The sequence below is a fragment of the Mustela putorius genome, unplaced genomic scaffold, assembly GCF_011764305.1.
Source record: "Mustela putorius furo isolate JIRA1106 unplaced genomic scaffold, ASM1176430v1.1 tig00003853_pilon_pilon_pilon, whole genome shotgun sequence".
Taxonomy (NCBI): domain Eukaryota; kingdom Metazoa; phylum Chordata; class Mammalia; order Carnivora; family Mustelidae; genus Mustela; species Mustela putorius.
Window position 1 is genome coordinate 75,375,389 of NW_025422005.1, and position 144,179 is coordinate 75,519,567.

The window sequence follows — 144,179 nt, forward strand, 5'->3', positions numbered from 1 at the left end:
TCTCCCTCTTCCTCAGCCTCTCCCCCTGCTTGTGCTCTCTCTCCCTCTCTCTTTCAAATGAACAAATAACATCTTTTAAAAAATAATAATAATAAAATAAATAAATCTTTTAAAAGTGAGATAGTAAATTTTATGTTATGTATGTTTTAGCACAATTAAAAATGTAAAAATTTGAAATATTATCTCTGGTTTAAATTATATAGAAAATTCAAATCACAACAAAATGACATTTAAATAGTGAGAGACTATAAATGGAGTTCAAATGTTCTGTTCTTCTGATACATTTAAAAATATAAGAATAAAGAGTTGAAATTAAAATGATGGAAAAATGATATGTCATAGAAACTCTATCTAAAATAAAGCCAGTATAGCTATATTAATATCAGAAATTAGGCTTCAAGAGAAACAAAATTTCTATAGATAAAGAGAGCCATTTAATGGTAGAGAAATTACAATAATTCTAAATCTATATGCATCTAATAATAACACAGCTTCAAACGATATAAAACAAAAAATCAAATTTCAAAGAGAAATACATAATTCTGTAAGTGTAGTGGGAAATTTTACCATGCCTCTCTCATTATTAGAACAATCAGACAAAAATATTAGTAAGTCTAGAGAAGCTTTGAATAGCACAATAATAATGACCTAGCTGATAAGTCATTATTATTGTGAAACCCTGCACCAAACAGCTACAGATATCCTTTTTTTGAACACTCGCTGGGCCATAAAACACATCACAAATTTAAAAAGTTGCAATCATACAGAGCATATTATCCCATCACAGTGGAATTAAGCTGGAAATCAATATTGCAAAGATAAAGTGAAAATTTGGAAATTTAAAAATATACTCTATAAATAACCTGTAAGCCAATAAGTAAAATGAAATGAAAATTACAAAATATTTTGAACAGAATAATAACAAAAACAGTCAATATGAAAACTTTTAGGATATAACTAAAGCCAAACACCTTTGCCTTAAGATGCAAATTCTTGGGACAACTAGGGGCTCAGTCTTTTGAGCATCTGTCTTCAGCTCAGGCCATGATCCCAGGGTCCTGGGACCAAATCCTGCATCGGGCTCCCTGCTCAGTGGGGAGTCTGCTTCTCCCTTTGCCTTCTGCTCCCCCTGCTTATGAGGTCCCTCTTTCCCTCTCTCTTTCTCTGACAAATAAATAAATAAACAAATAAAATTTTTTTTAAATTCATATGTTATAAAGAGAAAAAGGTAAAAAAAAAAAAAACCAGTGAGTTAAGCTTAATTACAAAACTCAGAAAAAGAATAGCAAATTAAATTTAAAAAAAATTACAGGGGAAAAAAATATAAGAGCAACTGACAAAAACAGAAAAATAAGCAATTAGCAAAGAAGATAAACAATGCCTGAAACTTATTATTTGAAATGTATGAAAGTACTGATTAATCCCTGGTAAGCCTGACCAGGAAAAAGGGAGAAAGTATAAAATAAATAATATTGGTTATTTACAAGATGAAATCAGTATGGGTCAGAAAGGCATGTCCCTCTCTCTGTCAAGTAAATAAATAAATCTTTTTTAAAAAAGAAAGACATTAGAAATATCATAAGAGAATATTATGAAAAATAATAGTATTCAAATAAATTTGAAAATTTAGATGTAAATAACTTCATTTCTTCAGAAGAATAAAACTTTCTAGAACTTACAAGAGAAGAAATAGTAAAACCTAAATGGTACCATAACAATTAAAGGAACTGAATAATTAAAATACTTACCATAAGAAAATCTCTAGGCCCAAAGGATTGCAAAAAAAAAAAAATAAAAAAATAAATTCTACCAAATCCACTACAGGAAAATAAAAGTGTGAATCTTTCTTATTGATGATGATCATTGATGCAAATGTCCCAAACAAAACAAGGGCAAAATGAATACAACGATATATAAAAGGAATAAAGATTCACAACTAATTTGAAATTATTCAAAGAAAGAAAAAATCTTTTTTCAATTAATTTTTAAATCAATTGATATAATCTTTCACATTAACAAAATCAGAAAGTCATATGATTATCTCAAAAATGCAGAAATTTCAATACTCCCTCATAACTAATTTAGCAAACTGTAAGGAGAAGGTCTTTTAATTTCTGAAGAGTACATATAAAACAACTACAGAAAACACCATACCTAGTGATTCAATGCCATTAGTGGATCTTTCAAGAACAGAAATAATACAATGCCCGTAGGGGACCCTCCAATATAACCATTTCTATTCCACATATTTGGAGATTCTAGGCAGTAAAATAAATGAAGAAAAAGAAGCAAAATAATTGGAAATCTGTCATTATTTGCAAATGGCATAAAAATATACATACAATTTAAAAATTATAGGTCACATACATGAAGTCAATATTACAAAAATTAATTATATTTCTATTTATACTATGTGATAGATATATAGCTGTGAAAGCTAAAAGTTAAGAAGATGTTACTTATATTGATACTAACATCATATATCTAGGAATAAACTTAATTTTTTTTTAAAGATTTTATTTATTTTATTTGACAGATAGAGATCACAAGTAGGCAGAGAGGCATGCAGAGAGAGAGGGAAGAGGAAGCAGGCTCCCTGCTAAGCAGAGAGCCTGATTCGGGGCTCGATCCCAGGACCCTGGGATCATGACCTGAGCGGAAGGCAGAGGCTTTAACCCACTGAGCCACCCAGGCGCCCCAAACTTAATTTTTTTTTTTTGATGTTCAAGATATCTACATAGAAAATTATAAAACAGAGAGAAACCAAATAATATCATATATAGTATATTCAGAAATTGAAAGCTTCAAAATTGTAAAAGTCAGGGGCGCCTGGGTGGCTCAGTGGTTTAAGCCGCTGCCTTCGGCTCAGGTCATGATCTCAGGGTCCTGGGATCGGGTCCTGCATCAGGCTCTCTGCTCGGCGGGGAGCCTGCTTCCCTCTCTCTCTCTCTGCCTGCCTCTCCATCTACTTGTGATTTCTGTCAAATAAATAAATAAAATCTTTAAAAAAAATTGTAAAAATCATAGCCTCACAGTGCTCTATGTAGTAATTACAATCTCAACAAAAATCACAGCAGATTTGTATATGTATGTTAATTTTCACAGATTCTAAGATTTAGATCAGAACATAAAGGGCCAGGGTGCCTGGCTGTTTCACTCAGATAGGCATACAACTCTTGATCTCAGGATCATGAGTTTGAGTCTCACATTGGATGTAGAGATTACTAAAAATAAATAAATAGGGTCACCTTGGTGGCTCAGTTGGTTAAGCGTCTGCCTTCCACTCAGGTCATGATCTCAGGGTCCCGGAATTGAGACCCACATTGGGCTTCCTGCTCAAGGGGAGTCTGCTTCTCCCTCTCCCTCTGTCTGCTGCTCCTCCTGCTTATGCTTGCTCTGTCTCTCTCTTTCTCTCTGTCAAAGAAATAATAAATAGACTTTTTTATATATAAACAAGTAAACAAGTAAACTTTAAAAACAAAGAATACAAAAGGCTAAGAGTAGCTGAGACACTTTGGAAGAAGAGCCAGGAGGACCTGCTTTATCAGATATAGAGCTACAGATATAACTAAGACATCTTAGTAAGGTGCTATTGAAACAAGAAGAGACAAATAGAACAATGGACCAAATCAGAGTGCACAGAAAGCAGACTCACATATACATGGACCCTTGTTTTGTTAAAAAAAAAAAGTAATACCACCCATTTGGACAAAATAACTGAAGGGGATTCAAAGGCAAAACTTTCACTTACAAAATGAATTAAGACTTGAGGATGTTGTGTACAACATAGGGAATAGAGTTAATAATATTGTAACAACTTTCTATGGTGACAAATGGTAACTATACTCCTTGTGGCCACCATTTTGTAATGTATATAAACATCAATAAACTAAGCTGTACACCTGAAACTAATACAATATTATATGTCAGTTACTCTTTAATAAAACTTTTTTTTAAGATTTTATTTATTTATTTGACAGAGAAAGATCACAGTAGACGGAGAGGCAGGCAGAGAGAGAGAGAGAGAGAGAGAGAGGGAAGCAGGCTCCATGTTGAGCAGGGAGCCCAATGCAGGACTCAATCCCAAGACCCTGAGATCATGGCCTGAGCTGAAGGCAGCAGCTTAACCCACTGAGCCATCCAGGCACGCTTGTTTTTTTGTTTGTTTGTTTGTTTGTTCGTTTTTAGAGAGATTTAATTTATACTGGACACAGAGAGATCACAAGCAGGCAGAGAGGCAGGCAGGGGGGTGGGGGAAACAGACTCCCTGCTGAGCAGAGAGCCCAATGCAGGGCTCAATCCCAGGACCCTGAGATCATGACCTGAGCTGCAGGCAGAGGCTTAACCCACTGAGCCACCCAGGCACCCCAATAAAACATTTTTTTAAAGGTGGCATGAGGGAAAGGCTAGTGCAGGATTAATTAGATAGTGATGTGGAAAAAAAAAATGGAACATTACCTCTGCCTCACACTATAAACAAAAACCAATCCTAGGTGGGTTGTAAACTTATATGTGAAAGGAAAAATAAAAGGCTTTTAGAAGAAATCATGGGAGAATATCAGGATTTCGGGATAGGGAAAAATATCTTAAGGAGGCCCCAAAAAGCAAAAACTATATATAAAGGAAAAGATTAATGAATTGGACCAGATTCAAATTATGAATTTAAGTTGATAAAAAGACTCTATTAAGGTAATAAAAAAGTGAGAGGAGATATTTTCAACCCAGAAGCAGTAAGAGTACACATCGAGAATATATGAAGAAGCCTACTAACTGATAAGAAAATACAAACAAATCAATGAAAAATGGTTCTCTTAAATAGACTGTTCACAAAAGAAAATATCCATTGGTCAATGTACATATGAAAAGGTTCTCAATCTCACTGATCACCTAGGAAATGTAAAACACCCATCAGAATATCTAAAATTAAATTCTGATAATCAAGTGCCCACAAGCTAATACAATGGGAACTTTGTCCCCTTCTAATGTGGTGTAAATTAATACAACCACCTTGAAATACCATTACTAAAACAGTCATGTATAGTCTATGACCTTATGTAGCAAGGCCAGCTATGTAATTTGTATAAGCAGTTGTTCAAATTTCAGGGAAAAAAGTGCTGTTAAAGTTAATAAGGGGGTGCCTGGGTAACTCAGTGGGTTAAAGCCTCTCTGCTTTCGGTTCAGGTCATGATCCCAGGGTCCTGGGATCGAGCCCCGAGTCTGGGCTCTATGCTCAGCAGGGAATCTGCTTCCCTTCCCTTTCTCTGTGCCTGCCTCTCTGCCTACTTGTGATCTCTCTCTCTTTCTCTGTGTCAAATAAATAAATAAAATCTTTTTTTAAAAAGTTAGTGAAACATAAAAATGTTTCCTTTCTTCCTCATCCTCTTTGGTAACTTTGTCATAATGTTGTTTATTTTCTCTTTGATGCTCTTCTAAATGAGGAAAAATTAAACTTTAAAATTATTAACATGAATGATACCATTGATCTCTGTATTGTGCAATGAGAATTTTTTCAGTTTTGTTTATTAGAGGCAGGAGGGGGGGGGAGGGAGAGAGAGAATCCCAAGCTGGCTCCATGCTCAGCTTGGAGCCCGAAGCTGGGCTTGATCCCATGACCCTGATACCATGACCTGAGCCGAAATCAAGAGTCAGATGCTTCACCAACTGAGCCACCCAAGCAGCCCCTGCAGTGCCAGTTTTAGGCACAAATACAAGGGCATTTGACTCACATGTAATCACCAAACTTTCACAACTTGCATTTTATAACCCATTCCAGCACATGTATTTTATTCTCTAAAACAGTGGAAACTGCACAAAACTAACTGCTGTTTCTATTCATTTCTCCATATGCTTGTTCTCTACCTTTGGCCCACTGATGACTAAGGAAAGACTAACAGGAAAAGCAACTAGACTTTGTCCCATCTTTCCTTCCCCGCCCTGTCAGCATTTGCAGAGTAAAGCAGCTGGCTAATAAAGGGAAGTTGTGTTTCTCAGAAGACCCTCCTTTAAGCATTCTGATGCAAGTTTGCATTGGAAGAGCCTCGCAAGGCTGGCAGTGCCCCATTCACTCTGTAGCTGCAACAGACTTACCTTAGACTTGTTTTGAGTCATGTTGAGCCCCATGAAGAGTCACTCCCCTGAATCCTGGGTTTGTGGGATTTGGGCCATATGCAAATGAAGCCACAACAAGCTGGGAATACGCACATTGTGCCTTTCTCCTTGGCTTATTGCAATAGACTGCAATTACAAAACCCAAGTTTCGAGATCAAATGATTAAGAATTTCAGGACAGTAACAGCGGAGCCTTAAACCTAGTGCAGCATCCTTGTGAGCATGGGGCCCACTGAGACTGGACAAATTGCATGCCCATAAAGTGAGCCCTGCCCAGCGTTATGCCCCCAGCTTCATAGCCAATGGAAATGCATACATATGGGCTCCAGAATGCTCAAGAGCATTCATCACACCCTTGTTTCTATGAACCTAAACTGGAAATAACTAAAATGTCTACTAATATGAAATTAATAACTGTATAGTATATATATTTTTTTTCATAAAATGAGCTACTTTATAAAATTAAAATGGAAGAGCTAGGGGTGCCTGGGTGGCTCAGTCAGTTAGTCATCTGCCACTTGCTCAGGTCATGATCCCAGGGTCTTGGGTTTGAGTCCAGAGTTGGCTCCCTGAGTTGGCTCAGCAAGGAGTCTGCTTATCTCTCTCCCTCTGCCTCTCCCCCACCCCCATCCCCCAGCTTGTGTTCTCTCTCTCTTGCTCACTCATTCACTCTCAAATAAACAAATAAAATCTTTTAAAAAATAAATTTAAAATAAATAAATAAAATAGAAGCACAGTAGCTTATCCCAATATAGATGACTCCCACAAATACAATGTTGAGCACAAGAAGCCAAACACTAAAGAATACATGCTGTGATGAATGTCTGGGTGGCTAAGTTGCTTAAGTGGCTGCCTTCGGCTCAGGTCATGATCCCAGGGTCCTAGGATCCAGTCCCACATCAGGCTACCTGCTCAGTGAGGAGCCTGGTTCTCTGTCTGCCTGCTGCTCCCCCTGCTTGTGCACTCTCTCTCTCATTCTCTCTCTCTCTCTCTCTCTGACAAACAAATAAAATAAAATTTTAAAAGAGCACATGCTTTGTGATTCCTTTCATACAAAGTTGTCAAACCACCAAAATCGTGCTAGAAGTATATTCCTGGAAAAGAAGGAAGGAGGCATTGGTTGAGAGACAAATGAAGATAATACCTTGTCTTTTGGCCTGGGTGGTAATTACACAGCTGAGTTGACTTTGTGATGGTTTATTCAGCTGAACATTTATACTTTGTTCATTTTTCTGAGTTAAGTCATACTTAATTCTAGTTTTTTTAATTAAAAAACTGGAAATATGGAAAAATATGGGGAAATATTAAAAAAAGTATTCCTGTATTTTTATTTATTATAGTTCTTCAGTGGAACTTGTGAGGTGATAAAGATTTTTATTTGACAAAATATCAATGATGATATGCAACATCTGCTATGATAATCACAGAAACATTGGTAAATGAGGGCATTACACACTTTTAAGTTTGATGCTTAAGAGATTCCTCTTTCATTACTATTACAAATCATCATCAGAGAGCTTTACTTTTCTAATGACATTATTTACTCCTGATAGCTGTAGGTTGTCCCGTATACTCCCAAATATAATGATAGTGGAATGATTCATGAAAATTATTGAGATTTTTGTTAATGTTATTATTTTCTATAAGATTATTATTTTTGTCAACATACATATATAGTGATTTCTTAAATTCCTGCCTATAATTATCATGCATTGAGGAGAAAAAAGAAAGGGGAATAAACCTTGAATTCTTTTATGGGCTCCTTGTACAAAAAAAACAAAAATAACAATCCAACCAGTCAGTACATAACAACAGTGTCTTGATTCCTGTAAGTACTGAAACAAATAAAGTATGCAAATTCATAATAATTAAGTTCCCACTTCTAATGAGTTGGTTCTTGGAGTCAGTAATCAGTGGGAAATAATCTTTTACTTCTGACGTAATTGGAAGAAAGATCCGTGAGGAGCTGGGGAGAAATTCTGTAAGAGAAGTTCAAAACTCTGGCCACAAGAGTGCGCTGTGAAGAGCGGACTCGCTGATTCCAAGGCATTGAGATCTATGGCCATCAAGCACCCTAAATAAGAGAAATATTAACTTCATCTTCATCATTAGCTGCAACCATTTCAAATCCTGTACACTTTTTGCACTGAGGTAAAAATTAATAAAAATGGGTTATCAGTGACTACTTTTCCTGTCTGTCAACACTACTTAATAAATGGACCTCTTCCTTTTTTTACGACCTGATGTTAACTACTCAATTTAAGCAGCCCACATAGATATATTAGAGAAGACTCCCTCAATTCTCCTAGTGAGCTCCAGCTCCTACTAGAGCAGTGGATGACAGAAGAACTGTTCTAGAACTATTCCAACCTTTTATGACCATTAAACATTACCTACTTACTGAATTAACACTACCTTGCCTGGCACCTATGTAGAAAAATAAAAAATATGAATGAAAATTACATCTGGCAAAGTTCTGTAACAATTCTGTACCTCTATAAGGAGCGAACAAATATGCCATGTTTACACCATGTCTGTAATATTTAACTGCAGCTTTCAAATGACTTTTTTATATCTTCAAATTCATGGACTTTCTCTATATAAGTCTTATTCAAGTTTAATATATTGTTCAAAGCTAACTGGAAGTCAACAAAGAGGAAGTATTTATAACGACAAGGTAAGTGATGAAAGCCCTTTGACCACATATTGTTTAACCACAAATCTGAAAGAAAGAAGCCGCAAGATAAAGCCAGAAGTAGGAATTGACCATTTTCACTTCTGATGCAAGAATATGCTCAATCCATTGATGTCAGTGCTTTATAAATTAGCCATGCATGCAAGATTTCTTTTTCCTTTACTCTTTGTCTAATCTAGATTGTGAAATTTAATGACCTATTCCTTTAATGCCTTCATATAACTAATATTAGTTTAGTCTTTTTTAAGGGTGGGGTTAAGATATTTTATATCTTAAACTCAAAAAACTGGGAAACAGAGGTTAAATCTATCTTCCTCAGTCAGCATGTGCCTGCATGGTTTTGAATGTATACCCACAAGTTCGTTGAATCTCCTCCCTTCAAGAGGTAAAGCTTAATTCCCTTCCCCTTGAGTGTAGTTTAGTTTTAATGACTAATTGCCAATGATTGGGAAAGAACAGATGTGATGGTATCCAGTTATGCGATGGTATCCAGTTCTGAGATGAGAGGGTTAAAAAGTCTACAGCTTCTTCATTGAAAATGTGCTGCTTCTGTCCTGGATCACTGACTCAGGAAGAAACCATGTCAAAACAGCCCTGGGGAAAGAAGCCCATGTGGGGAGCAACAGCCAGGTGCATGAGCTTCGAAATGGAACCCCAACCAAGCCTCGGTAGCCTATAGCCCAGCTGACAGTCCACTACGACCATATGAGACATCAGAACAGAACTACCAGCTAAGCTCTAGGCTTTCCTCAGAAACTGAGAGATAATCAATATTTGCTGTTTAACGCTATTGTGTTTGGGGGTAATTTCCTACGAAGTAGACAACTACTGTCAATCTTGGTATCTGGAAGGGGGGGTTCTGCCACAACAAAAATCTTAAAATGTGGGCATGGCTTAGGAACTGGGCAGTGGGCACCAAGAACACAGATGAAAGCCCAAAGTACCTTGAAGTAGCTATTAATGGATGCCACAGATTCTTTAACAAGGCAGTGGGTGAGGGCTGGCAGGAAGGTGAAGTAATTGTTACTTAAACGTCTGTTTCAATCAATATTTACCCCAAAATGAGATATCAGACCCTATATACATTTACAAATAAAATTATAAGAACCGGTACTTTTAAAACACTTCACCTAGGGGCTCCTGGGTAGCTGAGCCAGTTAAGCATCCAATTCTTGATTTCAGCTCAGTTCATGATCTCAGGGTCCTAGGATCAAGCCTTGTGTCCAGCTCCCCACTCAGAGGAGAGTCTGTCTAAGGATTCTCCGTTTCCCTCTGCCCCTTCCCCGGCTTGTGCGCGCTCTCTCTCTCTCTAAAATAAATAAATACATATTTTAAATAAATAAATAAATACCCCTCACCTAATTGGATGATATAAAACATTTGAGAGTAGCCCGGGAATGGGGTGTCATAAAGAAATTTCACCTACTGAAAAGAATTTTGTCCTTCTTCAAATGAGGTGAGGAAATCTTTGTGAAGTCCCTGAGAGACCTAACCCATGTCCTCTGGGCTAGGGTGTGACCCAAGTCTGAGCACTATGGTGGGATGCCAGTGACTGTTGAGTCATTAACAGAGAATGAGAGCTCATCTTTGAATCGTTTTTAAGGGGATCTTACCTGCTCATTGACAGCTTAGGCCAGAGAGCAAGAGGTCCACACAGAGTCTGGGCTAGGGCTGAACTGCTGGAAATCTGGAAGCTAAGGAGGAGTGCCTGTCACCAGCAGAATGAGGAGACTTGCTCCCTGTACAAGTTGAGGTCAGAGGGGCCCTTCGGGTGAGCTGTCCGAGAAATTCAGCCTGGTCTCAGAGACAAAAAGTCAGCTTTAAACATCAGCCACCCAGAAAGGGAAAAGGTAGAATGAAATGCCTTTCCCTTGTCCCTCCCTGAGCTCTGCTTTATAGTGTAATGTTCAGGAGAGATCTGAGGCTGCTTCTGTGGAAGAAGTCGCCTGCCTACTCCCTCCCTGTTGAGGCTTCTAGGAAGCTGCTCAGGGTAGGAGGGGGAAGAAGAGGAGAAGAAAAACTTTCTTTCTTTCTTTCTTTCCTTTCTTTTTTTTTTTTTTAACTGTGTTCTGTTAGTCACCATACAGGACATCATTAGTTTTTGAGGTGGTGTTCCATGACTCATTGTTTGTGTATAACACCCAGTGCTCCATGCCCTCCTTAATACCCATCACTGGGCTAACCCTCCCGCAAGCCCCATCCCCTCTAAGCCCCTCAGTTTGTTTCCCAGGAGTCCACAGTCTCTCATGGTTCCTCTCCCCCTCTACTCTCTCCCCCTTCATTTTTTGCTTCCCTCTCCTAATGTTCTCTGTGCTATTGCTTATGTTCCACAAATAATGAAACCATATGATACCTGACTTTCCCTGCTTGGAAGTCTTACCTTTAAGTGAAAACTAAAATTTGGACTAGACATGCTAATTTCTGAATCAAGCTCTGTTTTGAAAGTTAAAGCAACCATGGGACTTTCTGTCATTAAGCCCCCTCGAGCTTTTACCCAGCATCAGGAAAAGCATTTCTCTTACTGAATACACTTCATAGTAACAGTAGGAGGCAAAAATAAAATGGCTTTTCTTATTCCATTCCTCAAACCATGCTTATTCAATATACTGGCTGTACTTACTTTAATGGAAATATTATTCAGGCTAAATCATGAAAAAAAATGTTAATGGAAAACTGCATTGCTATCATGAAAATGTATGATTATAAATAATGGCTACAATACCTTACATTTTAAAAGCTTTTAAAAAATGTAAAAATCACCTTCAGGTCTATATTTCATTTTCTCTACAACCCTCCATGGTGTAGGAGAATAAGGTATTAATTAAGTGCCACGTCCACAAACCTACCCAGAGCTATCTAAACTCTCAGAGTTTATAAATCTAATGAAGACTAATAAAATAAATGTATGAAGGATCCGGCTCATCTTGGTTCCTCAGCTCTATATTTCTCCCCACCCAGAATGACCAGATCTGAATCCAGGTTCTCCCTGGCTGCCTGGATCCCTCAGCCTGCCCCACGACCACTCAGGCCCCACATCCCAGAGCTGCACATTGCTCCCTTTGTTCTGAATCTAACTCTGGCCCTGGGCCCCGCTTCCGATATCTGGGCCTTCACCGAATTCCCAGTTTGGGCATCTACCGCCTTCACTTGCAGCTAGCTTCCGCCCGTCTTCATTCCTTGCCTAGATTCCTTTTCCTTTCCAGGACTTCTTCTGAAGGTCTTGTCTGAAGGTCTGAAGGCCTGTCCTAGCAATCAACAAAGGCAGTTGAGCTCTCATAGCCCTTGACAAATCTTCCTCAAGTCTTCATTGCTGTCCCTGGCTCCATTGCCAGAACTCCCTGCTACTTCACTGTCAACTCTGTTGCCAAATATTAGCCTAGTTGAACCTAAATGTAGTCTTTGGAAAGCGTAGTAACCTGATAACCTAAACCTCCAGCTGAGCATAAGCGTCAAAGCCCAGCTCTCCTGTGGGTGGGTCCATTCCACATCCTATCCCCTCATATGAACCTATTCCAATGGAAGTAATTGACATGGTCTACTAAATCTCAATACTGATGAGTTCACATCTGTTAATATCTTAAGTTCTAGTCACCGTACAAAGTATTGTATTTTTTATTTGGTCTTACAACAATCCTGTGAGCTAGGCACTATTGCCTTTTAAAAATGAGGAAATTGAGGGCCTTACTTAGTTAGGTAACTTGCCCAATATTAATTGCTCTTAAGCGAAAAGGCCAGACTTGATTCAACCATGTGGAAATTTCTAGGAAAATTGATAATTAAATGCATGCACATTGAACAGGGAAAAAAGGCATTCCATGGATCTAGGCAATGACACAGAAAAACTTAAACCTCATATTAAAAAAGGTTAAGTGCATTTTAGGGAAAGGAAAGACAAGTGAGAGCAAATTTTCTCACATAGGTGAAAAAAACTACAAAGAGAAAAAAAAAGTTGAATCTGCTTCTAGACAACTGGATAGCATTTGTCAAGAGACACAAGAGAAAAAGAACCTTCTGTCACTAAAACCCTGGAGAGGGAAAGAAGCCCAACCTTAGCCCTGCTTGGACAACAGCTGGAAGTGCTCCAAAGCGCTGTGGGAAGCCGTTGGTCTGGCATGTCGGGCACTTTAATTCTCTCTTCAGGAGGGTTTTCCACCACCTAAGGAGAAATAACGTGTAACATAGCTGAATTGGCGCCCAACAGAACTGGGGTCCACAGCATCCGAGCTCCATCTTGGACTTTGAAAGATCAACTAGTTTTTTTTCTAAGTCTCAGTTTCTTCAGTTATAAAATGGGAATATTAGCATTTGCCATTCAAGAGTAAGATGTTGATGAGAGATACGTATGTCAATAACCACCACAGTGCTGAGCACAACACAAATGCTTGGCAAACATTTAATGTTACCATGGTGACGGGTGGAGAGAGAAGGGGAAAGACCACCATGATGCCAAGAAAAAGAATCTAAGCTGTATGCCTAGCTCCAGGCATACAGCGGGCAAGTGATAAATATTTGTTGAATGAATAAAGGAGTCACACAAGGAATAGATACATCCTAGTGACTGCACCTCACCACCCAGAATACAGTTGCTTACATGAGAGAGGGCCGCATATGTGCTAGGATCTGAGGTGTCTCCCAAAGTTCTGTCATCCTCTGTGTCTCCCAGGGCTTCCAGATTCCGCAGGCTCTGAGGCGGGGCTCTGTCCTGCTGCCACACCAGGATGGCCCTGGATGCTCTGCTGCTTTTCTTTAACGTGTAGGATTCATTCACAGTAAGTCATGTCATGCCTGTTCCATTTCAGAACTTTCATACGTCTCATGAGAATTTTTCCAGGCTTTTCCCTGGAAGTCAAGCAGGTGGGGAAAGGATCAACTGGTCATTTCAGAGGCTAGTTTCCTTAGTTGCCTGACTAAACCCGTGGTCCATATACACATTGTGGTAAAAGGGGAGCAAGGAGCATTACTTGAATATGGACGTATGAAAACTCTGAAGTGGCACTGATGTGACATCTATTACTTTGAAAAAGAATCACGGGGCACCAGGGTGGCTCAGTGGGTTAAGCCTCTGCTTTTGGCTCAGGTCATGATCTCAGGGTCCTGAAATTGAGCCCTGCATGGGCTCTCTGCTCAGCAGGGAGCCTGCTTCCCCACCCCCTGCCTGCCTTTCTGCCTACTTGTGATCTCTGTCTGTCAAATAAATAAAATCTTAAAAAAAAAAAAAAAAAAAAAAAAGAATTGCAAATTAGAGAGAAGCAATAGAGGGAGTTCCAGGAATGCAGGGTGGATTAAAGGAAAGACACCATAGAATAAAATCATACAAGAGAAATACTTCATCACACAGTAGTTTTTATCACATTCTGAGAGATTGGCAGGGCTTACTCCATACCGAGAATGAGACAAACTACAACATCATAATGACCTAAAGATTTTTAATCCTGGGATCTCTTGATAAAGAAGGAACAAAGAGTTATGGACACTGATAGCATTGAAGAGTAGTTAAAACTTGTAAATTATGCCAGCTTGCACTGCAATTACTAAAATACCCAAAGCTGGCGACATGGAAAGGAGAAACCAGATGCTGTCAGGGACCCACCCTTTGTGTGAGGGCTGAATCCCCAGAGCAAAAATAAATGCTAATGGAGAGAACGGACTGTCATAAGAGATGACTGGAGTCATCATATGCTGGTTGGTTCAGTTCCAACTCAAACAGCAGACCAGTCTGTGGTACTCTGAGATCTTTCTACAGACTGGCACCAGGCAGCAAATAGCCCATCTGTATTGCTGGGGATGGCACCAATGAGAGCAGATATCTATTTACATAAAGACAGATTTCAACAGCTAAAATGATCCTATATTTGGCATGGCTTACTCATAAAAACTGAGCGTTTAATATGCCAGTAGGCTATAATTGGTCCAATGTATTGTTTTCTTCATGCATGGTAAATTTTCAGTATTTTTCAAGAGGCTAAACCCACAATTTGCAAGGGCTTACAGCTAGCTAACTGGGAAAGTTATTTTACGTGTAGTTGGAGAGTAACAGTCTGGGTCTTTGTACTCAAAAAATACTTACTACATCCTTTCAAAATCAAGCGGGTTTTTTGGTTTTGTTTTGTTTTGTTTTTTAATGGTTTATAAAATGGTTTAAAAAAAAAAAAAAAGGAAGCTTGCACTTTGGAGTCCAGTGGAACTGGATTGTAAACTTCTTTCCAGTTATTGTTAGCTGCATAATCACAGTAATATGTGGGACTCTGTTCCTAATCCACAAAATAAGGATAGGAGCACTCACTTCAAAAACTGTTCTGATATTGAATGGGATAGAGAACATTTAGCAAAAAAAAACTGAAAAAATTGAATAGTAAATAAATATTAGTTACCTCTGCTTTATTCTTCTCTACCCAATGTTCCAAGAAAATCAAATACAGTGCTTCTAAATCTATTTTAAAATCTATGTAGCTGTAACAGTAACAGGTATACCCCTAAGGCTAGTGTACAAACTGAATTTTTTAAAATCTTGTTTAAAATAATGCTTAAATCAGAGTTTACACTTTAAAAGAATCCTGTAAAGTATCCCTGCTTAGAATGAATACCCACCCATAATCAATCTGTTTTCTAATCCTGGGTTTCTGTCCCCTCTGTGAATACTTTGTCTACAATGGGATCTATCCCTTTTCAGTTCTCTGTAAGGCAATAATTGCATATTTATTGATTCATCATTGTCAGTTGACTTTGAAAAAAAGTATTATATAATGTCTATTATGTTTCCTATCCAAAAACATACTGTCATCAGAATGATAATATTTGATTTATTCAAAATCACAGGGTCTTTGTTACATCTCAGTCTTCCATGGAAAGGGACTACCTGGGGTGTGTGTTTGTGTGTGTCTGTGTGTGGAGATAACATAAAACATAAGCATATACTCCATCCAGGACATAGTAGATGTTTAATGACTTTGTTGATTTTAACAAATATTAAGCTATTATCAACCACTTACACTTTTAGAATTGACTTAAAAGGACAAAATCTCAAGGGTTAGTTAGCAAGAGGAGAGATAAGATTGAAATCATGGAGATAGTCTTATCCCCTCCATTTGCAAGTTGACTTTGAAGTTAGGCATTGAGGGGAACAGAGGACCATCAAAGATAAAAATCCAGTGCAAATGGAATACATCTGAGAGAAAACAGAGAAATACTAAAAACTGATGTGTAGATTATTGTTTTAATACATTGTCATTGTCTTAAAGTGCTGTTCTATTGTTGCATCATAAAATTAAAATGATAACAAAAATAATAGTGAATTACAGATCAGTCTGATTTTGTAAGGAATTAAACATCAGTATTGGTCATCTAGCAACAGATACCAGTCATTATTTCTATTGCTTCACGTGTTCTGCTTAATCCAGCTGTGAGTTCTGAATTTATTTCCAATGAGAAGAGATAAAGAATCATTTCCTAAGAACAATTTTATTTTAAATTCTCCTAGAAACTGCTGTAAGAAACGTTAAAAAAAAATTGAAATACCATCTGCTAAGCAAATATTCTGGCATGACAAATTTAAACAATGTGAAACCCAAGAGATTAAAAATCTGATTCAATTACACTACCAATCTTGGCTGGCATTGAAAAAGAAGACGTTAGAGGAAACTTTAGAAAGAAGTCCTTTTAAATATAACTAAATTTCTCCCAAATGTCTTTGTTATAACTTCCCCCAAAATACGTATGTCACTGAGGTCTTCATCATTTTGTTGTTGAAGTTATTAACTTGTCAGATTGCACTGGTTTCTCTGGGTCTGAAATTATAACTTCTGCTTTAGGAGAATAGGAGAGGTACGGTTTGGGGATAAAATCGCCACTTTTAATTATGTCTGTGGTGTTGGAATGGCACACCATTTGGAGTCATGAGTGCTGTTGAGAGGGTTATTTATCTGTTAATGTATTTTAAATTAATGAGTGATTTTTAAAAAAAAAAAAAAAGTGATTTCTAGCTCCCCATTCCATGTTCCCTGGAATATATGGCGTTTAGTTAGGTACCTAACTTAACATTACAGTGGAATTTCTTACTGGGTGGGAATTTCTCTTTAACCTAACCATAAAGAGAAGGTTTTGAAATAGTCTCTATAATCTACTTCATTAAGCATCTTCAGTGAAACTGAGGGTTGCCGGGGGGAGGGGGTTTGGGAGAAGGGGGTGGGATTATGGACATTGGGGAGGGTATGTGCTTTGGTGAGTGCTGTGAAGTGTGTAAACCTGGCGATTCACAGACCTGTACCCCTGGGGATAAAAATATATGTTTATAAAAAATAAAAAATTAAAAAAAAAAAAAAGCATCTTCAGTGAAAAAAGAAAGCTTTTATCACACCTAACAAAGAGTAGGTTCATTATGTAAATCCTCCTCCACTTTGTTCTTAAGAATATCACACTGTCACTTATCAAAGAGAGACCAGGGGCATGCATACTCTATTTACAAAAATATAGCTCCTTCTGAAGAGGTTACTGCCATGTGCTATTTGAGGTGATGTTCATATAGTACCTAACTATGTAGCACTTGAACCATAAAGGGACTTCGGGGGCAGGTAGTACCACGTGAAGTCTCTCTGTTGCCAATTAACCTCAAGGAAAATATTTGCTGTGAGAGACTCTTGCTTTAGGGAAATAGCTCTGCTCCTTGCTAAACCAAATAATTTAAGCATTTTGAGTAGGATATGGGTCCCTGGACAATGCTCCCCAAATTCTCATCCCTTGGATGACATTAACTAAGAGATGGCAACATTGTTGGACTCTGACAAGGCTGACCTCAGAAGGCTTAAGCCAAAGCCAAGTACCTTTGTATTCCTGAATGACCACTGGGAACATTGCTAGTCCTGCCCTGGCAGTCCCATGCCCTCCCCTGCTTTTTGCTTTTTTTTATTCTTTTCTCTATTTTCTTTCTTTTATTCTCCTTTCATTTGTCTCTTCTTTACTTCTTGAACTCTTGACCTGTTGAACTCCACTTCTGATCTCCTTATGAGGACAGAGTATCCATCCCTAGATGCAATGACTATTGGTTGCTATAGGCCCGTGCCACCTCCCCCAAGAGATGCCTGGGTACTTACATATCCCTGTGTCACAACTTCTCTAAATGCTTGGTTCTAAGAGAACTCCCTCAACAAACCACCTACAGAAATTTCCGTGTTGGTCTTGCTTCTGGAATACTTGCCTAAGAAATTATTATTAATTATTATTATTATTATTATTTTACAAATAGATCTTGGGCCTTCCATTAGCAACCATAGACACCTAAAGCACTCTGCTAAAGACAATGCTGATCTATATTGTATCAAAGTTTCCCTTTCCTGTTTCCACTTCTGGCATGACAGTGTGCAACTCAGAGTCACTCCTCAGCAAAACTAATGAAATTATTTCTAAAGTAACTGTTTAAATATGCTTAACCTCTCTAGAGACTGTGGACTCAAAGAAACAGATTGAGGGTTTTGGAGGGGAGGGAAGTAGGGGGTTAGATGAACCTGGTGGTGGGTATTAAGGCAGACAATATTGCATGGAGCACTGGGTGTGATGCATAAACAATGAATCTTGGAACACTGAAAAAATAAAATTTTAAAATAAACAAGTTAATAAATGAAATGAAATGCTTAACCCTAGGGGCATACCAAATAAATGGAAATGGCTCTATGGGCATACAGCAAATGTGAGGAAACATTTATTCAAGAATATTTACTAAAACTCCATAAAACTGCAAGAGCCTGTGGTATTTGAACCAACATCCATAGCCTCCCTCCTTAGTTCCAGCTCAGTGAGATGGAAACTCTGCTCCAGAATAGTACAGTCTCAAATAAAACGTTCTGAAGTCCCTTGGCTTACCACTTAAGGCCATTTTCCTGGGAGGGACAAGACATTAACATTTCTCACGCCACCCCTAACTTTGCTGAGGCAAACTTCTGGGAAAGTGCAGTCAAGAGGAGGGGACTCCATTCTTCCACTCACTCCCACTCAGGGGACAAAGTCTCTACCTTTGACACAGTAGAACACTGAGGTCCCAACTGCCCTTGCCTCAGCTCATAGGGCAGAGATACCACGCCAAGGGAGACAAGCCAAGGACACCTGGGCTACTGCCCCCACATTCACCGAGTTCAAGTTCTTTAAGCAGGGGTTTCACTTAGGGAGAAGTGAGGTATTGCTCATTCCCTCAGCACCAGAGCTGTGGCTCAGAAATTTTGGCAGGGAGAAAAAACAGGCCATTGAACAGAAAGTTCAAGATCTTTCCCCAAAGGGACCAACTTCATTTGCAACAGAATATGAAGTTCAAGCCTAAGCATGCTTTCAAAAAAACAACAGTAGAAGTTTTGGTGAAAGACAATTGGGAGGAGATTGTGGGTTTGTGGGATATAGGCAAAACAGTGAACCAAAGAGCTGTTGGAGAAAAACAAGCAAAGAGACAGGTGGAAGAGCTTTCCTTGAGTCTGAATAAACCTCAAAAACTCATGTCAGAAACTGTCCCTCCAAAGGATCCTGAATTTGATTGGATTAGTGTGAAGCAACTTACTGCCCATAGCATCATTACAAACAATAGAGCAAGCAACCAGCAGTTAGTGGAGCTACACAGATGGATGTGGGCACATAACCAGACAGAGAACCACACCAAAGCCGCTGTCCTCCCAGAGTGACTGTGAACATATCCAAGGATGAACCCCTGAGGAACAACATCAGAGGCTTCACTGTGCGTGTTTAGCAGGGTTGAGGGAAGAGGTGGAAAGAGACTTCACTAACGTAATCTAACACAGACTTCCCTAAAGAAATCTAACCAGTCCCTAAACAAGGAAACAAGCTAATAACAACAAGCCCCGGAGGAGGGGAGAGATGAAACCAATACCCAAATTTGCTATAATATGTGATCTAAAATATTCTGTTTTTTAAAAAATGAGACATATAAATTAACAGGAAAGTGTGACCATCATACCAGAAGAAATACAACAGAACTTCCTGGAAGAGTGACCACATATCAGACTTGTCAGACAGACTTCAACAAAGCCATTATGAATATGTTTCAAGAACTAAAGGAAACCAGGATTTCAGTAGTAGACTATGATGACAATGTTACATCAATTAATGTAATTGATAAAAAATTGATGAAGAGATAGCAGTTATGAAAAGAACCAAATGGAAATTCTGGAGTTGAAAAATGAATTAACTGAAATGTTAAGATTCACTAGACAGGCTAAATAGGAAATTTGAACTGGCAGAGGAAAGAAGTAGAGAACTCAAAAATCATCAATAGAAATTACATAATCCATAGGACAGACAGAAAAAAGAATGAAGAAAAATGAACAGAGCATCAGAGAAATTTGAGACACTATTAAGTAAACCAAAACACATATAATCAGTACCAGAAGAACAGAGAGAGAATGAAAGAGAAAAAATATTTGAAACACTAATGTCTGAAAACTTCCCACATGATGAAAACCATAAATCCACACATCCAGGGAGTTCAACAAACCATAAGAAGGATAAACTCGAAGATGACAGAGGAGTAGTGAACTGAAATGACATCATTTTCTTCTGCTAGGAGTTCAGCTAGATAGTTACCAAACCATTCCAAATACCTACAAACTCAATAAGAGATTGAAGAGAAGAGCAGAAATTCTAAGAACAGAAAATTGACCACTTTCTGAAAGGTAGGTTGTGCGGAGAAGTGAATCCAAAGCAATAGGGAGATAGACTACGGTGGGGAGGGGCCAGCTCCTGGTAAGCAGTGGAGCAGCACAGCATAAAATCCAAACTTTTAGAAGTCTGCTCCACTAAGAGACATCACTACAGAGGCTAAGCAGGGGTGGATCCCTCACAAGGACATCATGTTCTCAGGTCCCACGGGGTCACAGAAGAATTTGGGGTGTCTGAGTGTAGTGGAGCTCCCAGGTATCAGAGTGGGGAAGAAGACCACAGAGACAGAACCAAGAGGTGAGCTCTCAGCTCGGGGTTACTTAAAACTGTGATCTGCAACACAGTCAAACCACTGCTTTTAGAGCAGGGAGCCCAAAAGTGGCAAATCCAGGGAGATTCACCTTCCCCTTCTGGAGGCAGGAATCCGCTGGTTTTGGAAACTCCAAATGGGGGTGTGCGTCAGAGACAGAAACACTTAGTCACAGGCTGGGTGAGCCCAGAGTGCAGCTGGAGACCACGGAGACAGGAGTGATTGACCCCTTATCTCTGAGTCTCAATGAGGAGCAGGACCCTGAGCCCTCAGCTCCTAAGGAGCCAGAGATTGGGAGGTCACCATTTTCATTCCCATCCTCCAAAGCTCTATGGAAAGTATTCAGGGAACAAAAACTCCTGAGAGCAAACTTGAGCAGATTTCCTGGCCTGTCCCCTGGCAAGGGTGGTGCAATTCTGCCTAGGGCAAAGACATTTGAGAGTCACTACAACTGGCCCCCAGGAGATTAGCAAGAACGTCCAGCCAAGACCAAGCTCACTGATCAAGGAGAACAGAAATCCAGAGGAGGGAAAAGCAAAACATGGAATTCATGGCTTTCTCCCCATGATTCTTTTGTCTTCAAAGTTAAATTAATTTTTTTAATTTTATTTTTTTCTTCTGCTAATTTTTTTAACTTTTCCTCTCTCATCATTTAATGGTTTTTAACTAGTTTATCCTAACAATACATTTCTTTAAAAAAATCTTTTTAAACCTTCATTATCATAGTCATATTTTATCCATCATTGTATTTAACCTTATTTTTTGTATAAATACAGGGTTCTTCTTTTTTTTTTTTTTCTAAAAAATTTTGGGACACAATTTCTTCTAATAGATCAAAATATACCCTAAATCTGCCACATGGCTTTGCTCTACTCTCCAGCCTGAGCACATGCTCTCCCTTTTTTTTGTTTTGTTTTTTTTTTCTGCTTTCTTTTTCCAATCAACTTATCAATTCCTTTTTTAGAACTCTTTTTTAATCTTTACACTCATATTCCATTCCTTCCTCATATTTACCCTTATTTTTGTGTATATATATAGATATAAGTTTTTCTTGCTTTAAAATTTGGGGGGGTAGTTTCTTCTAAGAGACCAAAATACACCCAAAATCAAGTGGGTGGCTCTATTCTATTCATCAGTTATATATATATATCTATATATAGATATATATATATAATTTTTTAATTTCTTTTTACCCCCTTTTTTCTCCCCCCAGTTTGGGGTCTCTTCCAATTTGGTTAGCATACATTTTTTCTGGGGTTTTGCCACCCTTTTAGTATTTTATTCTCTCATTCATATATTCTTATCTGGATAAAATGACGAGGTGGAAAAACTCACCACACACAAAAAAAGAACAAGAGGCAGTACTGGCATCTAGGGAATTAATCAATATGGACATTGGTAATATGTCAGGTCTAGACTTCAGAATGATGATTCTCAAGGTGCTAGCTGGGGTTGAAAAAGGCGTGGAGGATATTAGAGAAACCCTGTCTGGAGAAATAAAAGCCCTTTCTAGAGAAATAAAAGAACTACAATCTAGCCAAGTTGAAATTTAAAAAGCTATTAATGAGGTGCAATCAAAAATGGAGGCTCTTACTGCTCAGATAAATGAGGCAGAAGAGAGAATTAGTGATATAGAAAACCAAATGACAGAGAAAAAGAAGCTGGGCAAAAGAGAGACAAACAACTGCTGGACCATGAGGGGAGAATTTGAGAGATAAGTGATAACATAAGAAAAATCAATATTAGAATAATTGGTATCTCAGAAGAAGAAAATTATAGCAGAGAATTTCCCTAATACAGCAGGGAGAACAAGCATCAAAATCCAGAAGGCGCAAGAACACCCCTCAAAATCAATAAGAACAGGTACACACCCCATCATCTAGTAGTAAAACTTAAGTGACAAAGTGAAAATCCCAAAAGCAGCTCAGGTCAAGAACTCTGTAATATATAATGGTAGAAATATTAGACTGGCAGAAGATTTATCTACAGAGACCTAACAGGCCAGAAAGAACTAGCTATGATATATTCCGAGCATTAAATGAGAAAAATAAGCAGCCAAGAATACTATATCCAGCTAGGCTATCATTGAAATTAGAGGGAGAGAGAAAAATCTTCCAGGAAAAACAAGAATTAAAAGAATTTTCAAACACCAAGCCAGACTGACAGAAAATGTTGAAAGGGGTCCTCGAAACAAAGAGAAAGCCTGAAAGTAGTAGACCAGAAAGGAACCAGAAAGAGACAATATACAGTAATAGCCACCTTATACAGGCAATACAATGGCACTAACTTCATACCTTCATACCCTGAAGTCAATGGTCTAAATGTCCCAATCAAAAGTCACAGGATATCAGAATGGATTTAAAAGAAAAAAAAAAATTGAGGGAGGAGTTAAGATGCCTGGAGAAGTAGCAGAATGAGATGATATCAGGTAGCAGGAGATCAGCTAGTTTATCAAACCATTCTGAACACCTACAAACTCAAAAGGAGATCGAAGAGAAGAAGAGCAGCAATTCTAGAAACAGAAAATTGACCACTTTCTGAAAGGTAGGACCTGCGGAGAAGTAAATCCAAAGTGATGGGAAGATAGACCACGGGGGGAGGGGTTGGCTCCTGGCAAGCAGTGGAGCAATGGAGCACAAAATCAGAACTTTTAAAAGGCTGCTCCGTGGAGAGACATCACTCCAGAGGCTAAGCCAGGGAGAAGCCCATGTGAGGACAGCATGGTCTCAGGTCCTGCGGAGTCACAGAAGGACTGGGGGTGTCTGAGTGTCACTGAACTCACAGGTATTAGAGCTGGGAAGCTGGCTACAGAGACGGAGCCAAGGAGTGAGCTCTCAACTCAGGGTTACCTTAAACCATGACCCGTGGGACAGTCAGACCACTGCTTTATGAGCAAGGACCACACAAGATCAGGGGAGACCCCCCCTGGAAGAGTGCAGGGGTCTACTGGATCTGCAGACTCCAGGCAGGGCTGTGTGCCAGAGACAGAGATGCTTGGTTACAGGCTGGGTGAGCTCAGAGCACAGCCAGAGGCCAGGGAGACGGGAGTGATTGAGCACTTTTCTCCAAGGGCTCACTGAGGAGTGGGACCCTGAGCTCTTGGCTTCTCTGGGCCTGAGATGGGGAGGCCGCCATTTTCATTCCATCCTCCAGAACTCTACAGAAAGCATCAGGGAACAAAAACTCCTGAAAGCGAACCCAAGCAGAAAATGTAGCCCGGCCCCTGGTAAGGGCTGTGCAATTCTGCCTGGGGCAAAAACACTTGAGAATCACTACAACATGCCAGAAGATCAGCAAGAAATCCAGCCAAAACCAAGTTCCCTTACCAAGGAGAACAGCATAATTCCAGAGGAGGAGAAAGCAAAGCATGGAATTCATGGCTTTCTCCCCATGATTCTTTAGTCTTGCAAAGTTAATTAATTTTTTTAATTTTATTTTTTTCTTAAGCTAAATTTTTTTAACTTTTACTCTTTCCGCTTTTAACATTTTTTAACTAGTTTAACTTAACAATACTTTTCATGAAAAAAAATATTTTTTGAAACTTCATTATTATAGTCATATTTTATCCTTCATTGAATCTAACTTGATTTTTTGTATTCACATAGGGTTTTTTTTTTCTAAAATAATTTGGGATACAACTTCTTCTAATAGATCAAAATATACCATAAATCTAGCACAGGTCTTTGTTCTAGTCTCAGCTTGAGAAAATTCTCTCCAATTTCTTTTTCTTTATTCTTCCAACTAACTTATCTTATCAACTCTATTTTTAGAAATTTTTAAAAAATTTCATCCTTATATTCATATTCCATCCCTTCATCATGTTAACCCTTATTGTGTGTGTGTGTGTGTGTATTTTTTTTCCTTCATTCTTGAAAATTTGGGGAAGCTAGTTTCTTGTAAGATACCAAAATACTCCCAAAATTAAATGGGTGACACTGTTCTATTCACCAATCTAATATATATTTTTTCTTTCTTTTTTTTTTTATTTCTTTTCTGAATTTCTTTTTTTTTTTTTTTTTTTTTTTTTTTTTTGACAGAGAGAGATCACAAGCAGGCAGAGAGGCAGGCAGAAAGAGAGGGAGGGGGGAAGCAGGCTCCCCACTGAGCAGAGAGCTTGACATGGGGCTTGATCCCAGGACCCTGAGATCATGACTCAAGCTGAAGGCAGAGGCTCAACCCACTGAACCACCCAGGTGCCCCTTTCTGAATTTCTTTTTAAACCCATTCTTCCCTCCACGATTTGGGGTCCCTTCTGATTTGGTTAAAGCACATTTTCCTGGGGTCTTTGCCACCCTTTTAGTATTTTATTCTCTCATTCATATATTCTTATCTGGATAAAATGATGAGGTGGAAGAACTCACCACACAGAAAAAAGAACAAGAGGCAGTACTGACATCTAGGGAATTAATCAATATGGACATTGGTAATATGTCAGATCTAGACTTCAGAATGACAATTCTCAAGGTGCTAGCTGGGCTTGAAAAAGGCGTGGAGGATATTAGAGAAACCCTGTCTGGAGAAATAAAAGCCCTTTCTAGAGAAATAAAAGAACTAAAATCTAGCCAAGTTGAAATTTTAAAAAACTGTTAATGAGGTATAATTAAAATGGAGGCTCTTACTGCTTGGTTAAATGAGGCAGAAGATAGAATTAGTGATATAGAAGACCAAATGACAGAGAATAAAGAAGTTGAGCAAAAGAGAGACAAAAGGGGCGCCTGGGTGGCTCAGTGGTTTGGGCTGCTGCCTTCGGCTCGGGTCATGATCTCAGGGTCCTGGGATCAAGCCCCGCATCGGGCTCTCTGCTCCGCAGGAAGCCTGATTGCCTCTCTCTCTCTCTCTGCCTGCCTCTCTGCCTACTTGTGATCTCTGTCTGTCAAATAAATAAAATCTTTAAAAAAAAAAAAAAAAGAGAGAGACAAAAAACTACTGGGTAATGAGGGGAGAATTTGAGACATAAGTGATACTATAAGATGAAACAACATTAGAATAATTGGGATTCCAGAAGAAGAAGAAAGAGAAAGGGAGCAGAAGATATATTGTAGAGAATTATTGTAGAGAATTTCCCTAATATGGCAAAGGGAACAAGCAACAAAAACCAAGAGGTGCAGAGAACCCCCCTTAAAATCAATAAGAATAGGTCCATACCCTGTCATCTATTAATAAAATTTACAAGTCTTAATGACAAAGAGAAAATCCTGAAAGCAGCTAGGAACAAGAAGTCTGTAACATACAGTGGTAAAAATATTAGATTGGCAGCAGATTTATCCACTGAGACCTGGCAAGCCAGAAAGAACTGGCATGATATATCCAGAGCACTAAATGAGAAAAACATGCAGCCAAAAATGCTATATACAGCTAGGCTATCATTGAAAATAGAAGGAGAGATAAAAACTTCCAGGACAAACAAAAACTAAAAGAATTTGTAAACACCAAACCAACTCTACAGGAAATACTGAAAGGGGTCCTCTAAGCAAAGAGAGAGCCTAAAAGTAGTAGAACAGAAAGGAACAAAGACAATATACAGTAATAGCCACCTTACAGGCAATACAATGGCACTAAATTCATATGTCTCAATAGTTACCCTGAATGTAAATGGGCTAAATGCCCCAATCAAAAGACACAAGATATCAGAATGGATAAAAGAAACAAAACCCATCAATATGCTGTCTACAAGAAACTCATTTTAGACCCACGGACACCTCCAGATTTAAAGTGAGGGGGTGGAAAACAATTTACCACACTAATGGACATCAAAATAAAGCTGGGGTGGCAATCCTTATATCAGATCAATAGATTTTTAAGCCAAAGACTAATAAGAGATGAGGAAGGACACTATATCATAATCAAAGAGTCTGTCCACAAGAAGATCTAACAACTTTAAATATCTATGCCCCTAACTTGGGAGCAGCCAATTATATAAGTCAATTAATAACAAAATCAAAGAAACACATTGACAATAATACAATAATAGTGGGGGACACTTTAACACCACCCTTACTGAAATGGACAGATCATCCAAGCAAAAGATCAACAAGGAAATAAAGGCCTTAAATGACACACTGGGACAGATGGACATTACAGATATATTCAGAACATTCCATCCCAAAGCTACAGAATACACATTCTTCTCAAGTGCACATGGAACAGTCTCCAGAATAGATCACATCCTGGGGCACAAATCAGGTCTCAACTGGTATCAAAATATTGGGATCATTTCCTGCATATTTTCAGACCACAATGCTCTGAAGTTAGAACTCAATCACAAGAGGAAAGCTAGAAAGAACCTAATATCTGGAGACTAAAGAGCATCCTTCTAAAGAATGAGTGGGTCAACCAGGAAATTAAGGATGAATTGAAAAATTCATGGAAACAAATGATAATGAAAACACAACTGTTCAAAATCTGTGGGACACAGCAAAGGCAGTCCTGAGAGGAAAATATATAGCAATACAAGCCTTTCTAAAGAAACAAGAAAGGTCTCAAATTCACAACCTAACCCTAAACCTAAGGGAACTGGAGAAAGAACAACAAAGAAAGCTTAACCCAGCAGGAGGAGAGAAATCATAAAGATCAGAGCAGAAATTAATTAAATAGAAACCAAAAAAAAAAAAAAAAAACAGAATGAATCAATGAAACTAGGAGCTGGTTCTTTGAAAGAATTAATATGATTGATAATCCCCTGGCCAGGCTTATCAAAAAGAAAAGAGAAAGGACCCAAATAAATTAAATCATGAATGAAAGAGGAGAGATCACAACACCAAAGAAATATAAACAATTTTAAGAACATATTTTGAGCAACTATATGCCAGCAAATTTGGGAAAATCTGGAAGAAATGGATGCATTCCTAGAGACATATAAACTACCACAACTGAACCAGGATACGTAGAAAACCTGAACAGACTCATAACCAGTAAGGAGATTGAAGTAAAATCTCCAAAAAAACAAGAGCTGAGGGCCACATGGCTTCCCAGGGGAATTCTACTAAACATTTAAAGAAGAATTAATACCTAGTCTCCTGAAACTATTCCAAAAAATAGAAATGGAAGAAACACTTCCAAACTCATTTTATGAGGCCAGCATTACTTTAATCTCAAAACCAGACAAGGATCCCATCAAAAAAGAGAATTACAAACCAATATCCATGATGAACACAGATGCAAAATTCTCACAAAGTACTAGTCAATAGGATCCAACAGTACATTAAAAGGTTTATTCATCATGACCAAGTGGGATTTATACCAGGGCTGCAAGGTTGGTTCAACATCCACAAATCAAGCAATATGATACAATACATTAATTAAGGAAAGAACAAGAACCATATGATACTCTCAATAGATGCTGAAAAAGCATTTGACAAAGTACAGCTTCCTTTCCTGATCAAAACTCTTCAAAATGTAGGGATAAAGGGTACACACCTCGATATCATCAAAGCCATCTATGAAAAACCCACCGTGAATATCATTCTCAATGGGGAAAAACTGAGAGCTTTTCTGCTAAGGTCAGGAGTACAGTACAGATGTCCATTATCACCACTGCTATTCAACATAGTACTAGAAGTCCTAGCCTTGGCAATCAGACAACAAAAAGAAAGCAAAGGCATTCAAATTGGCAAAGAAGAAGTCAAACTATCACTCTTTGCAGATGAAATGATACTTTACATGGAAAACCCAAAAGACTCCACTCCAAAACTGCTAGAGCTCATACAGGAATTCAGTAAAGTGTCAGGATATAAAATCAATGCACAGAAATCAGTTGCGTTTCTATATACCAACAACAAGACAGAAGAAAAAGAAATTAAGGAGTCGATCCCATTTACAATTGCACCCAAAACCATAAGATACCTAGGAATTAACCTGACCAAAGAGGGAAAGAATCTGTACTCAGAAAACTCATGAAAGAAATTGAGGAAGACACAAAGAAATGGAAAAATGTTCCATGATCATGGATTGGAAGAACAAATATTGTGAAAATGTTTATGTTATCTAAAGTAATCTACACATTTGATGAAATCCCTATCAAAATACCATCCAGTTTTTTCAAAGAAATGCAACAAATAATCCTAGAAGCTATATAAGAACCAGAAAAGACTTCGAATAGTCAGAGGAATATTGAAAAAGAAAGCTAAAGTTGGTGGCATCACAATTCCAGACACAAGCTCTATTACAAAGCTGTCATCATCAAGACAGTATGGTACTGGCACAAAAACAGACACATAGATTAATGGAACAGAACAGAGAGCCCAGAAATAGACCCTCAACTCTATGGTCAACTAATCTTTGGCAAAGCAGGAAAGACTCTCCAATGGAAAAAAGACAGCCTCTTCAACAAATGGTACTGGGAAAATTGGACAGCCATATGCAGAAGAATGAAACTGAACCATTTCCTTACACCACACACACAAAATAGACTCAAAATGGATGAAAGACCTCAATGTGAAACAGGAATCCATCAAAATCCTAGAGGATAACAAAGGCGCACCAACTTCTTCCTAGACACATCGCTAAAGGCAAGGGAAGCAAGAGCAAAAGTGAACTACTGGGAAGTCATCAAGATCAAAAGCTTTTGCACAGCAAAGGAAACAGTCAACAGAACCAAAAGCAACTGACAGAATGGGAGAAGATAGTTGCAAATGACATATCAATCAGGTAAAGGGCTAGTATCCACAATCTATAAAGAACTTAAGAAACTCAATACCCAGCCAACATCCAATAAATAATCCAATCAAGAAATGGGCACAGGGCGCAGCTGGAAATGGGGCTGCCCCTTGCCCATCACACAATGCACATTCGTGGGGAACCTGGCGCTAAAACCATTCGTAGACAACCTGCTTCTGGGTCAGGGTTTCATACATAGCAGAGCAGCTCCCTCGCTGTAATCTATTGAAAGTCAGCCCTTGACACAAGGGTTTGTACAAGATGAAAAGAGAAAAAAATAATAAGGAAAAAATTAAGATATTTAAAAAAAGAAAGAAAGAAATGGGCAGAAGATACGAGAAGACATTTATGTGAAGAGAACATCCAGACGGCCAACAGACACGTGAAAAAGTGCTCAACATCACTGGCATCAAGGAAATACAAATCAAAACCACTGTGAGATATCACCTCACACCAGTCAGAATGGCTAAATTAAACAAGTCAGGAAATGACAGATGCCGGTGAAGATGTGGAGAAAGGGGAACCCTCCTCCACTGTTGGTGGGAATGCAAGCTGGTGCAGCCACTTTGAAAAACAGCATGGAGGTTCCTCAAAAACTTGAAAATAGAGCTATCTTACTACCCAGCAATTGCACTACTGAGTATTACCCTAAAGATGCAAATGTAGGGATCTGAAGGGCACGTGTACCCGAATGTTTATAGCAGCAGTGTCCACAATAGCCAAACTATGGAAAGAACCTAGATGTCCATCAACAGATGAATGGATAAAGAAAATGGTGTATATATATACAATGTATTACTATGCAACCATCAAAAGAAACAAAATCTTGCCTTTTGCAATGACATGAATGGAACTAGAGGGTATTATGCTGAGCAAAATAAGTCAATCAGAGAAAGACAATTATCATATGATCTCCCTGATATGAAGAATTTGAGAGGCAACATGGGGGGGTTTGGGGAGCCAGGAAGGAAAACATGAAACAAGATGCGGTTGGGAGAAAGACAAACCATAAGAGACTCTTAATCTCACAAAACAAACTGAGGGTTGGTGGGGGAGTAATGGAGAGGGTGGTTGGGTAATGGACATTGGGGAGAGTATGTGCTATGGTGAATGCTATGAAGTATGTAAGCCTGATGATTCACAGACCTGTACCCCTGGGGCAAATAATACATTATATGTTAATAAAAATAATTAGTAAAAAAATAATGATAAACTCAAAGAGATCCATAAATAGAAGCATCATGGTAAAAATGCCAAAGAAACTCTTGAAAGCAGCAAGAGAAAAATGATTCCTCACTTACAAGGAAAATCAATTACTATTAACAGTCAACTTCTCATCAGAAATATTGGATGTCTGAAGACAACGGGATAACATACTCAAAGCCTTCAAACTTAGAAAACTGTCAACCAAGAATCTTATACTAGTAAAACTATCATTCAAAAATGAAGGCAAAATAAATAAATAAAAACTGAAAGAATCTGTTGCTAGCAGATCTGCCTTAGAAGAAATACTTAAGCAAATTCAACAGACTTAAAGCAAGTAACCCCAGAAAGTAATCTAAATACACAAACACACAAACACACACACAATCAAGAGCACTTACTGGTAAAGGTAATTACGTAATTATAAGAATATAAATATGTATCTCTTATCCATTCTTCCCTTATCTGATTTAAAGAGCATAAGGCAATGTGTATGTAATGGTATTTTTGACCCTGTAACATACAGAAATGTGATGTATTTGCTCATAACAGCACAAGGAAGTGTATGGGGACAATGCTATACTGGGCCGAGAATTGATTCTAGATGTTAACTTGAAACCACAGGAAAAAATGCAGAAAACCTAAAATGATAAATAAGATGGTTAATACAATAGAAACTACAAGTTATGTACCTGTTCTTTCCTCTTCCCTCAGCTTCTTTAAAAGACATACAAGTAATAATAATTACAACAATGTATTATTGGGTTTATAACATGTATAGAGGTAATACATAATAATACCACAATAACAGAGAAAAGAGATTAGAGCTATATGAGAATGATGTCTCTCCATCATCATTGGAATTGTTAATATAATTCTGAGCTGTTTTGGACAAGTTAAGATGTATATACTAAGCCCTAAAGCAACTGCTAAGGAAATAACTAAAAATATGTAGCAATAAGATCATTAAAGTTAAAATGCAATACTAGGCAATATTCATGTAATGAAAAAGTAAGTAGTAAAGGATAAATAGACGAACAAAAAAGACTTGAAGCATATGAAAACAGTACAGCAAGTGGAAGTCCAACTGTACTCATAACAAAAGTAAATGGACTAAATAATTCAATCAAAAGGCAGAATTTGTTAAACTAGGTTTAAAAATAAAACAGGATCCGACTATATACTGTCTACAGGAGTAGTTACACATAGATTGAAAGTAAAAGGATAGAAAAAGATACACTATGTAAACAACAAGAAGAGAGCTGGAGGGACATTTTATAATGATGAAACTATCAATCCATCCCGAAGATATAACAATTATAAATATATGCATGTAACAACAAAACACCAAAGATAGGAAACCAAAGTTGAAAAAAAATGAAAAGAGAAATATAGATATAGATATATAACATTCCATATCATTTTAAGTCCTGGCCAATACTCGAATATAACATGCGCAATTTGAGAGTACTTGCTACAGAATTCATTCTTTAATATTTTTATTAAAAACAATTAACATACCTGAGGGTTTGCCTAACAGAAAGTAAAAAGTTTAAATTCAAAAAAACTAAAACAACCAAATTGCCTCACTTACTTCCTAATTAGTTATTTTGGCATCATACAAACACAACTTCAGATGATTTCTCTAGTTGAAAACAAAGCAAAACAGAAATCACTAGACCGGCTTAGCTCTCCAGGAGATCTTTATATGGCAAAGTACAGGTTTTAAAAATCCACCAAAGCCTGACGTTTTGTCCTATAGTTATTGAAACTGGGTGTATTTAGAGGACGTTGATTTTGTTTAATAGCAGTTATGTTGAGATGTAATTGACCAAAAAATTCACCTTTTTAAGGTACACAATTCATTGTCTTTTAGGATTATGCACACAGTTGTATAATCATCATCACTGTCTAATGTTAGAACATTTTGTCACCCCAAATATAAACACTGTACCCATTAGTAGTCACTCTCTGCCCCTTCTCCCCCAACCCTTAACACACTATTTGTGTGTGTGGATTTGTCTTTTCTGGATATTTCATGTAAATGGAATCATATGATATGTAGTCTTTGTGACTGGCTTCTTCCCTTAGCATCTTTCCAAGGTTCATCTACATTGTAGCATTTATCTCCACTTCATTACATTTTATGGCCAAAAAATGTTCCATTATATTGCTATACAGCAATTTATTAATCTATTCATCAGTTGATGGATATTTTAGCTGTTTCTACCTTTTGGTTAGTATGAATAATGCTGCTGTGAACATTCATGTATAGGCTTTTGTGTGGTGATGTTTCATTTCTCTTGAGTATATTCCTAGGAGTAGAATTTCTGGGTCATAGAGTTATTCCATGTTTAACATCTTAAGAAGCTGTCAGGCTGCCTTTCAAGGTGGAGACACCATTTTACAATTTTATGAGCAGTGTTGTAAGGATTCCAGTATCTCCACATCCTCACTGAGACTTGTCCTTTTTATTTCAATCATCCTACTGAGTTCTAAGTAATATCTCCTTGTGGTTTTGATGTGCATCTTTCTAACGACTAATGATGTAGGATATCTTTTCGTATGTTTATTGTCCTTTCATATCTTTTTTCTTGAGAAATGTCAACAAATATTTTGCCCATTTTAAAATTGTGTTTTTGTCTTTTATTATTATGGAGTTCTATTCTTATACATTCAGGATACCAGTCCCTTATTTGATAGATGATTTATAAATATTTTCTACCATTTGTGGGTTGTCTTTTTGCTTTCTCAACATTGATATTTTAATTAATGCTGTCCTCTTTTTATTTACAATGAGTGAGAAAGAATACAAAATTTGTATGACTATATAGATACAAATGCTCTGAAGGAAGGTCAGAAATAGAAGGCAAAGAAATTTTAGTGCAAATCATGTCATCTTCGATACCATAACACTAAATATGTACTTGAAACAGTAAAATATGTCTATCTGCCATATCCTATTTCTAAAATCCAGGACTTCTGAACTCAAATCTGCCATGAAAAACCAATTAACTGAATTCCTGCACTATGAATATCTCCAGTAGAGAGCACTGATGTTTTTTGAATATTTTGTGTAAGTAGTATTAAAACAAGAAAAGGCTTAGGAAGCAGTTAGTACCCTTTCTGATTCCCACACATCTGGGAACCTAAGACACAAGGACATTTATTCCACATTCATTACTGGTTTATTGAGCACCCACCATCTCCTGGTACCACGTTAGGCCTTGGGACACGGAGAAGAACCATATGCTTTTCACTCTCTAGGAATTTAGAGTCTAGTAAAGAAGCTTGACCTAATCTCCCAATAATCCCTTCTTCCATCAGTCAAGGAAAGCATTTACTAACTAATCACCCACTTTCTTGTCTCTAACCACACACATATATGTAGAAAGATGCATAGACTAACTGTCCTTGTTTGAAAACAATAGATTCAGAAGGGCCTTAGAGATAATCTACTCAAAACCTCTCATTTTGTGCATGGAAACTCTTAGTTCAGAGTGGTTTCCTTACCAAAGATCATGATAGGAGCTAAATTAATATGTTTCTGAACTATTCTAACTGTATTATTCATTTAATCCTTACTAAAACCCATTTTTCAAGTAGAAAACTAAGGCTAAGAGAAATTAAATAACAAAACTCCAACAGCTCATAAGGGCAAATCCAACATTTGAACCCAAGTAGCCTTGCTCCAGAATCCGTGCTTTTAGCCACTATGCTATATTTAGGTAGCTATTTCTAAAGGTAGTCATAATTTGCTGACTCATGTTTTTGCACTGTCCTGTATGCTGTCTTATATGCTGATCATCACAGTTTCTGACATCTCCAAAGCCAATCCCCTGGTCAAATATTCCCAAAGAAACCTCAAGATATCATGACACTTCAAAGCTACAAGACACTCAAGTTGGAAAAAAAAAATGGCCCAATGCCAATGTGGATGTAAATGTTACCAAGAAAGAGGAGATGAAGGCATTCACAGCCATGAGAAATACAATAAGTGATCTTTCAATATGTAAAAAAATATTTTTTTAGTTAACTTTGAAAAATGTTGCCACTTGCGTGCCATCCCCTTGTTTTCTCAAATTATCCTTATGTACTCCTTTGCACTTCCAAATCCCAGTCTTATAAATTTGTTGATTCTTCAGTCAAGTGACAACATGTTAAAATGCTGGAGTTGAAGTAGACAGAGCTAGTTAAATCCTGAGATGACCCTGGAATATACAGGATAGAGAATATGTGCATTTCATAAATTCCAGACTTCATTTTCCTTCATTTACTCATTCATCTTCAGCAACTATATTTATTCCATGGCCAGTATGTACCAATCCCTGTACCAGTTTCTGGGGATTCATAGTCTACGTGATGGATGTAGCCTTTATCCTCTAGAGGATGTTAGGGATCTGCAATTAAGCGACTGTCATCTTTCAACCCACTGGACCTCTAAGTGATGGCTGGGCTGCAGGAGGTTTCACAGAGTGACTCAGCAAGGCTGGGGACTGCTAATAGCACTCTTAGTATAGAAGTAAGAGAGTAAGAGAATATTGTTCAGAAATGACTATAAAACATTGAGTAATTTGTGTGAACTTTAGTTTATAAACAGAAATTATTTGTGTTTTGATTGTTATTTACTCAGAAGGCACAGATCCTTTTTTGTTGTGGACCCTGAAGAGCAAAATAGTATATCTTCTTATTGAATTGATAAGTAGATTAAGTAAATCCAGGAATTTTGTTTGACATTCAAGTTCACTCAAAGATAAAAGTGTAAAGTTTCCACCCACCTCTATACCTGTTTTCAGCCTCAGAATGCTTCCCCCTCATCTTTACTTGTAATCAAGCTGTCCATAACTCCCCCACCTACACAAGGCTTTTGTCAGCGACTAAAAGCTAGCTGTTCTACTCACTAAAACAATAGGTTCCTTTGAAACCCTGAGTTCTTTAATTCATTCATCAGGTCTCAATTTCTCTGAGCTTTTCCTACTTTAACCCACCCTCTCCTCTAGTGTAAGCCTGACACTGCCCACCAGTTTTGTAATGAAAAAGAACATCTGCTTTATTATCTTACTGCCCTTTTTCATAAGGTAACTAGATTATATTAAGCTATTATAAAGCATACTTGAGTGACAGGCTCTGAGCCATGTCCGTATCCTGTGGTAGGAGATTTTTATTTGGCTACAAATTTGCCTCAATTTTTTAAGTCTTAAAACCTTTACACTTCTCGAGGGAAAGTGTCCTTTTGCTTTTATATGCTCCAAAAAGAATAGTTTGGTGGAGGCAGTAAATTGGATGCAAACAGGTCTGCAGAGATAAGTCAGTAGAAGAAGAGGTAGGTGATTTGAAAGTGTGCCTGCATTTAGATATGGAGAATTCAGGAGACCAAGCCCAAGAGGATGGAGTTGTGGGAACAGACTGGAGTTTGGTTGGTCCTCATTGATTTATCACATCCAGCCTAACATTCTGTGGAGGATGAGAGACTGTGGACCTGAGGAAGTCACAGGCCACATCCATCATATGGACCGGTGTGTCCCCAGAAACCAGTACAGTATTTTGCACAACATAAATCTTGTTGGATGGTAAATGAGTGAAAAGAAGCCTGACACTTCTAAAACATGAATGAACTATATCCATCTTCTTTTCTTATATAGTTCACGATAGATATATTATATACACCTTGTAAGACAGAAACTCCTCCCTAGACTGTTAATGGCTTGACCTAGGTCTCACGGCCAGAAAAGCCATTAATAGAACCCAAGGCTCCAATTTCAGTGCTCTTTCTTGAAAATATCTCTTTCTTCTCCAGCTCTAAAATGTTCTGAATCCTGTTCTTTTACGGTTATTTTTCTATTCTTAATAAACCACAGAACTATATTAGCTCCTACCCTTAAACGGTCAATTTAGGGGCACCTGGTTGGCTCAGTCAGTTAAGTGTTTGCCTCGATCTTTGGCTCATGTCATACTTTCAGTGTTGTGAGATCAAGCCCCTCTTTGGTCTACATGCTGGGTGTGGATCCTGCTTAAGATTCTCTCCTTCCCCCTGCCCCTCCCCCCAACCTCTCTCTTTCTCTCTCTCAAAAAAAAAAAAAAAAAATCAGTTTAGATGAGAATTGAAGTCCAGTATTCAACGTATATTATAATTAACAGATGACCTAATATCAGGCCAAGAAATGTGCAGGCATGTATGCGTGCACACACACACACACAGCTGTCGAAGGGTAAGAAAGGGGAGAAATTAAGGCCTGTCTGGTGTTAGACTTGTGTTACCCTCAGCCAAATAAATGGAAGCGTTTACTATGTGGAACATCAGAAACCAGTCAGTGTAACACTCTTGCCCAGATTGCAGCATGGTTCATGGAACCCGGAGTGAATCCTTGCAGGAGTCCCAGCAAGCACAGTCCAGTCATGAGCAGAGCTTATCAGGGCTTTTTTCAACCACTTTGCAGACACTGCAACTCTGCTGTAATGTGAGGCTTTCAGCCTGGCTTCACTTGCAAATATTTTCTTAGAAGTCACCTCCTTTTTATAGATAGGAAAGGGACAAAAGTCAGTAACTGGCTGGCTGCTGTATGGTGGCTTCCAATATGTGACCCAGATGACAGTATGTATTCTTTAAATGGGATGCATGGGAAACTTTCAAAGAAATATTTGGACAACTTCCCAGAAGACAGATCAGCTGAGGATGTCGGGCATCCTGCTGCAGGAGTCGGTGGTTTTCCTTCAGAGAAGAGGCTGGGAGGTCACCTCTACAGCAGTTTTCCCATAAGTAAGGGGCAGCATACAATTCAGGCAGAGGGGACAATCAGCAAGGTGGGTGTTGAGAACACGGAGTAACCAGTCATGAATATTTCAGACTGGAACCACAATAAGGGATCAACTCACACTGAAGTGCACAGCAGCCTTGCACAATTGCAGTCTGGATTTCTAGGTCAAGCTACTTTATTCCAAACACACGTGCAATGTCCTACTCATCCCATCCTCAGAATTCCCACCACTGAGCTCATCCTCGGGGGTTATTCTCAGAATTTTCTCCAGGCTCAGGAAAATTCATGTTAAACCTCTGAAAAGAGTAGATTGAAAAATGTCAGGAAAGCATGGTGAAGTGTTGGCCAAAAGTAAATATTCTTTATCAATATCAACATGTTCAGCCATATACAGCTGAACCAGGCAAACTTTCTGAGAATGCAAAACTGTGAATAACTTCTCATTTTTGCTCTTTTGACCTGACATCTCAGTAAAACTAACAAACTTAAACTATGATGCTGAGACAATATTTATTTCTTTATTTATTTATTTTGCTGTGACAATATTTAAAAGTAATATCCCAGTTTGGAATCTTAAAAATAGTCAAACTTTTTCAGACCCATGTATGATTCTCCTTTAACCCTGCAGGGCCCACCAACACTCCTCTTTAAGGTTCTGTATGCTAAGTGGATATACTTTCCGCACCCAGAAATACATACATATCTAAGATACTTACATATCTAAGAAAATGATTTACTATATTTATCTGTATATTTCCCACACCTCTGTCAGATCCTCAGTCTTTCTTTTATACTGTGTAGACATTCAAATGTTTAATTTAAAGAAAGAGGATTTTTCATTATAACAAATAATTTTTGAATACAGAATTGGAAAAGAACTGTTACTATTGGGTAATATTCTGTCTTCCATTAATCATAAAAATTTTGTCAAGATTCAGAAAAAATGAAACTCTTATCAAGACAGCCACATGGAACATAGCTCATGCTGATGCCACTCAGAGATGTGTGGGGTTTTTTGTTTTCACTTTTTTCTTTCAGATAATCAGCTCAGAGACACCCTGCCAACATTTTAGACTTCAATTAATTTGGCTGTGGAAACAATGATTAAGTTTTGTAGTTTGGGAATTTTGTTTTATTTTTGTTTTTTACTAAAATGAGTTAATCAGAAAGTCCCTCAGAGAATTTCAGATATCCCTATAATCTTGTAAGGATTTACATATTCTAAGTCATATTCTAAGACTCCACAGGTCCTGTTTTCAAAGAGATTACAATGTAATGGTAAAACCTGGTACAGACATAAAAACCTAAACAGTATTTTTCTCATTATAAGATCTACCCTGGGATGCCAATAGTTTCCAGTTAGTAAATACTTTCGCTTTGTTACGGTCCCATACCATGTGCAAAGTATTAAAGTTCTCCAGGATTAGGATTAGAGGTTATTCATCTTCCTCACACTATAATGTAAGCAGGAGCTTATGTGAAGCATCACAGGAGGAAGAAGAAACGAGAAGCATCCATTGGATGTTTCAGAGGAGGACTCCCAGAAGCAATATCACAAATTCAAAAGCCCACATTCTCTAGTGACAATAATAAATGTTGTCATCATGGAGGGTGACTTTGTTCATGAGAACTGGAGTAAAATAAACATATGTATAAACAACATATCTGAGATTAACCCAGAGCTAATGGAGTCTTTTTTTATTTTGAATTTTTTTATTTTTTATTAACATATAATGTATTATTAGCCCCAGGGGTACAGGTCTATGAATTGCTAGGTTTACACACTTCACAGCACTCACCATAGCACATACCCTTCCCAATGTCCATAACCCAACCACCTTCACCCTCCCCGCCCCCCAGCAACCCTCAGTTTGTTTTGTGAGATTAAGAGTCTTATGGTCCGTCTCCCTCCTGATCCTATCTTGTTTCATTTTTTCCTTCCCTACCCTCCAACCCCCCTTCCATTGACTCTCAAATTCTTCATATCAGGGAGATCATATGATAACTGTCTTTCTCTGATTAACTTATTTCGCTCAGGATAATACCCTCTAGTTCCATCCACATTATTGCAATGGCAAGATTTCATTTCTTTTGATGGCTGCATAGTATTCCATTGTAGATACATATACAATCTCTTCTTTATCCATTCATCTGTTGATGGACATCTAGGTTCTTTCCATAGTTTGGCTATTGTGGACACTTCTGTCAGAAACATTCGGGTGCACATGCCCCTTTGGGTCCCTACATTCGTATCTGTAGGATGAATACCCAGTAGTGCAATTGCTGGGTCATAAGGTGAGCTAATGGAGTCTTAATGAACTCCATGACTTTAACTTCTTGCGAATGGTACCTTGGGTTACCAAGCATGGAAGTCAGCTTTTAATTCATACCATAATTGGAATTGGAATCTTAACAGTTCATGTGGTTTATACTCTTTTATTTCATAGATGAAGGGACAGATTCCCAAGGAGGTTAAGTAACTACTCACAGGTAGTGATATTGCTGTGATAAAAGATGGATTATCTGACCATGGATTTGGAAGGAAAGAGAGAATTCCTTTCTAAACATTCAAAGATACATATGGGAAATTAGGTATTTTCAATTTTTAATCTCATGACTTTATAATCAATATTGCTTATAGCACTCACTTTTTTCCTTCTTTCATATTTAATTCTCTGTATTTTTTTAATCTTCTCCAGGTGGTAAACCATTTGAGGAGAAAACCTAGACCTAAATTGACTTAATAGATCTGTACATACAGTGTCTTGCATATAAACTCAGTAAATACTCTATGAATGACCAAAAGCAGAAATGATTTCAACCTTTCCTCCAAGGCTCAGGAAGAAGACTGCTGCCAACCCAGAATGGAATGGACAAAGAGAGAATAGAGCAGGGTGAGAAAGACAGCCTTCTTCTTATCCCCTTTCAAAGTAACTCAAATTGTAGTTCTAATCTGAACAGGCTTTGTAGGACACAATTTGGTCTCATATAACCCAGTCATGCCGGTTTCTTTACTCCCATTTATGCAAACCCATCAGATATACCCCCCCCCCCAAGTTGTGTGTTTTACCGTCTTCATTTTATTCCTTTGGGAGTTCCCTCTACAAACAATTTTTTTTAATGGGCATGTGATTGCCATAGCAACTCGGAGACATAAATGTTGCCTAATTGAATCATTGTGTTGAAGACGACAGTCTGTGCCAAAAGCCCGAGATAAATCTGGGGTGGGGATGAGAGTGGGGACTGAATTGAGGATGACAATATTAAGTGCCCGAATTCCTGGGTTTGCATTTTGTGTTTATTCTGTATGGTGCATGTTACTTTTCAAAGGCAGGGTCCCAACTGTAGAGTGGGTTAGTAGATGGGGCTGACCTGCAGTTTACTAGGAGTAAAACGCTGGTGAGGAGTAAAGCGTGGCCCCTCCACCATGTTGCCTCCCCGTCCTGAGGATAAGGACTTCTGAGACAGACGGGGGATACTGGAGGCCCAGAATCCTAACTGAAGCCGCTTGGTTTGGCACAGCTATAAACTCTTCCGCAGAAGGACTCGGCCCTGGGGCCTTCCTAAGCCCGTTGGGCAAAGAAAGGTAAGGGGACTTGTGTGTGTGAGAGGTAGGTGTCCACGTGCTGCACCTGAGCCTTCCCTCAGGGCCCAGCACACAGTCTGTAAATAACGAGTTACTCAGCGGTGCCCACGTGAAAGGGGGAGGGGGACGCAAAAATACAGTACTTCCAGAGTCTCTTGCCCGGTGCGCTGGCGGACGGCCCTAAGCCCCCGGCCCTCCCTTCTCTTGAATCCAGCCCCCGCGCTCTCCAGGCCCCCGCGAGTCGTGGAGCTGCGCACCGCTGCCCGCCGACCCCCGGCTGTGGCGAGCGGGCCGGGGCGGCCACATGGCGCGCTCCGGGTGACGGCAGCTGCGCTTTGTTTCCAACGGCGAGGGGTGAGTCACCGGCCCCCGCGCGCCCGAAGCTGGGCACACAGTCCGGCCCGGGCGGCTGCGAATTTCACAGCACGGGCAGCTACCGAAGCAGCCGCAGCCTCTTCCTCCTCTTCGTCCTCCGCCTCGGCCACGGCCGCCGTCGCCCCGCGGCCGCCGCCTCCGCCTCCGCCTCCCGCCTCCGCCCAGTCCCCTCCTCCTCCACACGCGAACTTAGTCAGCGGTTCGCGCCGCCGCGCCGCGATTGGCCGCCGGAACGCGCCGCGTCACAATGGAGCCGGTCGGAGGCGGCGAGCCCGGCAGCGCTGGGGCTTCCCGCTGAGCCCGCAGCAGCCGTCAGCCGAGAAAGTGCCGGCGCACAGCCGCCGCCGGCGCGCCCCGAGCGGCGCGGGGCGCACGCGGCGGGGAGCGCGGGCGCCCGGGGCCGGGGTCCCGCAGGTAGGTCGGAGCGGGGCGCCCCCGGCTCCCGGAGGAGGAGCCGCGCGGACCTCGCGGGTGGAGACGGAGGACGGGGTGAGGGGACGCAGCAGGTGGGGTTGGCCGAGCAGGTGCGGTTACCTGCCCGCGCCACACCTGCGAGCCGGGCCTGCAGGCAGGTGCCGCGGCCGCGGATGAGTGGCCGCTTCTCTGCCGTCTTGTCTCCGGGAGAGAGGGAGCGAAGCCCCAGAGAGGACCTCTCCTACGTGCTGGGGTCGTTCGGGGCAAGGAGACCGGGCGGCCGCGACAAGGCGGTCCCCGCTCCGCCGCAGGAGGCTCAGCGCTGCACCTGAGTGTGAGCCCTCGGCGGTGCGGGAGCAGGGTTCTGGTTTCCCAGGCTAGAGTGAGCAGACCTCTCCTGAGGGCGTCCGCCTTTGGTCGCTCTCCTTTGGCCCCTGCCCTTGCGCTGTTCTTTGACCAACTCCTTAGGTACTCCTTGTTCACCTGCAGTTTGATGGTGTTGGTGTTCGTTTGCTTGGGCGTGGGGGGTGGGGGGGCAACCATACCCACGTAGAGAAGCCCAAGAGTTTCCTTCTAGGTTACAGAGGAGCAGGTGCTGAGAGGTCAGAAGGCAGGAGGCTCGGTTGTTGGCTCATTACTCTGTGTCCCAACTGACTTCCCAAAGTCCATAGGTTGCCTTTAGTCAGATGACATTTGTGGAAGACTTTTCTTTGTAGTCAAAAAGGCGCTCTGCAACCCCCTTTCCCTTCCTGAGAAAAGGACGAACCTACATTTAAAAACAAAAACCTATGCCTGGACTTTCTTGAATGCATTTGCCTTGCCTAAAAACTGTTTTTAAAACTCCGAAAAAGATAGCGGTATGAAAATTTTAAATTGCAAATATGTAGCCAATTTGAAATAGTCAATTTGTTCCCTGCTTTCTAGAAGAAAATGAAATGGCATGTGTTTTTGTCAGACTGTTCTGTCTCTTAAACCTAAGTGTAGAGTTGACAGGCGCACAGAAGTCAAATGTAGTATAATTATTTAACGATTCCAATGTCGTTAATGTGTTCAGAATGCACCTCCTGAGAACCCAAAGTACTCCTTTGAGTTGTGGGTGCCAAGGTGACTTTCTTTTGCCCCTGACTTTTCTAGTCCGAAGCTCCACTCTTGAAGAGAATATAAAATGACAGCTAATCCCCCAAGTAATTGGGCCTGTGTGCTTTAAGAATATAAGCCTTAACGTGTCTGCTATTACTTTCAGTTCAGGTAAAGAAGGAGTCAAGCTTGTCACTGGTTGTACAGTTGAGTCATAGCACTTTTTCTTACACCTACTACCCCCTAAAACGTTTTTATGGTAGAAAAAAAAAATTCTACATGTATAAATAAATTTATTGTTCTTCAAAGCTTATTCTGTTTTTTCTTCAACATGTCCATCCTGACATGTATATTTTCAGATTTGGAGTAATTTCATTTGACTGCCTGTCCAGATTTGCTTTTCTAAGACCATTCCCCATTGCTGCTTCATTCTTCATAATCCTCAGAATGAAAGCACCAACAATTGATTAAAATGAAAAGTGCCCTAATCAATACAACTTGAAGAAGATACCAGATAGACTTCGTTTTTTTTTTTTTAGAGCAATTTTAGGTTCATAGCAAAATTGAAAGTAAAATGCAGAGGTTTTTCTTAAAGCTCCCTTGCCCTCCCCACCCCTGTATAGCCTGCCCCATTATCGACAACCCCTGCCAGAGTGGTACGTTCATTATAATCAGTGAGCTTCCACTGACGCATTGTTATCACCCAAAGTCCATAGTTTACATTAGGGTTCACTCTTGGTGGTATTCAAATATACAGTAACATGTATCCACCACTGTAATAATAGACTATGATACTATATCACAGTATCACTGCTCTAAAAATCCCTGTGCCCCACCTTTTCATTCCTCCCTCTCCCACTAATGACAACTGATCCTTTTATGGTCTCCATAGTTATGACTTTTCCAGACTATCACAGTTGGAATCATACAATCTGTAGCCTTTTCACGTTGGCTTCGTACACTTAGTATTATGCATTTAAGTTGTCTCCTGGTCATTTTATGGCTTTGTAGCTCACTTCTTCTTAGCACTGAATAACATTCCATTATCACTCCAAGTATTTTAAGACTATGGGTATTTTCTTTCAGTGGCCTGAAATTTGTGATGTTTTTATTGTTTTCTTGAGGCTGAAACAGGCAAATATTTTAATATTTTAAAGATTCTTGCTTTAGCCAATTTATTTGTAAACAACTGAAAAAAAAATCTCAAATCCTTCTTAATGGTATCTGCGTATTTTTATGTGCTTTTCTAGTTTTTTCTTTTACTGCCCATGCAAAAAAATAGCTTATTTAATCCTCAGTTTACTTTTGGTATCTCTCAAGTTGAATTTTCAAGTTTTACTTTTGTTTCTCCTTTCCTTCCCTCTTCTAGCATACACTGATAATATCAAATGAATGTATGCTAAAGCTGTCGTGTTACTCCAGACTTGGTGGAATGATTTGCTTTGCCTTCCACGTAGCATGTCCTTCCCTGTTCCCAGAATACTGGATGTTCCACAAACAGTTCAGACCTGTGGCCACTCAAAAAAAACCTGGAAGGTCCAGTTATAGCACAGAATTTTTTTTTAACCAGTTGTAAAATTCATTCTCATCTCTGTTGTGTATGTTTTCATTTTCCCGTCTTTTGTTTTATTGTTATCACCTGCTTTCATTTTATTTCCCATCTATATTTTCTACACTTCCTACATACCTTTATTGTGAGTTAGTTTTTTCCTGATGTTTAAGTTGTGTCTTTGCCAGACATAAATTATTTTTCCTCTTCTGAATCATGAAGATTGATTTCAAACAAAATGAGGCCTAACTCCAGTCACTGAATCTCTCTGCTAAGTTCTTATCACTGCTGTTCATTTAGAAATTGAGCAAAGGGTAATAATAAACTCCCTGTTCTGTGACTTCCTCTCATTTAGGATTCTACTCAATTGCGACAATTTAAATTCACTTCTTCAATGCTGTTGTGAACCTGTGTAAAGGAAATGAATAAAAATGAGTTGTCAGAGCTTCGTTCTTGACCTTTCCTTTTGCCTTTTGACCTTTATGCTGTCTTTGATACGGGTCACATGATTCTGCTTGTCACTTTGCAGACTGTGAGCTTCATCTCCTGCTTCTTCAATTTCAGAGTTCCTTGTAATTCTTCTTGTCTGTCTCTTCCTGTGGCCATTTCCAGGGCTCCATTCTCCAGTACTTAGCTCCTCAGCCAGCAGCATCTTTCTCAGAAACTACCAGCTATGTTGCTTCTATTTCTCTTCTATTTCCAGTTCTGTGCAGGTGACAGAGCTCTCCTCCTGCCCAGCTCTGATGGAAACTGAATTCTTTATTGTTGAGTAGCATATTCCTTTTGATCTCTTCTCAGGTGTGCAGATTTGAGAGCCTATTTGAACCTTCTTTTCTTCTGTCAAATTCCTTTTCAGCCTTTTTACACTGCCCCTTTTCCCCCAGTCTATCACAAATTATAAACAAGGGTTCTTTAGCTTCTACCTAAGAGTGTGGACTTTGCTGAAGGGCCTGATGAACCAGTTGCTGGATTAATTAAGATTAGCTGCCAGTCACACACCGCAAAAACAGTGGTTTAGACAAAGTGATGTTTGTTTCTCTTTCACACTAAAAAAGAAAGTTTATAAAGAGACCATCCAGGGCTGGTATAATGGTTTTACAGTCTTCTGAGACCTAGACTGGTTCCACCTTAAAGATCTGCCACACATCAGAAGAGACTCAACCTCACGGTCCTCAATGGGGCTCAGCCATCACGCGTGGGTTCCAAGTAGTAGAAAAGCGGAGAGAAGGAAGGTAGGGGGAAAGGGAGAAAGGCAAGAGACCACGGTCTCTTATGGAAATTTCCCAGAGGGCGTCATACTCTCCGTGCTCTATCTCATCGACCAGAACTTAGCCGTGTGACCTCACCTAGCTAGAATAGAGACTGGAGACTATTGTCCTTATTCCCAACAACCTTGTGCCCCACTGAAATGTTGAAGGTTCACATCCTTAGGAAGGAGGGAAGGAACACTGTGGTAGCCAAAATCCACAGTTATTCTACACCCCTGTTTTCTTGACTCTTATTACCCATTTTACGAGATTCTTAGGATTGAAGGAAATAGTAACATTAAAGCATCTAATACAGTATCTGGCATAAAACAAGCTTTCAGTAGATGACAGTTCATGTTTCTCCTTATTCCTTTGTCATAAATTGTCTGGTTTCCCTGCTACCACATCATTGGCCTCCAGATCCTTTTTTTTTTTTCTTTTTAATACTTCAATATTTGCCCCAGTTGGTAGTATCAGACTTACATAGTCTTGTATCTTTCCACAGGAGGATGCAATGCTTTATTTCTAAATGTCAGCATTTACTTCCTAGTTTAATGTGTGGCTTAGATTAAAAACCTAGCTCTTGTAATTGAACAGACCTGCATGTGAATCCTGGTTCTGCTGCTTACTCAGTATGCACCCCTCCCCTCTTGTACCCTCCATTTCCTCATCTGCAAACTGGGGGCAAGAATCAGACAGGAGGATTAAAGTAGAGTGCCTACTAAACTGCCCGATGAAGTAAATGGTAACTTTGTTTAAAATTGGGAGCTAATCTGAGTGAATCTTTCCAAGAATTATTCTTATCCCTTTAAACAAAAGGTTTTAAAAATTGTTCATCTTCATACATATCTAAATAAGCATTGTTAAATTATTACACTTTTTGAGAGTCGTCTCCCAAACCAGTTTAAACCCAACTAGCAGTAGAGTCTTTCACTGTATTTTTTTGATTAAAAGCAGAACAGTTTAGCCTTAACCTCCTTCAACCTTGATTTGAATGATTTTTGGCTGATCTGCTCTCAGAAGGTGAAACATTTCCACCAGTGAGTGTATGTCATAGTATTCTTTAAGCATCTATTTAGTAACAACTACTGACACTGTGCCAGGTTCTGGGGACAGAAGAAAAACAAAAATGTACATGGTCCCTGCCTCATGGAGGTTGCGGGTTACTGGGGGAGACAGGTGAATTAACTGCTGCAATTAAATGAAAAATCGCCACTAAAAAATTTGTTCAGAAGGAGAGGGGTGCCTAGGTGATTCAGTCAGTTAAGGCTCTGCTTTCAGCTCAGGTCATGATCCCAGGATCCTGGGATCACGCCCCGCATTGGGCTCCCTGCTCTGAAGGGTGTCTGCTTCTCCCTCTCCCACCACTTCCTTTCCCCCTCTACTCAAACTCTCTCTCTCAAATAAATAAAATCTTAAAAAAAAAAAAAAGAAGAAGAAGAAGTAGTAGTAGTACAGGTGGTATAGAAGCACAAGTAAATGTCCTATGGTCCCAGGTTGAATGGTGACTTTAGGAAGAAAAAATTGTGCAGTGAGCTGAAGTAGATGGTATGGGAGTGGAGCTTGAAATGAGCTCAGACATGAAATGAGCCTGCCCCTTGGCATGGATTGTAATGTGTCCCAGGTTTCCAACACCATTCCAAAAAGGGTGTTTCATAATGCTTGCAGCCGTCTTTAAAGTAAGTGCATATAATCTATAACTTCTCAGTGTGATACTCTGAAAGGAGCTACATAATTCGGAAATAACTTAATTCTTTTATAATTTATTCATGCCACATTGGCAGACTTTAAGTACAGATACTTTTTTTGATACACCAAGCAGATGCGTCTGAGCAAGTTCAAGCTATAGAGTAGGCTCTTTCCAGAGAGGGTCATAGGGTTGATCGGCATCACCCTTGGCAAGTGGAATTTAAAGCCATTTGGCCAAATGAGGGCCATATGAAAGACTGCTGGCACAAGACCAGGTAGCCCATAAAGCAGCAGTGGAAAAGGACTACAGGATGGAAGGCACGGCCAGTGCAGAGAGCTGGCTGAGCTGCTGCGCCCGGGTGTCCTATGTGAGTGCCAGGAGGCAACCCCAACAACCCCTCCAAGGCTCTCAGGTGTACATAGGCAAGAACCCTGCTCGGCACATTGGCAGTGGAGTACCATTTTTCCTTGCCCGCCAGCTGAGCTACTGGGGGATCCTTTGGAGCAAATGTTGCCTTTCTGATCCCATTGAGAACCTTGGAGGGTGGGCGAGGAGGCTCTGCTTCCATGTAGTGTGCCAGGGTTTGACCAAGCCTTGGGGCAGAGCCCCCTGCCATTATACTGCAGATTGGTTCTTGTTCTGAGTGGATAAATATAACATGAATTCTGTTCATTTTAAGATTTTAAAGCTCATCCCTCTAGGCAAGACTAAATGAGTTTGTTTCTGGCCCTATTTCAGTGCCAAAATAGGCAGTCCTCACTGAGCAATGGCTTGTCTTCCAAAAGCATCTGTGAGTCATGACGCAGTTTCTCAGATGCCAGTGTTGTGCATGGAGGTTTGCAGGCTTCCCCAAGAGAGTTTATGCTATGCCACTGCTGTCCTAAGGGGCCACAAGTCTTTCACCTTCACCTTCCCAGGAATACCCTTGGAACCAGGATTGCCTCTCACTCCCCACTGCCCCACTATTTGGAATTCCTCCCTCAGTGGCACACCAACCTTGTTCCCACCTCAGGGACTTCTCAGTTGCTGTTCTCTGTCTGGAAATGCTCTTCCCTTATTAATTTACATAAATGCTGTTTTCTCCTGAATGAAAGGTCATCTCAAATGGGACTTGAGAGATGCTTTCCCTGACCACCTCAGATGAAGTACCCATATCCCCCACACCTGCCCTATCATAGGTCTTTCAGATCTTAGTTTATTGGTTGTTTGCTGATTTGTCTTCTACTCCCCTTGCACCCAACAGAATATAAGTTCTGTTGAACGGATGGGTCTTGTCTCCCTTGTTTACCGACTCTTGAGCTGGCTATGTAGTAACCTTCCCAAACTGTTGCATATGAGATTGGGCAAAAAAATTTACCCTTTTGAGCAGAGATTGCAGATAATACCTGTGCTGCCTGCCTCATAGAACAAATGAGGGACTGGAGTTAGTGTACTGAAGATATTTTGTTTCCCCAAAACTTGATAATTTGTCTTTAGAGCCCATACTTTTGTAAATAGCAATACTACTTACCCAATTACATAAACCATAAAAACCTAGACGCCCTTCTGGGCTTTTCCTTACCTCATTCCCCCCAACCACTCCTTGTACATTTGTAACCAATTTGTCCAGGGACCACGTCCTTCAGGTTTTTCCATCTGCACCCTTCCTCCAGAGTCTTTTCCAGGATAAATGCTAATGGTCTTCCAGCTCATAGTTCAGTTTGTAGTCTTCTGTACCCTCCACCGCCGCCCCCCCAATTTGTTGTCCACACTGCAGGGAAGTAATCATTCTGAAAGGCAAATCTCTTACCATGACTGCCCAGTTCAATAATCCTTTAATGACTTGCTTTGCCACAGGATCAAATCCAAACGCCTCGGTGAACCATATAATCAAATCCTCTTTTGTCTGCTTCCACAACTTTTCAGCTTCACCTCCTGCCACCCCGTCATTTCTAAATCACCAGTGTATGCGCCATGGAGAGTGTGCATGGTCACACCCCCCTACCAGCCATCCTAGACTCTTAGCAGTAGAGGAAGAAGGCATGAGGTAGTCAGATGGCTGTACTCCTGGGGTTGTTCCTTCCCTCTCTACCTGGGACGTTGGTATCCTCTGTCAATCACCTGCCCATCTTTCGAGGATCAGTTCAAAGACCATTGCAGACACACTTCCTCTGCCTACCACCCACGAGAGTGCCACAGTCCCTACTCTTGCTGGCTCTGAGTTTGGCACACCTATCGTAATACCTATGCCAGGGAGCACCTCTGTCACCTCCTAGATGCTCTTGTAAGGATTATTTTATTTCTCTCCAGGGTTTCCTGGGCCAGGCATTGTACTTGGAATGTACATGAATAAATGCAAAAGAATTAGGAATGAAACTCTACATACTTATTATGGATTTGTTCTGGTAACATACTTTTGACTGGTATTTGACCAAAACTTGAAAGCTCTCCTTGAAGGTTAGAAATACGAAGGGATATTGCATATATGCTATTAATAGATATCATTTAAATGACCAAAATATTTTGTCAGTGAACGGTGTTTATTGAATATTTACTGTGTTCAGAGTTATGGTTTTGCAGAGGGTGCCTCTGACAGATTCCGCACTTTTCTGAAATAGTCCTGGCTCTTGGCTTAGAGGTAGTTTAGAGTAGTATCTCTGATATATTTTTATCTTCTAGTACCCCTTAAAGAATTTGAAAAACTGTGAGGTCTCCCCAATACACTTTAAAAGTTAATATCTAGGAGCACCTGGCTGGTTCAGTTGGTTAAGCATCTGGCTTTGCTCAGGTCATGATCTCAGGGTCCTGAGATTAGGCCCTGAGACTGGCTTCCCAGACTCAGCAGGGAGTGGCTTGTCTCTCTCTTACTGCCCCTCCCCCTGCCTCTGTGCACTCTCTCGCGCACTCTCTCTCTCTCTTTCAAATAAATAAGTAAAATCTTTAAAACTAAATAAAAATGAATATCTAAAGTTTTTTTATCATGATTTTAAATAGTTCTGGAAGATGACATTTCTGATATTATAAATATTGATTTCTTTAGAAAACACTTTTTGTGATGTACCTCATGGAAACGAAATTAAACACCAAAGTAATTTCATGCCTATTATAACATCCTCTAATATGAACAAGCTCTTTGAGAAGTCAGGAATTTTGTATAGTATTTCCCTTATGGAACTCATTTCATCTCTCTTTTCCTATAAAACTTAAGCCCAATGTTATGTTCTTATGTTTAAAAATCTTCCATTGATTACCTTTTCAAACTCTTGTGAGACACACACATTTACATCTATCTTTTTTTAAATGTTCTTTTGACAACAAGGCTCTGTTTAATAAAATCTATTTCGGATTAAATTGTGATTTTTACTAGTACACAACTGATCGGAACAACAGGTATATTAGAATTTTGATTAATTGTTTTTAGATATAGGCAAACGTTTGTGAGAAAAATCACCCCTCAGAATTCATGGGGCTTAAAAATCATTTATTTATGCATAAATAGTACTTATTGCTAGAGTAAAATAGCCTTTATTATCAAACCAAGTGTTCCTTTATTTAATGTAGTGTTCAAGAAATCTTGCTATATAAATAAGTATATGGGGATGAAGGCAATGTAACTCTACCATTTTTTTTTAGAGGGGAAGAGGGGCAGAAGAGGAGGAGGAGATCTTAAGGAAGCCCCACACCCAGCGCGGAGCTGGATGCAGGGCTTGGTCTCACAACCCCTAAGCCGAATCAAGATCATGACCTAAGCCGAAATAAAAAATTGGATGTTTGACTGACTGAGCCAGGCCCCCGACTCTATTTTTAAATTCCTGAGTTATGTATCAAAAGTTAGCTAGTGTCTGATCCCAAAAATGATTTTCAGTTTTCCTATTCTATTGTATTCTATTCAGTTTTCTATTCTCTGTTGATTAGGTCTTGCTCTAGCATTTGAAGCAAAAAAATGGAAACTTTCCTCTGACTCCAAAAAGATTTGTTTCTCAGTCATGAAAACCACTTACTTTCACTGCATCTATAACCTTTACAGGTATTTCAAAATGGCCCTCTGCTTGGGGCTTGAAGATTTTTACATCCCAAGGTAGAGCACTATAAGCAGACTCCTGAAAAGTGAGGTATATGCCTTCCTTCCAGAAAGGGGGAAAAGATAAATGTGAAAAGAGAAAAGGAGATGGCTAGAAAAAATCAAGATGACATCTGGTGTTTTGAGGCAGATACTTTTAGACATGAATTAATTGATAATCTACAAATAGATTCCACCAGAGTACCCCTCTCTTCAAAAAAAAAAAAAAAGACCCCCAAACCTCATACCCTGTTTGAAGATCAAGTGGTTTGGCAGCTACAGAAACTGTCAGCTGTCAGATCTAAGGGAAAGGGCCTCTAGTAGGCCAATTTAAAGATTTCCTTTTGAGAGGAAAGAGCATTCAATAGGGAAAGAGAATGGAGATAGATATAGATATATAGATATATAGATATATATATATGATAGAAGCAAATTTGATGCCAAAATGATTTACTATACCCATTGTTAGACAAGGAAACAGAACACTGAAAGAAGAAAGTGAGTGAAGATCACCAGACACGTGACTAAAGGTGAGCTGGGTCAGTAGGTGACTAGTTTCCAATCCTATGGAGGAAAAAAAAAGTGTTTTTCAGAGTTTTATCAAGAATGCTAATTTCTTCCCAGGAGGAGGCTGTGAATTAGAGCATGCAAAAGGATTGGTCCCAGGCTAGATTTGGAACATTTTTTTTTTCTTTATAGAGTAATGCATCCTGGAGAGAGAGGAGTTGAGCCTGGCTATCGTCGTGCTGAGTAAGGAGGCTTTACTGGGGTCCTCTGAGTTCCTGGATGCTCTGGCTCTGTAGGAAAAAACTCTGTACAGGTGTCCCCTGCTCTCTTACCTTCCCCCACATCTTAGAGCAAATCTCTCCTGAAGCACTTTATAAGAACCCCTACCACATAACTTATGTTTGTACATCACTTTTAACATACTAGAGCATTTATTCTCCAGATGACTGGCAGTAGGTGGGGCAAATATTATCCTCAGGATATAAACATGGAAATGGAGTTTGTGTGGGGACTTGTGGCTTCTCTAAGCAAACCCAACAAGTTAGTGGCAGCTCTGATAACTGATGAAGCAGTTTTTTCTGCAGTATATTGCCTGGAACCTTTTCCCAGATGTGTTAGTTCATAAAAGGCTCTAAATATTGGAAAACATGCCTTAAATATGAGGTAAAATACATAGGCTTGCAACATGCTTAGTAAAATGCATGGCTGTCAGCAGGCCCCCAGACTTTTAAAAAGAAAAAGAAAAAAATGTATTTGAGTTTTTGTTTTGCCGTTGTTGATTTTATGGCTTTTAAAAAGTTAATTCATTTGGGGTTTTGTTTCTGTTTTTTGGTTTTTTTGTTTGTTTGTTTGTTTGTTTGTTTGGGGTTTTTTTTTGAGCACTTAATATTTGCTAAGTGTCATGCCAGGCACTGGGAATAAATCCAACAGTGAAAAGAGAAAAAAAAAAAAAAAAACCTTTTTGCTTGGAACATATATCCTAGCAGGGGGAATATAGATAATAAGCAAATGCAAGATAAAATGTCATGTGCTAAATGATATGAAGAAAAATAAAGTAGTGTAAAGGGCTAGAGAGTGGTTGGTGTGAGATTTGGATAACGTGGTCAGAGACAGGATCCCTGGCGTGGAAACTTGAAAAGACCTGAATATTATGCTCACCTGAGTCTGAGTTCAGTGCATTTGCTTTATTTGATTCAAGTCCTGGTATTTTAGAGCAATGTGGAAGAGACTTACAGAGTGTCTATTGATTTTTAACTTTATGTTATGCATATCCTTGAGCGTCTTTTCCAAATATACATCTACTCATATGCTTAACATTTTAACATGCCTTGAGATCATCTTTAGATACCCTCGAACTCATATGCCTGGTCTACTTCAGTCCTTTCTTTTTTCTAGTAAGAATTAAGACTGAGAAAGGCAAAGTAAAAATTGTCCACAGAGTCACAGCTGGTTGGTGGCTGAGTCAAAGATTCTGACAAAGTTTTCTGTTGCTTTTTCCACTAAAATCTGTACGTTGCTAGAGTGGTTTTTTGTTTTGTTTTGTTGTGGGGGGGGTATTGTTGTTGTTGTTGTTGTTGTTTTGAGAGGCAGAGGGGAAGCGAGAGATGCTGAGGGAGAGGAGAATCTTAAGCAGACCCCATGACCCGTGAGGAGCCCAACATGGGGCTTGATCTCACAACGCTGAGATCATGACCTGAGCCAAAATCAAGGGACGGATGCTTAACCAACTTGAGCCATGAAGCGGCCTTAGTTGCTAGTGTTAAATTTTCTAAAACAATTGTAGTCTATAAAATATCTGTATTTTTTTTTTGCAACGTTTTTATTTACACAGAGTAAAACCTATGTAGTAAAAAGCCTGTGTAGTGAAACAAGTAGTTTATGTGGCTCCTTTTCTTATTTCCTGACCAGTAACAATGTAAATAACAACCCAGGTATTCCAGACATCCTAGAAAGGAGGACTCAGGCTGGCAGCAAGGAAGAAAAAAGGAAGAAAAAAAAAAAGATCTTGGAATGGGAAGATTTCTTACAGATGAATCTTTGGCCCATTGTCACTTTAAAGAGCATAAAGGAAAAAGAAAGAGAAAAAAAAGAGCATAAAGGCACTGATAGGAAGACCTCTGCACCTACAGAGAGCAGAGGGGCTGCAGATGGGAATGGCCTTGTCCCAGTTTGAGCTGGGGCAGTGACTCCCTAGGATGAAACAACAGTCACCCCCCAATTACCACCTAGGGATTTCCTGTTGGGACATTTTATACAAAAACTTTGAAAATAAACTTGTCACTTTCAAAAATATAGTCATTGTATTAACTTATCTTCTCAGCCACACTTCCTTAACAGATGTCTCAACTTTTAGTACTACAAAGAAACCAAAAAAATGTTAATAGTAATCATCCATACTGTGAGATGAGTCCCTGATTTTCAAAATTACAGGCTGTTGTAGAAATTTCAATTTGCATACAAGATTTTATATCTGGCTTTAAAACCTCAGAAACCTAGCAAGTCCACTTCCTATAAATATTGATATTTATTGAATTTTTAGGCCGCTCTCTGCTGTGGCCCACTTAAAGACAAAGCCTACTTTTTTCAGTTAGGTTGCCCATTAATGTACTGACAGCTCTGATAGAAGAAACTTTAGCCTTTTTTCTCAATCAGTGAAAGGCCCTTTCCCCCATAGTCTCCATCCCCACCCCCATATTTGGGTATTTCTAGCCTACTTTTCCATCTGTGTGCCTTGTTACTATGGTGATGGGCACCATAGAAATAGAGAACAAAGCAGATGTAATGAGCATCTCCTACATGGTTTACAATGCTAAAAAGGGATCTGGGTTTTTCAGGCATGGCTTGATTTTTATTGGTGGCAGAACTGGACCAGCCCAACTTGGGGGGAATACCTGTGGTTACAAGCTGATTTAAGCTTCACTCTTCCCATTGTTGCACACTTCAGCAGACCCTTCTCTACCCATGAGTCATGAAAGTGAAGGAAGAGAAATGGGAGCCTGCAGAGGGAATGTAGTACAGAAGTTAGGGCCTCAGAGTCAACCCACTGCACAAGCATTTCTGCCAAAGAAGCATATTACATGAGAGGGAATCTTGGACCGGTTTTAAGGTTTACTAGTCATTATTGCTTGATTTTGCATTGTTCGACTGAATCTTCCAATAAAGATTTGCCAGTTTAGGTTTTCTTTTCTTCAAGGTACTTAGACCTTTTTCAAAATTAAATAACTATCTTGATTACTACTAACAGCTTGTAGTGTTAGCTCCCATCCATTGAATTTGTTTAAGATAAGCGGTTAAACTACTAATGTGCATTTATTGTATACTTTCTTTAGAATTACAGTGATATATTTTCTAGATATTGTAGAAATAAGTGTTTTCCATAAGATCTGGGAGAAGATGCCCATAGGTCTTTTGTTGTTGTTGTTGTTGTTTACATTTTTTAAAGTAATCTTTACACCTACTGTGGGGCTTGAACTTAGACCCCTGAGATCAAGGGTCACATGCTTTGCTGATTGGAGCCAGCCAGGTGCCCCCCGAAAGGTATTTTTTTATCCCTCCACATGCATGTTTATTCTTTCATATATTATATCTCCATGTATCATATTCTTGAGAGCTCCTAATGAATCATCCAAAGAGTAAACAAAATATTTCAGTTACTCCATGTTCTGGACAATTATTTTTATTTTTTATTTATTTTTTTAGAGAGCAAGGGAGATAATTTTTTTTTTTTAAGATTTTATTTGAGAGAGACAGGGAACACAGGCAAGGAAAGGAGCAGAAAGCAGAGGGAGAGGGACGAGCAGACACCCTGCTGAGCAGACACAGGGTTTGATATCAGGACCCTGAGATGATGACCTGAGCTGAAGTCAGAGGCTTAACTGATTGAGCCACCCAGGCGCCCCAAGAGTGAGAATCTTAAGCAGGCTCCTCACCTAGCACAGAGCCCAACATGGGGCTCAGTCTTACGACCCTGACATGACCTGAGCCAAAATCAGGAGTCAGATGCTTAACCGACTAAGCCACCCAGGCATGCCTGGAGAATTATTTTTTGGTTTATTGTTACTTTTTAGGTTTTGCTTTGCTTTTATCTATATATTTAAGGGACATGTACAGGGTAAAATAATTTAGCACAGTGTTTTAGATATAAAGTCCCCAAGCATGACACATTTTTGGAACTAAAGGAAGCTGAAGCTTCCAGGCATCTATTGCCCTGTGTCTTGAGAGCAATACCTTGAAATACCTTCCAATTGTAACTTCTTATTTCTTTGGCCATGTGGCTCCCTTCTTTTTACCTGATGAACCTACATTTTGCCAGTTTTGTTATCTGCTATAATGGCTTTCACACTGATGTGAAAATATACTTCGAGTCAATCCCACACTCAATGACTTCTTAAATACCTACACAGTGTACACCTCACCACCAATGGCAGCTTTCCCCCTTCATGGAATGAATGAAGACAAGCTGGGAGTGGGAGTTGGAACACTCAGTGCCAATTCTGGCTCAGTCTCCGCCTGGGGTGGGCTTAGAGGTACATTTTTAACCCTATCAGCAAGCATACAACCTCATTAGGAGGAGACACAAGGAAGATTTTAAGCCAAAGGTGACATCAGATTTTTTGGGAAGTAATACCAGCAGCTAAGGTAAGAGAGGTCATCTTGGGAGACCAAGTAGAGCAGTGGGGTGGAAGAGAGGAGACTAATACAAAAGAAACTTGAGAAAGAAGTGGTAAGGTTAAATTGTCCTATTTCCTTTCATCACAAGGATCCTGTGGCAATTACTTAATACAAACTATGCTCACCAAAGTTTCACTGGTTTGATTGTTGCTCCTAACTTGTGAATCATTATTCATAGAAGGAATAGAATAAGTTCCCTCTTGGTTACATATTGGGTCCCCCGCAAAGCCTCAAATTTCAGAGTACTGATGAATACACGTATTAATAGAACTTTTTTTTTTAAGATTCTATTTATCCTTAATAGAACTTTTAAGAAAATCATTGATTTTGCTGTAGACTGTTTCTCCCAAATTCATATGTTGAAACCTAATCCCCAAGGTGATAGTATTAAGAAGTAGGGCCTTTGGGAAGTGATGAGGTCATGGGGGAGAACCCTTAGAGAATCCAGAGACTGCCTATTCCTCCTACCGTGTGAGGGGATGTGGTGGAGAAGATATTTGTCTGTGAACCAAGAAGTTCTAATCAGACACTGAATCTTCCTGGCATCTTAACATTGGACTTCTCAGCCTCCAGAAGTGTGAGAACTTAGTTTCTTGATGAAGCCCCCCCCCCAATCTGTAGTAGTGTGTTATGGCAGCCCGAATGGATTAATACAGCTTCTAAGCATGGATATCCTGTGACTAGAAATGAGAAGAGACTTGGAGGAAGTAATATCTGTTCTGTGGCAAGAATAAGGACTCTCTGCACAGGAGAGGTCCGCTGACACCAGGTAATCACTCCACACAGGACAGCTCCTCATCTTCCAGAAGCCCTGAAAACTGTGGGCACATGGGGTATGTTCTGTAGCCAGAGGAGAACAGAGCCTGTCTTTGTGAGGAGTTTACTCCTTTGTGGGCAACTGTTCTCTGATCCCTCCTATGCCGTGGGAGTTTCCATTGCTTTTGATGGTATCATCAATGTGAAGGTAGAAAGTAGGCCAGGTAGAATTATTTCTATTTCTGCAATTAAGAAGCTGGCATTCTGACAGACTGTGTAGCTTGGCTAAAGTTAAGGCAGATGGTAGGCAGGATTCAAGTTCACTCTGCTCAGTCACTTTGCTCAGACTTCTGCTATGCTTATTACTGAATGAACGAGGACATGAACAACTGCATATTTCATCTTTTGTTGGTTCCACTAGGTAAGCTACTTTTTATCCTTCTCAAAGATCTCTTGGAAGATTATTCCCGTTCATGCCAGTGTTAGTTACGAGTTTACTAGTTGTGCAGGCTTAGGTAAATCAAGTCTGCTTCCATTGCTTCATCTGCAAAGATAACCCCATGGAGTTGTTGGACGCATTAAATCAGTTAATTGACGTAAAGGGTTGAGGAGAATATTTAACATAAGGTTACCTTGGGACGAGCACCAGCTTCCGAGATTCTTATAATAAACCGCACCTATTCAACTCCTTCAGCCTCACCTCAGCTACTTGGGGCCGAAGTATTCCCAAACTGGGCTTGTTTTTGTCTTACTTACCTAGGAGGGACTTGTAGGGCAAGTTCTACCTGATTCTTTGGATAATTTATAATTTGTCATTTCAGTTAACTAGACTTAAATGGGCTTTCTCCTGGTCATTTTTAAAGTACAGTCAAATTGCTTAATGCTGACAAATTAGACTTGTATAATTATGGATCAAATAAGCACACTATAGACAAATTAGGAGAAATTAGACCTGCCCCAGCACCAGGTCAGAAAAGCCTTTGAATTATTGTTTAGCCTGAAAGTTTTCTATCTTCCCATTCCCCAGAATTCAATTTTGAATTATTCAGCAGATGGACAAGTAAAAAAGAAAACCAAACCCCCCAAAACTATGGTTTCACATTTTGAATGGATATTTGGAGATAGGTAGATTTTTTTAACCTTGAAAAATCTTACATGCAAATTGACCATAGTGGGTACAGTACCTAAAGTCATGCAAGTTGAGACATTATAAAATTCTTTATATTTGTTAGAAGTCCTAGAATTCCTTTGTGGGGTTGTTGTTCATGAAGGTAACAGAAGCAATGACTTATTAATTTCCTTATTTTAAGTGGGTCTATGTGAGAGATGGATTCTTGTTTTTTCTCTCCAGGGAAGTCCTTAGAGAAGTTACACATGGTGAAATCTTATAAAAAAACTTACTTTTAAACAAAATGTTTCCTTTGCTAATGAGATTCTGCTTTGGTGCTTTGTTGTCAGTGTGCTGGGAATTTTGAAATATCCTCTGCGTATTTCTGTGATTTTAACCCAATAATCTTATTTGGATTTACCAGGTTTAGCAGCTGTTGTTTTCACTGACTATTGCTAAATTACATTAATGTCCAAAGTTGAAAAACTGTTTTTTCTACCTTGGCCAAAATTACATCAGGGTTTTGGTTTGGGGTTGTTTTTTTTTTTTTTTTTTTTTCTTAAGATTTTATTTATTTGACAGAGAGAGAGAGAGCACAAGCAGGCAGGGGTAACAGGAGAGGGAGAGAGAGAAGCAAACTCCCCACTAAGCAGGGAGCCCATGACTCTGGGCTCAATCCCAGGACCCTAGGATCATGACCTGAGCCGAAGGCAAGACACTTAACTGACTGAGCCACCCAAGTGCCCCAAGATTATTTAGAGTTTTATAAAATGTCAGCCTTTTCTCCAACCCTAGTAATTTTCCTTTTCTTGCAAGGAAACTTAATATTGCAATGGATGGCAAAGCTAGGCTGAACGTCTCTCCCAGGACACTAGTGCAGCTTATAGTGTGGTACAGAGAACAGTGTTTCCTTGATAAAAGCCATCTATCCTCTTTTCTACTGGGAGAAGGAGAGACCTCCATTCCACTGTAATTTAAGCAGTGTTTGGTGTGATATGATAAATATTTGAAGTTTAGTATTAACGATTATTCCTTTTGGCAAAGCAAACTGCAAAATTGAGAGGCCAAAGGCTTTGACAATGTCCTAGAAGAGCATAAACTTAGAATGACAACGACTTTGTTGGATAATTCTGTAGTTTTTTTGGAGGGAATCAGATGAATTTTGCCTTTCCATTTAATTATTTCATGTAACAGGATTCTTTTTAAATAGCTGACAACATATCTTGCTTCCTTTGCAATTTCTTTTTAGGGCTTCGTCAATTTGTTTTACTTGCAAGGCCATGGTTTTTCAAGTCTCAGAAGGAAAGATATGCTTTTCTATTCCTCCCAGAGTTAATTTTGTTCATTCTGAATCCCACCTGATCCCACCTGATCTATCACATTCCCATTTTCCCTGTTAAGGACTTAATGTTCCCTCCTACATTCCAGATCTAAAGCAGTAATTTTCCTTGGTTTCAAGTCATATGACCAAATATTCCTCATTTGCCAATAATGTGTATTAACAACATGCTCTATCAATTACAAACCTACTTTTACATGTCTAACTGCATTCAGTTCTGACAGACCTGTAAGGGAAAGAGGAAGGATGGCTGCAGTTAATTCCTATTTTATGGGTGGGCTTGTAAGTCCCTCAGACCCCAAATAATGGACAAAACAGAAGGGTGGGGACAAGAACTCAGGCCTTTTAACTCCACACCCAGTGTTATTTTTGCCTTGTCATACTGTGTCAACATACCCTGGTCTGTGCTATGAGACATTTCTCGTAAAAGGAATTATGTCAATATACTGTGTAAAACTGCGCCACCAAATTTAATGCTCTTATTTAGTTCTGTCCCTTCTAAGCATCTGTTATTGCTGTATATGTATGCTGAGAGAGGTTTCCTGCTTTCCAGGCTAAGGACATTGTTGTAAGTGAACAATTTAAGGGGTAAGGAACACAAAAAATAGCAACAAAAGAGATGTCCCAACGTGACATGACTAAGTGATAAGTTCAGTGAAAACAACGTAGGAGTTTAGACCTGAGCTGAGCCTTGCAGGATGACATAGAATTAGGAAAGATGGGGATGGGAAGAGGAACTGTCTAAGCAGAGGTGTGCAGGGAAGAATGGCTGCGATACTGAAATAATTGTGGATGAAATGATATATCCACGAGGACTCAAAATAATCCTGGGCATGGGTGTGATAGGAGTTGATAATTGCTGAAGCTGAGTGAAGGATACATTGGGGCTTCCTTAAACAATTTTTGATACTTTGTATGTGTTAAGAATTATGTTCCTAATAAAAAGTTCAAAATACAAAAATTGTACAGAAAGTGGGTAGGCTGGCCTACCTGGAATGAAGGGTTTGTTCAAAAGCATAGTGGGGAAGGCAGTTGGGTATCAGATTTGGTAGGAGAGGGTATTTGTGATTCTACCCCGTGGCATGTGGGTGAGTACTGATCGACACTAGACTTCGTTGACTGGACTTGAGTCTTAGCCTGAGGTCAAGGTGGAGTTGAAGTACAGCCTGCCATCCTCATCAGGGATGGAAGGATGGCCGCAGCCCACTTAAATCTGGGTCGGCCCCACTCCATCGCATCTGGTATATTCAGTTCTGAAAGGCACATTTAAAGGGGGCTTTTTACAAACCCAAGTTTCCATGGTGGGACCCCCCAGGGACAGAGGAATGTCTCACATCTTGTTGAGAATCTTGCTACAGGAACACTTCATTAACTTGAAGCTTGTCTACCTGGAAAGGACTTATTTTCCCTTCTGTCAAGTCCCTCTCCTACCCTTTTTCTCTCTCACTCTCCCCTCCTCTCTCGTGGGCCTAATAATGGATAGTTAAAAGGAAATAAAACCATTATTATGACTCTCTAGTAATTGAAGGTACGTGTGTGTGGTGGTGTCTAATCTCCTGAAAACAGATTTTTAACAGCAGACGGAGCTGTACACAGTGGCTCTGAACCATTTGGAAAGGCCGATGCTTTACTGTAGCTTCTGAAACAAAGTTCCTTCTTCCTTCCTGTTTATAATGTTTCTCTGCCGCTGAGAAGAAAAGAGGAAAGACATGTCAGCCATTTGGAGAGTTGGTAATATTAAGGAATTATTAATCATTTGGATATGATTCAGTGGGATGCTAAGCAGACAAGAGCCCACTGCTGTATTTTCAGGAACTTTTGTAAGCCAGCTGTTAAACACAACCATGAAACAATTGTAGAAACATAAGATATTAAAATGAACGTGACATTCAAACTCATCACTTCCTAATGATTTTACTATATTGTGCTATTATCCACGCCCCTAAGATTACTTAGGTCTCCTGTATCTGCATTGCACAAGTCCCATTTCACAGTGTCTACGCACTTCTTCTCAATCCCCCCTTCAGTGCTGTCATGTTAATAGCTTGAAAGGGGCTGTGGTGGGAATAGTTATGCCTTTCGAAGTGGCAAAGACTGTGAATCAGGCCTCTTCTTCCCCCGTGGAGAACGGATTGTTGAATACGTACCAGCACACTGGGTATGATTATGGTGTTCCAGTTGGATGTTTTAAAGACTCTCTACCTTTTAGAGATAACATTCGGAAATAGGATAAACTATGATCTCTAGAATTTGTTTCAAGTAATCCAGTGAGGGTGGATGTTTTGATTATTGTATCAGAGTGGGGGGCACATTGGCCTCCTTCTACCCTTCTCTTGACAGGTATGTATGTTTAACATTCTCCATAATAAAAAGTCAAAAACAACGATTAAGGAATGCTACAATGAAAATAGATAAGTTGCTTGTACCCAGTCGATAGTCTGGTACCCGTCGGTCCCTCGAACTTTGATGGCAACATTCCTTTGATAAATTATTATTCTCTAATTGTAGAACCCTATTTGTAACTGGTTCACTTAGATCACTGAGTTTAAATAGCTGTTTCTCATGAAATAAAATCAAGAAATCATGATGTGCTATTTGCCATACCCATGAGGACGGAGGAATCCAGGAGAACCCTCTGTAGGACACTGAAAAGCTCTCTTTTCATGGGGGGCGGAATGCATTTGTTGGATTGCAATCCTGTTTGCAGAACCAGTGGTACAAATAGGAGGAAATGAATCAAGTTATTGCTCAGAGGGCTACTTCAGATTACATGACAGCTGTGTACCCTGCAGATTTATTTTCAGTCTAGCTAGCTTGAGTCATTGCTCAAGAAAGGAGTGCTGTCAAGTGAATTGTCTTCTGTGCAGATGACGAGAGCCTTTCTAAACATTGCCTTGCTGATACACATGATGTGTTTAGAATTGTTGGCCTATAAATTCAATTAGACCCAAGCCAGTGGCTTCAGAAGCGTAGCATAAGTTACATACTGACCACATTTCACAAAGAATACACACAGTGTATTTCCTTGCACATACCTAGACATCAAATGGAAAATGTGTAACATAGCTTACATAGAATATATCTCTTTTCCCCTAAGTTTAAAGTCCTTTTCACTTCATTCTTTTTTTTTTTAATATTTTATTTATTTACTTGACAGAGAAACAGAGATCACAAGTAAGCAGAGAGGCAGGCAGACAGAGAGGGGAAAGCAGTCTCCCTGTGGAGCAGGGAGCCCGATGCGGGGCTCAATCCCAGGACCCTGAGATCATGACCGGAGTTGAAAGCAGAGGCCTAACCCTCTGAGCCACCCAGGTGCCCCTCTCACTTCATTCTTAATAAGAACTTAGATTATGCTATTAACTTCTTCTTGTCTTTGATTGTGTAATAATTCATACTAACTCAATCCAGTTGACCAGAAAAAAAATTACTATGAGTGAGGGAACACAAGTGGTCACTGTGATTGTCCTGTCAAATGGCTTGGTGAGGAAATTACTATGTTTTATAATGGGCATAGGGAAAGACAGTAAGAACCTTGAAGAGAAACTAGTCTAGAATATCTGTGTCATTATTTTAAGTTATGTGAGTCTCTGGTCTATGTGGAAAGACAGACCTAGACTGTTCTGTAGGTTTAACCACGGCGGGGGGTGGAGGGGTAGAATCACAGTGTCAAGCAATGAAAACAACAAATGTCACACTCAGGTAATCCGGGTCAGAATACCAAAAGGAAGCCTATACTGAAACAGGAATCAAGATCAGGAAACCAGAAGTGAGTGCAGCATGGGTAGGACAGAAACCATGACTCATCCTCCTAAGACAGAGCTGGACAGAGGGGTCACCTGGGGTACCTGAAACATTTTTAGACCTGGCTGCAATTTTCCCCATGTTAACTCCTTTGCATCCACAACCTGCAGTACCCTCTGGGGTCCCACCACGGCATAAGTCCTGAAAGAATTTCTTCAGGGTCTATAAATAGAAATCATGGTTCAAGATTAAGTTGAAGCTTGCAGATTGAGACATGAATGCTAAGGGAAAACACATGTTAAATTCTTCAAGTATAAGAATTGCGGGACTATGATTGATTCACTCCATGATAATTTACCAAGCCCCTGCTATCTGGCTAAGTGCTGACATACCTCAGTGCACCCTCCAGGTAAAAGCCCTGTGTTCTCGGAGCTTACTGCCTAGTGGGTGGATCTAGACAGTAGACTAAATAATTCTATAGTACATTAAATAGAGATAAATTAGAGAAAAGCAAAACAGGACATATTCTCCAGAATTAGATTTCCCCAAGGATACATTTTTCAACTCTATCAAAGCTAGCAAAGATTGATAGTTACAAAGGTATAAACCACACCACATCTGGAATTCCTTCGTGTTTCTATTAACTCTGTTGATAAACTAAATATACTCACTGTTTTTACCACCAGTAAGTTTAGAGCACAAATGAAAGGTAAAGTACCATGAGAGAGGTAGCAGCTTTTTTTTTTTTTAAACACTGAAGTAAAATGAAATATATACACTTACATATTTTGTGAGAGAGTTGGCAGTTCATGATCAGGAAGGCAATGGAGCCCTTACAATAAGGAGGCTTTGATTACTGTCAGGTGTCTTTGATTACTTCCAATCTTGTTTACCTCCAGCTGGACAGACAAGTAGAAGCCATTCAAAGCAAAGAGGGTGGGTGCATGCGTGTATTACAAAATACAGGTGTTATATATTAGTTCAGTTGATTGCCTTCCTAGAAATTTAGTCTCATCTTTAAATGGAAATATCTAGAAAGGAATGTATAAGTGAATTTTTTATAGGAGATGGACCAGACTACCTTAAGTTTTTATTTTAAATATTTTTTTCCAAGTTACCAAGCTTTTCAACCCAGTATTAGCCAGAGTCAGTGCCAAAAATGTGCAGTGTAACAAATTCATTTATGTATCCTCTTCTCCCTAGAGTGTACTACAGACTTAGGGTTTTAAAAACCACACTCAGCAGTCTCCTCCACAAATGTTCACAATTGACCCTTGGCCAAGACTAGGGTGGTCACTTGTCCTTGAGCCCTGGGAGTCCTGAACATCTAGTCTGCCACCAAGGCCTTCTGAGTAATACCTGAGTAACCCTAGAATCCATGTCCATAAGCTGTTTAGTACCTGCCTGAAGGTGCTTAAACGTGCTTCCTTTTATCCCCTCTCCTCTTCCCATCTAGGCACATCTTAGTTCAAACCTTCTTTCTTGTTTTACCTCTTCAACTATTGATCTGGTACTCTACCCACACTGTATATTTCCCCTTCTAATGAATCCCCCATGCTCCCACCAAAGCAGCAAATTCTAGATTTCTAAACTTAAAATTTGACACTCACCAGATCATGTCACCCCCTTGCATAAAACCCCTCATTGACTCCATGACATGGTGCCCATGTCTCTTTATGACCTGACCCCAAATGTCCTTTTGTCTTACCTTCCTCCGCTTTCCAACTGTCTTCACTCTTGAGACCAATATTCAGTCAAAGCTCATCTATGCCAGACCCCTTATAAAGGTCTGAAGCCTTAAGTAGGTTAATAAATTATCCTTGATTTAGAACGAAAGTGAAATTCATGGGCTTGCTTATTGGTCTTCTAGTGAATATTGGAATAATAACTAGCACTTTATGATTAAAGCCTTTTATCAGCCCAGCTTGATTCCTCTTTCCTGTCCCCATTTCTCCCACCAGCCAGTATTTGTCAGGTTTTCTCTCATAATACTAATAAATTCCTTCATCCCTGGTCATTTTCACTGACACTCCCCTGTTAAGTCTTTGCTGCTTAGTTACTGAATTACTGCAGTAGGATCCTACCTGGTTCCTTTGCTTTCATTCTGTCTCGCTTTCTTCTCCTGCCCCTGTACCTCCTGTGCTCCCCATCCCCAGGTTAGTCTTCCTGAAACATGGCTTGCATTCTGTTTTAGAATCTCTCATGGTTCTCTTCTGTGAGTCAAGTCAAGCCATACTCTTCATTCTGGAACCTTCATCCTAAAGGTCCTCACTAAGTCGCTTATTTGTGAAGTTATCTCCCTCTGACTGTGAATATTCTCTCCTCAGTGGGGCTTGCTGTCTATTGCTCTTAACTCCAGACCTCTCTGTTCTTGCTCTTCTACAACTTAAGTTCTTTCTCATCCAGCTCCTGCCTATCCCTGCAGGTTCAGATCCAATCACCCAGGCTGCTTTCTGTAGTCCCTCAGCCATAACTTTGTTGACCTTTATACATGGCAGCTTTGGATGGTAGCAAGAGCACAATGGTTGGTGTCAGTTATTGGATCAAGCTCAGGTTCACAAAATGTGGCTTAAGCAGCTTGTTCTTTCCTCTCTGAACTGGTATCCTTATCATATAGTCGAGCAAACAATTTAAATTATTGATGGGGGAAAACATGCTCCATAAACTTGAAAGCATCATGCAGATGCCTCATTGTTGTTTCAACTATATACCGTTTGTAATATATTTTGATATTGTTTGATATTGATAATGTATTTTCCTGTTGCCTAATCACTTAGTGTATATTTCCCATCCTCCTAACTTTTAAGCGTATTTTAAGGGTAAATGTAAGACGAAATACAAAAATGAAATGAATTCTCATTTACCATTATTCCTTCTTTTCTTATCCATCCCACACCTTGGCAAACATTTAATAAATTTTCCCATCAAGAGAATCCAATGAATAAAAGTGTGAAGTTTCAGGCACGGTAGGAAAGAATAGTATTTGATACAGGGAGAGAGAAAGAAACAGGAAGAAAATAAGGTGACTGGAAAGAAAGAACCCATCTAGGGAATTGGCCTGCCTCTTCTTTCTGACTTCTTTTGTGGGTCCATGGACAAGCTCAAGATTCAGCTCCTAGGCTGTCTCTGCAAATTTTTTGTACCCAAGCAGTAGGGCTGCCTCAATTTCCTAAGAGTAACAGTTCTAACACAGAGTAGGCTCTCAAATGTTTGTTGAATTCACTACCCATATAATTTTCCTACTGTCACACATCCATGTGCACACACAGTATGTTTCTGTGCACATGTGTACATACCAATGGATTTATCTATCCCTGCTTATAATTACTTACATTTCTCCTCTCTTTTCAATTTCCTTGGCATGAGTAGTAGGAGTGTGTCTGCCTCATCTGTAGGGTGCCACTGACACTCACATTTGCAATGTGTTTGTGCAATGATGGGAGTCCCTGATCACTTGATAAAGCCATAGGTACTTCCAGGAACTATTTATTTAAATCGCTAAGAAGTGTCCAAAAATACAGCATTTTAAGATTAAACTTATTCAAATCATACTTAAAATTAATAAGAATAAAGAAGAACCATCACCACGTAAGAGCTCATTTTTGCACGAGTATCTTCTGGCCCTTCTCCCACTGATAATATCCTGGAAACAAGAGAGAGGCTGGTGGAGTGGTGGAGTTTCTGATTCAGCTTAGTGTCCAGCTTCGAAGAAAGCTATCAGCTGGTAACTCTTATTGGATTACACTCTTCTTAGACTATAAGAATAACCATTAGGTACTCATAACTCTTCCAGTGCCTGTGCCACCAAGTCTCAGTACTCAGTTAAAAAACAATCAGACAGTAGAATACGGTTTCTCTTTTCAGGGAATTCCTCATTTGTGGAGGATAAGGGAATGCTAGGAGCCCCAGCAACACAATTAGGAGAATGGGATTTTCTCCATACCTTAGAAGCCAGGGGTACCTTGCTTTCTTCTCCTGCCCCTGTATCTCTTGTGCTCCCCACCCCAAATCATTAAGGATTTGTGATTGTTTTGTTTCAGAGTAGATTTAGTGGCATGGAAAATGCTCGCGTAAAACTGTGTTCTTGGCTCACCAGGCAGGCTGGGTGGCTGCTCCCATATCAGATGACCCAGCCTGGCTGCAGCACAATACATCTGCATAGAATAGCGGGGAAATTGCGGAACAACAAAGACTTATGCTTTTAAATTCCTCTTATTGCTGCTTTAATTAAATTGAAGTTTCCACAGGAAGGGACTTTCAAGCAAATTTTAACAGTGCCTCAGCTAATTCCAATGCATTCTTTCATTTTACTTGGCTTTCACAATGTGATCATACTTGGTTTCACTTCCTGTTGTGTCCACACAAGCCTGTTGTTGCTGGGAAATATTTAAATGAAGCATTTGTGAAAGAAGAATATGGTTTTGTCATGGATGAAAGCATTTGGGTTTGATTTTGATTTAGTTCATGTAGTCATTTTTATAGTAAGATTTCTGACGCCTGAACTGGCCAATCAGTTGCCCAAAGAAGACTTAAAAAACAACAACAACAACAAAAAACCAAAGAAACCTTTGGCACAGAAGTTAATTAAGTTACCTTGTGGTAAAGTCATCTACAGAACTGTTTGATTAGGCTGTGGTTGTGAAACAAATGAAATGTTGGCCCATAATTAGAGTAATTGTAACTTGATTTTAAGCAGAGACTTGATTGCATGGTGAGTGACATAATGCCTAAGGACTCTTTCAGAAGGGCCCAGTATACTCTTAAGATGATGGCTTACTTATGGTGTGTTTCACATGGCTCCTAGTCTGTCTGGCACCATTTTGTGTGTGTTTTAAGATGATTCTTCTTGTGTATAACAGCATTGCATGAAGCATTTGGTTATTAATTCTAAAAGTGATGTTTTTACCCCAAAGTATCTGATTTCACCAAAGTATTCAGGTATTATCTAATGTTAAAAACAAAAACAAAAACAAAAAAAAAACAAGAAGCAAAAAAACAAAACAAACAAACAAAAAAAACGACTGATCAAATCCATTTCTCTTTTGAAAACACCAGTAAAACAGGAAAAGTCTGCTCCTTCAAAATCTGTTTTGTCCAGGTATGTCATGCGACCCACTAATCAGAAAGTTAAAATGTTTTGTTAGGTTGGCTCTACACCCAGCATGGAGCCAGACGTGGGGCTTGAACCCCTAACCCTGAGATCAAGACCTGAACAAGATCAAGAGTCCGATGCTCAACTGATTGAACCACCCAGGTGCCCCTGAAAGTTTAGTTGTTTTAAGCATAACTGTTTTTCTACTTAAGATCTGTATAGTGCAGTCCATTTATGTTTTATTTTATGGGGTGATCAGATATATACCCTAATATAGAAGTAGGCTTCCTGTTCTTGTTGTCAAACCCTCCACAATGAATCCTTCTTGCTGCTTTCAAGTTAATTTCCCTAATTCACACTAATATGCCTTTAAATGCCTTTTTCCATCATTCCCCTGCTCAGATGCCATCAAGTGTTCCCTACTGGTTATATGATCAAATCTGAATTACTTTCTGCTCTCATAAAAATATTTGGCTGTTGATTCTAAAAGTGATATTAAACTGACATAAAGTGGCTCTAAAACGGTCATTTATTTCTCAGGTGCCTATCATGCACGAATAAGGCCTGAATTATGTCTTGAAAAGTTCTTAGCCTGACATTGGAGACTTTCTTTACTATTTACCCCTAATCTACTTATCTCCATCAGTATATGCCTCTTCACTAACTCCTAAAATTCACCTTGGCATCCTTCTACCTTCGTGATTTGTTCCTCCATACCTCCACACCTCCACATAAAAGACTTTGTGCCCTATTTTTAATTCTTGTCCCTTTGCCTCCCACCTCGATAAATCTTAGGCATCTTTCTTGGCCCACTCATAACTCCTGTGCAGTAACTATTATGCCTTTGGTGTATACTGCTCTACAACGCAACTGTAATCCTTTTGAGCTTTCTTGTATTCATGCCTCATTTCACTAAAGCATGAAGTATCCTATCCCAGCTTTCTGTTGGGGTCCCCTCTCTGGCTGTGTTACAGTTGGTGGTCCATAGGGTCCTCTTTATTTCTACATCCCTTCAGCTAGCAGCAGCTAAGTTGTGGCCTTCCCTGAACGGGTAAGTCTTTCCACAACAAAAACAGATGGTGTTGTCAAATATGAATGGAAAAATATTATTTCTTGTGTGTGGTAAGGGAAAGAAAAAAGGACAGAGGAAAAAAAAACACACCATTAGCTTTCTTGGCACAATCTTTCTGCCTTTCAAGTTTGGTTGCTAAGAAATAACCGTAGATTCATTTGCTGGGTACAAAGGAGAAACTTAGGTCACTAACCCAGAGACTGTGCTTCTTAGGCAGCTGAATTTGTCACTGAGCCAGACAAAGCCCTACCCTGATTTAGAAGTCATGTGTTACACTTCCAGATGGGGAATGTGACTTTTGTCTCCCGAGAAGCCATCAAAACTCTAAAGTTCCCAGAGGGAACATGATTTCCCTGCTTTGCTAACACCAGATGAAGCTACAGGGCCCTGTTGAGTTCTGAAGCCCAAAGCCAAGCCAGTGTGCAGAAACAGTCCATCACCTTTGCTGTGTAAGCATTCTCCCTGATTCCTATTCGTTCTTTGTAGGTTGTTGTAGAAACCTGACCTTCCTCTGTCACTTCAATATGCCCTGAATGACCTGAAATTATTCTTAATAGCATGGTTGAGCTGAATCTTTCTTCTTTGCTGATAGGGCTTGAATCTGCTAAATGACTCAGGGACCTTTGCATGTCAAGTGGTATTTGGAGAATTGAAGACGCGATGATGTGGTGATTGTAGGAAGTTGCTGTGATCTTTGTTCCAGGCAATGGGTCTAATTTTAATTCTCTCATTCATTCATTTAATGTTTAATAGCAGCTTCTGACTGTAAAAACATGGGGGGGGTAGATAACAGCATGACACACGATCAGACCTCCTAGACCTTATAGTTTAGTGGGAGAGAAATAAACTTTTAATTTTAAACTGCATGAAGGTGTGGGATAAGAACTGTGAACATGAGAGATAGAAGACTGAAGGAGTTCATTGTGATGGGCTTGGTCAGAATGGTCAGGGAAGGCTTTCCTTAGGAAGAATGTCTGTAAGTCATTAACTCTGGAAATCTGTGGCTTAAAATGACTGTCCTGGTGGGTCCTTGAAGGTGAGTTTGATCTTCTAAGTGAACTGCTTTGCACTCTTTCAAATTGCAACAATTTTGAATGACAATTAGCCCTCAGGTGTTACTGTTCTTATGCAGTGCTATACTACACACTGTATGTGGTACAATATTGTATCTGGTCTTTGCCCCTGGTTCCCGGCACAGTGTTAAAACCCTTGAAATCTCCCGATAGGGCATCCTTGGTTACTCATAATGATCCCCCCTCAGCCATACCTGAGTATTTGCTAATGAGGTGACTCTGGATGGGCCCATGGAGGGCTTCAGGTTGGGGACTAGTCACCAGAGGAACCAACAATGGGATTAGAGGGTTGGAACTTTCCAGGGCTGGAGATTTTTCATTGCCAATGGCCAGTGACTTAACCAACCATGCCTATGTAATGAAACTACTATAAACGCTGTCAATGATAGGGTTTGGGGAACTTCCCAATTGGTGCTTTGGAGGTTGACATATTCAGACCGGGCATGGAATCTGAATTCTACCCTCCCTCCCCCTCTCCTACCAAGACTACCACCAAGTACCATGCCCTAGACATCTCTTCTATTTGGCTGTTTCTGAGTTGTGTCCTTTACAATAAACCTGCTGATTTATGTTTTCCTGAATTCTCTGAGTCATTCAAGGGAATTATCAAACTTAAGGAGGGGATTATGGGAACCCTTGGATTGCTAACCAAGTCAAACAGAAGAGCAGGTTGTCAGGGTCCTGGGACTTAGGACCAGTGTCTGAGATGGGGTCAGTCTTGTGGGACTGAGCCCTTAAACCTGTTGGAGTCTTAGGCTGACTCTAGGTAGTATCAGAACAGGACTGCGTGGGAGGGCACCCACATGGTGTCAGAAAAAAGACATCTCACCGTGGTTACATTAAATGTAAACCAGATATTTTTCTGCTCCAGCAGAGGAGCAAATGGAAATCAGTGATTCTGACCAGGAGCCATGGCTGAGCTGCAAATGTGAAGCACTGCTTTAACCCCAAGATGAACTTGGACTTTACCAGAAACACAAATGCCAGAAGAGCTTGCTCTTTCAAAACTGACCTGTTTCTCTGCTCATGCTCTTGCTGGATGCTTCACTCTTCCCATACCTTCTTCCAGGGAAGAGATAAGCAATGTCAGCTGATCGGAATGCTCCAGAAGGCCTTCTCTGGGCTGGGCAGATAGACATGGCTGCACTTTGTGGGCACAGAGAGCCGGAGGTTGTGGGTGTTATGTCATCTTTTCTTCTTTTCTTTCTTCAACAGACAGAATATAAATGGTCCATTATTAGTGCATTATTGCAAGGTTGGTTTGGAAAAGAATTTTTTACATTCGTTGTTGTCTTCTCACTGCACAGTTGTATGTTTGGACTACATATATCTGCCTGGACCCCTGGGCCTTTTGGAAAAATCCCTTTTGACTTTTTTAGTGAGACTTAAATGTTAGGAGGTGTCAGTGACCTTGTGACTCTTGCTGCTTTGTTTCCTTGGAATCAAAGTGGTATAAATAACGCTCACTTCATGGATTGTTTTGATTTAAGAATATTCCAAGGCCAAAAGTATCCTCTTTTAAAATTACTTTACCAGCAAAAAATAAAAATAAAAATAAAAAAATAGAAAAGACTTTCTTTATAAGAGACCACCCTTATATTTATATGCCATTTTAATGATTCCAGAGTACTTCTGCAATATTTATTTTACCACCAACATCAACCTTTGGGGCCTGTAGACACATTGTCCACATTGTAAAGGTGAGGACTCAGGCCTGGGTTGGATAAGCTGATTTGCTTAAGGGTATGCAGATGGTGGTGGAGGCAGGCCGGGGATTCCAAGTACATGTTTCCCACACTGCAGCCATGGAAGAAAAGCCCCTGCCTTGCTTGTGCACTGAATGAAGAAGTGAGGTTTCTCTTGATGAGCAACAGGGCCCCAGCAGTAAGGGAATAAGAAATATAAAAATAAATAAAAAATTGGGTGGTTTACACTTACCTAATGCAATTCCAGAACATTTAGAGGGCAACACATCAGCAGAACAAGCAATCACTCTATATCCCAGAACTGACTGCCGTAGCAATGACTGCTGCTGCCCAAGGAGGAGAAAACTGTAAAAATGCCCAGTCTCTGGGAGCATAGATACCAGTAACATGTAGGTAGAAACAGAGCTAAAGGCATTAAAAATCCCTTCTCACAGCGCTAGTCCCATGACACAGGCAGTGTGAGCTGGAGTTGGGGGGTGGGGGAGCCTACCTGACTTGTTGGGTTGGATGAGTGCCCACAGTGAGCCACAGGGTGAAGTATCCTTTCTTCCTAGTCCGGCTAGTCCCAAGTGAGTGATGATCACAGAATATGTGACCCAGTCAGCCCAGCCTTTTGGAGTCAAGCCCTCACATTCTTGGGAAGGAAGTAGCAAGAACCAATAAAACGGCAGAAGAAGCTGGATAGCATTTGTTCCCATCACATTCCATTGCCAGACCTCCCCACCCCTCCCAGTGATATTATTTTTACTTTATAACAACAACAACAAAAAAAAAAAAACACCAAATCGGGAAGGTTTGATATGTTTTAGACTGACTGCAGTTTGGAAAGGGGACCAAGGAGGGCAAGAGAAGAAAACATTTTTGTTGTCTTCCACAAAGATTCAGCAGGCTCCACCCAAGACAGTGGTGGCAGGGCTGCAGAAGGGGCTAGTTTCAGACAAAAACAGGTAGATTTGAGAGAATAAAAGGAAAGAAGGTTTGGGGCAGGGGCCGGAGCTCTTGATGTTGCTATCAACATTCAGGGACCCAAGAAATGTGGATTGATTTGGTGTGGGTGTGGGCAGAAGTGGTGGGTTTAGTTTGGGACATGCTGAGTGTTAGGTGCTTCCGCACATATCAGTGGATAGCCAGGAAGCTGTTTAGGAGACGATTTTGAGGCTCAGAGTGAGAGAGCAGGGCTCACCATGTCTTTTTGGGGATCCCCTACGTAGAGGTGGTAGATGATCTTTTAGGGTAGGGGATTTCACTAGAGGAACACCTGTGCATGAACAGAGAAGCTACTGGCCAAGGACCGAATCCTGGTGAACCCCAGTGCCCCAGGGATGGATCTGTATTAGGCCCATTACATGGTTCCCAGTTACCTTTTTACCTTCAATTAAAATCTGTGCTCTTGTTACTATGCTTGACCCAATGACCTTCTTTTCTTGCTGTGACCCACTTTTACTCTCTTTTTAGCAAGATTGATTATTAGTTGCCAATCATAGACCATTCATTGCTCTCTTTGTCTTTGAGTTCATGTTTTCCCTGGTGCTGTCACCATTTTTTTAAAAATCCCTGTTCAATTCTTGCCACTCCAGAGGAGTCTTTTCAGATTAAGTGTCCCCCAGCTCCAGCTGCAATTAATCAACTCAGAGAACAGTGGGATGTTGGAAGTGGAGGGTCTATCGATCATTTGGCTTTCCCTCCAATGTGACAAGTAAGGAAAGTCAGGTCAAATGAGGCTAGGTGACTCATTCAACGTTATACTGTCAGATCACTGGAAAGCAGGGAGTAGAAATTGAGTCTCCTGACACCTAGTCAGGGGTTCTTTCTGTTAAGCCATGCTGCCTTGTGGTTTTGATTCTTCCCTCTGCCACTGTCATGGTGACTTTCCTTCATTTGAACATCCAATCTCATTCCTGCATTCGCTCGTCCTCATCCAGTATAGCCCTCTGGAGAGGCAGAGCAAGGATTTCTCTTATTAAATTGGCTCTCATTTGATATGGGTCATTACTGCTACCCTCTTGTGCCTTGGATGGTCATTTCCACTCCACATATCCAGAGCCCAAGGAAGTAACAAGGCAGTCCTACAAAAATGAGTTCATAATTATGAGAGCCTCAGGAACTGATTGATTGATTGATTGATTGATTGACTGATGGGTGTTATGTGCCCAGTAAGAATGTCTGCTATCCCCAAGGGAAAGTGTTATGATTGCTCTTCTTTAATTGCTTCCCAAAACACACGCCATCTCTCCCTCCACCCACCCCACCTGCCATCTAACCCCTCTCCCCAGCCCTTCTTCACATTAGGCTATCCTTGATGCCTTCTGCTAGATTGGCCTCTTTTTTTTTTTTTAAAGATTTCATTTATTTATTCGACAGAGATCACAAGTAGGCAGAGAGAGAGGAGGGGAAGCAGGCTCCCTGCTGAGCAGAGAGCCGGATTTGGGGTTGATCCCAGGACTCTGGAATCATGACCTCAGCTGAGGCAGAGACTTTAACCCACTGAGCCACCCAGGTGCCCCTAGATTGGCATCTTAATAAAAGATTAATAAGAGGCTCAAATACTTTTCAAGTTATTGGTGATTTTTGTAAACATGTGGGTGCCTCAATGGTTATTTGGGAGAAAAAAGAAAGGCCTCCTGTGTGTGCTTACCTAGATAGTCTCAAGAAGATTTTTGAATGTGTTAGGTTCATATATGGCTATTTCTGTAGTAGAGAAGAAGATCTGTGCCTTTTCTAGGCAAATTAGTAGGATCATTTTCTCTCACACAGCCAAATCCTTCTAATTCAAGGTAACAAACAAAACTGATAATTAAATAGTATTTATTATAATCTAGGAATTATGGGTAAAGTAAATTTGACACAGTAAACATACTTTTTATGTGTCAGTATGCCTTCCTGTACATTGGGGCCCACTGGACATTAAATCTGTGTAATCCATTTATGTTCATTTTAAAGCAGTCAGAACAGCTTTTATTTTATATGATTATAGGGTTTTTGTGATAAAATACGCATAACATAAAATGTAGCATCTTAACCATTTTTAAGTGTACAGTTCTGTGACATCAAGTTCATGCAACGCTGATGTGCAACTGTGGATTGTAAAACATGGCCTTTGCTTGGGTGACATTGGTGATACCAGGCTTGCCTACAGTGTGAATCTTGACTGAGAAGACATGCACTGCATGAGAAGGAGGGGTAACTTATTTTTGCATCATCTTGTATTGTTTTGGCCTCACAGCACTTTGTCTTCCTTCTGGGCCATATATTAAATGATTGAGGTAAGTTACATTTATATATTTCACAACACTTTCTAATAACTGGAGTCCTGTGATATATTGCAAAATCTGGCATGGAAATCACTCATTTAGGAGAACACAACATTAGGAGAACAGAACCCCCTGACGTCTTATCTGTTTTTTCTTTACAAGCTAATACTTTAAAGCCAACCCTTAAAGGATTAATTTTAGATAAAGCTGTTACTCTGTTAATAAATTACCATTTTTGAGTGTTTACTTTGTACCTGCTTTTGTGCTAAGCATTTGATTTATGGTTACTTCATTTAATTCTCTCTCTCTCTTTTTTTTTAAGATTGATTTTATTTATTTAAGAGAGAGAGAGCAAGAGCAGGGAAGAGGGACAGAAGCAGGCTCCCCACTGAGCAAGGAGCCCGATGTGGGGCTATATCCCAGGACCCTAGGGTCATGACCTGAGCAGAAGGCAGATGCTTAACTCACTGGGCCACCCAGGTACCTCCACCCTTTTAAATTCTTAAAATAACTGTATGGTCCCTGTTTTACAGATGAAAAAAAAAATGGATACTTAGCTTATCTACCATTAGGCAGGTGGTAAATGACAAAGTTAGAGTTCAATCGGATCTAGCCATTCTGCTGTGCTCCCTTCCAGGCTTCTCTAACAGTCATACAAGTTTTCTAGTAAGAACTAGGCCTAACAACATAACCAACATATTAAAAGTAACTAATATACTGAACACATGTGATACTTCTTTAGTAAGTCTTTCAGAAAGAATGTCATTTGTAGGGGCTCTGATATTAATTTGTTTTGACCACATTTTAATAGGAAAGCCAAGAAGAAAAGCCTTGTAAAATATTATTTAGACACAGATTAAGCCTCAGTTATTCCTCTTGTTATTATATTGCTGGAGGCATGTTTCTGTAAAAGGCTGTGCCTGTAGGATGCTCCCTTGCTCTGGCCATCTAGCATGTCAATCTTAATTATATAATAGAGGCAGGCAGGATGGAAGGAGCATTTGTTGATTCTGTTTCACAAGATGGAATACTGAGTAACAAGCTGGGAAAACTATATTAAGCTGATTTTCAGATTGTGTCTTTTAGTTCCCCTAAAAGATAGATTGTAGGTTTTTTTAAAAGAGAGATGCACGTTCTATATAAAACTCCTTTTTATATAGTGCACTGGAGAGGCGGTGTGGCAGATGGCTCGTAGAATGGGTTGGTGTGAATTTGGGGTTCACTTTGTGAGCTTGAGCAAGTTTCTTAAGTTTTCCAGTCCTCAATGTTCTCACCTTTAATGCTGAGACCATAATACCTCGCTAAATACACAGTAAATGTTAGCCTTCCCTTTCCCATCTCCTTCTACCTTTTAAATTCTGCACATAGTTATTACTAAGGATGCCTTGTATGTTAGGTCCTGTCCAGTACACTATATTCTTCTAAAAGCTCTAATCGAGAAGGCAGGAAGGCATCTAACCATCTCTTTGTGATGCAGATTAATGACAGTGTAACAGAACCATCAGCATTCTCTAAATGCTAAAGAAGCATGGAACAACTACTTATTTGGTGGGTAGAATGGGTAGCAGCGTTCATTTTATTTTTTTAAAGATTTTATTTATTTGACGGAGAGGGACAGCAAAAGCAGGAATACAAGCAGGGCAAGTGGGGGAGGGAGAAGCAGTCTTCCCGAGGAGCAGGGAGCTTGATGCAGGGCTGGATCCCAGGACCCTGGGATCATGACCTGAGCTGAAGGCAGACGCTTAACGGCTGAGCCACCCAGGCACCCCAGCAGCATTCATTTTAAACATCTTTTGTGTTTAATGGTCATTTAATACTTGGCGAACATTAAACCTTTATATTTTAGGGTCAGAAGTTAACTCAACCTAAACATTGGGCAATTTGATATTTGACACTGGGTTAAGAAAATGTTCTACTGGATATAGCATTCTTTATAATGATCGCTATCAGAAGTTATTGATTTTAGGAGACTGAGAACATCCAGAGACATGTAATATTTTCAGCTTAATTATAGCTCACAGGAATTGTGGAATTACAATACTTACAGACCCTGAGGAGACAAGAAATGTCCTTTCCTTCCCCAAGCCCATGGTCTTGAGGGAAGGTGGAGAGAGAGAGGGCTCACATTGTACTACTGCATTGTACTTTTAGCTTGTACAAAAGAATTGTGAAATCATAATTCGATAAGATATTAAGGTCATTTAGGAATGCTGTGGCATTTATCCAGTGATCCATCACTGATTCAAAATGACTCACTGCCATGAGAATGCAGCCAGTTATGCTAAATTTGACAGCAGTTCTCCACTCAGATCTCTGCAATGTCATGTTTGGTGGCTTTGCTGAAAAGTATGAATTTTTCTCCTTCCAAAGGGTGAAAGCTTCGCCTCTGCTTCTGAATCTCTGCACTGATCATGGAGTGATGGAAATGCCTGAGGTTCTGTCCTCTCTGTTCTGCTTTCCCACCTTCCTAGACCCATTGTGTGTGCCCACCAATTGTGTTATAGATCATTCAGAGTCAGGCCTTCTTCCTCTGTACTCTTGGTTCCTAACTGGTTGGTGAAACTTGACCTGGTATTATTGGTTCACTCAGTAATTATTTACCAAATATTCATGGTAGGGATAGGGGCCAGGATTGAGATATAGGGGTCCAAGAGATAAGCTAATAATTTGTTACCCTGGGCAGGCTGATGATTTGATGCCACTTCAGACTGTTGTCCTTTGAACATTTTTCACAACATATTTAAGAAGAAAAGCCAAGCTCCAGGTGAGAGGGAAGGGGGTAGCCAAAGAATCCCTCAAATCTCCCTCCTGCCAGCTCCTAGGTTCTCAACAGACCAGAAGAAAAATAACAGACCCCTTCTTTTTCCTTCCAAGCTTACTTTATACAGACCCTGAGAAAAGTCCTGGTGGATACTATTTTTATTTCATCTAGTTAAGTTTCCAGAGATGTCTTCAGCACCCCATGGATATGTCTGTATGTGGAAACTGCCCTAATAGCCAGGCGCTTTTTTTTTTTTTTTAAGATTTATTTATTTGACAGAGTACAAGCAGGCAGAGAGAGAAGGTTGGGGGGGGGGGGGGAGCAGGCTCCCTGCTGAGCAGAGAACCCAATGCAGGGCTCGATCCCAGGACCCTGGGATCACGACCTGAGCCGAAAGCAGAGGCTTTAACCCACTGAGCCACCCAGGCCCCCACAATCAGACTTTTAATCTAGGCCTGGGAAAAGACACTGGGATAGATCCCAGACATGTAGATAAATAAGATGCTGCCTCAATGCTCAAGGAACTTGAGGCAATAGCTTATTCTATACTCTAACACAGTGTGAGAGAACTGTTAATGTAGTAGGAACATGGATGCAGGGACAGGGAATTCAGGCTGTGGAGGTCAAGGTGGATCATGGAGGTAACTCATGGAGGTGATGGCAGGGTGGGACAGATGGTGAAATGAAATGTCCCTCTTTTAAGTACATCTGGTATTTCTAGTTTGAAATTATACAATTAAAATATTTTAATAATAAAAATATGATTTTAAAATCATATTTTAATTGTATAGAAACTAAAGGCTTAAACTTATGGAATTGTTGGAGAGCAGGATGAGCAAGTGTGATACTGCAACGATTCTGGCCATATCTGACTTACAAAATGAGATCGAGTTACTAGGCAGAGATTCTTGACTTCTTGCTAAGCCTTAAAGGGGAAGATTTTATTTAACCATCACTAAGACACAGATTCATGCCAATGGAGAACCATTCTCAGATTCCAGAGTTTTAGAGCAGTTCTTTGCTTAACTACAAAGGAGTTCGTTTTGTCAATCTCCCCTATCTCTACTGACCAGAAGGAAATGAGAGCATCCAGACTTCTCAGTTTTCAAAGCAGAAGGCATGGGGCCTCTTGTTTTTCTATCACGGTTGATTGTCCTCTATTGTTCTTTAATCCACAGTCACTTGGAAGTAGTCCTTTGTATGTCATTTCACTGGAAACCTTTTGAAGGGAGTTGTTCTTTGAGAAAGGGAATTTTGGGTGTTCTTTTTGTCATCTCCAGATCTCCAGAACAGACTTTTTTCAGATTGTCTTGGAATTGACTTTTTAAGTGAAAATGAACGTGCTTTGGGTCGTGCCAGTGGGGAGAGAAAATGTTTTTGAGGGGGTAGTAGGTAATGCTAGTTTCATAACACTCATTACCATAGCAGCAGAGCAAACCAGAGAAGCCTGTGTCAGCAGCTGGGTCCATCAGCATTACCCTTGACAGTCGAATCCTGGGTTTTCCTGCCTCGTGTGGACTATTGATTCTATTCTAACAAGCATTGTCATTTAGTATTTTCACATTTCCTTTTTCCAGCTTGTAGTTTCTTTTGCTGCTAGGGAGAAAGAAAGCCGATATCTTATGCTAGTTTCTTTCTTTTTTTTTTTTTTTTTTTAAGATTTTATTTATTTATTTGACAGACAGAGATCACAAGTAGGCAGAGAGGCAGACAGAGAGAGAGGGGAAAGCAGGCTCCCTGTTGAGCAGAGAGCCCAATGCAGGGCTTTATCCCAGGACAGGGATCATGACCTGAGCCAAAGGCAGAGGCTTAACCCACTGAGCCACCCAGGTGCCCCTATGCTATAGTTTCTAAAATTAGTTTTGAGTGATTTGGTTTTAGTCTGAATAAAGAAACTGAACTACGTTTTGTTGTTTTTTTACTTGACAACAATGGCTTCACTCTAAGATGACAAGTTGTGGTTAGGAGGAAGCTTTCATTACAGTTATATCTTCTCAGCAAAATATTCCTCTGGTGTAGGTAAATAAGAAGTAGAAAAGAAGAATGAGGGGCGCCTGGGTGGCTCAGTTGGTTAAGCATCTGCCTTCGGCTTAGGTAATGAGCTCAGCATCCTGGGATGGAGCAGGGAGCCTGTTTCTCCCTCTCCCTCTGCGGCTCCCCCTGCTTGTGCTCGTGCAAACGTGCTCTCTCTCTCTTACTTTCTGCCAGATGAATAAATATTTTTTAAGAAGAAAAAAGAAGAATGAAACTTGTTAGTAAAACATGTTAAAAAGCATTCAACTCAACCGAGTCAGAGAAATGCAAAATAAACAATAAGCTAATTTGGGGTGGAATTAGCCAAGGTTTTGTTTGTTTGTTTATTTAATGATGATTCCCACATATCATAAGGGTACTACTCATACTGTTTATGGAGAAGAAAATTAGTATGACCTTCTTGAGAAATAATTTGTTGTTATATATCAGAGAATTTAAAACATTTATGCCCTCAGACCCATCACTCCCACTTTTAGAGATCTATGCAAAGGAAATCATATGAATAGTGTACAGGGATGTTTACACTATTATTAGTAGTAAAAAGGGAAGATGTAGGACTTTATACAAAAATAATTTTGTGAACTATGACATATCTATGTGTGAACTATTATGCTTCCATCGAAACATGTTTAGAGGGGCACCTGGCTGGTTCATTCAGTGGAACATGCGACTCTTGGTCCAGGCCTTGTGAGTTGGGTGTGGAAATGACTTAAAAATACAATCCTTTTAAAAAAAGATGCTGTTTACAGAAACTGTAACAACATTGAGAAAGCCTATGATAAAAAATAAGATGGAAAAATATTGTGCCATTGAATTTTACAATGGCTTAATTGTGTCAAATAAAAGAACAGCAAGCAACAATAACAAAAAACCCCAAAGCAAAAACAGTAAAAACTTGAAAGAGAAACTATCCCAAATACCCCCCTTCCTCTTTTTATATAAGAAATGTAGATATTTTCAATGGCTTTTTATTCTTTATACTTATAAATATATTTATTTATAAACTTTTAATATAAAATATATAAATATATATTATATACATATTTAATAAATATATATGTATATCTTTATATATTAAAAATATAAAGATATAAGCATATCTCAGGTTTAATTTATAAACTTGTAAATAATATTCATTTATATTTATTTTATAATTTATTTTGTTTAATTGTATATGTTATATATTTTATATTTTTATTTTTATATATAAATAAATTACATACAACATATCATAAAAATATAAATTTAATTTATAAGCTTATAAAAACATGTATAAGGTTATAAATTAAACCTGAGATGTAATGTTTATCTCATTCTTAAATAAAAATTGAATGTTCATATTTTATGCCTTATAAATTGCTGTGGTGAAGACACTGAAAGTATAACATGTGACAGTGGTTTGTGTTTTTGCAGGAGGTCAGAAAGCTGACTTCTATAATAACACTCACTTTTTAAGTTGTATGTCTCATAAAGTTATTATATATCTTGGAAATCTTAGAATCAGGTAAGTAGATAACTTGTCTTGCAGTGCTGCATTGAGTAAAATGTAATAATGTGTTTATGATTTCTCTTCAGGAATTTTTCAAACAGAAACTAATTGCAGAGTTTCCAGTTGACCAGCATTCATCGGGTAAGGTTAACATTTTGAATTGTGAACACATGGTAAAGATAATTATTGGTAGCTTGGGGCAAATACTGAATACTTAATATGTAAAAAGAGACTGTTATTCCTTACAGATCTTTTGCATAAAATCCTTTTGATATAGTTAAACCAGTTAATAAACTAGAAAATTAAGTCTGTATAAGTTTTGGTAAAATGTCCTCTTCCTGTCCTTTGTTGGTCTTGTACATTGCAGAGTATATGTGTATGTAGGTTGTTATTTTTTTAAACCTTAGAGATCTGAGAAATATAATGTCTATGACAGACTTAGACTCCATGATTCCACGTCTGTATTTTTTTGATTTTTGCTTAAGGTAGTGCTTTTTTATGCAGGGAATTGATTTGCCATGCTTCTGTAAATAAACAATGGCCGCCCTTTCCCAGATTACAGAAGTCAGAAATAAACAAGTCCCATATCTGTTGCTTTCTACAAATATCATTTATCTTTAATACTTGTGGAAGATTAATCTTAAATTAGCTCTGTGGCAGAACTTTTGACATTGACATAATGAGCAATTAATTTGTATACTATATTAAGTAGCATGACTCTCTAGTATTGTGAATATGACAAATGTCTTGAAAAGTGTGTTGCCCAGGTCTGAACATATGTAATCCAGGTGAAGCAGTGGTGAGGACATTGGGTCTGTCCTCTGGGTATCGTGAACACCCTTCTTTTATAGATGAAAGTATAGATCCTTTGACTTCTTGAGTATATTCACATATCCCTGCTGATTCATTGAGTAACTGAATTTTTAAAAGCTAGTATCAGGGGTGCCTGGGTAGTGCACCAGTGAAGTGCCCAGCTCTTGCCTTTGGCTCAGGTTGTGATCTCAGGGTTATGAGATCGAGCCCCGCGTGGGCCTATGTGCCCCACATTGACCTCTATGCTCTGTGCAGAGTCTGCTTAAGTCTCTCTCTCTCTCCATCTCCCCTCCTCTCAAAAAACATCTTAAAAAAAAAAACAGCTTATATCAGGTCAGCTGCTTCTCTACTTATGGCTCTTCAATGGCTTTTCCATTCCTCCTGGACTATTTATTATCCAAACTCTATATGTTGGCTGCAGGCCCTCCCATTTAGTTCCTAACATCCCAGCTGAGAGGCCTCCCTTCTGATCTGCACCCATTCTAAGCTTCTTGCTCCTTCTACTTGGAATGAGCTTCCCCAATATCATTGCATGGCTGGCTCTCTTCAGATCTAAAGAGGCCTTCCCTGACTGTCCAATCTAAAGGAGCCCTACATTCTTCATGGCACTTATGAATTTATTGTGTTTACATATTTGGTTGTCTCTCTTTCCTTCTTCCTCAGTAAGATCCCTGAAAGCAGGGATCTTTCTGTCTTGCACATCTATATTTCCTGAATGCTTCAGCCTCCACCAGGCATGGAGTAGGTATCCTACAAACTAAAATCCTGACCTCTCTTTGAGAAGTGCTACTGTTCAGGGATGTCCCACCCATTCTCTTGGGGGTATTTTCTTTGTATAGAATCAAATGTAGTACTTATTAGGTTTACCCATCATACCACCCATTTGGCCTGGTGACAGCTTGGCATGGTGGTGCTTCCAACTATGCATGTCTTCTCATGGGATTATAAATCCCATGAAAGTAGAAACAAGGTCTCATATTGCCTTAGTGCACCTTTGGAGTCCTAGCCTCCCTAATTGAGTGCATTTAAATATTAACTTTAGAGAAAGGGTTAAGATGAGTGGCTTAACCATATTTTTAGTATTTCTTGAATACACTGGTTTGTCCTAGAACTTAAAAAAAAAATCTCATTTTGATTTATGGTTTAAAATTGTAAAATAAAAATGTTCTGGACTACATTCATGAATTCATTAAGGAGGCCTATTAGTAACTAGGCTAGGTAGCCATTATCAATTCTATCAACTTCCCAGTTCTGTACAAATTAGGAAATTTGTTCATAATTCCAGGCCCTGGAGAAGTAACTTAAACATTTGTATGCTTTAGTTCTCTTACTTGTAGAGTTACAGTCTAATTTCTTCCTGGGTTAGCTAGCCCATATGATTCTGCTCTTGTGAAAGGAAGGTCACCTATGGGAGGAGTAGGAGAAGCAAATGATCTCTGCTATCAGCCAGACATTCAAAAGGAAAGCATGTAGATCCACAAGAGACTACACAAGAACTGAGTCTGGATCTACTTGATGGCTTACTTATTGGGGGTGGTGGGAGGGGGAGTCAAAAAAACATTTTATTAAACAATGAAGATGGTGGAGAAGGGTCCAAGGTTCCTTCTACTTACATATTCTAAGAATCACATAACCAACTGGTGGCTTATGTGCCAATGTTAATATTATAATGTGACTGCAGCTTCTTTCATTTTAAATGTATTCTAGATAATTTGGTAGCTTACTGACCGCATCAAAGAACTGAGAAGCCTTTTCCTAAAAAAGACAATTACCATCTACATTTAAAAAATCATGTGTTCCCTAACTGTCAGAAACAAGGAAAAGTAAAGCAATTTTTTTAAAGTTCAGAACAACTCAGATTTAATTGGAATTTCTAGAGTTATTCCTGTGGTGTTAATTGTTGTACTCAGTAACGGTCTTCTGGGGCTTCAGATGATAAATTTTCCTAATATTTAGAATATTATTTATGATTGTCTTGGAAACCCATTACCATTGTGCAGCTTTGGATAAGAAACTGCTGAATGGTAGTTACACATCACTTCTCTCCTTTGGTTTCTCAGTGATATTGACCATGATGTCATACTCTTTCCTTGAAACTGATTTCCGTTCCAGAAACACTGTGCTTCTTTCTCACTGAGCCTGCTTCTTGCTCCCCCTTTGCTCTTCCTGGTCTAAGAATCCTTCTTCATGGGATATATTATTCAGGGGAGAGATTCTGTTCTTCACTCACTCAGTTCTCTCTCTCAAAGAACGAATTCATTTCTGTGGCATTATCTACTACTTAAATGTTCTTGAGTTCCTATCATGAATTAAAGATGGTGGTAAACACTTCGTGATTTTTCCAGCTGGAGTCCGTTTCCCTTCCCTTTAAAAATCTAGACCAGCTTGGTTACCTTTTTTGAACCCTCAAACCTGGCCGAAGTGGTGCGGAGTAATTTCTAAGGCTGGACTTTAAAGAGATTTGCAGCTTCTGCTCTTGGGGGCTTGTAGCGTTCCTTTGAACTTAGTCACCTTGCCATGGGAAAGCCTAACCAGCCATGTACGTGGAGGAGTGGCCCCTGGTCATTAGCCAAACTGAGCGGCAAGACCAGCAGACAGCCTGAATGCCAGTCCTATGATTGGCATTTTAAACCTTCCGGCCATCCCAACATTCCAGCCAACACCATGTGAAACACAAGATCTGTCCAATTATCCCACAGAATCATGAGAAGTGACAAATTGTTGTTTTAGCCACTCAGTTTTGGGATGGTTTTTTGCATAGCAATAGAGATCTAAAGCAAAAATTGGTACCCAGAAGTGAGGTCCTGCCCTAATGAAACATCTGGAATTGGCTTTGAGACTAGGGCACAGTGAAGGTTTGGAGGGAAGCGAGACAACTATTAATGGTGGCTGGAAGGGCAGTGAGGAAATCACTATTGAGGGGTATAAAACGGTACCCTTGTTGCATACTGACAGAAAAATTGACAAGACTGACACCTCCAGTAACGTGGAAGATGGAAAATGAACCTAATGGATTTGTGTATCTAACTTAGGAGATTTTTCAGCAGAAAATCAGAATATCCAACCTGGGTGGTTCAGTGGGCTAAGTGTCCCACTCTTTATCTCAGCTCAGGAATTGATCTCAGGGTCATGAATTCAAGCCCTGTGTTGAATTAAAAAATGTATTCAAACATAAAAAAAAAATATTCGAAGTGACAATTGACTTTTTTTCATCACAACCAAAGAAAGAAGAAATTGTCTGATTTTAAGCAGACTTTGGATATTGTTCCCTTCCAGAATTGTCTAGGGTTGTAGATAAAACTGTTCTTCATTCCCAGCTTTTCCACCCAGCAAAAAGTACTCAAAGTAGAGATCAGATCCAGAGCACGGCTGCCAGGAGAACATAATCTCAAGGTACAAACAAAACCCAGGGCCTCACAGTAAGACCCTGTACTATGACTTCAAAAGATGAAAGGCCATGCTTTCTGAATCTTCTCTGCTAGATAACGGGACTTCTACATTCCTTAAGAATGCTGTCCCACAGCCCCCTAGACCTAATTTAGCTGACAAGATCCTGGACTTCAAGCCTGAACTTGATGCCATAGTCAGATGAAATTTTTAGGAGCTTGGAAGAAGGTGAGTGTTGCTTTGCATGTAGGAGGAAATGACTAGAAATCACAGGGAAAGCAGGGTGAGTTAACCCAAGCTGTTTATCTGTTACCACTCCTCCTACTGAGAAGTCACATTTCCCCTCCTCTGTTGTCTGGAATCAGGGCTGGCTCTGTGACTCCTTTGACTGATAAAAAGTGGTGGACGTGATACCATGTAGCTTTGAGAGCTGGGCCAGTAAAGAACTACAGTTTTCCCCTTCGTGCTTGGAAAGCACCATCTTTGAACCCCGCCACGCTATGTCAGGACCCTCAAAGAGCCATGAGAAGTCACACTGGAAGGCCAGCCAGCAGCCAGCTCCAACCACCAGCCTGATGAACAGGCATTCTGGACCTTCCGGCCACTCTTGTGCTGGCCAATCCCATCAAGTTAAAGAATCACCCCAGAATCATGAGAAATAGAACCTTATTATTTTTTTCAGCCACTAATATTTAGAATATGCAGAATAGTTAGCCCAAATCCTTCCCATCTACATGTGGCTAAGCACTGGCCTCTCCCAGGGAAGGTCCTAGGACCTTAGCTACACCCTGCCTAACACCTGACTATATTACTTTCTGCTCTCTGATATGCTCCATTAATTACTATACAAATATTTGTTGTACACCATGTGCTAGAAATTGTGGAAGATACTATGTAATGCCATAGACTCAAAATCTGAATCCTTTTGACTTCTGCTTCTCCATGGACCCCTTTATCTGTTGTTGCTAAGTCATGTTGGATTGTCATTTACAGTGACTCTTTCGGTCATTGCTTTCTTTTCAAACGTGTTGCAAAATTCTCCCTCATTATTTCACCCACACGATTGAAATAGCCTTTCAGCTCGGCTTCATTGTCTGATTCCTCTTCAAGTTCACCCTACAAATCTCTACAGCTCAGAGACTCCCTGTTCTCCTGCCTCACACACCTGGTTCTCGGGTCTCTGAAGGGCTCATGGAGTGGGCTGGTCACTGTTACTGGTAATCTGTGTAGAGGGATAGCACTCTAGACATCTACTGAAACTTCCAAGAAGATTTAAAAGGCTGGCATTTTCCCCAGATATTTAAATGCCAGTCTGTCCTGTGAGCTTTCTCTTCCTGTGGAGATGTGGAGAAAACAAACCAAAAAGTACTGGTCTCAGCTAGACCAGTTGAATTGCTTGATCCATCATAGGAGTAGGGCCTGGATTTGAGGGTTTGGGTTTTTTTGTTTGTTTGTTTGTTTGTTGTTTTTTGTTTTTTTAAAGCACTCTAGGTTGCTCTAATGGGAAGCCAAAATTGAGAACCACTGTCTTAGATTCTCAAAAAATGGTCTCTGCACCAACAGCATCAACATTAACTAGGGGTTTTTTAGAAGTGCTCATTTTGGGGGCCTTCTTCAAACCTAATGAATCAGAAACTCTGAAGTGTGGTTTTTTTAGATTTTCTTTATTTGTCAGAGGGACAGAGAGCACAAGCAGGGGGAGCTGCAGGCAGAGAGAGAGGGAGAAGCAGGCTCCCGGCTGAGCAGGGAACCCGATGCCGAACTCATCCCAGGACCTTTCGATCATGACCCAAGCCGAAGGCAGATGCTTAACCAACTGAGCCACCCAGGCATCCCTAGAACTTTGTGTTTCAGTAAGCTCTCCAATGATTTTTATGAATATTAATGTTAGAGAAACACTTCACTATATAAATCTTAGGTCCCTTCCAGGAAGTCTCAAAACTACAACTAAATGTGGGAAGAGTGTTTATTATTTGAAAGTTGCTCTATTGACAGGATCTGAAACAATTGGTAAAGGACATAAACCTGTTACCAAGTGTCTTGCTAGTGATCACTTAAGTTCTTGAGAAATGCTGAATGATTATTACCACATCTCTGAAAAATGCCTCAAGGGGTTATTTAATTTAATCTGAAGAAAAGGAGCAGGTTAATCAAGGATACTGATGCATGATTTCCCAGAGAGAGAACTCGAGAGGTGAATTGAAACTTCAGTTGGTTGTATGTTAGACCCAAGAAACATCTTTTGATGAGAAGTGGTACTAAACATTTTGAGGGGATATAAGGCAATCTCTAAGTCAATTTGCTGTGAGAGCGTAGAGAATCCCCGTTTTAAATTGTTTGGTTATATCCCTGCCTGGGGTCAGAGACAGAGATCTTTGAAGTAGTGTCCAGTTCTCTGCATAGAATGACTCTAAATACCATCTGATCATCATTTGTTTATTTTTTCACTATTTTGGAAATGCTTTCAAAGTAAAATAGGGACTAGTGGGAAGCAAAGATGCCTAACTTGAGTGTTCTTGTTTCAATCCTAGAGGCTTTGGGGTGAGATTGTCAAAGAATTCATGTGCTTTGAAAAGCTTTTATGATTTTTGAATGAGGTTTAAAAGCTAAAGGAGTGGGATTAGGCCACAAAATCCTTTACTCTTAACATGGTTTCTTTGAACTGATTTAGTGCATTTGTATATTAGAAATAGAGATCTGATTTAGATTGAATCCTTATTGTTTGCAAAAATACAGTCTGGAAAAAATTTCCTAGATACACAAACAGTTAAATTTTGTAGTGACAAAGGCTATGCTCTAGCCTTTGAGATAAACACTTTAATTAGAAAAATTAACATCATGTAATATATAAGAATGCTTGAGTTTTTCATACATCATGAAACCTGGATGCTATGTATTTATTTATTTATAAGTGAAGTCTTAGTTCAGTGGAAAACGTTTGGTAGAAAAAGTTTAGCTGGGGAAAGTTGATTCTATAGTATATTAGAGTGGACATGGTAGAAAACTGTGTATTTCCGTCTTTTTTTTTTTTTTCCAAAAGATTAAAATGGAACCCAGTTACAATGCAGTTGTTGGGGTGAGTTAATGTTTTTGTCCAGGCTCCTTTAACAAGCTAGCACAGACTGGGTGACTTAACTAGCAGATATTTATTTCTCACAGTGCCTGGAGGCTGGGAAGTTCAAGATCAAGATTTCAACACACGTATTTTAGGGGGACAAAATATTTAGTCTGATGCAGTTGGGGAAAAGAGAGAAATAGCTTTTTCTTTAGCCTTTGAAAGAACAGAGTGGCATAGTTAATTGGATTTAATGAGACAGCGTGGTCTGCTGTGGACAAGGTTTGAGATTTGAGTCTGGGGACCCAGGTTCTAACTGGAATTATTTCTTGACAGTTTTGTCACCTTGGGCAGGATGGCTCCTTTGGGCCTCCTTTATTTTCCATGCTTTAAAAATGTAAAGAAGAATAATACTTCTTTAGCGGTTTATTTTCTGAAACCAATTAATACAAATGAAAGTGCTTTGAAAGTAGGATAACAGGTATCAGCTTATAAACTGTACCTTTTTATTTGCTCTCTTATTATAAGGAATTCCTTGATGGAAATCTGAATTAGGTGATTAGGGGGAAAGCTTATAAATCTTAAAAAAGGTAAACAGGAAAAGTTATTTACAAATCACTTTCAGTTAGTATTAATATGATAAACCTATAGTTAGCTGTGGTTCTCTTAACAGATTAGTTATAATAGTTTCTCATACTAATATTTAAAAATGTATATTTTAAAAGATTACTATAGTTGAAGGTTTGTGACTCTCTTCTTTCATAGAAATACTGTGTTTAAAGTAGAAATGTGCTTGTAATTTTTAAAAGAAAATGTATTGTACAAGAAGTATCAGGATGGCTGGGTAGCATTCTGGAGTTATATAATAAATTCTTTCCTGGTACATTATAGATGCAAAGCAATGGAAGAATATGTAAAATGTTTCACACCTCAAATATCTTTATCATATCTGCTGCACATAAATGCAGTTGTGTATCATATGTTGGAAGCCTTCTAAAAATGAATTGTGAATGAGAAACTCATACTCTAGTGGTACTATGTAAGTATGAATTAGTACACAGCTGGATTATCATACACACTAACTGTGCCTTCCTGCCTACAAAATAATTTGATACTGGATAGTAGTTATCAAGCAAGCTTTATTGCACATAGATTGGTAAATCCAAAGTAAATTTCAGACATGCCCAGCTTTTTGATCTTTGAAAATGACAAGGTCACAAGAGAATTACTGAAAATATCTTAAATACAATTTGTGGTTAATACACTGAGCTGTATTTCAAGTACTTAATAAAACCAAAAAAGGATTGTATCACCAGGGCAAATATATAAACATTCCTAGTAACTTTTCAGAGGTTCATAGGCATTACCAGAATATAATTCCATAGCAACTTAAAAATTTTATATGTTTTAGAATGGCCCCATATTTCAAACTGATTGATATATATATGCAGTTTAAATTACTACAAATGATTATTTGATATAGATGCTTAGGATGGTATTTATTAACCTACAAGATTAAAAAAAAACCTAATACAAAGTACAGCTTCATTTAATAATATCATAATTCCAGAGAATTTCAGCCATATTTCTGAGCTGTGTCTTCAAAAGTTATTAACTTGTGACAATTTCTAATGAAATCAGTAGGCTAAATTTGAAGAGCACTGAGCCTTCTTATTTGGAGAGGTGTGTGGTTTAAAATTAGGATGCCGAAATTACGTGATTTGACAGGCCATCTGATAAATGCAAATAAGACCAACTGTGTATGAGGACTGAATGAGAGAAATTAACATATGTAGGCTGCTTGGAAAAGCTAAATGTTCATCTAAGTGTTGTAAATATGGCATTTTAAAGTATATTAACATCTAAGTCTCTGTAGAAACTTCTCTGTAATTTAAGGGAGTTTGGGGGCTGAGTATGATCTCATATATGGGTGGGGTCCTGTATATATAGCTTTGCCGAAATGTCTTCCAGTGTCAAAAGTAAACTGATCTGTGAAAATCCATTTGCCGTAACATGTCTTATGATGGAGTGGGTCTCTGAAGACAGTGTCTCCATTTTTGTTTGAAATACCGCAGCTATTATATCTACGCTTTCTCATAGAATGAAGACAAACACAGAGATGGTGTGTCTAAGAAATTTCAAAAGGTGTCGGCCTCCTGATTGAAGCACAGTCAACTTATTGGATTCACCTTTTTCATCCAGTAAGTATAAATATTTACAGTACATTATTTTGATCAATGTTGACTTGTGTTCTTCATTGAATAAATATTCGCTCTCTGTCAACCCATATCATGGTTGGGCAGTTCGTGTTTACATTCTTCTGCAATTGCAGTTGTATGTCTTAAATGAATTTAACTCTCAGGACCTTTAAGAGGACAAATACAGCCGTAAACTGTGAGCTGGCAGAGCCCTTAGAGACGATCTGGTTCACTCTCTTTATCCATTAAAAGACTACTGTGAATCTGTGAATTTTTTTTCTTACCAGATATGCTATTAGATCCAAATATTTCCTTTTATTTTCTTCCTCTGTTCCATCTTATATGGTCTGGATTTTACTAATTAGCTATTTTTTAAACAGTTGATATAGCTAAGGTTGAACATTACATAAATCATTGCTGTAAGGAGCACTATCTGAATACTTTTTAATATGAAAAAATGCAAAATCTGCCTCTTGTGTTTCTGAAGGCAAAAATAATGTAATAATAGAACATATCCTTAATCGTTTATCGAATTAGTACTTTGACATCAAAACAGTGCTTATGAGAGAGAGTCCCCATAGTAGCATGCATTAACTCACAGTTTGTTTCCAATGTAGCACTGATATATCCCTCTAATCCTAACAGATACTTACATAAAGCAATGCTTGCTCAGAAGAATTTTCAAAGAATGGTTTAAACACAGCTCTTAAGCCATAACTGATGCTCCAGACATGGGGTAGGATGTGAAAAAGAGCTTGTTCAGACCCTTTGGAAGGTGTGAAATGTGGCTGTAAGAAATAAGTAACATAAGAATAAGTTTTCCTAATGTTGGTTGAAGAAAACATGGCTTCTGGGTTTTATTTTATTTTAGATTTATTTATTTATTTGTTTGTTTGACAGACATCACAAGTAGGCAGAGAGGCAGGTGGGGGTGGGGGAGGGAAGCAGGCTCCCTGCCGAGCAGAGAGCCCAATGTGGGGCTTGATCCCAGGACCCTGAGATCATGACCTGAGCCGAAGGCAGAGGCTTAATCCACTGAGCCACCCAGGTGCCCCGGCTTCTGGTTTTTAATGACTCAGCAGAGAGTCAAGCTCCAGGAGGAGACTAGGTAGTTGCTTCACAGTCTGCCCCAAATACCTTTATAGATCCAGTCTGGTGACCACCAAATGGTCTCTCATCTGAAGATGAGTGCACAGCTGGGATGGCCCAAGTTTTCAAGTGAAACCAAAAGACATTTGCATCCTCTGATCAGCCCTGCCTCCCAGGTTTTGTCCCTGAGCTAAATCCTACCTGGCTAGGACAAGCCATTAGAGCTTTGGATCCTTGCTTCAGTGGCTTTTCTTTTCTTTTCCTCTTCCAGTTCCTGGACTCCTACAAGGGAAAGTCATGATTACACTAACGGAGCTGAAATGTTTAGCAGACGCCCAGTCATCCTATCACATCCTAAAACCATGGTGGGACGTCTTCTGGTATTACATCACCCTGATCATGCTGCTGGTGGCCGTGCTGGCCGGAGCTCTCCAGCTCACACAGAGCAGGGTTCTGTGCTGTCTTCCATGTAAGGTGGAATTTGACAATCACTGTGCCGTGCCTTGGGACCTCCTGAAAGCCAGCGCCAACACGTCCTCCTCTGATCCCGGGACCCCGCTTCCACTCCCCCTCAGAATCCAGAATGACCTCCACCGACAGCAGTACTCCTACATCGATGCCGTCTGTTACGAGAAGCAGCTCCACTGGTTCGCCAAGTTCTTCCCCTACCTGGTGCTCCTGCACACACTCATCTTTGCAGCCTGCAGCAACTTCTGGCTTCACTACCCCAGTACCAGTTCCAGACTCGAGCATTTCGTGGCCATCCTCCACAAGTGCTTCGATTCTCCGTGGACCACCCGTGCCCTGTCCGAAACGGTGGCCGAGCAGTCCGTGAGGCCCCTGACCCTCTCCAAGTCCAAGGTCCTGCTTTCGTCCTCAGGGTGTTCGGCCGACGTTGATTCCAGCAAGCAGTCATTGCCCTACCCACAGCCTGGCTTGGAGTCAGCTGGCATCGAAAGCCCCACTTCCAGTGTCCTGGATAAGAAGGAGGGCGAACAGGCCAAAGCCATCTTTGAAAAAGTGAAAAGGTTCCGCATGCACGTGGAGCAGAAGGACATCATTTACAGAGTGTATCTGAAGCAGATCATCGTGAAGGTCATTCTGTTTGTCCTCATCATAACCTACGTTCCGTATTTTCTAACCTACATCACACTTGAAATTGACTGTTCGGTCGATGTACAAGCTTTCACAGGCTACAAGCGCTACCAGTGTGTCTACTCCTTGGCAGAAATATTTAAGGTCTTGGCTTCATTTTATGTGATTTTAGTTATACTTTATGGTCTCACCTCCTCCTACAGCTTATGGTGGATGCTGAGGAGTTCTCTGAAGCAATATTCCTTCGAGGCGTTGAGAGAAAAGAGCAACTACAGCGATATCCCTGATGTCAAGAATGACTTCGCCTTCATCCTCCATCTGGCCGATCAATATGATCCCCTCTATTCCAAACGCTTCTCCATATTCCTGTCGGAGGTCAGTGAAAACAAACTGAAACAGATCAACCTCAATAACGAATGGACGGTTGAGAAACTAAAGAGTAAGCTTGTGAAAAACTCCCAGGACAAGGTAGAACTGCATCTTTTTATGCTAAATGGTCTTCCAGACAATGTGTTTGAGTTGACAGAAATCGAAGTGCTCAGCCTGGAGCTCATCCCTGAAGTCAAGCTGCCCTCCGCCATCTCCCAGCTGGTCAACCTCAAGGAGCTTCATGTGTACCATTCGTCCCTCCTGGTGGACCACCCAGCGTTGGGCTTCTTGGAGGAGAACTTAAAAATCCTCCGCCTGAAATTTACCGAAATGGGGAAGATCCCACGCTGGGTATTTCACCTGAAGAATCTCAAGGAACTTTATCTGTCGGGCTGTGTTCTCCCTGAGCAGTTGAGTACCATGCAGCTAGAAGGCTTTCAAGACTTAAAAAACCTGAGGACCCTCTACTTGAAGAGCAGCCTGTCCCGGATCCCACAAGTCATTACAGACCTCCTGCCTTCACTGCAGAAGTTGTCCCTCGATAATGAGGGAAGTAAACTGGTGGTGTTGAACAACTTGAAAAAGATGGTCAATCTGAAAAGCCTGGAGCTTATCAGCTGTGACCTGGAACGCATCCCACACTCCATTTTCAGCCTGAACAACCTGCATGAATTAGATCTAAAAGAAAATAACCTTAAAACGGTGGAAGAGATCATTAGCTTTCAGCATCTCCAGAATCTTTCCTGCCTAAAGTTGTGGCACAATAACATTGCTTATATCCCTGCCCAGATCGGGGCGCTATCTAATCTAGAGCAGCTCTCTTTGAACCACAATAATATCGAGAATCTGCCCCTGCAGCTTTTCCTATGCACCAAACTACATTATTTAGATCTAAGCTATAACCACCTGACCTTCATTCCAGAAGAAATCCAGTATCTGAGTAATTTGCAGTACTTTGCCGTGACCAACAACAATGTAAGTAAATGCACTCTTCCTTTTATTTAGCTAGTCTTTTGAGCCTCTGCTGTTGCCGTGTATAATGTGGGTAAAGAAAATGGACCTTCAGTCCTACAAAGCATCCTCTGAGCCTGCTCCGACTACCACTTACCAGTCGCATGCCCATGAGTAAATTACCAAAGCACTGAGCATCAGTTTTTGACCTAACTTACAAGTTGTCATGGAGATTTTGTGAGAAAAAATACATATAAGCACTGGGCATCGTTCCTGGCACATAGTAATTGCTCAACAAATGTTCCCTTTCCCCATTTTTTACAGAAACATCACAGCTGAAGTATTTTAAACTAATTAGCTATAACAGAGCTTACTTTTCATTTTGGAAAGATCTTAAGTAGTTAGAAAGCTTCATAAAAGTTTTTAGCTTTCCAGATCTGTCATAGGAAAAGAACTTTTTGTTAAAAATACTGGGATCATGAATTATTCATAAATCTTTTTTGTGATGCAGTAAAAAAAGGCTTGAAATCTACATGCATATGTAGAAAGATAATTCAAAATGAAAGGCCTGGTTCTATAATGCAACACTAGGGCTTCTTAGAAGCTTTTTCCAGCCTCCATACTTTAAAAATGAACCATAATTTGCAACAGTAAAGCCAAGTTAAGGAAAACTTGACTTCACTGAAACAAGAAAAAAAAATAAATGAGTAGTTTCCTAGGTTAAAATGTGAAGCAGAAGGGAAAAGGAAAAAAAACCATGCTAGCCAAAAGGGCAAGAGAGTGATGGTAATGTCCATATGAGAAGAAGGAAAAAAATCTTTCCGAAATCAGGTCTGCCATAAAATGAAACTTGATCTTCCTGTTGTAGAAAATGAGAGCTGTTTTCTTCTACCCCATCCACCAAAATGTAATATCTCCTAGACTTTTTATAATTCATATTTCATGCTAAATGTGACTATGAGCATGGTGTTGGCTAATAAACATATTAATCCCCAGACATTATTTTCAAAAACCATAGGTTGTTGGGAAAACACCAGAAAGTTGAGGGATGATAACAAAATTCCTGCTGATTTTCAGAGCCCTAAGACTTGACTCATATGTTAAAAGGCTAGAATCCATTCTAAGATAAATGAGAAATCTTCAAATCCTAAAGGATTATCAGGCTGTAAGACTGATAAGATTGTAAGACTGTAAGACTCCTTGAGGGTTGATCTAGATGAGCAGTGTTCATCAGAATTACCTGAAGGATTTGTTAAAATACCAATTGCTGGACACTACCAGAGTTTCTGATTGAGTAGGTCTGGTGTAGGAGCCAAGAGTTGACAGTTCTCACAAAATTCCAAGTCAAGCTGATTCTGCTGGTGTGGTGACCATACTTTGAAAACTATACGTCTAGAGATTTATTATTAGCATTGTTTAATCATGTAGTTCATCAGTGTTAATATTTTGGTTATACTTGTCCCATTGTTAAATCAATAATAAAAGATACAACTAATTATTTTGAAAGGCATCAGTTCCACCAAGTTGTTGTGTGGTTATATCACCACATGAATTTTTGAAAACTGCAGCTGATTAAATTGTCAGCGGCCCATGAGTTATTTAAATTTGTAAGCAGGTCAGTGTGTTTTTCTGGTTAATATAATAAGACCTTAAATCCATTGGTACTTTTGACACCAAGTCTATTGATGTGACCACGTCTAAAAGAGAAACTAGGTGTATCAGACACATTTTATCCGGAGTAAGGGAAGATACTTGGCACATGTGGAAAGTCCTGTGCTGGGCGCCTGGGTGGCTCAGTTGTTAGATGTCTGCCTTTGGCTCAGGTCATGTATTGGAATCAAGTCCCTCATTGGGCTCCTTGCTCTGCAGGGAGTCTACCTCTCTCTCCCTCCGTCCTTCCCCCCACTCATGTGCACTCGCTCTCTCTCTCTCAAATAAATAAATAATCTTTTCAAAAAAATAAAGGAGGAAAGAAAAGTCCAATGCTGAAGGCAGTTATGGCCAAAATAGAATATCCTAGGCTTAGTTGTCTCAGAAGTCTAATAACCAGCAGTTGCTGAGCATCCCAGAGCCATAACAATGACCATGATACATTTGAATGGGTGAGGAACACTATCATCACAACTATGAAGAGACTTATTTAATCAGGATATGGAGAAAGTAGAACTCATGCAGAAGTTACCAGCCAGAGAGATGAAAAGTTCTCCAACAGAACAGTTAACCTAAATGTAGGACATAAGGGAGGGAAGGGAAAAAGAATAGTCCATGGTAATGGTCTCTAAATATTTGGAAGACTTAAATAGAAATCTTCTTGCAAGTAACCATGAGTGTTAGAACCAGGACAAGTAGGGGTAAGATTTCTCATATTCCCAAAAAGCTGTCCAAAAACTGAACCTTTGGGAAGGGGTAAATGATTTCTTATTAATTAAACTGTCCAGATATAGATTGTCAACCACTCGGTAAGAATGAATCAGGGATTCACGTTTCATTTTCAGGGTTCCTTCTAACTTTGAGATTCCTAAGATTCTATGAGGTAGACCAAAATATTTTTTAAAATTAGAAAATAAGGGGTGCCTGGGTGGCTCAGCTATTAAACATCTGCCTTTGGCTCAGGTCATTGATCCCAGGATCCCAGGATCAAGACCCGCATCAGGATCCCTGCTCGGTGGGAGGCCTGCTTCTCCTTCTCCTGTTCCCTCTGCTTGTGTTCCCTCTCTGGCTCTGTTTCTCTCTGTCAAATAAATAAAATCTTAAAAAAAAAAATAAATGAATAAAATAAACTTAGAAAATAAAATATCAAATTGGATGCATAAGTATATACTCAGGAATGTGAGTTGATTTGTCCATTTGGAATAAAAGTTGGTAAAGGTTCCTGAAAGCAGAGGTTTTAAAATGCTCTTCTAGAGTTGGGCAATATACCAGGTTCATGGATGGAGGCAACAAATGCTCTCTGTGGTTAAGTAGAAAAGACATTTATTGAAAGGATGTTGTGTCTCTCATATTATCACTGTAAAGGCTGCAGAATCAAGCTTGGAAAAACAGTCTAGCATTAAGTTAGTCAGATAACCAAAAGGTCAAAAGCCTACCACAAAAACAAAATGGTGAGGGTACCCTGCCACTGACCATCCCAGCCCTGGCACAGTGCTGCCCCGAATACTGGATGCTGCTGCTATCACAGCCCTCACCCTCCCACAAAAGTTCTTCGTGGTTTCTGCTGCTTTGTGACACTAGCCCCGATGTAAAGTCCAAGTCTGAGCACCTGATGAGCAGAGCTTATGAACTACCACCCCACACTCAAGCTGTAGAGAATCTAGAAAAACTGGAATCTGGTGTTGTCGGTTCTTCCAGTGGGAAGTGCACTCTGCTCCCCACCAAGATGAAGTAGGGAATTCTCCAGACATCGAAGTTGTTGGGCATCCCCCAAATGACAGACATTCACAGAGAGGGCACTCTAGAGTTTCTTCTACAAGATAGTAATAGGTGTTATCACACAAAACAGTAAACATTTCTTTTTATCATATTTTTTGCTGTAGGATACCTCAGAACTTTTTGTAGTTGAATATGCTTTGTGCTTCTCCAGGAGGGAGGTATAATACTCAAATGTTTGCCGAATATATTTGAGCAAAATGTTCTTTTTTTTTTTATTTTATTTTTAAGTAATCTTTATACCTAATGTGGGGCTCAAACTTACAACCCCAAGATCAGGAGTTACATGCTCTACTGATTGAGCCAGCCAGGTGCCCAAGATGCTTTTTTTTAATAGTAACTCTAGTGAGGAGTGTTCCTAGGAACACTGGGGGTTGGGGAAATGTAAAAGGATAGAGGTCATGGACAGACGCATGTCCAGATGTAATGAGAGATGAGAGCATTTAGAAGGTGGGTCAGAATGGAGAAGGCCTTGAAGTCTGGAGTCAAGTTCAGGTTTAAGTTCACTGGATAGTAGGTGGGGTCAGACTTGAGCTTGAAAGTGACATTTAGCATGAACCAACACCTTCAAAGGAGGCTCTGATTGTAATCCATTTAGAAGTGTTGGGAGAGTATAATCAAGAAATAAAACCCCTTGACAAAGTTTAAATCAGTTATGATTCAGAAGTAGGAATATAAAATGAAAAAATGAGGATTTATATTTGAAAGGAACACCATAGACCATCAAGTCAGCCAACTGCCAACCTGGGACCAAAACGTACCCACAGCCTGAGCTAAGAATGCTTTTTAAATTTGTAGATAGCCCCAACCTAAGAATGGTTTTAAAATTTTTTAATGGTCAGGGAAAAAATTTTTTTAAATAACATTTTGTCTCACATGAAAATTATATGAAATTCAAATCTCAGTAGCCATGAAGAAATTCCATTGTTCCATTGTTCTCATTCGTGGGCCTCTATTACAAAAAAAAATTATCCTCGACTGTTATTCTATTTTGAATTTCCTCATTTAAACGTGTATGGATTTTTTTCTCTCTTGTTATATAAGTTCCTACATAATATTTTCAGTTTTACTTCTTCACACACAAGGCCTAAAATATTTCCTATCCTACACATTTAGAGAAAAACGTCTCCAACCTTTGCTCTCGTTACTGCCCTCATTTTACTGAGACTGAAGTCGATGCTCAGAGCCATTTGCCTGAAGTCTGAAGCTTTCCAGTGATGGATCTGGGATGGAACCCAAGAGCTCCAGCTCCCACTCCAGCCCTCCCTCTACTGCATCTCAGATGCATCCAACCAATGCTATTACACGGGATGCAGTGGTGTGTGTGTGGGTGGACGTGGGAGGTGGGAGAGGGGGAGGCAGCGTCTCTATGCCAGTGCCAAAGCATAATTGGATTATGATGGTATTGAATGTGATGGAGAAGCATAGGAAAGGGGGAGGACTTAATAGTTGCGCTCAAATTTTAAAAACCACTCTAGTTTACACCTAGGTCTTCCAACTTCTACATTGGTGCATTTTTAAAAATTTTATTATTTATTGACAGACAGCGCAAGTAGGCAGAGAGGCAGACCGGGGGTAGGGGGCGGGAAGCAGGCTCCCCACTGAGCGGAGAGCCTGATGTGGGGCCCAATCCCAGGACCCTGGGATCATGACCTGAGCCAAAGGCAGAGGTTTAACCCACTGAGCCACCCAGGTGCCCCTGCATTTGTGCATTTAATCCATTTCTTTTATTAACTCCAAGGCTTGTAGCCCATTAACTCCAAAGCTTATAGCTGGAAGTAGAAATTACTTCTGAGCATCATTTATGTGTTGGAGCTTGGGTTTGACATCATTACTTAGGAATGGAAATATTCATTTTTATTTCCTGAAACGATTGGATTTTATGGATTTGGTTAGCATGTTCTGAGCTGATGTGTTCGACAGCCAGGAAAAAAGGGGAAATCTGATACTGAGACAGAGTCTGAAGTAAGTCGAAGCCTCTGGAAACAGGGGAGTATTTAATTATCAAATGCCAGCAATAGATACAGGAAGGGGACCATCCTTCCTTGGATGTTCTAGGGGCTCTACTACATTTTGTTTGAGAAATGTTATTGCCAGAGAATTCTAGGATTATAGCATTAGTTTCTCTCCTTTTCTCAGTTTATTTAATAGCTTGTTGCATGTATAGTTTATAGTTCATTCTGTAAACACCATCCTGCATATGAAGTCTCTCATCTCCCTGATAGTCTGCAAACATTTCTTTTGATTTTTTAAAAGAAATCAGTAGCATGGGGGTGATTTTTTCCTTTTCAGGTTGTATATTATATGGTCTAGGAAAGAGCATGTTAAATGAATTGAGAATAAATAAATGCTATCTAAAAAGTTTTTTTTTTAATGTATTGACCCAGGCAAAACGATTTTTATATTCTTGCAAGTTTCAGGACAAACTTTTTTCTTTTTTCTTTTTTTTTTTTAATTCATTTGCCAGAGAGGGAGTACAGACAGGGGGAGCAGCAGGGAGAAGGAGAAACAGATTCCCCGCTGAGCAGGGAGCCCAATGTCCTGAGCTGGAGGGAGAGGCTTAACCCACTAAGCCACCCAGTCATCCCCAGGGTAAACTATTTTTGAAGGTGTTAGATTTTTCAGAATAAAATAGCTGAAATGAAGGAAAGTTTTGCGTCTCTAACACAACTCCCCCGCCTCCTTTAACATAATTGGATTCAGGTAGGTGACAAAAGGTCTCGCGCCTCAGCTGGGTGCTGACCTGAGAGAAAGTCCCTGAGATGGACACTTGGCACTCAGGAAGGAGAACCTCTAACCGCAGCCCTTGCCTCCCTTTCATGACAGCAGCACAGCTGAGGGGACCCTCTGGCTCACTCCCACTGCCTTGTGAAATCCCTCGTCTGCCTTAGGGGCCTGAGAAGTTGCTACAATCACAAATTCAGAAATTTGAAAGAAGATTGATGAAAATTGGTAGTGCTGATAGCCAGACAGGAGCGTGACGGCGATGGCTTCTGGGTATTCTCCCAGTGGAGATGAGTCCCGTTAAGCCAAGTCCTTGCTGGGCATCTGGAAGCTCACTGAACTAGGGAGATGGAGGGGTCCCTGAGACAGTCTCTAATACAGCCCCTCCTTCCCAGCATCCATGACAGATTAATTCATGTAACTGTTTAGTATTTCTCACCCAGGAAACCAGAGCTTCTCAAATGGGGGCACTTTTGTAGCCCCCTAGGTGACATATGTCTGGCGACATTTTTGATGATCACCACTGAGGAGGCATCTAGGACACAGAGGCAGGGATGCTGCTAAATAGTATATAATCCACAGGGCACCCCCACAAAAGGAATTACCTCACCCAAAATGTCAACAGTGCCACAGTTGAGAAATCCTGCATTAGACCATGGTTCTCAAAGACCCACCTGTCTTGCTCAGCGCTTTATCCTCTGCACCTAACTGGGAGACTGGCACGGAGGCTCTCTGCCTGCATTTACTGAATACAGATGAGCCAAGCCTACCCTCTTTTTTCAGCTGGCTTGCCTAAGTCATCACTTAGACGCTGATAGGCACTCTCAGGGTTGAGCTTGGGCTGCACAAGACAGATTGTTTACTCTACTTGTACGTCCCTGACCCTACTTCTGAGCAGCAGGTGTCCGACTAGAAGATGTTGCAGTAGAAAGGGGTTCCATTTCTCCTGTCTCCTATCTCTCTGCCACATTGCTACATCGAAATCTACATATGTACAGTTTTACATCTGCATACTTGAGAAGAGAATGAAAGGGAAGGATGGATATTTTTCCTTTGCTTATTCCTAGTATTCTGGTGTGCAATGACGAACTTTATTGAATGCCATACTCAGCAATGGGGATCATGCGATTTATTTCCAGGGATATCCAGGACTCAGTATATGTGTGAGTGATGGAAGAGAGGGGAATTTCCAATATAATGAGCATTTTTGAAGGCAGTCTGACCATTTTTTAGTTTGCATAGAGAATGTTTATCCTTTTGAGAAGATTGTTCTGGATGGCCCTGGAAATTCCAGCAGAAAGCTGGCTCAGTTGGGCTGTGTTAGCCCGTCAGAGCAGCGGGCTGAGCTCTTGAGTGCCCTTTTCATCCCTGTGTCTACCAAAGCCAATGTCCTGAACCAAGGAAGGAGCCTGCACTATTTCATAGCTGCAAAGATGCCCCATCCAGAGATACGTAAATATGTGGAGTGTTACAGATCAGGGCGTGTGCTGTCCAGCACTGCCTGGTGCAAACTCACCTTTCAGTGGCATGATGAGAGGGGGGGAATGCTTGCTCTCAGCTCTTCTGTGGATGTCTTTTACAATCAACTTTCACATATGGACTGTGGCTCCCTTAGAAATTCCCATGCAACCAGCCACCACATGGGGGAGCAGCTCATTTGAGCAGTCCTAGGTGTTGACCTAATTTCAGGCTATTTATCATATTTTAAATTATTTCTCTGTGTTACATGATTTCATTGAAACTGCCAAAGGGCAGGAAGAAGGGTAAAGACTCAGAAGTGTATATGTGGAGGGAAATGAAATGTGCATGTGTAGATGATCACGTCTTCTTGTCTGTGCTTCTGTCGACTTTTTTCTTTTAACAGAAGGAAGTTTTCAATCTCTAGAAATAGCCTTGTGTCTGTACTCACAGTGTTTTTGAGGCTACTGCTCATTATATTACACAGTAATTCTTCATGAGGACTCTTGAGAACAAGTTATTTCTGATCCTCGGCCTCAAGAATAATTATGATTTTCCTAAAATGCTGCTGCTGTTGTTTTTTATCTTGGGGACCGTGAGTAGGTGACTGATTAGGTTTTGTTTGGGAATTGCTTGTTAGAATGCTTAGAATCAAATCTTTTGCCCACGCACATGTACAGCAGGGGTTTAGAAGTTCATGGTAACCTCAGTGCCAACTTCAAGTCAGGCCGTTCTTCTTTTTTCTTTATCTTTTCCATCTCCTTCATATTTATCATCACTGTTCTGTGGAGTCCTGCAAATGTCCAGGAATGTTTTTGGGAAAAGGTAGGGGCATAAATAAGCAAATGTATTATCATAGACAACAGAAAACAAGTTTTACTGGCTTCTTTTTTTCCCTTTCCAGATTGAGATGCTACCAGATGGGCTGTTTCAGTGCAAAAAGCTGCAGTGTTTACTTTTGGGGAAAAATAGCCTGATGAGTTTGTCCCCTCACGTGGGTGAGCTGTCGAACCTGACTCATCTGGAGCTCATTGGTAATTACCTGGAAACACTTCCTCCTGAACTGGAAGGATGTCAGTCCCTAAAACGGAGCTGTCTGATTGTAGAGGAGAATTTGCTCAACACGCTTCCTCTCCCTGTAACAGAACGTTTGCAGACATGCTTAGATAAATGCTGACCTAAGGAGAAAATAATGTTTAAAAGTTTGCCCCAGGGCTTTAAATGAGAACTAAGATTTTCTAAGTTATAAAGATGAAAAATGGGTAATAATTATGACTAACTATAACCAAATATCTTTAAAGCAACTCAGTGTCTAACTCTAAATTAAACAGGTAAAAAGTGTTAACACTGAACTTAAGTCTTGTGAATAACTGATCTTTAACTTAATAAGACGTGAGAAGTACACTTCGAGGGTGACATGGGGGACATGAAATTGTTGAATCTCTACGTTACAGTTTTTACCTTGAAGATTAGATACTCTTTCATCTCCTTCCCCTAGTCCTCATTACTTACTTATTTGCACACTTGTTTTAACGGACTTCCTGCTTTGATATTTATCACCTAGACCATAAATTCATCAATATAGATGTCCTTGGTGTATATTCTACACTGTCTTTATGTTCTGAAATATTTTTAGGCAGGGTGTACATTGTGCTTGGCCGAATTCCTTGTTGGCTTGATTTTACTTCCTGTCCAAGCTTGCTGGAGTCTTCCTTCATCTTGTTTTATCTTAACAATGGTGAATCCTAAAAAAGAAAGCCCCCAAACAAGGGTGAGCCCTGAGAAAGCGCCTGTCTTTGGCATGAGCATAAAAAAGGACAGGGTACTAAGGACCCGTCAGCCTCGGGGCATCCTGAAAATTACTCTATTAACTAAAATGTCTTCTTTTGTATCATCAAAGCCTTTCTTATTTGCTAGTCATTTTTATAGTAAATGTAAAACCTGTGACTGTTTTCTATGGTATAATCTTGGATTCAAAGTCTGTGAGAATCATTTTTGTAAGGTACAGAGAACACATGCAATTTAAGAATTTACTATTAATATACTTGGTTTGGGCTGCTTACAAGTCTCCTGTTTGTGTGCACCCTGCTCCAGAATGTTTTTGTACTCTGCAACTAATTACTTTTGGATAACACAGGCCTTGTGTTCATGCCCTAAAATATTTGGGGGCTTTCCTCATAAGAGGATGGCCGCATCATCTACCTCTCTCTTCCCTAGTCTCTGTGCTGTTGTATGGGTACAATTCTTAATTAGTTCAAAAACTGTGACGGAGGGGAGAGGTACAGAATCGAATCTTTAAAACTGATTTCATAACACCCAGACAAATTAAGACTTCAAGCAAAATACTTCATCTGCATGATCTCTAGATGTGTTTATCATGTAAAACACTCCGCCTCTATTCAGTATTTAAGAATTCTCAAAGCTCACAAAGCAGTAGATCCATTTAACTGAAATTCATCCCGTGCTTTTGTCTAACTTTCCTGGAATGCATTTTGCTCTTCCTTTTTTTTTTTTTTTTTTTAAATAAACAGCTTTGTGTGTAGTCTTTTATTATCATGCATATTGTAAAATGAATAAAGTCAACTGACTCATTTTTGGGAAATGTACATTTTTACCATGTTTTTCTCTAATGGGTCTGGGCATTATGATGCCCGACTCATTTTGGATGTTAACTCTGAAGTAACCCGTTAACTGCACCTAGACAAAAGTGGAAAACACTATGGGTAAAGTACTGTAAACACAGAATTGTGATGTGTGGGATGTCGTTTCTTGCTTTGCCCCTTCCAGAAAGATAAAAGCGAGTCTTTAAATCACAGCAAAATGTCACTCCCTTCACCTGCCACACACCCCTGAACTCAAGCTCAGAAAGGAATTGCTTATGTCAAATGTAATTTGAATAAAATGAGCTATAAAACTCTAAGCACCAAAAGCTGCCTAAAACATTTATTTTTATTCTGAATGAGAAGGAACAGTGTAAAAATGTTAATTCCTACCCAAACTTGCCTTTAGTCAGAACATTCAAGTTCTCAGGGACCCAGGCATAACTGATGAAACTTTCTTCTAGGACTTTAGAAAACAGATTCTGACTCTATCTAGGGTTTTTGCGCTTTTCGTTTTTTTTTTTTTTTTTTTTTTTTAATGTAAGTTAACTGCCATTTGAATGTTTCGCAATAAAATTGTCATGTGTACTGATTTCAATGTTGGGTAGGATTTATCTTAAATATTTAGAATATGGAATATGCTGCATGGAGAGGTCTTGAAATATTTGTGGCCGTATAATTAGCCATAGTTTCCATGAAAAATCCCACCCCTTCCAGAAAGAAGAGTTTTCAAAAACAAATTTCAGCTTTGCTATCATTCTCACAAACTAAAATATCTCCACGGCTAGTCACACCAGTTGTGTTCCCTGCACAAGTCATTGACTAAATCTTCCTTACCGCTACTCTCAGTTTCTAGAAGCTCATTACTTACCATCAGGATCAATACTGAATATTGTAAGCTGCTTTCCAAACACTAGGGTATGGTTACTGGTACAAACCTTGTTCTTTGATGCCACAGTTTTTAGATTTCTGTCTTGTTTCCGTCTTACACACCAGTGTTTAGGTAGCTTTCGAAATAACATGGCCCTGAAGCAGTGAACACTGAGACCGCCGCTTGACATATTGGAAATGTGGCATTGGAGGCCACCTTCACTGCATTGTTGAAGCAGATCTTCATTTTGCGAGTGTTCATATTCATTTAAGAGGATTCTCAATGAGGAAAATGCGGTGTATTCAATGAGGACACTTTAGTTGGCCTAGGATCTCCAAGAATGTATAGCATGTATTTTTTTTCTAAAAAATACACGTGGCTATTACTCAGAACAAGATTGGTGGCTCATGGTAGCAATGGCATAGCTTCGTTTCACTTACACACACACACACACTCACAGATGAGCTTGGCTACACACAGACACAGACACCCTGGGCAGTTTTGAGCACTCCTGGTATGGTATAGTGTTCCTTCCCTAACCTACCCTAGGATATGTCTTTGTGGCACATAGAGACCGTGTTTTCATTCTTCATCCTCAGTCTTCATTTTTCTCCCTGGATATCACCATATTTCACTGTCACTTAACAAATGTTTGTGTTAAACAGGGTAAGCAGAGATCTATGGGCTCCCAGTGCTGTGGCCTAACTCGTTCATTGGTAAAGTTACTACTGTGCTGTGGTAAGCGGCAGTGAGTTCTTTGCATAACATTAATTGTTTGAGAGTGACAATATTTGTTTCTGTTCTTCATGCATTTCATGATTCAGATTTTGTATGTTTAATTAAAATATCACATAATGGTGGGTTAACAAACCATTAAAATAATCAAATAGTTAACCTGTGGGTGACAGCTTTCTTTCCCGATATTTTCCATAAAACGCTCCTTCCATTTTTACATTCTCTTAGCATCGTCCTAACTGCACGTAGGTATGTTGTTTTCCCTCTCCACTCACTCACCTCCTTATACTTGGTTAGCACTTGTGTATAACAATATATTTGTGCTAAAGAACTCGCAGTGATCCTTGAGCATGTATTTATTTGGGGGGAAGCCAGGGCCTCTAATTAGGCCTGATTGAGTTGTTCCACTTTACCCATCACTGCAGTATTTAGAGCTGATTCACCCCATGATCTCTCATCCCTCCCAGAAGCAAGAGAATATAATCGTAAGTCCACTTTGTTTCCAGGAACTGGATATTGCACCAAAATCTGTGTTCACTTCTTTCTGGAAACAAGAGGGAGGCAGTGGGAGGGGGAGGAGCTCCCTTGTATCCTCCTTTGAATTATGAAGACATTATATACATGAAATGGTATAAACTAATGGCTGTCGGAAAATGTCCTGGATATAATTATTTCTTATCTTCAGCTGAATGTGAAAGCAGTGAAAACCTGCAGTCCTATTTAATTGGTTTCTTCCTGTTTCTGGCCCATCACTTTTAAATCCGCTGGGAACTATCTGCTCGGTACCTTTGGTAATAGACTCCATTCTCTTCAACTTTTTTTTTTTTAATATGAACAATTTCATCAACACTAAAGCATTAATACAGAATATATGAGCTAAAGTACTGAGCTGGGATGGCTCCCGGTTGAACCTAATTCATGTTTAAATTTTGCATTTGACTTGTATAATACACCACTGCTGAGAAAAACAATTATGAATGCCTCCTGCATGTTCTATATTATCTCTAACAGAGATGGTGCAATTTAAGAAATACAAAGGGGCATAGAATTAGAATCGACATGTCTGTGCATATGTGTCTTGTGTGTAAACCTAAATATTTATGTGTAAATACTCTTAAAGCTCCTCAGATGTTTCACTCTGAGTGGAATAATGGGCCAGTCTTGGGTGGGGGCATTTTCTTTGGTTAGCTTCACAGTGAAAGCTGCCTTTGTTATTTTGTCACCTGTTTTGAAACATGTTCATAGTCGGGTTTTGCTTCTGGTAATGAACTACTAGAAAATATAAGATTTTTTTTTTGTAAGCTGAATGTTTTGAGGCCTCAGGTTTACCATGTAAATCTGCATTTTGGTGGTGAATCCCTTTGCTTGAGATTCAGTGGTTTTTGGTAAACTTCACTGTTTTAAAGTACCTTTTGTGTAAAATACAGATTCAATTTTTATAACAAATGGCAAATAAAAACAGATTAAATGTTGGAAGAAGTTGACTCTACTGATTTGTCCCCATGCAGGTGTACTGCTGTATCATTCACTGGATAGTCAATTTTAGATTTACGCATGAATCTCATGACAAGAGTAGGAGTTCTCAAAATATGCGATGATGATCACAAAATAACAAGCCCCTGAAAAGAGCTGGTTTGATCCTAGAATATGCTGGGGCAAGGGGCGACATCTGTCCCCAGGACTCTAAGTAGGTCCGCCTTTCTGGTGGTGCTCGTCCTTGGGGACTGGTGTTCACAAGGCGACCCAGCTCTCTCCCTCTCCTCTTGGCTCTCATTTCTCCATTTACTGTTAGCGCAGCTCTAACACTGGCTATAGATCAGATTAATAAAAAGTAAAGAATGGCAAGATGAAATTTGGAGAAGGTTGAGTAAAAGAGGGAAAATGGAATTACTGGGTAAAAATAAGTCCATGATAGTTCGACCTTCCTCTCTGTCTCCCTCTCAAGTTCCTACTCCCCTCCCCCAAACCCCCTCCATCCCCCATGCACACACACTTTCAGGAGCACGTTATAAAGCTGATCAAAGACTTTTCTCTGCTGGAGGACAGAACTCGACATACATGGAACCAGATTTTATGAAGGAAAGTGACTCTGCTGACTTACACTGGCTGGCCGTGTTTCACCCTGAACGTGCGGTACTTCAAGAAAGGCATGCATCCACCTCGAAGGGCTGAGCAATGGGAGACACTGAGGAAAAGAAGCCAGGGTCTGACTCAAGACGTCAGCAGCCATTTAAGGGACTGCCAGGGACCTCGGGATGCTGGGGTCCTGTGCCAACAGCCTCCAGGGCAGTGATGGGGCCCCGAGTTTATGCAAAAGTGTGACTTCATTCGTCAGTATTCCCTTCCACCCTGAAATAACGGCCGTTCCCGACTGTGACTACAGTGAGGGCCTGTCGGCCGGGAGAGATGCCCCTGCACTGTTGAGCCCATGTTGCCCGTCTGGGGATTCTCTAAAACCCCACTCGTAGCTGCAGCCCCTGTCCCCCTCCTCACTGAGCTCTACAGAAAAGTGATTGGTCCAGAGGCCCAGAGTCACACCTTTGAACTCAAGCCCCATATTTACCGAAGAAAAGAGATCTTGTATGGCAAAGGAGGATCAGAAAAAAAGTCATTTTATAAAATGCACAGTCTTTTTTAAATTACAAGTCTCTCTTCACCCTGTTGTCTCCTTATAAATCTTTATAAATCTTTCTCCTTATAAATCTTTATAAATCTAGACTTATAAATCCTGCCTCCCAAATACCGGTGGTTCTGTAGAGCTGCCTGCATGCTACACAGTTTTTCAAATTATTTCTTATCATAAATACCTTAAGGGGGCACCTGGGTGGCTCAATGGGTTAAAGCCTCTGCCTTCAGCTCAGGTCATGATCCCAGGGTCCTGGCATCAAGCCCTGGATCGAGCCCCCCATCAGGCTCTCTGCTCAGCACGGAGCCTGCTTCCCTTCCTCCCTCTCTCTGGCTGCCTCTCTGCCTACCTGTGATCTCTGTCTGTGAGGTAAATAAATAAAGCCTTTTTAAAAATTTTTTTAAAAAATAAATAAAATACCTTAAATCGCGTATGCCCTTTTACACATGCCTGGTGTTTGTACGGGGAGGGCCTGTCACACACCATTCTTTACTCTCTGCCTCCCTCTGCCGCTGAGATGAGAATAAATCAAATAGAAGGTGACAAGCTCTGGCTCCATAGTTTCTTCTTGCCTTGCCTTTATCCAGTGCAACCCCCAAGGTAAGATCTTAACAATTCAGTGGCCCCTACTTAATCTCAGTGACTCCTGTCAAATGAGAGGCACTCAGAAAGCCTCAAGCAGTGCCTGGCACCAGGACCAGACCAGACATGTGAGTGCCCTAAGCAGTTAAGAATTTGGCACTCTTTTAAAAAACCTGCTTTGAATATTTATTCAATGTGCCCTTGAGAGAGATAAGGGAATTGGTCTTCTATTACTAAAAATCATGAACTTTCGGGGCACCTGGGTGGCTCAGTCGGCTGAGTGCCCAACTCCTGATTTCAGCTCAGGTCATGATCTCAGGGTCATAAGATCAAGCCCGGTGTTGGGCTCTGAGCTCAGCAGGGAGTCTGCTTGTCCCTCTCCCTCCACTCCTCCCCCCACCCCACTCTCTCTCTCAAATAAATAAATAAATAAAATCCTTAAAAATAAAAAGAATTCATGAACTTTTGTGTCAACTGTCTAATTATTCCATTCTCCCCCCCACCAAAATCTCAAGAGTAAGGTAAAGATGGGGAGTGGGGCGGCCAAGAGTTGCAGAGCCAGTGAGAGTTCTCATGGCTCATAACAAGTCTGTCACATACACCCCAATAGAGAATCTCCTCCCAGGCCTCTTGAGCAGGCCTGTCAGCTGCTGAGGCTCACCTCTCTTTTTTCCCTTGGAAGGTCTGAAGTACCTTACTCTCCGGGTCCCCACCCTCTCCCTTTCCAGGATGCGCTCTCTCCCTCTCTCTCCACCCCTCCTCTGGCTGTGCTACTTAGCATTTTCCTAATTATGCACTCCAAGCTTACATATTTTCACCCATTACTAAATGCCATCTTTGAGAGTATTAAGTCATACTAAGAATGATGTTTTAGCTTGTATTCACGAAAATAAACATCTTTCACTTATCAAGAGTCTCCCTAGAAGGTGGTTTCTTGTCACAATTTCAAATTCCAAATAAGAGATTTCTTCAATATACTGAATGGGGGTAGGACCAATTTGCATTCCTTAAGTGGATAACCTAGAGTATTGCATATGGAAACCGGAGTTAACTGGTCACCTAATTCCAATTACTTCATTAATATTTTGATCTGTGTAAATTAATACCCAAGGCAAATGTCTAAACCTCAGGAGGACCAAATGCTACCGGTGTGACAGGAGTTTCCTTCTAGTCTTTGCCTGAAGTGGGTTTGGATTCACATCCTTGTCTTGGTGTCTTTATAGTGCTTCCTAGAGAAATGACTTAGATCATTATGGGGAGAATGGAAGAGTTCTGTCACCCTTTTCATAATAGACAGAGCCAGTCTCCTAAAATTGCTCTGTGAAAAGGGAAAGTCTGAAGAAGTAACCAAGTGAAGGAGAATTGATTCGGTCTGCGTTAAGAGACTTGGGAAAATTTTGCTGGCTTGTGATACCTGGACAGAGCAATAGATCATGAACTACATTAATGTTTTCAAATTGAGAAAAGATAAAAATGGAATCATTTTGTCTATGCTCCTTCAGCATGGTGTCCATCCCTGGAGGGGAAATAGCATAATGTTATTGAACACCTGCTACGAGCCAGGTGGCGGATGGTTTATGCGTGCTAGCTCAATCCATCCAACAGCCTTATTTGGTATGTTATTCCTATTTTACAGATGAGAAAACAAACTTGGAAACTAACATTTTCCAAGTTCTCCTGACTGTTCAGAAGAGGAACCCTATTCAAACTACAGGTCTGCAAAGCCTGTTTCTACAGAGGTGCAGTAAAGAACACAACCCCATACTACATACTCTCTTCCCCACCTTGGAGTTTGAAGACTCCAGATGGTTCTCTGGTTTTCAGAGCTCACCGCCCTCTTCCCTTCCTTTGAGCCAGTTCTTCCTCCTCCATATCTGTCCTAGTTGGTCTTCTCCAAGCCAGTGAGTTACTTCCTGTCCATTTTATTTGCTCCCTCACTTACAAATGTAATTTCAGAATTTTAGAACTTTCCAACTGGAAGGAACCACATAGACTTTTCTGAAGAGGAAGACCTAACTGGCTTGTTTAGATCACAGACCCACTGTCTGAGGGAGCTGCTACCTATCTGCTTGTGCCCCTGGCGAGTACACTTTGTGCTCTCCTGGGCTGGTTCTCAGAAGTCCAGAAAATCTATATGTAAACAAAGAGTGGAAGATCTGAGCTCAGCAGCCAGGCATCCTCCCTAACTCAAGTCCTGTGCATTCCCTCACAAGCTGCATTCATTTGAACTGTGTCCTGCATCTTAATAATGACCCCTCCTGGGCATAGGACATTACTGGACACAAAGCAGTTTAGGTTCCTGTCCCCATTTCACCTAAAAGAAAACTAGGCTCTGCAAGAGACATTCTTCAATAGTTACCACATTGGGCATCTGCCATAGACTTTGTAAATATCATTAATGCTTGAAATATATAAAGGTAGGCATGATCTCCATTCTATAGAAAAAGGAATAGGCCCAGGCAAGTGAAAGGACATATTAGGTCACATATGAGATTGCATAGGATGTGGCACAGCCAAGTTTTGAACTGGGGACTCTGTAGCACCAAATCCCCACTTTTTGTATAGTGCACACAGACAAGGTCATACGGCAAGCAAGGGATGGAGCAGTGAATACAGCTGAGGATTTGGGCATCAAATACTGTCCTTTATGATGTACAGGCTCTGAATATTCTGGGAAAAGATAGACATACATTCACATACATATGCACAAACACAGTTTTAAATACCCTTTCATTTAAATATAAAATTTCATCCAAAGTGCTAATATATTGTTAAATGTGGTTATTTTGGGGGGAGGAGGGGAAGCTGTTTTTATTTACATGTCCTAACCTAAGCTCCGAGCACTTTTGATATCATTTGAAGAATGGAATGCCATTCTGAATTTCGAGTCCTGTGGGAGATGTTGGGTAAATACCCTCATGCCATTAAAAGGAGAGGTTAATATGTTGGGTTTTGTTTCAAGGTAGAAATGAGGCTCGTCATCAGTTTGGGTTTCACTACATGGCACTCTAACTCCCTTAGAGCCCTGATTTATTATAGGGAAATGCTGGCAGACATTTTAGACTTGCAAAATGACTACCAATCCCAGTTCAGGCTAAATTAGTTCTAAATTCGTTCTGCTGATTTAGACGTTTGGAGGAGCGGGTTATGCTGTCCTTATTGAATCCATGCCATGTTCCAGATAAGAAGCTGTGTTTCTCACCCCAAGCTGATGGTGTGTCTCTCCCTGGTTTTGCCTTTTGGCTGAATGCACTGCTAAGTATGGAAAAAGCCTTAAGTCAAGCAAAGAACCCACTCCTTGAAGCCCTGATTCCCTTGACATTTTCCTTTGGCGTCATTTCAAAGCACATGCCTTTCAAGGCAAGTGGTACATCAGGTCAGCTGTCCCTGGGGTCCATGCACCCAGTGCTACCACAGCTCTTGGATGCTGCCTGTCCCCCAACCTGCCACTGAGCTCTGCTAAGGAAGGAAAGATTCCTTACCAAGCAACTTTGTGTAATCACGTTGTCTGTTTATCTTCTTCTAGATGAAAGAAGTTGTCCCTTTTTCTACTGGTGGTGAGTCTTCATTCATCCTGCTTAGAAAAGGGTGCCCACAGAGAATGTTTTGCAAGGGGGGAAATAAGTCGGATGGAATAGGTGATGCTTGGCGTGCGCAGCGGAGACCCTCACTGAGCCCATGACTGGAGGGCCTGTAGGAAAATAACACTTTTCTCTCTCAGAGTGAGCCGTGACTCAGGGGATTTGGTGTTGCTGAGGATGCTGGAGGTCAGCTCAACAGGCAAGAGGACGTGAGGTCCTTGTGACATGTGGAATTCATCATCTGCCTTCGTGATGGCATTTCCAGTGCAATATGCATATGTCCGTGGGTTCGGGGGCCTGGCCTAATGGAGCCTAATGAGAGGGTGAACTTAGGTGTTCCCTAGGGTACCTGCAACTCTGGTATTCTGATTGACATAGAAGGTTCAGTGAGTAGGAAGTGTTGATGGGGGTTAATACTAACTTTCTTAAGAGTCTGAACACACCATAGATTTATTTTTGAGCTTTTAAAATGACTCATTTTCAGGACATACGAATAAGACTTTTATTCACTGGAGAACCTAAAGCATAATAGCAAGTGGAGGAGGACAGAACTGGTAGGAAGAGCAGTCCTGCCATCTCTGCATCAGAGAAGATAGTGAGACAGTGGAGGGGTGCTCTCGAAGACGGGCCGGCTAGAACAGTTTCAGAAGAGCCTTGGTTATGCTCAGTTGATAGGCCCCAGTAATGACAAAGGTGACCCATGAGGTACTTGACCCTCGTGGGCTTTAACACCAAAGCTGGAAATCTGAGGCCACTCCATCACCACTTACACTGAGCCTGGAGTCTGACTCGGGGCCCATGGATGCCTCCAAATTTTCAGGTCTCAGGATTATGTTCCATGGGGCTCTAGCCTAAGCATCCAAGCAGCAGACCGGCTCAGTTGGAGAGACACACCTCCAGTCTTGGTAAACTGAGGCGTGTCAGCTTCTCCCTGCATTTAGTATACGCTTCCAACAGAGTACCAGCTCCCAGGGCAGACTGTGTGCCCATCGGGCTCACCTGACATGTGACGGGCTGTCCTGGATCTTGTGTGCTGTGCTCCTCCTCTGGGCCCTGGTGCCCAGCTCAGGACTGCTCTTAGGCTTGTGCTCCTTTGTGTCTAGAAGAAGGGGAAGCAAGATCAGTGTCCTAGACACAGCTGGACAATCAGCAGGCTACCAGGAAGGCACTCTACTCTGTGCTGACTTGGAGGCTTTTCTCCACCAGTAACACGTGAGTAACCAACCTAATGTCTCTGCGCCTCTGTTTCCTCTTCTATAAAATGTAAACTCTAGTCTACGAATACTAAGCATCTGTTCCCAGCCAGTTGCCATCCTAGGTACTGAGGATACAGTGTGATCAATGGGGACAAGACAAACAAGGGCCCCACCTTCATGGAAGTATGGCTTCAGGAGGGTTCCGTGAGATTATATAAAATGCCTAGCATCTTTTCTGACCCTGGTAGGTATTCACTGCTGGTTAGTTCTGATGACTTTTCCTCCAAATACAGTAGAAAATCTTTTAAAACATGATCTTTCCCACCCCTTGCACATGGATTTCTCTTTGCCTAGAATGCTCTTCCATGCTCCCTTTGCTTAGCTAACTCCTGTTCATCCAGTGTTTGGGGTCAAGGGTCACTTCCTTAGCAAAGCACCTCCCAGACCAGGTCCAAGTTCGGGGTTCCCTGTTGTATGTCCTCATTGCAACTGGCACTCTACTTTGAGGTATCCATCCCTTTGATAACTACTACTCATTCAGTGTCTGTGTTCTTGACCAGATTATAAAACTGGGGTGGATGGCATCCATGTCTACCCAAGTCTAGGCTCCAAGATGTTCCATAAGTATCTGACCATCCGACTGGCTGATATGTGAATGGGATGTTCTCTTCCAAATGAGAGACATCTATGGGGACAGAAAAAGGAGAATCTGTACTCCAGAAAAAGGAGAAAAGTACTCCATCAGGAGTACTCGGGCCCTTTCTTTCCTCCCTCTTCTCAGTCTAATATGAAGAGGAGGAATAGCCAACATGGCTGATAAAACAGGCCATGCCCTGGGCAGCATCTATATCTCCTTGGAGGCAATCAGATAGTCAAGTCACCATGCAAATGATGGCATGTTGGGTTGCCCATTGGTAACAAGATTTATCCATCACCACTCAGGGCGCTGCTGAGAACAGGGCAGTAGGAGTCTCCTTTGGGACCATGTACCACCGTCTCATTCTAATCTGCCCTCCCACAGCCAGGCAGTATGATTTAAAGGAAATGGTCTTGTCTCTTGTAACTAGCTAGAAGAAGCTTGGAAAAATGAAGTCCAATGGCACATGGCTAGAAGGATGTCAGCAGCAGAAATGTAACCATGTTGATTTTTCGCTCTGTCACATGGTATGAAAGATGCCCCCAGCCTCAGTACATTGAGGAAGAGACTCCAGCAAACACAGTCGTTTACATGTGACTCACTGCAAAGGTTAATGTTCTGCCCTTTGGAGCCCTGTGGGATGGAACAAAGCAGCGATGTGGCCTGACCCCAGTGGTTTTCTTTTGGCCAAAATCCAAATGCACTGGGCTGTGCTGGACTTCCCACATGCATTCCTATGAACCCCCCACATGGAACTGCATGGCAGTCCTCTTTACCAGGCCTTTCTAAGCCTCCGTGTATCTTTGCCCATACTGTTCTCTCCATCAGAAGTTCCTTCCTTCCATGGAGATACGGAATAGTATCTATCATCTATCTACCCATCATCATCTCTCAGTGTTTTGGTCAACCCTCCATTCATTCATTCATTCATCATCATTCTGTCTCCAACCTCCTCTGGCCACCTTCCTTCTCCAAAATTGGAGTTAGGTGGTTTTATTCAAAATAACAAGGTAGTAAGGTTATTTTTTTATTTCTTCCTCATTAAACTGATGACAGAAACCAAATATTCTTCATTTTTTTTATCCCCTTCAAGCAGTGCAGTGTCTAGCACGTTGCAGGTGCAGAATGATAAATTAGGAGAAAACTAGGCACCGGCAAACTGTGTCATGGGGCCAGTAGGTCCGCCAGAATGCCTAACTGCAAGGGTATATGCCAGAAACTACTGGACAGACTGTGGACAGACTGTGAAAATGACAAAAAGTCATTGAAGGTTGGTGGGCAGAACAGCACAAGGAAGTAGAACTTTGGGTACATTAATTGAAGGTTTAACAGGATGGTGAAATTAAAGGATGAAAATCTTATGCCCATTCTACAGATGAGAAAACTAAGGCTCAAGGAAGTTAAATGCTTTACCAAAACACACAGAGCCAGTAAGCAAAGAAATCTGCTTAACAGGTCCGATTTCAGAGTTCGTGTTCTTAGATGTTACACAAAACCTCAAACAAATCTTCAAACACTACCTCGAACTTGGGTCCTTCAGGTCTTTGGGGAATGCCCTCTCAGCTGTATTAAGTTTAACTCCAGAATGTAACTAACCCTTATTGGAGCCTACTTTAGTTTCCTCTTCAGTAAAATGAGAAACGCTGAGCTACGTGTCTGCGAGACCAGATTCAGGCCTGAGATACTAGGATTCTCTGCAGGATGCCAGCAGACTTCTTAACCTGGTGATCAGCTCAGTCAAAACATAAGTCCACTGGTGTATTGGCCCTAAAAACCTTGTCATGGGTTGCAATCATGACCCCAAAACACAACAAAGCCTAGGAAATACTATCTTAGAGGCCCAATTATTCTTCCCAAATAGGTGTTTAAAACATACTTACGCATTCAAGTATAACCGTTGAACTCACAGAAAGTAACTTTATCTGAATAGTTGACCTAAGTCCAAGTTTCCACTCCCTCTCCATGGCCTTAGAACTTCATTCTACCTATAATTCTGTATCATACTGAAATAAAGTCCAGCATTTTGTGCCCCATACCTGTGGCACCCCACCCCAACACAGGAATCTCAGTCAGATAATGCATGCAATTCTCTGACTTGAGACTAAATTTTAGGGTCAAACACATCTGAAAACGGCTGTGTGGTTCTGAGTGAACTCTGAAATGAAAACTTCCCACCCAAACCACTGAATAACATCCTGTTGTTTTCATCAAATCTATGCAATAACTCCTTTGATTTGGCTTTCGTTTGGAATGATCTGTCCGAGGCCATTTTTCTGAAACATTCAGTACAAGATACAATCTCATTATGGTCAGCTACATAGAGTGGACCTTTCAGAGCATAAAGAAACATCTGTCCTCCATCTGCAGTGCTTAGAAAATAGGGCTTTCAATGGAGTACATTGTGAGACGCTCATGCTTTTAAAAGGGCAAGAGATCCATTTCTACTAAAAATCTCGATAAATATGTCTAGCAGAATATTTTCATCTTTCAAACTGTTTTCCAAAGAGCATTTCAAAAAGCAGAAGGTTTAAGAACATAATCTGTGGGTTCAGCCAGGCCTGGTTCAAATACTTGTTCTGTCATAGACGAGCCACATGATCTGGAAAAGTGACTTAAACCTGATAGTTTCCCATTTTTTAAGGGACCTAAAGTAGAGTAATAATACCTACCCTAGGAGATAATGTTCTCAAAGAGGATGGCCCGTAGCAGAGCACTAAGTAAACATCAGTTCTCATTTCGGCTTTGTGACTGTGGCTGCTCATACTGGGGGCAGAACAGCCTGATTCCTGCTGCAGCTGAAAGAACATGGGATTTGGAACGAGAGGACCTGAATCTGCCCGCCACCGCGGCCACTTACTAGGGGTGTGACCTTGGGGAAATCACTGAATCCTTCTCAGCTCAGCTCCCTCATCTGGAAAACAAGGAAAATAAAAATAGCTAACTCAGTGGTAACAAACATGAGGTACAAGTGAGACAATTTATATGAATTTACTTTGTCAGCTGCTAAGCTCTGTGTGTATGGACTTATTTTTTACTGTTAGTATTGTGGACTGAATGTTCATGTCACCCCACAATGCAAGTGCTAAAACCGTAAACTCCCAAAGGGATAGTATTAGTAGGTGGAGCCTTGCAAGGTACTTAGGTGAGGTCCTCAGTTGGAGGACTGTGCAACTCTTGATTCTCAAGGTGGTGAGTTCGAGTCTCAGGTTGGGCATAGAGATTATTTTAAAAAATAAAAAACTTAGAAGAAGATAGAAGGAGGAAGAGGAGAAGAAGGAGGGAAAGGGAAGTGAGGAGGAGGAGGAGAGGAGAAGAAGAAATAGAGGAAAAACCCAGAGCTCTCTCTCTCCGTGTTTTGTGACCGCAAGAAGTCAGTTGTCTATACCAGAATGAGAGCCTTCACCAAGAACCGAATTGGCGACACTTTGATCTTGGACTGCCAGCCTCTGGAACTGTGAGAAATGTTTATTGTTTAAGCCACTCAGTCTGTGGTCTTCTGTTACAGTGGCCCAAACTGACTGTGACAATACCACCACCAGAACTGAAGAACATACCTTCTTTAGTTTCTTCAGGAATTTTGATTCATAAAAATCTTAGTGGGGCACTGAGTGGCTCAGTCAGTTAAGCCCTCAATTCTTCATTTCGGCTCAGGTCCTGAACTCCGGGCTGTGGGATGGAGCCCCACGTACAGCTCCACACTCAGCTCAGAGTCTGCTCAATAATCTCTTTCCCTCTCCCTCTGTTTCTGCCCCTGCTCACGCACAGACTCTCTCTCTCCAAAATAAATAAATCTTGCAAAAAAAAATCTTAGTTAGTTCTTAAGTGATGATAACTGATTTCCACTTAGCCACAAAAGTAAGGATTCTGGGGATGGACTAAGGCAGCACACATAAAAGTAGAATGTCTGCTTTCCCAACTAAACTTCACCACCTCTGTGTGCTTGTCTTAGACTAGACCTCTGTGAATAATTAAAATATGGCCTGGTGAAAAGTTCACATGTCTGAAGAGGTGCGGAGACAGAGAAGGGTTGTCATCTGTGGCTTCTGCCCGTTGGGTGTGGGTTCGACGTTACAATTGTTAGTTTTTCAGATTTCACCTCCCACCCCTTCCTAGAGTAGTTCAGCCATCTCTACCTTCCTGGTTACCTGCTCCCCTTTGTCCTTGTCAGAGGGTGGAAGTCCCTGGGCTTGGGACCTTGATATCAGCCAAACTTAAGTTTAAATCTTGTCTTGAAAACTTTCTAGCTGTGTTACATTGGGCAAGTCACTTAACCTTCCTATACCTCAGTTTTCTCATCTGTAAAATGGGAGAGAATAATGAACAACCCCCCGGGCGGGGGGGGCGGGGGATTAAGACAGTGTCTTTAAAATTCTTGGCGTTATATCTGACAGTGGATAGGTACTCATCAGTTTCCCCTTCCTTTCTCCAAGCTTTCTTCTTACCCACTTCTCATTTCTGATTATTGATAGCTCTCTGGAACCCAAATGTTCCAAGGACCTAGCCTGAACACCTGCAACCTCCTAGAGTAAGGGAGTTTGCTTGGTGATAGCCTTAATAACCAATTATATTCAGCTAAGACTGGTTTTCTGCCACCAGCACTATCCAAAAAAATTTTTGTATTTTTTTCCTCAATCAAAAATGTATGTGTACAACATATATAGGCTTTTTTTTTTTTTTTTTTTTGTCTTTTAAATCTTTTGGCAGGGATGTGTGTGGGGGGGGGGACTTCTTGGGTTCCTGCCCAAATCTGTGTTTCCTGAGTTGTAATTCTGAAACTCCAAATAAATCCTTTTGCTTTTATTCTTGCTCAGCCTCTTTTCTCGGTTGACATTTCTGATGTCTGAAGAAGTGGGATCTGAAGTGACACACAGCCCCAACTTGGTGCTGCTGTTGGTCGAGCAAGGTACCTTCTGAACTCTCTGTGCTCTGTTGTCCCCCGACCCCACAGCCTGAGTTCCTGTGCTGAGTCCTCCTGGCTCTGAACCTGTCTCCTTGCTTGAGGTTCTAGCCTCTCTTTGGATATCTGTTTGGTGCTGGTTTGTACAGGGGAGTAAAACTTCTCTGACCCAATTCTGTTAGGTAGAATTTCTCACAGGGGATTCACACATCCCTTCTGACTCTATCCAGTACTCACAGGGGATTAACACTTTCCTAACAGGATTCTGTTTGATAAGGCTTCTACAGGGTATTAACACTCTCCTCTCCAGAGTTACCTGAGAAGCACTCTACATTTAAAATTGCAGTGGTCACAGGGGAGCCTGGTGGCTTAGTTGGTTAAGTGTCTCCTTTCAGCTCAGGTCATGGTCTCAGGACCCTAGGATCCAGTCCCACATGGAGCCCAGCATTGGGGTCCTTGCTCAGTGGGGAACCTGCTTCTACCTCTCCCTCTGCTTGCTGCTCCCCCTGTCAAATAAATAAATAAAATCTTTTAAAATAAATAAGCAAATAAAATTGCAATGGTAACTTTGGAGATCCTTTGAAATTTGAAAATGAATTTATTTGCATGCACAACTGGAAAGGGGGAATATAACCAAGCAAAATCAATGAGAAGCCTATTTCAGTTGGTATACAGAGGTCTCCAAGTAATCAAATGACTCAAAACTCTCTTCCTTATAAGAAACTAATCCTGGCTCTCTAAAGACAACTCTGACCTTCCCTAGAGGCTATCTGAAGTAGAAAAGTTTTCTGCAGCTCCTGAACTGACCATGGTCACTACTCTTCTCCTCTGCCTTCTTTCCCCAACCCTCTACCTATCTACCCCAGTGTAGCTCCTCTGCCTTCTTTCCCCAACCCTCTACCTATCTACCCCAGTGTAGCTGAGCTTTTCATCGATAGCAACACCCTGAAGTTTCCTGAATCATCCGGGCAGTCAAGCACTCTTTGAGATAAACCCTAACAAAGGGGGTTCAGGAACTCCCTCTGTTTCTTAGCACCCTTGGACTGAAGTTGGATCGTGAGTTGTTACTGAAGAATTTCCTAATGCCCTTCAAGACCCTCTAGAGTTGGGAGGAGGAGTCAAGATGGTGGAGAAGTAGCAGGCTGAGACGACATCAGGTAGGAGATCAGCTAGATAGCTTGTCAAACCGTTCCGAACACCTATAGATCCAATAGGAGAATGAAGAGAAGAAGAGCAACAATTCTAGAAACAGAAAATTGATCACTTTCTGAAAAGTAGGACTGGCGGAGTAATGAATCCAAAGCGACGGAAAGATAGACCGAGGGGGTAGGGGTGGGCTCCCGGCAAGTGGCTTAACAATGGAGCACAAAATTGGGACTTTTAAAAGGCTGCTCCACTGAGGGACATTGCTCCAGAGGCTAAACCAGGGTGAAGCCCACACAGGGTCAGCGTGGCCCCTGGTCCTGCAGGGTCACAGAAGGATTGGGGGTGTCTGAGTGTCGCAGAGCTCACAGATATTAGAGCAGGAAAGCCAGCTACAGAGACAGAGCTGAGGAGTAGGCTCTCAACCCGGGGTTATTTTGAACCCGTCACAGGCTGGGTGAGCTCTGAGTGCGGCCTGAGGCCAGGGAGATGGGAGTGAATGAGCGCTTTTCTCTGAGGGTGCACTGAGGAGTGGGACCCTGAGCTCTTGGCTCCTCTGGGCTAGAGACTGGGAGGCCGCCATTTTCATTCCCATCCTCCAGAACTCTATGGAAAGCGTTCAGGGAGCAAAAGCTCCCAAAAGCCAATCCAAGCAGATTACTTAGCCTGGCTCCTGGTAAGGGTGGTGCAATTCCGCCTGGGGCAAGGACACTTGAGAATCACTACAACACGCCCCTCCCCTAGAAGATCAACAAGAAATCCAGCCAAGACCAAGTTCACTTACCAAGGAGAACAGCGGAATTCCAGAGAAGGAGAAAGCAAAGTATGGAATTCATGGCTTTCTCCCCAAGAATCTTTAGTCTTGAAAAGTTAATTTTTTTTAATTTTTTTTCTTCTGCTAATTTTTTTTAACTTTTACCCTTTCTTCTTTTAATGTTTTTTAACTAGCTTATCTTAATAGCTTTCATTTAAAAAAATCTTTTTTGAACCTTCATTATTAAAGTCATATTTTGTCCTTCATTGTATCTAACTTTATTTTTTTGTGTACATATAGGTGTTTTCTTCTAAAAAATTTGGGGTATGATTTCTTCTAATAGATCAAAATACACCATAAATTTAGCACTGGGCTTGATCTAGTCTCCAGCCTGAGCAAATTCTCTCCACTTTCTTTTTCTTTATTCTCCGAACCAACTTACCTTATCAACTGCTTTGTTAGAAATTTTTTTTAAATTCTTTTTTCATCTTTATAGCCATATTCTATCCCTTCATTGTGTTTACCCTAATATATGTTTTTCATTCTTTAAAATTGTGGGAGGTCTCTTCTAAGAGACCAAAACACTCTGTTCTAGTCATCCGTCTAATATATATAAATTTTTTTCTTTTTTTATATTTTTTTATTTGTTTTCTTTTTTTAATTTTTTTTTCTGAACTTCTTTTTACCCCCTTCCCCCCCCCCCAATTTGTCGTCTCTTCTGATTTAGTTAAAGCACATTTTCCTGGGGTCTTTGCCACCCTTTTAGTATTTCATTTGCTCCTTCATCTATTCTTATCTGGACAAAATGACAAGGTGGAAAAACTCACCACACACACAAAAAAAAGAACAAGAGGCAGTACCAAAAGCTAGGGACCTAATCGGTACGAACATTGATAATATGTCAGATCTAGAATTCAGAATGATGATTCTCAAGGTTCTAGCCGGGCTCGAAAAAGGCATGGGAGATATTAGAGAAACCTGTCTGGAGAAATAAAAGCCCTTTCTGGAGAAATAAAAGAACTAAAATCTAACCAAGTTGAAATCAAAAAAGCTATTAATGAGGTGCAATCAAAAATGGAGGCTCTTACTGCTAGGATAAATGAGGCAGAAGAAAGAATTAGTGATAAAGAAGACCAAATGACAGAGAATAAAGAAGCTGAGCAAAAGAGTGACAACTACTGGATCACGAGGGGAGAATTTGAGAGATAAGTGATACCATAAGATGAAACAACATTAGAATAATTGGGATCTCTCTTTCTTCTTCCAGAAGAAGAAGAGAGAGGGGAGCAGAAGGTATATTGGAGAGAATTTCCCTAATACGGCAAAGGAAACAAGCATCAAAATCCAGGAGGTACAGAGAACCCCCCTCAAAATCAATAAGAATAGGTCCACACCCCATCATCTAATAGCAAAATTTACAAGTCTTAGCAACCAAGAGAAAATCCTGAAAGCAGTCCTGGAAAAGTAGTCTGTAACATACAATGGTAAAAATATTAGATTGGCAGCAGACTTATCCACAGAGACCTGGCAGGCCAGAAAGAACTGGCATGATATATTCAGAGCACTAAATGAGAAAAACATGCAGCCAAAAATACTATATCTAGCTAGGTTATCATTGAAAATAGAAGGAGAGATAAAAACTTCCAGGATAAACAAACACTGAAAGAATTTGCAAACATCAAACCAGCTCCTCAGGAAATATTGAAAGGGGTCCTCTAAGCAAAGAGAAAGCCTAAAAGTAGTAGATCAGAAAGGACCAGAGACAATATACAATAACAGTCACCTTACAGGCAATACAATGACACTAAATTCATATCTCTCAATAGTTTCCCTGAATGTAAATGGGCTAAAAGCCTCAATCAAAAGACACAGGGTATCAGAATGGATTAAAAAAAAAAAAATCAATATGCTGCCTACAAGAAACTCATTTTAGACCCAAAGACACCTCCAGATTTAAAGTGAGGGGGTGGAAAACAATTTACCTTGTTAATGGACATCAGAAGAAAGCTGAGATGGCAATCCTTATATCAGAAAACTATAATAAGAGATGAGGAAGGACACTATATCATACTCAAAGGGTCTGTCCAACAAGATCTAACAATCTTAAATATCTATGCCCCTAACTTGGGAGAAGCCAATTATATAAGCCAATTAATAACAAAATCAAAGAAACACATCAACAACAATACAATAATAGTAGGGGACTTTAACACCCCCCCTCACTGAAATAGACAGATCACCCAAGCAAAAGATCAACAAGGAAATAAAGGTCTTAAATGACACATTGGACCAGATGGACATCACAGGCACATTCAGAACATTCCATCCCAAAGCAACAGAATACATATTCTTCTCTCATGCACATCGAAATTCTCCAGAATAGATCACATCCTGGGTCATAAATCAGGTCTCAATTGGTATCAAAAGATTGGGATCATTCCCTGCATATTTTCAGACCACAATGCTCTGAAGCTAGAACTCAATCAAGAGAGGAAATTTGGGGGGCGCCTGGGTGGCTCAGTGGGTTAAAGCCTCTGCCTTCTGCTCAGGTCATGATCCCAAGGTCCTGGGATCGAGCCCCGCATTGGGCTCTCTGTTCGGCCAGGAGCCTGCTTCCTCCTCTCTCTCTCTGCCTGCCTCTCTGCCTACTTGTGATATCTGTCTGTCAAATAAATAAATAAAATCTTAAAAAAAAAAGAGAGAGAGGAAATTTGGAAAGAACCCAAATACATGGAGACTAAACAGTATCCTTCTAAAGAATAAATGGGTCAACCAGGAAATTAAAGAATTGAAAAAATTTATGAAAACAAATGATAATGAAAACACAGTGGTTCAAAATCTGTGGGACAGGGGCGCCTGGGTGGTTCAGTGGGTTAAAGCCTCTGCCTTCGGCTCAGGTCATGATCCCGGGGTCCTGGGATCGCACCCCACATCAGGCTCTCTGCTCGGCAGGGAGCCTGCTTCCCTTCCTCTCTCTCTGTGTGCCCCTTTGCCTACTTGTGATCTCTGTCAAACAGAGATGAATAAAATCAAACAGATGGATAAAATCTTTAAAAAAAAAAAAATCTGTGGGACACAGCAAAGGCAGTCCTGAGAGGAAAATATATAGCAATACAAGCCTTTCTCAAGAAACAAGAAAGGTCTCAAATACACAACCTAACCCTAAACCTAAAGGAGCTGGAGAGAGAACAACAAAGAAAGCCTAAACCCAGCAGGAGAAGAGAAATAATAAAGATCGGAGCAGAAATCAATGAACTAGAAACCAAAAAAACAATAGAACAGATTAACGAAACTAGGAGTTGGTTCTTTGAAATAATTAATAATATTGATAAACCCCTGGCCAGACTCATCAAAAGAGAAAGAACCCAAATCAATAAAATCATGAATGAAAGAGGAGAGATCACAACCAACACCAAAGAAATACAAATAATTATAAGAACATATTATGAACAACTCTACACCAACAAATTTGACAATCTGGAAGAAATGAATGCATTCCTAGGGACATATAAACTAACACAACTGAACCAGGAAGAAATAGAAAACCTGAACAGTCCCATAACCAGTAAGGAGATTGAAAAAGTCATCAAAAATCTCCAAACAAACAAAAGCCCAGAGCCAGACGGTTTCCCAGGGGAATTCTACCAAACATTTAAAGAAGAATTAATTCCTATTCTCCTGAAACTGTTCCAAAAAATAGAAATGGAAGGAAAACTTCCAAACTCATTTTATGAGGCCAGCATCACCTTGATCTGAAAACCAGACAAGGGGGAACCCATCAAAAAGGAGAATTACAATCCAATATCCGTGATGAACATAGATGCAAAAATTCTCACCAAAATACTATCCAGTAAGATCCAACAGTACATTAAAAGGATTATTCACCATGACCAAGTGAGATTTATTCCATGGCTGCAAGGTTGGTTCAACATCCACAAATCAATCAGTGTGATACAATACATTAATAAAAAAAATAGAACAAGAACCATAGGGTACTCTCAATAGATGCTGAAAAAGCATTTGACAAAGTACAACATACCTTCCTGATCAAAACTCTCCAAAGTGTAGGGATAGAGGGCACATACCTCAATATTATCAAAGCCATCTATGAAAAACCCACTGCAAATATCATTCCCAATAGAGAAAAACTGAGAACTTTTCTGCTATGATCAGGAACATGGCAGGGAGGTCCATTATCACCACTGCTATTCAACATAGTACTGGAAGTCCTAGCCTCAGCAATCAGAAAACAAAAAGAAATAAAAGGCATCCAAATCAGTAAAGAAGAAGTCAAACTATCACTCTTTGCAGATGATATGATACTATATGTGGAAAACCCAAAAGACTCCACTCCAAATCTGCTAGAACATGTACAGGAATTCAATAAAGTGTCAGGATATAAAATCAATGCACAGAAATCAGTTGCATTTCTTTACACCAACAACAAAACAGAAGAAAGAGGAATTAAGGAGTCAATCCCATTTACAATTGCACCCAAAACCATAAGATACCTAGGAATAAGCCTAACCAAAGAGGCAAAGAATCTATACTCAGAAAACTCATGAAAGAGATTGAGGATGACACAAAGAAATGGAAAAATGTTCATGATCACGGATTGGAAGAACAAATATTGTGAAAATGTTTACGCTACCTAAAGCTATGTACACATTTAATGCAATCCCTATCAAAATCCCATTCATTTTTTTTAAAGAAATGGAACAAATAATCCTAAAATTTATATGGAACCAGAAAAGACCTCGAATAGCCAGAGGAATGTTGAAAAACAAAGCCAAAGTTGGTGGCATCACAATTCCAACTTCAAGCTCTATTACAAAGCTGTCATCATCAAGACAGTATGGTACTGGCACAAAAACAGACACATAGATCAATGGAACAGAATAGAGAGCCCAGAAATAGACCCTCAACTCTATGGTCAACTAATCTTCGACAAAGCAGGAAAGAATGTCCCATGGAAAAAAGACAGCCTCTTCAACAAATAGCGTTGGGAAAATTGGACAACCACATGCAGAAAAATGAAATTAGATCATTTCCTTACACCACATATGATAATAGACTAAAAATGGATGAAAGACCTCAATGTGAGAAAGGAATCCATCAAAATCCTTGAGGAGAACACAGGCAGCAACCTCTTTGACCTCATCTATAGCAACCTCTTCCTAGGAACAATGCCAAAGGCAAGGGAAGCCACAGCAAAAATGAACTTTTGGAACTTCATCAAGATCAAAATCTTTTGCACAGCAAAGGAAACAGTCAACAAACCAAAAGAGAACTGACAGAATAGGAGAAGATATTTACAAACAATATATCAGATAAAAGGCTAGTATCCAAAATCTATAAAGAGCTTAGCAAACTCAATACCCAAAGAACAAATAATCTAATCAAGAAATGGGCAGAGGACATGAACAGACATTTCTGCAAAGAAGACATCCAGATGGCCAACAGACACATGAAAAAGTGCTCCATATCACTCGGCATCAGGGAAATACAAATCAAAACCACAATGAGATATCACCTCACACCTGTCAGAATGGCTAAAATTAACAAGTCAGGAAATGACAGATGCTGGCAAGGATGCGGAGAAAGGGGAACCCTCCTACACTGTTGGTGGGAATGCAAGCTGGTGCAGCCACTCTGGAAAATAACATGGAGGTTCCTCAAAAAGTTGAAAATAGAGCTACCCTACGACCCAGCAATTGCACTCCTGGGTATTTACCCTAAAGATACAAACGTAGTGGTCCAAAGGGGCACGTGCACCCAAAAGTTTATAGCAGCGATGTCCACAATAGCCAAACTATGGAAAGAACCTAGATGTCCATCAACAGATGAATGGATAAAGAAGAGGTGGTATATATATATACAATGGAATACTATGCAGCCATCAAAAGAAATGAAATCTTGCCATTTGTCATGACATGGATGGAACTAGAGGATATTATGCTTAGCAAAATAAGTCAATCGGAGAAAGACAACTATCATATGATCTCCCTGATATGAGAGAGTGGAGATGCAACGGGGGTTGGGGGTGTTTGGGGGGTAGGAAAAGAATAAATGATACAACATTGGATCAGGAGGGAGACAAACCAAAAGAGACTCTTAATGTCACAAAACAAATGAGGGGGGCCAGGGGAAGGGATGTAGGGAGAGGGTGGTGAGGTTATGGACATTGGGGAGTGCTGTGAAGTGTGTAAACCTGGTGATTCACAGACCTGTACTCCTGGAGCTAATAATACATTATATGTTTAAAAAAAAAATAAAAATTAAAAAAAAGACCCTTTAGAGTCTGCTAAAAACAAAAAACAAATAATAATTTGGTCACTCAAACTTATACACCTGGTTATTCTGATCTCTACCAACTTATTCATATGCTTGTAAGTGAAAGCCATGCTGGGGAAGCTTTCACTTAGGTCAATCTACCTTAAAGGTGCACCCTTAGAGGAGAGGAATCCAAACTTCTGGGGGACAATAGAATATGCCCTTTGATTGATGTACAGAAGCTTCTAAAAGAAATAGTAACTTCAGAAACAGTTCCAAAAGGATCCTTATAACATACAAATAGTGTAAAAGACTTTGGCCATCTAATCCAGTAATCCTAACTTTGTCCATTTCCTAGAACCATCATTTGATCCATCCAGCTATTCTTTTTGTGTTTCATACCTGAGGCATGGCTGAAATTCAAAACAAAAATAAATAAATAAGTAAAAATAAAAACTATAAGGTCTCTGCATTTGTATGTGTATATGAGTATGTTATAGGTATGTGATCTTCCACCTCTGGATGGTGTAAGTTCAGAAAAGAGCTCTATTTAATTGGCTTACAGAAAATCAAGTGCTTATGAATTAAGTATTTGTGAAGTTCTCAGAAGTATCATAAAAAATAATCCAAAATTTTTTCAAGTTCATATAATCTAAAATAATCTTTAATAAATAAAAGCTAATTCAAGTTTGTTGGTTTAATCCTGTCTTCAGAATTATTAGCATTAAATATAATGAGATCAACCATTTTTTTTAACCCAGGCTTACTAATCAAATTAGCTCATATGATCTATGACATACAAAATTTGTCAACAACAGCAATAAATAACTTAAAATGATAATCAATTGTATAATGGCTAATCCAAGCATAATTACTAAAAACCAAGTAATTTAAATAAATATAAATAAGATCAAAGTTTATACTGAGTTAAACTAAATAATGGGTACTCATTGAATGTCTAAATCATCTTTCAAAATAAGACAAACATCAAATGCTAAACATAAATTTATCTCCTTTTGGCCTTTTTGTTTGTTTATTTTTTATTTTTTTAAAGATTTTACTTATTTGTCAGAGAGAGCACAAGCAGGGGGAGCAGCAGGCAGAGGGAGAAGCAGGCTCCCCACTGAGCAAGGAGCCCTATGAGGGACTTGATCCTGGGACCATGGGATCATGCCCTGAGCCCAAGGCAGACTGACTAACTTAACTGACTGAGCTACCCAGGCATCCCTTTTCTGGCTTTTTAATTTAAATAAAAAATATTATTAGAAAGAATAATTTCATAAAATGAAAAATAAAATGCATGCATGAGGGTAGACTGAAAACAGAAAATATGTGTCAGTTTATTAAACTCTTATTTCAATATGTGCCAGAACATAACACACACGGTCTTTCCTGCTGTGAAATTGATCCAACATATTTAAAAGCCACTGCTCTTCATGAAACCACAGTAAACTGAGCAACAGAACGTGTTTGTGGCCATCTGAAAGGGCCGATACCCAACCACCCACACTTTCTGTCCTGCAGACACAGTGCTAACTGCTCAAGGCCAAGCTGTCATCACTCCTTGATAGGTTCATACTTTGTTGCCTTGTCTTTTCCAATTTACAGCCAGGCAACAATCTTTGTTTAAAAGAACATCCCACATGTCATATAACTACCAGCAAGGCTGGGGATTCTGGTGGTGGTTTTCCCCTGATATATACATGGCTCTGCCATCAGTTTAGGAGCTGTTCCATCTTTCTAATCCTTTTTCTGCCTCACTCAGTTCAGGACAAACCTTCTCAGCAATAATATGGCAATCCTAGTGCCCTTGCCTGTTCTATCATTTCCATTCTAGCAGAGCGATGTCAGGATGAGTGTGGAGACAACTCTCACACTATAATTTTCTTAGAAGTACATGGTTTATTTTAATTTACTATATAGAAGGAATTTATATTCATTTAATGCGATGCATAAGCAATTATACTACCCTCTAAGAGTAAGTCTATAATTATTCTGTAGCAAGTCATACATCACTTCTAGATAAATTTTTTAAATTGAAAAACTACCACTTGAGAGGTATCTGGGTGGCTCAGTCCATTAAGTGTCTGCCCTTGGCTCAGGTTGTGATCTCAGAATCCTGGGATCAAGCCCTGCTTCCCTGCCTTTAATAGAAAATTGTAAGCAAAAACTTTTTCCTTAACTCTAATATCATCTACCTAGAAAACAAAGATGTGTCTATTTTGTCTTCATCGATCTTTCATTACTCAAATAAACCAAGTCTTCTGGTGTTAAAACAGCTGTTTTGCATCTAACTTATGTGGCCCTTTGTGTTTGTCTTTGAAATTTTTTATCATTGCTTTGGTCAAATAAATACTTAAATATTTATTTTTAATAATCTATGGTCCTATTTCATCAAATGTTCAAAACCTTTTGGTATTTTTGACAAACTTCCCCAAATCACATTCTTAAAAAAATCTTTCTGACCTAAAGCTAACAAAGAATTCCTAGAGGCTCTCTAGAATTTCTCAAAGATCTGTTCCCTCTCCTTATAAAAAGAGACTACACTAATTAGGATTGATATGCCCAATTAATGGGAAGCAATGTCAAATAAATGTAATACTAAGCTTTTTATGTTGTATTTGCATAAATGTATATTATAAATGTTGTAGAAATTATACAAAATTCCTAAAACTCTAATGAAAACCTGATTTCTTGATGTTATGTTTCCCAGGCTTAAAGGAACCCTCCCCCCTTTCAGCTATCTGTAACTTACCATGGTTGATACATTGTCTTTACAATAAAGGTCAAAACATTTATCTTTTTCTCCCTTCATCCAGAGTTCTGAAACCCTTGTTAAACATTCTTATTTTTCATGACAAGTGTATGTATTTGCACAAGTTTAATAGAAATCAGTTATTATAAAAGGACACCCAATACTCATAGCCTCTGCTTCTTTGACCCACAGTTGACAAAAGACAACCTATTTCAATGTTTTAAGGGCCTAATTGCTTCTATTAAAAATAACCATGCTTGGGGCACCTGGGTGGCTCAGTGGGTTAAGCCTTTGCCTTTGGCTCAGGTCATGATCTCCGGGTCCTGGGATAGAGCCCCACATCAGGCTCTCTGCTCAGCAGGGAGCCTGCTTCCCCCTCTCTCTCTGTCTGCCTACTTGTGACCTCTGTCAAATAAATAAATTAAAATCTTTAAAAAAAAAAAAATAATAACCATGCTTTGGTAGAGCCATCTTCTCACAGTGTGTTCTTGGGGAGAGAAATCTTAAACATCACACCTTACAACCTGGAGATGTTGTCTGTTGGAGAAGACATCTCCAGAATGACTCCCTTCAGCCCCATTGGCAAGATTCCCATCAGGTATAATGAACCAATCCCTGTGTCAGCAAACTCCAAGAAAAAGACCTTGGATTCACAGGTCATATCTCAAAAACAAACCAAAACAAAATCCCAAATCCTGACCAGACCTACACACTAACTGGTGACCTAAAAACAAAGATTCCCAGGAATTGAAGCCAATGAAAGCTAAAAGAGACAGTTTTCCCAGGATGACCTGCCTATATACCATTTTCTGTTGCTTCTGCCTTGGTTTTTGTTTTTGTATTTGCTTTCCCCTCTTTCTCCTGGAGAGACAGTGCTTTTACCCACATTTCTCAGTCTACTGCAAAAGGAAGAAACCTGCTAGATCAGTCACCAAAAAACTCTGTTCACAATGTCAGAGACCCCTCAGTCTTCCTCATAACTAATTTCTCTTTAGTCCCAAATGCTACTGTTGATTATACCCACAAGGCAATAGATGTTACCCCCCGGGTTACGTTATTACCACCAAGTATTCCCCTACCTGCTTTAGCTTTTCCCCAGGCATATCCGTACTAGCTCAACTGAACACCTTATAAAAAGAATTGCTGGGCACCTGGGTGGCTCAGTCATTAAGCGTCTGCCTTCAACTCAGGTCCTGATCCTAGAGTCCTGGGATCGAGCCCCACATTGGGCTTCCTGCTCAGCAGGAAGATTACTTCTCCCTTTCCCACTCCCCCTGCTTGTGCTCCCTCTCTCACTGTGTCTCCTTCTGTCAAATAAATAAAATCTTCAAAAAAAAAAAAGTTGCCAATAGTAACTCCATTTTTATACATTGTTATCAATCTTGTTAAAAAATGACACTTTGCTGTCCCTGCTGATTTGCCAAATTTAATGGAAGGTTTTACTTCCTTAGATCTGCTCTATCACACTGAAGTTTACTGAAACCTTAGATACTTAATAATACAACATTTGTAACAATTTATTAGATTAATGCCTAATGTCCCTGAGGTTTATAATTTATTCTTTGCTAATTGTTCTTTTTATGCTTGTCACCTTGCTAAATCCTCTATAAGCATCTGCTTATGGTCATTCCATAAATTAATTCATCTGAAACTCCAGGTGACCTCATAAAGCCCCATGTGAGTGAACTGCCTAACCACCACTTCCTGACAGCCCCCTTATTGCTCACATGTGGCCTGACCCCAAGAACAGTGATGCCTCAAAACAACTATCAAAGACTAAAAATGCTCCCCAATGCCAGATATGACTTACTGGGACAGGTCTATTCCAGCAACAAGGGACTAAGTCCTCTATGGTTGATCAGCAATGCTTTCTGACAAAGTTCATGATCAATAGAGGCCATGTGAAAGGTGAAATTAATTAGGGTTACTTATGTAACCCTTAAATGGAGCCAACAGGCTGTTAAGGAGATGAGCCTTATGCACATCCTAACCTGGTAGAACCATGAACTTTGGAACTGGGCCAAACAGCAAATATTCCAGGAACTTAGCCTGAACACCTACAACTTCCTACAGCGAGAGACTTTGCCTGATGACAGCTTTAGTGATATTCAGCCAAGATTGTATTTTTTGCCACCCATACCAATCATAATTTTTGTAAACAACATATACAGGTATTCCCTTTTTTTTTCTTTAAAAACCCTTGACTTTTGAGCTCTTACCCGGGAGGGGGGTACATTTTGGATTCTTGCCCAAATCTGTGTTCCCCAAATTGCAATTCTGAAACCCCAAATAAATGCTTTTGTGTGTGTGTGTAGCTCAGCCTCTTTTCTCAGTTGACATCTTGTATACCATTTTCTCCGTGTATCTTTGTGTATTTTCTTTTAATTTTGTGTCATGTGCAAGTTTTACCTATTCAGAAATTACTTTAAAAACGTTAGTGATGGGGCGCCTGGGTGGCTCACCTGACCTTCGGCTCAGGTCATGATCTCAGGGTCCTGGGATCGAGCCCCGCATCGGGCTCTCTGCTCCGCAGGAAGCCTGCTTCCCTCTCTCTCTCTCTCTCTCTCTCTCTCTGCCTGCCTCTCTGCCTACTTGTGATCTCTGTCTGTCAAATAAATAAATAAAATCTTAAAAAAAAAAAAAAAAGTTAGTGATGTTGGGGGTCACCTAGCTGGCTCAGTTGGTGACACAGGCAATTCTTGGGCTTGGGCTTGTGAGTTCAAACCCCATATTAGGTGTAGAAATTACTTAAAAATAAAATCTTTAGGAGTGCCCAGGTGGCTCAGTCAGTTAAGCATCCAATTCTTGCTTTCAGCTGAGGTCATGATCTCAAGGTCATGATTGCAAGCCCTGGCTGGGCATCAGGCTCGGAGCTCAGTACAGGGTCTGCTTGAGAGATTCCCTCCCTCCTTCCCCCTCCCCCTGCTTGTACTTTTCTCTCTCAAATAAATAAATATTTAAAAAATAAAAATAGATAAAATCTTTTTTAAAAAAGTCAATGATGTTGAAATGTGTTCTTGAGTTACATAATCTAGAAATAATTCTCCCATGTCTTGGAGTATATCCCCTAAAGCTTTCTAATAATATGGACAAGGGGAACTGTGGCTCTTGAAGCTGAAAACCACTGTCTATTAATAGCCTATTAATAGCCAAAAAAGAGATTCTAATCCTGTGGCCTCCTTGTCATAGAATATTTGTAACCTCTTTCCTTGAGATTTGTAAAGTAACCATTTGTCACTAGTAAGAACAGTAATGTTTATGGAGATCCTACTATGTGTCAAACACTGTTCTATGTACATTTCACACATTTCAAGTTAATTTTCACTACAACCTTATGAGGTAAATGGTTATATATTAGAAAATGGAATCTCAGAAAGTTTCCTAACTAGCAAATGACAGAGCTGAGATTCAAACCTGTTACAGGTTTATTATAAGGAGCATAGGACTGTTGCAAAGATTAAAGTGATTTAATGCATTAATGTGCTTAGAACATTAAAAGTGCTTAGAACAGTATTGCTTTCAGTAACTCTCTAGAATCTGGAGTTCAGGGAGGAATTTTGTAAGTTAGAGATATGATTGAGTCTGCAAAAGTACATGAAGTTATTTTGATGAACTGAAATGTAAGTTTGAAGTCCCATATATTCAGTGACTACGAGCTCTACATTTTTCAAGATAGTTTTTCCCTTGTTTTTATTTCCTCTGAGTGCCATTTCTCAGAAGACCTCCTGCAACCAATTCCAAGTCATTTGTTCCACCTCCCTCACCACCATTTTAATGCTTTTTCACCATAGAGATTTTTAACATAAAATCAGAGGAAAATAATGCTTTTTTTTTTTTAAGATTTTATTTAGTTATTTGAGAGAGAGAATGAGTAAGAGAGAGCATGAGCTGGGATGGGGCAGAGGGAAAAGCAGACTTCCCACTGAGCAGGGAGCCTGCTGAGGGACTCCATCCCAGGACCCTAGGATCAGGACCTGAGCCGGAGGCAGATGCTTAACGACTGAGCCACCCAGGTGCCCTGGAAGATAACATTTTCAAGTGCAGCATCAGGATGACAATCCACACAAGCAGAAATTTTGCTCTTGGATCTTTCCTTCATGGTTGTTTTTTGTTTTTGTTTTTGTTTTTAATTTTGATTCTAACTGTGAGAGATAAGAACAGGTGAAACAGGAGACCTGCAGGGCAATTTTCCATTTCTAGTGGTTAGTGCATAAAGACAGTCTGAGATCCTCTGTTTCCAATGTGTATAAAAATCGTGACCACATAGCTGCTTACTATTTAAAACAAAGGAACAAGTAATATCTGAGTCTGACTGACTGAAAATATACCAGATTTCCAGAGTTGAATGTCAGGCTCAAAAAATATAAAGCAAGGAAAAAAAAAAAACAAAACCTGACTATTGCCATCAGAAACATGCTCTCCAGTGTGATAGTCCCTAGCCATGTGTGGCTATTAAGTTCTTGAAATGTGGCTAGTTTTAATTGAGATGTTCTGTAGGTATAAAATACACACTGGATTTCAAAGAATTAGTTAAAAACAGAATAACATATATCGATATTTTTATATGGATTATATGTTGAACGGATAATACTTCAGGTTTAATAATATCAAAAATCAATTTTATTACTTGTTGTTTTAAATGTGTATACTAGAAATCATAAAATTATCTATGTAGTTTGCAATATTTCTCTGTGGTAGCACTGCTCTAAAATGGGAGTCTCAACTTTGCCTCTACCTGATCCTTAAGTCTCTAGGACCTTAGAAACATTTATACACACACACACACACACACACACACACACACATACATACATATATATATAAAACTAATATATATATACTAACATATATTAGTATATATAATTAATAACTAATATCTATTAGTATCTAATATAAAATTAGTATACAATATAAAAATATAAATGTATTAATATATAAATTGACTACATTCATATCTGGAAATAAGTACATTTGTTATGTACCTACTAAGAGTACAAAGACTAATAACACAGAGTTCTTGTCCTTAAGAAGAAGTAAACTAAGATTCATTGAGTCCTGCTATGACCCAGGCCCTGGGCAACCTTGCAAACAAGATATTATAATTGTGATTTTCACTATGCAGCTTAACTCCAGTTTCCCAGTCCTCTTTATCTGGGGGCCAGAAAGTTTGTTCAGAGATGAGCATAGGTACCGTGGTCTTCTCTACATCCTTAGTCATAAATACCCTCCTTCCAACTCCAACTCTGGCCTATATGTCTTAGTCATTTGGGATACTATAACAAAATCCCACAACCTGTGTAGCTTCTACACAACATTTATTTTTCATAGTTCTGGAGGCTGGGAAACTTAACATCTGGTGCCGCATGGTTGGGTTCAAGTGAGAGTTCCCTCCTAGAATGTAGACTGCCGACTTCTTGCTGTGTCCTCACATGGTGGAAGGTGCAGGAAGCTCTGTGGGAGCTCTTTAAAAAAAAAAAATATATATATATATATATATATGCACACATACATATATATATTTATTTATTTAAATATATATTTTTTATTAACACATATTATTTGTTTCAGGGGTACAGGTCTGTGACTCATCAGTCTTGCACAATTCGCAGCACTCATCATAGCACATACCCTCCCCAATATCCATCACTCAGCTTCCCCATCCCTCCCAACCCTCTCCCCTCCAGTAACCCTCCATTTGTTTCCTGAGATTAAAAGTCCCTTATGGTTTTTCTCCCTCTCTGGTTTCATCTTATTTCATTTTTCCCTCCCTTTCCCTATGATCCTCTGTCTTGTTTCTCAAATTCCTCTTAGCAGTGAAATCATATGATAATTATCTTTCTCTGATTGACTTATTTCACTTAGCATAATACCCTCTAGTTCTATCCATGTCGCTGTGAATGGCAAGATTTTATTTTTAGATTTTTTTTGATGGCTACATAATATTCCATTGTACATATATGCCACATATTCTTTATATATTCATCTGTAGATGGACATCTAGGTTCTTTCCATAGTTCAACCATTGTGGACATTGCTGCTATAAACATTGGGGTACATAGACCCCTTTGGATCACTACATTTGTATCTTTAGGGTAAACACCCAGTAGTGCAATTGCTGGGTTATAGGGTAGCTCTATTTTTAACTTTCTGAGGAACCTTCATACTATTTTCCAGAGTGGCTGCACCAGCTTGCATTCCTACCAACAGTGTAGGAGGGTTCCCCCTTCTCCACATCCTAGCCAGCATCTGTCATCTCCTGACTTGTTAATTTTAGCCATTCTGACTGGTGTGAGGTGGTATCTTATTATGGATTTGATTTGTATTTCCCTGATGCTGAGTGACGTGGAGCCCTTTTTCATGTGTCTGTTGGCCATCTGGATGTCTTCTTTGCAGAAATGTCTGTTTGTGTCCTCTGCCCATTTCTTGACTGGATTATTTGTTCTTTAGGTGTTGAGTTTGGTAAGTCTTTTTGTGGGAGCTCTTTTATAAGGGCACTAATCCCATGTATGAAGGTTCCCCCCTTATGACTTAACTAACTTCCAAAGGCTCCACCTCCTAATACCATCACATTGGGAGTTAGGATTTCAACATATCCGTTTGGCCAGGGTGTGTGTGGAGGGAGGGGGAGTGAGGATACAAACATTCATACTATATAGCACCATGTAACTTTCATAAAGAAACCAAATGAATGGGTGGGTGGATGGGTGCTTTCTCTCTCTCTCTTTCTTTTTTTATTAGAGAGAGAGGGAAGAACAGAGGACATGAGAGAGAGACAGTCTCAAGCAGACTCCATGCCCAGCATAGAGCCTGATGTGGGGCTTGATCTCACGACCCTGAGATTATGACCTGAGCTAAAATCATGAGTCAGATGTTTAACCCATTGAGCCACACAGGCACCCTGGATGTGTGCTTTTTTTATTGTATGTTTCCATGACAAAAGCTTCCTTTACCTCTAAATTTGTGAACCTTTGGAATCCCTTTAGATAATTAACTACAAGGAGATAATGATAATATTGACCATGCTAGGAAAGCACAGAAGCTTCATTTCTCAAAATGACTTACTTCTCAGGCATCTGGGCTTCTCACTACACAGTGGGAAGAGGTTGCTCTTTTTTTTTTTTCCTTGAAGACAAAAGCAGTCATTCTTTCAGATCTAATTCATTTGATTAAGTTTTACTGTTTGTTGAGCAACATGTTTTCATTGTATCCATTTGGATTACCAATTGGCCGTTCACACTTCCCATGCCCCCAGCTGAATTCCAGATGTGCCATGCCTTCCCGCCTGTCCCCCTAAACTACTGTCAGTCACAGAAAATGAACACTCCAGTCTTCCTGGTACCCAGGTGAAAAACCATGGAGTTGGCCTTCCTTCCCTTATTTCTTTCCCACCCATCTCTCCTCTGGCAGCCCCAGCAGCTCTGCCTTCAAACTAACCTATAGGCTACAGTTCAAGTGCTTCTCACCACCAGATGCCAAGTCCCCAGGTCCCGCCCATCGCGGGGCCTCCCTTCAGTTGTGGCAATGGCAGCTCGATTCCATCACTGAAGAGGGACAGCCACAGTTACCTTGACACAACTTAGAGCATAGCTTCCCTGCTCAGAACCCTCAGAGAGCAACCACAGGCAAACCCTCGTCGGTGGCCTCTGAAGCCCCACACTCACAGATTCTAGCCATTTTGGACTTCTTGCCATTTCTCAAAAACAGAGGTAGTCCCTGACTTGAGGGCCTTCCCTGCAAAATGCTTTTCCTCTGCCATCTATCCAGTGTACCTCATACCGGCTTCCGGCCTCTCATCAGCGGCCTCCTCTCTCAGGGGGCTTTCCTACCCCAGTGTATTTCTCATTTGCAATCACCCTGCACAAACACTCCCTTGCCCTGTTCTGTTACTCCATGACTCCTGTTGCCAGCTAATGTATTATGCCTTTTACTCATTTGCGTCTCTCCCCCACAAGGAATTTAAACTGCACAAAGGTGGGGATGATATTTTATTCATTGTTTCCTTCCCAGTGCTTAGAACAGTGCCTGCCATGAAATAGATGTTCAGTAAATATTTGGTAGGTGACTGAATGACATTTTCACGATGAGGACAATGAGGCCCATGAGCTCTGTTTTAACCCAAGGTCACAGGACTCGTGAGTGCAAGGGTCACATCGGGGACTCGGCTGGGTCACCTTCTACTCTCTCCATCTGGGTCAGGAGGTAAAGGGGGAGAGGCACACACCAAGGTTCAAATGTGTATCTTGATGGAAGCACGGAGCTGCAATAGAAACAATGATTCTGGAAGCATTTTGGACAATCTCTGAGATTTGAGAAAGTCATTTGAAGGCATATGCCGAAGCTTTCCAGTTTTAAGACTGGTTTTAACTATTTTTCTTTCAACTGTAGCTTTCTGGGGTAATGAATGTACCATATGTCGATATCTCCAGGTTCTCATACAAATTAGGGAACTAAAAAAATGCCAGATGACTAAAACAGATTTCTGCTTGTTTCCATGGGAAATCAACTGCTGGGGAACCTTAAGAAATGGGAGGGAGAATTTGTTCAGTTCAAGGTGTTCGTTCTCTGGTGAGTGGTGACCCTCTGCCTGCAGCCCAGGCTCTAGCCCCCAGGTCATTTCAAAATTTTGGACAGCCAAGACACTGTCCTAGGCTACTGCTGTGTTGGTGGCCAACTAACACTGAGAAGGTCAGCATGTCTTTTATGTCTCAAAGTGTCCTTTGAGCATCCACTACCAGTGTCTGGCACTACACTCCAGGCCCCCAAGTGTCAGGGCCTGGCCAACCACGCTACAAAGGCACCTGCTAATGACTCTTGATAATGTAGGTCCTCTAGCCTCAACCTCCCAGGGTGGTTTCAGCATGTTTTGAGCCTTCTAGAGAATCTTCTGCCAGTCAGAGGGATGCATCATCAAGGACTCTTGCTGGAAGAGTCACTGTTTGCTACTTGCAAGTAGATGGAGCTAATTCAGGGGAATGGGGGGAGCACTCTGGAAACATGGCCAAGTATGCCCTGGGAGGCTGTGCCAGCAATGTCTCCAGGAGGCTGTGAGGAGGACTCATTCCCATCTGCCCAGAATTAGCACCAATTTACCTCAGTGAGAGAATGCTGAGAGAAAAGACTGCAAAAGATTTCAGTAATGGGGCGCCTGTGTGGCTCAGTGGGTTAATGCCTCTGCCTTCAGCTCGGGTCATGATCCCAGGGTCCTGGGATCAAGCCCCACGTCAGGCTCTCTGCTCAGTGGGGAGCCTGCTTCCCTTCCTCTCTCTCTGTCTGCCTCTCTGCCTACTTGTGATCTCTGTCTGTCAAATAAATAAATAAAACCTTAAAAAAAATGTTTAAAAAAAAAAGATTTCAGTATTGTTTTGCTGGTCGGTGGCGATCTCTGGCTTGTCTGGGGGAAATTGGTTCAGGAGCATACTCTAGACTAAGCTGAAAGGGAAAAGGTAACATTTCTCTGCTTTCTTCACCCAGAGTGTAAGTCAAGCCTGCCAGGGTGCGGCCCAAAGCTGATCCATCATCTGTAACAGAGAATGGGGGTTTAGATTTGGATTCAGACAGTGTTGAATTCTCCTGCTTGTTCTCTAACTTACGAGCTGGGAGACCTCCAGAAACTCACAGACACAGTTTGGGTCTCTGTGAGGTGGGATGGTCAAGCCTCCTCCTCCTCCGCAGGGAGGTTATGAGGATAAAATCAGCTAATTCAAGTCAAAGCACTCATATGGAATCTGGTAGACAAGAGAGGTGCAGTGCATTGGACCTTCTCTTTTCTTTCCCTCTGCCGCCATGTTTTACTGCCAAAATTGGAAACAGATACCTTGGCGAGCAACAAATAGACAGTGGCCTCTCTCTTGCCATAACCACTCTCACCAGCACCAGCAGCTCGATTCTTCTCAGAAGTGCCTCTAGGATGTAGACAGCCCAGAAGACTCCAGATTTTCACACAGAATTAACCATTGACTTATAACTTGTCAGCCAGGCTCAGTTGTCTTGCCAAAGTGGAATGTTCCTCAGAGAAACTAAGTGGAAAAGGACACTTATGTTGTCTTTGTCAAAATAAGCCATTGATAGGACCCATCCCATGGAATCAAGAGCATAGATCGTAATGCATTTCAAATGCCTTCCCCTAGGCTAGTCAAAATATTTTGATTCTTCTTTCTTCAAATGACTCAGAGGCATGGTTCCTTAGCATGAGCCCAACCTAACTTCTGGATTCTGTTTAACCCAGAACACAGAAAGTGGTATTATCATTTTATGGTCCCAGGAGTCTTTTAGTAAATCAATCTTTCCACGACAGCTGTGATATCCAAAGTCATGCTCTGGTGCCATGGTCTATTTCTGTAGATTCCAGTAATAGCTACTTAATACTGGATTTTGGTTCTACCCAACCCAGTTCTGACACCGACTATCTGGAGTTGGTGCAGGCTCCACAAGTTCAGGGCAGAGCCCTCCACAGGACTGCCCTCCCATTAGATGATAGTCACAGGGGAGTCCCCGGGCCACCAAAACTTCTGCCCAACTGCCCAATGTGAGGGTTCCATGACTCCTTCAGGTTTGATAATTCACCAGAATGACTCATAGAACTCATGAAAATGCTATACTTATTACAGTTGTATTTGAAAGGTTACAACTCAAGAAGAGCCAAATGAGGAGAGCCTAGGACAGAACTCAGCTTATGTGCCTTCTCCCCATGGACTGAGAGAGAATGTGTCACCCTCTAGGCACTTCTGTGAGTTAACCAACGGGGAAGCTCCAATGAGCCTTGATGTCAGAGTTTTTATTGGGGTTTCATTATGAAGACATGACTGATCTCAAACTCACCCCTCTCCAACTCCCCGTCCCTACAACTTTCCCTCACCCCATGTGAGGCTGGGCCAAAACTGCAACACTCTAATCACATGGCTGGCCTTTCTGATTCCAACCCCCATCCTGAAGCTATCTGAAGGCCCAGGCTAATGAGTCATCTCATTAGCTTAACAAAGACACTTCTATCATTCGGGAAATTCCCAGAGTTTTAGGAGCTCTTTTACCAGGAACCGGGGACAAAGGTCAAATATATTCTTTATTATATCATAGTCTCTTATTATTATTTACAAAACATCAGGGCTTTGAGTTTAAGCTTTTTCCTTTGGGCAATGTGGAATCGCTTAAAGCAAGTGATTTACTGAGCAGCTACTATGGGCTGGTCATAATATACATGCTGAGAGCTATACTTTTGGAAGATAGATGATTGCATGGAGGGTGGTCTATATGAAGTGAAGACAAGAGACTAGGAAGGAGCCAGTAGCCCCCATGTACCCATAAAGCGATGAGAACTAACCTAGGGGGTACAAGTGCAAACAGAAAATTTTGGAGGCATTTGAGAGAGGTTTTGAAGGAAGATTTCAACTCGCAATCTTTTTTTGTTTTTGTTTCTATAGAACATCCATCAATCTTTGTTAGATTGGATAAAAATCTGCATTATTAAAAGACAGGTAATAAAATTTAAGCTTATGTTGAACCTAACATACTAAGTTCTGTAGTATTTAGAATAATACATAAGAAATGTCAGCTGGGGAAACGGGTAAAAGCATCACTATATCTGCAGGTGTTGTCCATAGTGTGCAACCACGTAAAAATAATCCCAGGGACAACGCAACAACTTATATTTTGTAGCGTGTTTTTCCTTTTGGGGTAAAGAAGGGTGGCAAAGAGGAGCAGGAAATCAAAGGCATAAGCAGAATGGCTTCTCCCATTTCAAAATGGTAATAAAAATATTTAGATCATGGCACTAGGGCACCTTTGAGGAAAAAAAAAAACACACCTTGACCAGAGTAGGTTCATTGCATAATTCTTTAGTAACATCTATAATTTTTGTGTAATGGAGAGGGCTTAAAGAACAGTTTTACTTTAACTGTGTGTTATCTACTTTTCTTCTCACTCTCTGGGGCTTGATCTATTTCAGCATCACACAGCTACTTCTCCACACACTTTCTAGAAAAGCAAACTCTTATTTTTGAAACACCTTCTATCAAATGAATCATCAAGAATTTTACCTCTAAGCAATCAGTATCATAACCATCTCATGGCTGAAAAGAACTCCCTTTTCCATATCTTTACTTGAAGCTCTTCAGTAAAGGGGCTTGTGAAGAAGGTTTTCATTCCTTTTGATTCCTTTAGTCAAAGGATAGCAAGTACCATTTGAATCTTCTATTGCTTTATACTGAATGCTTCTTCTTCCCCCCCCCCCCACCAGAGTCCATGGTGGGGAGCGGGGAAGGAAAAGGAATCAATCAGGCTCCACACCCTTTGCGGAATCCAACTTGGTGCTCAATCTCACGACCCTGAGATCATGACCTGAGTGGAAATCACAGGTCTGATGCTTAAGTGCCTGAGCCACACAGGCTCCCCCAATTCTGACTCTTTTATCTGTTTTTTGTCTCAGTTGTTCTACTGTTAAGTTCTATTGGTGACAGCCTTCTGTAATTGGCCACTCTAGCCCATCTCCTTCAGGGACCCTGACCATGTAAATACCCATTTAAAGTTCTTCCATCTACTTCCATATCGTAAGGTAAAACCTCATCTAGTTGGTAATATTGAAATTGATCTTTAGCTTTTTTTTCAACCTAGGATTCAACAGAAGTTTCATTTGTGAAAATTGTTTTCATCTGGTTACAAAATAACATCCCAACAGCAATGGTTGTTCCTAAAGTTAATCTCTAGGCAAACAAGGTGACCGCCAATGCTGCTCACTTGAAGGGAATAATTGGAGAGGATCCTTGGAGAGGATCTCTCCAAGCTGCATTCATATCAATCTTCAGCATATTTCTCCCAAAGGAGAGCCAACTATAAAGCTGTGTAAACATAGTCATAACAAAGATGAAGGCAGCATGAATACAACCCAGGGGTTCTCAAGGAGAAACAGTGTGGAGGAAGCATGATTTTGGGAACCATAGCAGTTGTTCATCCAAGGAGACCAATGGTACATCTTTATCACACACCTGTTAGATCTTCTGCAGTGACGCAATCATAGTGCC

General features: G+C 40.2%; 1 protein-coding gene, 1 long non-coding RNA gene and 1 pseudogene across 4 annotated transcripts; 1 reads left to right on the plus strand and 2 right to left on the minus strand.

Moving 5' to 3' along the window:
- Positions 1–41,626: 41,626 nt before the first annotated feature.
- Positions 41,627–108,198, plus strand: LRRC8B (leucine rich repeat containing 8 VRAC subunit B). 2 transcript variants are annotated; one of them, XM_045064823.1, is made up of 6 exons: positions 41,627–41,749; positions 82,038–82,092; positions 90,098–90,245; positions 91,307–91,407; positions 92,765–94,932; positions 103,421–108,198. In XM_045064823.1, the coding sequence occupies exons 5-6, from the start codon at positions 92,791–92,793 to the stop codon at positions 103,691–103,693; spliced, it is 2,415 nt and encodes an 804-aa protein (XP_044920758.1). In that variant the 5' UTR covers positions 41,627–41,749; positions 82,038–82,092; positions 90,098–90,245; positions 91,307–91,407; positions 92,765–92,790; the 3' UTR covers positions 103,694–108,198. The 2 variants fall into 2 exon arrangements, with proteins under 2 accessions (XP_044920758.1, XP_044920757.1); XM_045064822.1 differs by lacking the exon at positions 90,098–90,245.
- Positions 59,076–66,379, minus strand: LOC101671028. 2 transcript variants are annotated; one of them, XR_199420.3, is made up of 3 exons: positions 65,558–66,379; positions 64,257–64,504; positions 59,076–61,419 (listed from the first exon to the last, which is right to left on the minus strand). It is a non-coding gene; the product is annotated as an uncharacterized LOC101671028 (long non-coding RNA). The 2 variants fall into 2 exon arrangements; XR_001179417.2 differs by having other exon boundaries at positions 64,257–64,372; positions 65,558–66,363.
- Positions 108,199–143,063: 34,865 nt separating the features above from the next.
- The window catches only part of LOC101670007, a 1,422-nt pseudogene continuing 306 nt past the window's right edge, over positions 143,064–144,179 (minus strand).

What these genes read in the sequence shown, in the direction of transcription:
- LRRC8B (XM_045064823.1), top strand. Translation starts at nt 92,791, where the DNA reads ATGATTACACTAACGGAGCTGAAATGTTTAGCAGACGCCCAGTCATCC. An exon ending in TTGCCGTGACCAACAACAAT is followed by an intron (nt 94,933 to 103,420) that starts GTAAGTAAATGC and finishes TTCCCTTTCCAG; the next exon opens with ATTGAGATGCTACCAGATGG.